This window comes from Pyrgilauda ruficollis, unplaced genomic scaffold (assembly GCF_017590135.1).
Source record: "Pyrgilauda ruficollis isolate IOZ18807 unplaced genomic scaffold, ASM1759013v1 scaffold63, whole genome shotgun sequence".
Lineage (NCBI taxonomy): Eukaryota > Metazoa > Chordata > Aves > Passeriformes > Passeridae > Pyrgilauda > Pyrgilauda ruficollis.
Genome location: NW_024528044.1, coordinates 1,014,571 through 1,158,749, shown reverse-complemented (window position 1 = coordinate 1,158,749; position 144,179 = coordinate 1,014,571).

Below are 144,179 nucleotides of genomic sequence, written 5' to 3'. Positions count from 1 at the left end.
CCACTTTTCTATTATTCAGGGGTTTTTTCCTCCCCATACACTTAATAGAAAAATTCTTACAGGAAAGAATAGTTATGTAAAAATGTTTGCTTTTGATTTAATTTCAAAATATAGAAATGATAATGATATGAAGGAACTATTTGATAATAGATGCAGTGAGAATGTTGTTACCCATAGGAAGGTCTGAAAATTAGTAAAGGAAGACACAGAAACCAGAAAATCCCTCTGAAAAAAAGAAAAATACTGGAAACCATTTATTTTACAATGCTAGCATATTTTTTTTTGTTGGAAAACTTCACAATTTTTATTTCAATGAATGCTTCTCGCCTCTCACATACATCTGAAACTGAAATCTTAAAGTCTATTGTTAGTGCATAGAATTTAGAAATCTCACAGTTATGGCTATTTGTTAGAAAGAGGGGTTCATGAGAACAGAAAACAAGAAATATTACTAAAAGTCACAGTGACTTTAAGAGTGTCTCAAAATTTTTGGTGATTGTAGGACAAGTTTGGTTGATAAAGAGAGAAAGTATGTATTTATTTGTATGTCTCTGTATGTACTGAGGAATAGGAGAAAGAAAGGGAAAGTTCATAAGGCAAGTGTCCATACCTTAGTTTAACAATTTGCATATAAATTATAATACCTGAAATATTTCAGTATCTCATAATAGAGCTTTGTAGGAAGCTTCATTTCAAACATCATATATATCAGTAATATAACAGTCACCTTTTGTTTTTTTCATCATAGTACCACAGAATCATTAAGGTTGGACTGGACCTCCAGAGGTCATCTTGCACAATCCCACTGCTCAAAACAAGATGATCTAGAGCAGATTGCTGAGTCATACACCAAGTTGGCTCTTTTCTTTCTCCAAAAATTGATTCTTTACAGCCTCTCCAGGCAACATGTTACAGTGTTCAATCACCTTACAGCCTTGAGCAATCTGGTCAAAAGAGTAACCTGAGTAAAAGATGTCCCAGCCCATGGCAGAGAGCTTGACTAGATGATCTTTAAGAGATCCCTTCCAACCCAAACGTTTTAGTGATTCTACAGGAATTATACCTTCCTTGTGTTTAACCGGAATTTCCTGTTTTTTAATTTGTGCATGCTACCACCTGCCTTTTTGTTAGGTATTACTGAGAAGAGTCTGGCTTCTACATCTTTACTTTATGCCATTAATTATTGATACACATATACAAGACCCTGCTGAACCCTTTCTTCTCCTAGCAAAAACTCTAAACTCAGTCTTTCCTGGTTTAACAGATACTGCAATCCTTGAATCACATTAGCAGTCTTTCACTGTGCTCTCTCCAATACATTCATGCCTCTTGTACTGTGGAGCCTAGCACAGAGAACAGCACTCCAGATATCTCACCAGTGCTGAGCAGAAGGGAAGGATCAACTACATAAATCTGCTTGCTGGTGGTGCTCTTCCTAATACAGTCCAGGATGCTGTTGACCTCCTTAGTTGTAAGGGTATCTTGCTAGTCCTTGTTGCAGATTGATTTGTGAGAATCAAAGGAGCAGAGTTAGTTTTTAGTCTGTAAAACAAGTCCTGTTCAAGTAGCCTGATCTCATTCTTAATTTTAAACTATGACATACTGATATTTCAAATGTATGCTTTATTTCTCATTCAAATGTCTAAATTCCACAACCAACCCTTGGACACTTTATTTTTCCACCTAACTGAGCCAAAATATTTTCATCCATCTGGAACCTTACTGAGTTCTATCAGCTGCGGGGCATTTGTTTGTTTGGTCGCTTTTTTCTTTCCAATTTATTGATGTATGAGTTGAATTGGGAAATGCAGAAGACACAATGGTCTAGTGTCATATTATATAACCTCCCTTGCCCCATGCCCTCTATGATTATTCATATTCCAATCATGCAAAGATTTAATAATAATTAATTTAGGTTTTTAAAAATGTTTCTATTGAATTTCCATCAGTATTTGTCCTTTTTAATCTGTAAAATGGTCAGACTGAAAAATATATATATTATTATATGTTATTTGGGCCATTTGTTTTACCTTATTAAACCAGACACACGGTGACAGTTTCTTACCAGTCTTTTGAGATCCTCAGTTATTGAAACAGATTATTAATGGTCCAGAGACCTCATTAGCTGAGTCTTTTCCAATTACTGTTTGCAAATTATCTATAACTTGTGATTTCAAAAGTGCAACTTTATTAGTTCAACTTCTGCCTAAAATCTTCTTGGATGAAAAATATTTTTTTTCCTTCAATCACCACTTATTTCCCAAACTTAAAATAGGTTTTACTTAAAAACTTTAGTTCTCTATGTTAGCAGCTTTATTATTTACATCTCAATCTCATGGGAATACCTAAGAAGGGACCAAAGATTTATTGAGCTCTGAATAGTTTATATGGACTTCAGGGAATTCAAAAAAGTTAACAAGGGAGGAAAAGCACTAGTCAGTGTCATGGTTTAAGCACAGGTGGCAAGTAAGCACTAAGCAACTGCTCTCTTATGTTAACTTATGAAGTTAAATCTACTTCATATAACAGAAAATTGAATTTTGAAAGAGGAAGTTATAGAAAAGAAAACCAGGAGAAGTGCACAGTTTAAATACAGTAGAACCATCTCAGGAAAGACCCAAGGAGGCTGTGACATTGCCAATATTCCCTGGGATTTGGGATGTCAGATATCAGCTGAGACTAATGGGTGATGTTTGGTGTTTTTAGAACTATAATTGTTTTACTAGAGGAGAAGAAGAAATCATTTGGCTGAGGAAATTGAAATTTTTGTTGAATTCATAGGTTATAACTGAAGTAGTCTTGGTATATTAAACATAGCTCTGCACTTTGTGTGGTTTGCTGTGCTCCCTGAGGATCATGTACTATTCTGAGAAGGACTATGTCAGCTACATTGTGGACCTCTTCCTGACTGCAAGGTGATGCAATCATAAATATATAAATATTCAACTGGATGTCTTAGAGAGTGTAATTGTGTGAGCTGAAGTTGTCTGCAAGAAGCTGCACTTGTTACTTTCCCTGGTGATTTGGTTTAGGGCTACTTTTATAAAGGCATCCAAGGAACAGTTCTAGGCCCACTCTGTAGTGAACAACTGTGCGATTTAAGCAAAGAGTAGGATGAGATTCTTTTCCAGATTTACAACAAGATTTAAAAGGATTTACTGAGTTGCAAGTTATATTACTGGAGCCCTGCAATAGCATGCTTGATCCATTAATAAAAGATAAGAAGATGCTAAACTAACATGGCAGTCTGTCAATTAAATGTATTTTTATTTCCTCAGGTTCTGGATTCTCCTTGCTGGTAAGAGAATATGAAATCCTGTTATCTGAAAAGGTAATCTTGGGACAATGTATTTCAAGTAGACCCAGAATCTACTTGATTCTAAAGTCTAAAGATTTGTCTTTAAAGTCTCTGGAAATAAGATAAATACAACAAACTTGCTTCTTTCATTGGCTTGCAGGACTGTCAAATCTACAAAATGGTAGATAAACAGAGTCATCATTATGAGCAACCCTAACTTGAAAAACGATCTATCCATCTGTGGAAATAGAGAATTTATTGAATTAGTGAGACATTTCTCTGTGGAAGAAATTTAACTGAACTTTCTCGATAAAACTGCTGAGATTTTGTTTCAATGAATGTTTTCCTAATACTTTATATGCAAAACTGCAGTAGAACATAATTCTAGTCCAAATTTATTTTTTCCAATCTGACAGCTGAAAAGTAAAGGTTGAAAATGTCTCATATGAAAAGTCTGATATGAGTACGTAGATTAAAGAGAGCCTCTCATTTATCCCAACAGGATGGCCTTAACCTTTTTATTCCAGACATTAACAATGGCAGAAAATGAAGTTATAAAAGACTGAATGTAAAAGAAAGACAATGAAATATTTAAAAAAGAACACCTACACTGGAGAATATTGTGAAAAGTTAATAATGTATTGTCAAATTCTTCTCTGAGCTAAAATGGAGTGCTTGTTGCACTACAAAGTTTCAAGTTTCAAGTGAACTAAATGGAGGAGTTTTAGGAATTAGGGATCTCATGAGAGGATAATATTCTTGCCAGTGCTTGACTGTATTTTTTTTTAATTTTAATGACTCTGCTATTAACTAGAGGCCCTTGAATGTAATTAATCACTTGGAAATGTGATAGAGATATATAAATAAGAAATTATTCCAGTATTTGCAACAATTGCATCTCAAATATAATCACAATATGTAAAATTGTTGGGAATAACAAATGTCTACAGCAAAATTCATCACAGGAGCATTTGATGGTCATCAGAATCAATGTAATTTCACTAACAATAATTCATATATTAGAATACAGAAGAAAAACATTTGCCATTTTCAGCAAGATTATATTGTGTGGATTTTTCTTTCATTCTTTCCCCTGCAACATTTATATCTGAGTGTTTCCAAGACCAGTGTCCTGCAACAGATGCTGCCAGCAATACTGAATACTTTCAATTAGTAGTTCTCTACTTCTCTGGTAGCTAAGCAACTGACCTGTGGTGAAGAATACATAATGATCTTGTGCATATCCACCTTAGAGTATCAGGGAAAGCTGGACTTCAAAACATGGATTTGTTCTCCCATATTGATGACTTTGGCTTAGCCTTCTGTGAATTATAAAGTGTGTTTACTCTGTGCTTAATGTAAATAGGTCCAAAACATAAATAAGAAGCTGTCTATGTATGTGGCTTTATCTTTCCCCATTCATTGAAATTACCATGCTGTTAGCAAGCAAACATACAGAACTCTATAAAATCAGGGTAAATAAGCATTTGATATCATCAATATACAATCATAATTAACTACATAACAATATTTTTGACTTTTTAATGATTGGGAGTAATATGGTCTTGTTAATAAGGCAGTGTTTACTGAATGGGAATTTGAGAAAAAAAAGCAGCTGGCACGGACTTAATCCACATAAAAGAGAGGCTCCTAGTTGTCAGGGGGATGGTAGCATGAAAAAAATAGCTGAGAAAAATAACCTTATCCTTTGTAAAGCCTTCCAGTACATTGAGTCTGCACCTCAAAGTTGGCCAGGACTTACTAGAATCCCAGATTCTAGAAAATGCCTGAGCAGTTTTCTCCCCTCAGCTTTGTTTGATCAGAGGACTTGCTTATTCTGGTCCAATGAAATTTTCACACTCCTAATACATTTGGGAGACTGAACAATGCAAGGAGGATTGGGGGGGGGGGGGGTCTTACATATAAAGAAAACAATAGAAATATTAAAAAAACCCTGGCCAAAAAAAACTTTAAAAAAATTCCAAAAGAAGCAGAATAAAAACATTATAGATTACTGGGAAAACATTTCAGTGGTCTGACTAGACCAGATAGAAAACATAAGAACACTTTGGCCAAAAGAGGTAATCCATATTTTGCAAAAAGAGGAAATTTAAAGGTGAAGCGAGTTGTCAAAAATCAGTCTGGCTCAGCAGTCAATTTTGCAGATCTTTAAAGAATGTTTGGGTCACAGTGTGGTTCAAAACTTTCTTCAAGATAAAGAACATGTTACACTAACTGAAATTATTTGGAAAGGTCTCTAAGATGTTTGTATCAGTCGTGAAAATTATTTACCTTTTATATAGTGCTTCAGCTCTCCTTTTTCAGTTAGCTCAAGTCCCCAGGGAGGTTTTAGGAGTTGTAATCTGCTGTAAAATTAATTTAAAGGGAAGAGAAAATGTGCGTTGTCAGAAAGACTGGAGAAACTAACATTTACTTATTTACTTAATGGAAGTCTGTGAGAATGTCTGTAACAGTTCATGCTTCAGATTAATTGTATTTATACTTCTTTTGGAATTATGGTTTTTTTGGGTGTTTTTTTGTTGTTGTTGTTTTTTTTTTATTTTATTTTATAATCATAATTGTCCTACCAGTCTTTAAAATACCTTAGTAATGACAGCTAAAATTTTGTAGTGAGTTGATCCTGGCTGGACACCTGCCACCCAACAAAGCTGCACTGTCACTCCACTCCTCATCTGTACAGGGTAGAGAATATAGAACCAAAGGCTTGCAGGTTGAGGTAAGAAATCACTTACACAATTATAGTTACAGGCAAAATAGACTGAACTTGAGGAAATTAGTTTCAATTACTGACAAATCAGAGTAGAACAACAAGAAATAAAATCAAATTTTAAAACGCCTTGCCCCCACCCTTCCCTTCTCTTCAGGCTCAACTTCACTCCCAATTTTCTCTACGTCCTGCCTGCCAGTGGCACAGCAAAGATGGGCAATGAGGAATGTTATCAGTTCAACAACACTTTCTCCATATGTCTCCTTCCTGCTCAGTGTAATGGTACTCAAGCTTCTCCTTTTCACACTTCTCCTTCTCCAGTGTGGGCTCCTCTCTCCATGGATCCTGCCAGGACCTTGCTTCCCACTGGGTCACAGACTCCCTCGGGCATGCACCTGACCTCCTCTGACATGGGATCCTCCTCACCTAAGCCATCACTGTAGCCATCCCTCCCAAAAAAAACCTAAACCAACCTTGCCACTCAAAGCCAATCTTAAACATTTATTTATTGAAACACACACTATCTGTAAAGCCTTCCAACTCTACATTGCAGAGAGTGTCAAAACTGATCTGTTTGCCTTTTCAAAGTGTATTTGTTCAGAGCTATCATGTAATTTACTAGCTTTAAATAAGTTTGTAAAAAAAATACAGCATGTGCTGAAATTAAAGAAAACCAAAACAATCAAACACGCAAAATAAAACTGTTTGTTAATGGTATTGTCTTTTTACAAAAAAAATATATTCAGCTCATTAGGTGAATCAAATATCCTCAGGAACTGTCAATGTCAAACTGTATATGTCAATAGCTTGGTAAGATTTTAAGGCCTCAACATAAACCAGAAAACATCAATATTTTCCATGGCTTGGCTCTGAGACAGCCTTCATGATAATTTTTGCATCACAATGTCTTTACAGATAGTTTACTGTATAATTGCTATAAAATATCTGTCATCATGTACTGTCTTTTAATATTTGTGGATATCAGAATCTACAAACCCACAACTCCCCCCCCCCAGTGTAACTAAGTTCTCAAATTCAATAATTTTAAAAAATAAAATAAATTCAGAAGTCAGAGAGTCTAAGATAGCTTTCTCCACACAGTTAAATAAAAATCTCAAGTTCCTCTCTGCAAAAGGAATCTGAAGTTATATGGGCTTTAAAAAAATATTGAAATATTGAAATATTAAAATAGATCATCTGAAAAATTATTTTCTAAAGCAAGTCATTTTCTTTATCTTAAAGCACAGTATTTAATTTGGGAACAATGATATAAAAACTTCTAAAAGATACGTATATCTGGATTCTATTCCAGTCTGGGACTGAGTCCCTCTGTGATGTGAGGAGAATAAATAAATCATGTGGTCTCCCTTAACAACTGTAGCTCACTGCATTTGTCTCATACTTTTCCAACAATGATGGGTATAGGATATGTTAAATAAAAAAAATTTAAAAAAAAGGGTTGGTAAGGGTACCTAGACTGCTCCTACTGCTCCTGCCTTATACAGAGAAGAATTTTTCCTTTCTGTGAAGGAAAGTGTTACCTTGTTGAAAGAACTTTGTCTGACTCCTGAAAGTTTTTGAAGTATTATGGTGGAAGAGGAGCAAAGTGGAACAAGTACTGTGATAGAGTGAAGGACTTTTTAATAAAAAGAAAAGAGGAGAGAGAAAAAATCAGCAGCTAGTCAGGGGAGGAAGAGTGGAGAAGAAAAGCTGATAGAAAAATAGTCTGTATATGTGTAATTGCAAGTAGAATGCAAAGGAAACCACTTCCTATATAAAATCTCACTTAAAATTATATAACACTTTAATAAATTTTATTTGGATTTTTGCTTTGAGTACTGCTAATTTTAAGGCTTATATTTTGGGATTTTATTAAGTGTGAAGGATGTAATTAATGCAATTCTGCCACATGTCACAGTCAATATGAACGTTATCAGCCTGTGCCACCAGAGTGGATGCTCAGCCATAAGGATGTGGCTGTCTGTCTTACAGTGTGCAGATCCCTTCCTTTCTCCACCTGCTCTGTCCATGACAGGTGTCATGGTGTCTCTCAGGGTTGCGCTGTTGAATAGTAAGCCATGGTAGTACTCTTTGATACATCATATCATACCACCCTACAAGAATGTTCTATTCAGTAGTCATTCAGTGGCTGGGAACAAGAACGTAAAACATAAAATGCCTTCCCAATTTGATACACATTTTCCTAAATTTAAACCAAGTCAAGGGTAAAGTTGTGTCTGATAGACATTTCTGACTCACGAGGATGTTGGAGTTGAACATGTCTATTGCATGCTCAGGATGACAATCTTTTCCAACAGACATACACCAGGAGCAGTCACAGATAAGCAGTGCTAGATGAGCTGCAGGAGGAAGTAGCAATCAGAGGAAAGGGATAATTTGGATTAGATTTGCATTAGCTATAAAAATAATATTCTTACATGTCTACATAATTTGAAATGCAGGAATGGGTTGAAATGAACCTACTCCATACATACATCTCTGTTCACACATACATCCAGATGTGATGACAACTTCCAGACAATAAGAAAAACTATCTGTAAAAGTGATTATTGTGAATTTCAAAGTGTTTTCTTAGAAAGTTATGATATTTGACAACTTAGACAGAATTTTAGAGTCTCCTGCTTGGTTACTGCAACAGCATCCTTCAAAGCCTTGAACTTCACTTCCCATTCATTACCACCTCAATGTGGTTTTGTTCTCGTGATGTCTGTTTAGAGTTAATGTCATGGTTTAAGCTCAAGCAGTAAGCAAGCCCCAAGCAGCTGCTCATTCACTACCCCACTAGCAAGACCAGGGAGGGAATTGGATGGATAAAAGCTGGAAAACTGAAAAAGCTGGGTTGAGGCAAAGACAATTTAATAGCAAAAGCAAAAGCTGCACACACCAACAAAGCAGAACAAGGAATTAATTGCCCAGCTCCCATGGGCAGGCAGGTGTTCAGCCATCTCTGGGATTGCAGGGCCCCATCACATGTAATGGTGCTTGGGAAGACAAACACTGTCACTCCAAATGTCCGCCCTTTCCTGCTTCTTCCCCTCACCTTATATACTGAGCATGATGTTACATGGTCTGGAATATCCCTGTGGTCAGCTGAGGCCACATGTCCTGGCTGTGATAGGCTGCTCCTCCAACCTCCCATGTACCTCCAGCTTCCCCGCCAGTGTGGACATACAAAAAGCAGAAAAGGGCTTGTCTCTGTGTAAAGCACACTCAGCAATAACAAAATCAATTTAATGTTCTGCACAAATCCAAAACACAGCCTCACACTAGCTACTGTGAAGAAAGCAAACTCCACCCCAGCCCAAATCAGCACACTGATTCATTATTTTTAATTGCTCCTGCAAGATTGTATTATTATTACATATGCTTATAAGAAACCTTGTTTTCAGAGTATGATGAAATAAAGAAAGGAAGTATGAACTATTTGTTTCCATGTAAGTGCTGAAGCAGTGGTTTAAATGTTCTGTATATGGACCTGACTCAAGGCAGGTCTGTAATATACAAACGATGGTAGTACTTTTAAAGTCTGGCATTCCACATTTCTGTAGAAGGAAGAAAATTAAAAGCATCCTCCTGAAGAAGGAGAGAATGAATTCTGAATATGGTCTCACAAATATTCTGTTTCCAAAAAGCTGCCAGAAAGGGTATTCTGTTCAGAGAGCAATCCTTTGAAAGAAGATTTTGATTCCAGAATCTTGTGTAGCATCCCAACTACTTTTGCTGCATGAACTGGTAGCAAAATCTCTTGAGTTCTATGGCAGACATAGACTGCCATATCTACATGGAATAGATATATTGCTACACATTATTTATTTTCTTGTATTAAACCTTTTTCTGGCTTTAAAAGAGTTTTCAAGGTATTTAATACATAAGATCTTAATTTCCCTTCACCTAAAGTAAGAGTACTAGCAGTGGAGTATCCAGCAGCCTGCATAAATCAGGCAGCTGCAGAAAGTTGCTGCGCTGCTTGTTACAATGAGACCTTGTCATCATTGTTAATGAGAACATTTCTAGACCAACAACTTGTTCTGTGTTGTGATGCTGTTATTTTGATTTTGGTGTGGGGAATTGTTTTGTAGATGTGAATGATGTGATTGAAGTTTGTGAAGATTGTGTGATGAATGTGGATTTCTATGATACATTTTAAATAGTGATTCACATTGGCAAGGTGGGGAATAGTGTTTGCACATCAAGGTGTTGGTAGCATGGAGCGAGAGGAGTGGCTTCTGTAAGAAACTGCCAGAAGGTTCCCTTACATTTGACAGAGCCAATGCCAGTGGTCTCCAAGGCAGACCCACTGCTGGCCAAGGCAGAGTACAATGGCATCTTTGGGTGTAACAGTCAAGAAGAGGGTGGGGATGGGTGGTAAACTGTGTATGGACAGCTTCAGCCAGCGAGATGAGTGAGATTATGTGAGACAAACAACTCTGCTGACACCAAGGTGAGTGTAGAAGGAGGAGGAGGAGGTGCTCCAGAGATTCCCCTGCAGCCCATGGTGCAGCCCATGGTGAGGCAGGCTGTGCCTCTGCACCCCATGGAAGCCCATGGGGAAGCAGAGATCCACCTGCAGCCTGCGGAGAACCCCGTGTCAGACTAGGTGGATCTGCCCAAAGGAAGCTGTAGCTGTGAGAAGCCCAAGCTGGATCAGATCCCTTGCAGGGCCTTGTGGCCCCATGGAGAGAGGAGCCCATGCTGGAACAGGTTGCTGGCAGGACTTGTGACCCTGTGAAGAATTGAAGCCTATGGGTAGGACTCCTCTTAGAGAAGTTTGTGAAGGAGTCCTTCTTCTGAGGAGAAAGGAGTGACAGAAACAATGTGTATTGAACTGACAACAACATTCCCCATCTGCCTGCACTGCTGTTGAGAAAGCGGTAGAGAATTCAGAAATTAAGTTGAGACTGGAAAGAAGGGAGGGGTGGGGAAGAGATGTTTTTTAAGACATGTTTTTAGTTCTCATTGGCTTTCTCTGATTTCATTTGCACTAAATCAAACTAATTTCCCCACATTGAAACAGTTTTACCTGTGACAATAATTTGTGAGTGATCCTTTCTGTTCTTATCTCATCCTGTGAACCTTTCCTAATATTTCCTCTCCCCCTGTCCAGCAGAGGAGGGGACTGAGAGAATGCCTTTTTGGGCACCTGCCATCCAGCCAGGGTCAACCCACCAGAACCCTGTTCCTTTGATTACAAAGATCCACATCTGATCAGGAAAGGGTATCTCAGTATCAATCAATCATTAGCAATCACCTCAACTGCAAATGTCTCCAGAGGATAGTAAGTGGCATTGACATATTTTATTTACATTTACACAATTATTAACTTATGTTTTATATTCAAAAATACAACTTTTGCTTTTCAGCAGATTTGGGAAATTTCCAAAAATATAATAATGACCAAATTATTTTAAAACTTAATACATTAGGTGACCATGCAGATATCTCGTTATCTAGAACAGCCAGATATTTCATTAAGTTTTATGTTTAATTTTAAGCTAATTTTATTTACTAATGCTAAAAGATGTAATTATCTTTGTGAGGTGAAACACAATGGACTAATTATTATTATTGTTATTATTGTTTTTTGTTATATTTTCATGCGTATCATGATAAAGTCAGTTATATATTACCTACTCTGAAAGCAAACTATTTTATATGCAGATTTAAGGTAATGGGCATTCAACTTTAAAAAAATGGTTCTGATACCCTGTAGCTTCTCAATAATAGTATGCTGTTGCATTACAACAGAAAAGGATGGATTATGGGTTTTTCAATTTGCATCAAGCATATTAATTGCAGAGTAGAATTTCCACATAAAATATCAATGTACTGGAACAAACTGTTAATGTACCAGAATATGAACACTTACATTCATTTCTTGAGATTTAAAAACAATCTTCTTTTTCATATATCTGAATAGTATTTTTTTAAAGTCTGCTAATGAGAACAATGTAACCAGTGTTTTCTGAAAACCTTAATTAGCTTAAGTGTTAATAGTGATTTCCTAGTCATTGTACTGGCAAACAGTACCAAAAGCTATTAAGAAAAGAAAATAATTTACAGGGTATGGAAAAACTTTAAAGCAGCTTTTAAGAAATATGTCACGGAAGATCAACTTTATGTTGTATTAGCAAGAAGAGAAACATTGAATTTAAGTTTTACTTGTTTGGGTTTTGGTTTTTTTTTGTTGCTCTGGATTTTTTTTGTTTTGGTTTGTTGTTTTTTTTTTTGCCCTTGAAGAAGATATTCCTAGACTAATAAAAATGTACTTGGGAGTGAAGTTCAGCTGGGAATTTGCAAAGTGTTTTTAATGATATAGAATAGCAAATTTATAGTTTATGTATTATCTAATTTGTTTGAACTGCACACAAAGAATCCAAGAAATTTGTTTTAATAGGTAATAATAATGCTAAAAATTTTGTTGTATAAAAGGAAAACAATTCTTTTAGAGCAGGTAAGTAAAGAGTCATGATTCTTTACAGTACAAAAGGGGTTGTTTACAACCATTATCTTGTTATTAATACACCTGGGCAAGTACATATCTTCTCATTCACTTTCAAATACTAAACTACAGCTGCTTAAAAAGATGCAAATTAATTCTGTCTTTGTTTATGCAGTTTTGTTTTACAACTGCTCTGTTTCACACTACTAATCTTTAATGGGCCTTCAATTTCTTTTTCCTTTTTTCTTTAAAACAGCAAATGAATGCAGGTCCTTCCTTTTAAATCCAGACAGAAAGAGAAAAAATATTTAAGTTTTCATGCCACAGCTGCAGGCTGTGAATTATCCCACTAGGGAAGAGTGGAAATGCCACCCACATAATCCAACAAGAGGCTTGATTCATTTTGTGTCTGAAGCAATCGTTGTGGTCTTACAAAACTGAAATGAGTTTCCTTTGCAATCTTCACAGGAGAAAAAAATGAAAATATCTTCCTTACAGACTCAAAGCAAGATCCCACTTTTTAATTTATTTTTACTCCTATTTCTCATTTTTATTTTTCTTCCTTAGTTTCTCACTGTTTTGCAACTGCCTTACTTTACATATAATGGAATTGAATATGAGACAGGATGTAAAGAAGAGCCAAGCAATCTCTTCCCAGGCCTATCAATCCCAGCTGAACTTGTGACAAGTGATTTGGTTAGTGTATGAGAACTAGACACAAGGAACTTTGCAGAGCTTGTTCTTAAGGCTCCTGTTTGTTCCAGGACAGTCAGAAAACGTTCCTGTCTCACAGACATGAGGAGTTAGTTGCCATCTGTTTAACATCCCAGTGGAAGCACCTGTCCAGGGTCCTCTAAATATGCAGGACTCCACTCAGTATGCACAGACACTGTGTAGCTTCCTACAGATCATCAATAGTGTTTAATGAATAGAGAGAGATTAAATTCTGCCTTTTAGGTTCTTTACTTAAGGCTGTGGGGAGGTTTTTTCCTCTTGAGATCCTAATGCTTGAATTTTAACTTGGAGAACTTTAAAGTGCTCAGGATATATGTGGATAGATAGATAGATAGATAGATAGATAGATAGATAGATAGATTAAAAAAAAAATGAGCAGGATAAATATTTTAAAAGTTCGGCTACTGACAGATGAAATGATGACTGCAGTAAAAGTCAGCTGGTTGCAGTACTGTCCAGAAACAGTCCTTTCTGTTGCCTCAGAATATTCATCCACTTGCTGTCCATTCCTTCACACAGTGATGTAGTCACAAAACTGTATTTATTAGGACAAGAGGACAGAAGAAGGACAGAAGGAAAAGGGGAGGGAGGAAGGGAAAAAGAAGGAAAGAAAGCTGGTTGGTTTGAATTCACTTGATGAAGGTGGAATGAAATAGATGTTTTTATCAGATGGACTCACTGATTTTTTTTAGCTGCCTTCCAACCTGGACTATTTTATTCCATATTTCCAGTAGATATCATGGACATGAGATTAATGCTTCTGATCTACATGAAGTAGAAATTGCTGCTGTATGTTTAAGGTGTGTGAGCAGGTTCACTTTGTAAACACTTTCCAGATCAAAACTCTCAGCTGAGTTGGATCCCTGTATGAATGATTTCAGGATGCTGACCAAGCTTTGGGCTGGGTGGTATAGTAATCTTCTCCATTCTCTCAAGAACTTGTTAAGGATGTGGAAAAGCTCATCTCTTAATCTGATTTCAGAAGCCTTCATCATAAAAAGCTTATACATTTCAGATGCAAGTAAAGATTTGAACTAAAGAATTTAATTTCATTGTAATTTCATTTTACTTTTAAATAGTAAAAAATATTTAATATTTCAATATTTTATTACTGTAAGTTTTCTCTACATTTAAACTGAGATTTAAATTCAAGTTATATTACATACAGTCCTGAATATTTCATCACATCTACATGTGCTTAACTTCATGTATGGCTTAGATCTAAAGCCTTGATCAATGCTTATTCTAGTGACAGCAGAAATATGACTCAGAATTCAGTGAACTCACACAAATTTTGCTGAGACCAGTGAAGTTCTAAAGAGATATGGGCAGTGTATTTAATAGCTTTAGACATATGTAATGAACTTGTTGTCACCATTGTTTTAAGTTTCTATTAAAAATATAAAACTGAAAAAAAAATACATGTCAGCTCACCCCTTTTTAGTTTACTCATAAATCATAGCCTTAGCTGTATTTTGTTATGTATATTTAGGAGCTGTAATCTCTGAAAAGCTTGCCAGGCCTTGCCTGTGAACTCACACTAATAGGCATCCTAAACAGAAAAGGAACCTGAATACAGGGGAAATAACTGTTCTGAGAGCTCTGGCATGGTCCTCGTTGCCAGGGAAACCTCTTCTTTGTCTCTACGTGTTCAGAATGGCTGCCTCATTAGACACTGAACCTGATCATCACACTGCATTACTAGGAGAAAAAAATAAGGAAGGGGAAACGCTGAGTTCCACAAATCTTTAAGAAAATGCCAAGAATAGGGGTAATCTTAAATAAATCTATGTGTAGCTTTTATCATAATTCTGTTCTGTAAGAGTGAATCTGTCCAGGCTGCTTCTTTCCACATTTATTTGCAGGTAGAAGTACAGCAATTCTGGATTGTCTTTTACTGAATTAAAAAAGAAAAAAAGAGAAAAAGAAAAAAGAAAAAAGAGAGTGTGAACACAAAACTGGTGAATTGCATATTTTACCTAAAAAAGTCTTACTTTTAAATATTCAAAAACACCTATTTAATAAGGTCATTCTGCTTATTTGACTGCCTGAGACATTATTTTAGCAGTTCTATAACAGATTTTATTCATGGAGTCAGAAGCATAAAATGTCAGGGAAAAGCTTGTATAGGTGCATTTATTACTCTGATCATAAAGAGGAGTGGTGAAAAAATAGTAAAACTTGAAAATATATAGTGACAGGAGAGTTACTTTATGTTTACTACTGAGTTTTAATCAAGATACTAAAAACAGAACCACATAAACTTCTGAAGTGCAGAACTGGATGCAGTTTCAAGGCATTACTCATTGGCAATAAAACTATGAACCCAAGGTCCCTCAGGAGCTCAGCTCCTGACCTTGGCTGATGAGAGAAGCCGTTGAAAACAGGGCCAGAGCTTAACCTCCACCCTCTGTGCTTTATAAATATCAACATAAGGAAGGGATTTTAAAGTCATCATCCCAACAAGTCTGTTCTCTGAAAAGAAAAATGAAATCTAAATCACAGGTGAAATAGTTAAGTAATGCCTGACTTTACTCTTATTTATGAAGAGGGAAAGCAACCCAGCTAGATCTTTTTTCCCTCATTTTTTCTCGACTGTACCAGATGCGAAACTAAGTAGTTAGGTGCAAAAACAAGAGAGAGCCTGACCAGGTGGTCTGAGATTAACTGGTAGCTTTCCAAGAGCATAAAGAAATGACATGAGCTAGATTTACATGTACCTGGAGCAATTTTCCTTCTTAGTAAGTGATAAGCTATGCTGAATCTCTGATGTTGCCTAAGTAACAGTATTCAAATGAATATATTTTCTTTTTTTAAAGAATGCTTTTTATCTAACAAACATTTCAGGGATTTTTCTTTCCCTCCTCTAGGATAATATTGCTGCGGGACTTGCAGACTGCAGCTAGAATAAAAGAGGAAAGAAACGGCTGAATGTAATCACCTGTCCACTACAGGGCAAGAACACAGGTCCTCTCCTTGTAAAGTAGTTCTTTTCAGTTATATGGTGAAATATTTTCAAAATTCAATAAGAGTTGAGTCATTAATGAAAAATAATTTCTCCAAATGGGGACATGAGGCAAAGGTATTCTGGAGGACTCCTGCAACCACCAGAGTTCTTTTCTTTCTTTATTTTAAATGGTTTCACATAGAGAGGAACTAGAAGAAGATATTTAAAAATAATATACAAAGCAAGAAGGGGTAGCAGGAATGGTACTAGAATATTATTTGAAGTGGGCCTGATTTGCAGAGAAAGTAAACGGTTCATCTTGGCTTCTCTTTTGAGCAAATACACACAAGGATACCAAGGTTTGAAAAATAATAAAAAACATGGCCCAGATCTTAATGCATAAATGTGTGAGCCTACATCTGTGAAAAAAAGCAATAAATGAAAAGATACAGTTATAACTAGGTAGTAATTATAATCACTCTATTTTATTATGATAGTCTAACCGAACCAGGCTGGAAATTCTAGGAGCTGTATTTTTAAGTCCCATGCATGTTATGAGCATCAGGTTTTTTTCTTGAACTAATTTCCATTGACATAATTTCTTTGCATTAACAGACCCAAAATGCAAAGTCTTGTGTCTCTTCATTTTTGAAGGGAAGTTTAGAAAAAATGCTGAAGAGCAACCTAAGGATCTCTCAATGCAGAAAGCAGAAAATATCTTTAAGAAAAAGATTTTATACTTTTCAGTCCCAAATACTTTACAGATATTTTTATATATATATTTATGTGTGTGTGTGTACTTTCATTCACAAAAACACAAAAAAAAAAAAAAAAAAAGGAAGGGAGATTCAAATGCAACTTTTGTAAAATATGTACTTATCAGTCTGTCAAAAATGTTTTTTCAATATACCAGACCATATAGGGTACCAAGTAGTTCCTAGTCCTTTATTTTACATAGAGCATTGTGAGACCTAATGAAACAGTATTTTCAAAGTTTAGTCCCTTTAAATATTACACACCCAGTATGCATGATGGTGATAGATGCACAGTCACCATCAGCATCAAAGCAGAAACTTCTGGAACTAAAAATGTAAGCAGTTCTAGTTGGATGTAGAAGACCATGAAGGAAAAAGGCTGCCTGTACAGACTGCAAAACCTCTAAGGAGTCTCTAGGCAATAGTCCTTAAGTCATCACTGAGTCCACAAACTGATGCTTGCATGTACAAGTCAGCCTTTCAATAAAAAACACAGAATAAGTAAGCAAAAGGGTTGCACCTTTTGCTTACTTATTAACTTATGTGATTTAAGTCACTCTTAACTCTCTTTATCCCATTATTTTTCACATTAAAATGTGCACCCCTAAATAAGCAACTAGCAACACTAAATGAGAGCACTGATGCAATTCCTAGGTCTTGCACAAGGCACATGCAGGAAAAGGAATGAGATTGTTTGTTTGAGGGATATAAGAAGTGACACAGAAGACAGAGGTCTCTTACCTTAGCTGGTGTAATAAGAACATGGTGAGTACCCATGTTTCTTCTTTGTGTTTCTTTTCTCTCTTGAAAACTCAACTTTAGAAGCTTGTGCACATCTTCTTGCTAAGGTACCTGCATTAACAGACACAGTGATGGGAATCTAAAAGTTTGTATTTTACTCCAGTGTGAAAATTGCAGTCTGTTATCTCTCTGCTCTATGTCTCTTTTTTGTGAGTATAAGCAACAAAATTATTTTCTTAAAGCTGGAAAGGTAAATGAGGTATATAAACTAGAAATTCACCTGCCAAATGCTTCTCACTCTACCAGAGCCCCAAATAACACCCTCCGGATACTTGGAATGCAATTTTACCTTTAAAAGGAAGTATTCTTATCAGTCAGTTGATATTTTTAAACACCATATTGTCACTGCAAAATGAAAATCACTGATGACTCTCACAAAAATTTGGTACTGGCAGAGCTACAAAAATAATCTTTCTAAGTGTTAAGCCTTGGGACATAGTGCTTATGCAGTCTAACAACAGCTCTTGTCTCAGCATAACATATATTAAAAATCTAGAACACACTTCAAGGATTATTTTTAGGTTTTTTTTTTAATTCACTCCATGATTTTGCCTTTGAAATTATCTCTGAAACAATAGTATTGAATGCATATTTGTGCCTGTTATCCCAGGTATACTCAAGAATATTTGAAAGGATTAAAAAAGACACTTGCCCTTCGGGGTTAAATGTTTTAGCTTTACTTGCATTGACATTGCAGGTGAAAGCCAAAAAATAAATAATAAAAAAAGACATTAACCTATTGGTAGCAACCTACCGTTTTCAGTCTTATTTCCAATCACAACAAGACAGAAAGTAGCCCTGACAATTCTGTGACTGCTCCAGCCCATTGTAAACAGGAGGTGGCAGTTCTAGTCTTTGATCCAATATGCTGCAGTGTTATAAAATGGCAGTAACTAGCTAGGGAAGACAGTTCCACAATATGCAAGCTAAATAGCTTTTCCAAGGCTAGCTGGAGCTGCTGCCCCTTTATTCCCTTTTTGTAGAAAGCTAAAATGTGTCACACAGAGAGAGAAAAAAAATAATAAAATAGAGCAGCCTTCTGACAGCTCGGAATTGATACTGTGATAGAGACTCTAGAGCGAACTACACTGCATCCAAGGCTTTTTATTTTTCTTTTCCTTTTTTTTTCTTTTTGTTTTGAGTGTGCAAACACATAAAAATTGTCTTTATAGGGCTTTTGTGGCAAAAAAAAATCCTCTCTATTTATCTTGTGCTCTGTCTCATGCAGTAGCTTCAAAATCATTTCTATCTCAGAAAATTCTTTTATTCTAAAATACTAAAATTCCACTTAAAACTAGATCAATAATACCCCTCCCCCAATACATGACAGGTGAAATCTAGCGGGAGTGGCTCTAAAATCCAGTGCAGCCCATTCAACAGGCCATTATTTTTTAAATTTCTGATGCCTTTCTGAAATACTGCTGAATTGCTGAGAAGACATGTCTTTATCATTAAAGCAACTTCAGGATGAAACCTCCTCTGTTGGCTCTAGTTATGGAAACGAGAGCTTTAACCTGCATGTTAAAAAGCCCTATAACAGTAAAGACCAAGAGCAAAGTAGAGTCATTGGAAAGTCTTTCACCATGGAAAGAAAACAGCAGAGCAAGGGAGATAAAAGGGTGTGAAGGATGCAGCCTGACATCTAAGAGAAACTATACGAGCAAGCATTGTACTTACTGCCTTTTAACCCAGCTCAGTGTCTGATCATGACAAATACCAGGAATCAGAGCAGAAATATATTACACAGCCATACTGAGAATTTTATAGAATGTCTGGAAGCTAGGTGGAAGCAAAAACTGCTGAAAGCACATGGCATTCAGAATCATGCAGAGTAGCACATATCTGCAAGGGGCAAGTTTTTGGGAAGTTGTTTAATCTAATTGCCAAACAACATGCTTTCTTAGGAAGAGTTGTGGGATGCTTCATTTTGATCAAATAATTTTTGCCTTTGTGCTATTCCACCTACATCATTTCTGTAAGTAACTTCTGTGAGTAGAACAACTGCTTTGTACTGTGGTGCATGAAACTAGGACATAATGTCATGGCCATAGATAACAAATATCCTACTGTTCCCATCATGTTGTCCAGTGGGAACTCCTGTAGTCAGAGATTCAGCAGTGTACATTAATCTTCACAGTGTTATACAAGACATCACAAACTCAATTCCCTTGCATCCTCACAATGGAGTATGTTCAATTGTAGAAAGATAAGACATGAGTCTGATGTTGTTAATCAGACAGACACATACTCTGACATGTTTCACAATAGGAAGAGAAAACAGATCATGACTTGTAGCTATGGAAAACAATAAGAATGTTAAGGGCACTACTGAACCAAAGAAGAAATCTGGTTATAATTGTAAAAGTGTTGTAAAAGAGGCAGGAAAGCAGTACAGTACTACATATCATTCTGCCAGCATCTTTCTGAGAGATTTAGGAAGCATTTAAGGGGGTTGCACACAGTGAAATTCACTTTAATTACTGTGTATCAGCTGAGCAATGGTAGCAGTCTCCAAGGCTGCCATATGGCCAAATTCAGGTCTGCAACACTGCTTACCCTTCCAACTTAGCTCTGTTAATGTCATCACATTTACTGAGCACTAGAGGAGCACAGTTGAAGAGGTCAGTTTTTCTTCTGATGTATAGTATCTTAGACTGCGTTGATCTATGTTTCATTGGAGTATTTCCTGAAAAAAGTATTAAGGCAGAGTAAAATCAGCACTGCATAACATAATTAGAAGGGACATCCATCAAACCAAACTTCTCACTTAGAAGATCTCATGGTAAGAACTACTAGGCTGTGCAAAGACTCACAGAGGTTCTGGTTATAAAACAGAAAAAAAATAGAATATGACTCAGGTTCTTAAATTTCTTTTCTAACCAGAGGTATGTGCCTTCCTGTCTGCTACAAAGATCCGTCTATTAGATGTTTTAATTTTATTACATTAGGACATTTTCATAGTCTCCTTTATCCATGAAAAATAAGATCAACCCCCAGCTGCACCACTCACAAGGAACAGTGTTATTTGTTCACATGAAAGAGATTTGGAGCCAGAACTTGAATTTAATTTCCCTGTGTATATTCAATACTCAGATATACTGGAGCAATATGAGACCTTTTTTCCAATGATTCTACTGAAAATTGTATCACTTTTGCATATTTATCTCAAATTTCCTGGGACTAGAATCCCCATGAATCTCTGTTGCATATCCCTGACAAATGCTTGAAGAGCAGCCTACAGAGTTAGTCTTTTTTTCCTCTCCTCTCTCCCACACCAATATTCTTGCATGCAATAAGCACATTCTCTCTGAGAATCCTTCATCTTAGATCAGTTAGCACAGGTCTAGTGGTAGTTATGACAGCTTTGTAGTCTTGTAGATGTCTCCTGAGAGAGGAAGATAAATGAAAGCATGGAAACTGAGGCAGAGAGAGAGAGCAATGTGGCAATTCGGAGACTGAAAAATAATGTGGTGTTGATACCTCTCTCAGAACTAAGATTTATAAGGCTCTTGTTGAAGCTCAGGTATGTAAACTGTCCTGATAGTTTCAATGAGACTGCTCATGAAGAAACTAAAGTGTATTGTTTGATACTTCTAATAAGAGACTACAACATATGTACTCTACTAGATTTTTAAAATATTTGAAAAAAGCTTAAAAAGAAATACAAAGACTTAGACACACAAACAAATTGCTAGCGCTAAAAAGCTCTGAGTCAGCTGAAACACTGTAACTGTTCATAAAAATTTTCTTTCATTGCAGAAGTGAATAAATCAAATTATTGCAATTTCGCAAGAGCAGAAGCCCACACATGAACAGAAGAGAAGACGGAAGGAGAGGAGCTGAAATAGAAGAGGAAGAGACATATGCAGAGGGAAGAGAAGAAAGAATCTACCTGCCATTGAGAACCAAATAATTGAGGAAAAATGTATAAAATCTTGGTTTCTGGAAGCAGAGAGACAGTACTTGTAGACATGTGAAAAATACTAATCTAAACAAAAAAAGTAAAAGTGGGACAGAGTTAAGGGCCTGAATTCTATACAAAAGGTTGGATAATCTTACAGTAAACAGACATTTTTTCTTTCTGACTTTTTACCAACTCAGATTTCTAAAATGATTTTGTAAGTATTTCTAATATTATTTTACCTGAGATTTTATTCCTCTCCAACTTAGATATGAAAATTTCTGTCTTAATTTACTCAGTAGGTTTCTACTAGGATTCTATACACAGTGAACAGATTTGTCTACTAAGTTACAAGAGACATTTTCTGCTGCAAAAACATTGAAATGTCTTTTTTCCTTTAATTTTCTCCTCTTTTTTTCCTCTAAACCACATAGAGTCATAGAATCATTGAGGTTGGAAATGACCACTTAAGTCATTGGGTCTAACTAACTTGAGACTGCCATGTTCACTCCTACCGTATCTGTATGCTTTTTCAATATTTTCAGGATGGTGATTACATCACTGCCCTAGGCAGGCTATTCCAATGCCTGAACAGCCTTTCACTGAAGATATTTTTCCTAAGATCCAGCCTAAACATCCTCTGGCTCAATGTGAAGGCATTTCTCCTTGTCCTGCCACCAGCTGCCTGGGAGAAGGGACCGACCCCCATTTCTCTACAGCCTTCTTTCAGGCAGGCGTAGAGAGCAATGAGGTCTCCCCTGAGCCTCCTTTTCTCCAGGCTGAACAACCTCAGCCTCCCGCAGCTGTTCTTCATGACTTGTGCTCCAGACCCTTCCCCAGCTCTGTTGCCCTGCTCTGGACACACTCCAGCCCCTCAGTGTCTTTCCTGCAGTGAGGGGCCGAGAACTGGACAGAAGATTTAAGGTGTGGCCTCACCAGTGCCCAGTGCAGGGTGAGAATCATTGCCCTGGTCCTGCTGGCTGCACTGTTGCTGATCCAGGCCAGGATGCCATTGGGCTAATGTGTGTGAGATGCATATCCTCCTTCACTGTCTCCTTGATCTTGCCTGTTGCATTCTTTTCACTTGTGTCAGCAGTTTGGCTTCATGAGCATGAGACTGCTTCATTAGTTATGACTCACCATAAAGGTATAATCATACCAATTCCTGCCCAATGTCATTTACTCTCACTCAAATATCAAGTTTGTGCCTGTTGCTGAGATATCAAATATGTTTTATTCTCTGGATATTATGGTAAAATATGAAACTGCCTTTTCTTAGTTCTGTCAAAAGGAAGGATCAAAGTTGTGGGCTTGTTTTGTTTTACCATTCAATTCTTCATGCAGTTTCTAACTATCCTAATTTGTTTATTTCCTGTTAAGGGCTTATTATGAATTATTTTGTTAAAGATATGAGATTGTTGTCTAATTTAAATTAACCTAAACAATTAACCAATGCAATTATAAAAATGCACATTTTAAGCACAAGTTATTATTCATATAAATAGTTAGGTTTTCTGTTTAAAAGAAGTTTGTAGATACCACATTTGTGACAAAAAAAGGAAAACTGATTCCTGCAAGTAACTGCAAGTATGCCAGCTTCCATTAGCATAGATGAAGCACTGATAGCAGTGACTTATTTCCCTTTTAAAATATAATAAGAAAAGAGAAAAAATCTTTTGTGGTATATCTTCATCCATTAATCTCTAGCACCAAAACCTCATAAACATGGTGACAGACACAGAGTAATTCTTATATTTCAAAAAAGGTCAATCAAAAAATAGATAAAGGTAAAAGTACAGTCAATAAATAATCTTATAAGACTAAACATTGCACTCATCCTTTTCAAGTCACTCATTAGTCATCTACAGTGCCCTCAGTGACATTTTTAATGCATTATTTCAAAGTTCTTTCTTTATTATTGAGAAGGGAACTTTTTTTAACTTATAAAGCTCCATCTATAGTCGAGGTCTGGTTCACCATAAATGAGCAATTTCCCAGTGGACAAGAAACTGCTCTGACAGGAACATTAATATTACCTTTCAACATCTACTGCCCCATTTCTTTTTTTTTTTTTTTTTTTTTTTTTTTTTTTTTTTTTTGAGGAGACTTACAGTTTTATGGGGAAGTGCTGAAGAAAAAAAAAAGAGAAGGAAAGAAGAGGCAGGAAGGGTTATTTTGTGGCTAAAGCTGGTTGAGTTACTGTTGTTTAACATTCCATCTTTTAAATTACTGCTTAAAACCACAATCCTACACCCATTGTTTCAGTTTTAGTAGAAGGAGCTGCGGCTTTGCATAACAGGCCATCTTTTAAGGGTAACATTTCTAAAGATGGTTAAAGGACTTAGGTAGCACTTTGAACCTGAAAGATACTAGATGCTTTTCAGGGATTGTCTAAAATCCCTGGAAATAACTTAGATAGCTAGGTAATTTTTTTGAGTTTCCTCTCTCTGCTCTTGACAACAAACATTAAGAAGTTCAATGTAAGCATTTAATTTTAAAGTTTTTCCCTTATGAATGTAGTGTTCAATGTATTCCTGTCCTGCATTGAAATCATTCACATTGAATTTATACAGCTATTGAATGAGAAAAGATGAGGATATGTATTCTACGTAAGCTAAGAATTTAAAAATCTTAATTTTGACAAACTTCTAAATTACTTAAATCATAGAGCCTTATTTTCAAAATGTCCCAATCTGTGAATAGTTTGTCCTAATTTAAGTTACCATTTGGCTGTAATATTATTCATACAATGTATTTGATCTATTCATATTTTATCTATTCACACAGGAGATCTGCTTTTCAGGTATTTGATGGCAGTTTTACAAGGACTCTAATGACAAATATCCAAATGTAAATGATTAATAAATCAGTTATGCAGTTTCAGAAAAATAATCTGCTCAGTGTACTTTAAAGAGTGAAGAAATTTAGAGCTGGGAATATAGAGGAGGCCAAATACTTGTAAATAATTTGTTAAATGCAAAGTTAGTTTTCTAACCACTGTAACAAACAAATAAAGGAAGAAATACAGGGAATTCATACAAAATAAGAATGTTCAAGGTCATTGAAGAAGAAATAGGAATGTGAAAGGACTGAAAATGTATATGAAATAATGAATGATCAAATTTCCTACCCTGGTTCTGTGATATAAGAGCAAAAATATAATTAAATTATAGAAGGCTTGAAGTAAATAAAAGAATATAGTTCCTTATGAAAATATTAAGTCACAAAGGCAAAGAAACTGAAAAGTGTAAAATGAAGACTGGGCATGCAATTCCTAATGTAGATCAGTGGGGCACCTTTTAATCCAAATGGTCTGGATGAAAGAGAGAGCCCAACCTATCCTGGACTAGAGCTAGAAACGTGAGAGAGAGTTCAGGCAACACAGCAGAGCAAGGCAGTACTTCTCGTTGGGTGAGCATTGAGTCGGATAACTCTGTAAAGGAAGGTTCTGTCTCACACAGTACTGATTTTGTCATCTGTTTGGTGGGAGGCTAATCAAACTCAGACCAAGACATTTATTGTGTTCTATTTCACTAATAAAGTGTATAAACTTTTGTTGTGCAATAACTTTTGAGACTGAGGCTAAGTGGAAGAAGCTATAAATATGGGAAGAGAAACATAGGTACACAAGATATTATGCTGCTGGCAGTATTTGGGAAATATTCTTATGACCTATATTTCTAACTACCAGCAGCTCAAAAAGTTTCGTTTCTTGCAGAATTATATGTGTGAGAAGGTAGTTTTGTATCTGTCAACCATTTCATGCTGATCTGAAAACTGATGTTTGCAGAGTAGTACTTATCATATTTAGACATTATTTTCTGCTATTACCCAGATTGTCTCACTACAAAAAAACTTTAAGAAATGAAACAAAAATAATTTTCAGAGTCTCCAACCATAACATGCATATATGCTTGCTTTGTAAAGATATTGAGAGCATCTGTACAAGATGACATTGTTTGAGAACTTCTTAAGAACTCCTGTTCTCTGAATCTTCATAAACTCAGTTCAGAGAGACAATAAAAGCATTGGATTTAGAGCAGTAGCAACTGGGCCTGACTGGGTTCATATGCAGCACTAAAAACTATTTACCTGTCAGCTCATCAATGTGCTTCTGCTGAGTCCATGCCAATTGTGAAGTACGTCTCTTTCTCTGAAATTTAGGGACACTACCACAGATAATTAATTCATTACTGTGAACTGACTTCACAACATTTTAATTAAGAATACAGATAAGCCTCAGGGCTGACTACTATTATGGCATAGATGATAATTTAGAAGTTGAATAGCACTGACATGGACATGCCAGATTAGACACTTGGAAACTGCGTCTTTATAATGGTATTTGAAAAACTCTGTCCTGACCTCTTGGCATCATGTATGCAGCAAAAACTTTCTGTATATATGTTATATATATATATATATATATATATACACATATATATATATGTTATATATATATATATATGTTATATATGTATGTTATATATATATATGTATATGTATATATATATATAGCAAAGAATAGTCATTGGAGAGAGGTTTTGAACAGCAGAGATCTTTAAACATACCTTTCAGTAACTATAGAGTGGACGAACAACTTAGGGAAACATAGAAGGTGCAGGATTATAAAAATTGTGATGGCTAGCCACCGTGCCCGACTAAGAGAACAGAATTTAATCTTTTTATTCTAAAGTTAAAACTGTCAATTTTTGAACCACATAAAAATATTTAAACACTTTCATATTAAAATCAGTTTGAAACATTCAAAAATGGAAAACGCTTGCACTCCAAATGAAAATGATAACTATTATTAATGAAGTTTTATAACAGAACAAAATCAGAGTATCAGTTCCCTGTGTATACCAGCTCCAGTCCCTGTGTATACCAGAAAGCCTGAACAGCAAGTGCCCTTTCTCCACCAGATGATTGAAAATAGCAGGTGATGAGACTCGGGTTTGCTGTGACAATAAAATATAAACTTATAGAAAAAGTGAGCTGTTCTGTTTCCACTTGTTCTGTTGTATTCATTTGTTTCTGAAGCTTGATTACTTGGGTACAGCAAAAAAACAATGCCCGTGAGCTATTTTCTCATTTTGAGAACAGAGACAAATAGTATCAGGTGCTGCAAGGAAGAAAGGGTGACTAAGGGTGGGCGTTGCGAGGGGTGAACATTTCTTGCAGCCCTCCAGGGTCAGTTCCCCTCTGAAGGTACTTACCCCTAAGCATTCAGAATCTGTTGCTTTTAGTAGATTTATTGGCTGTAAAGAAGACTATGGAAGAAAAAGATGTTTATTCTATTCTGTCTCCCATTTCATCAACCAAGTTAGAAGTCAAGTTTCAGTTACAGAAACGTTATTACTGGTGATACCTGATTAAAAAATCCAAGCCAAATAAAATCACACTGGACCAAACCAAACCTTGCCTTCTTCACTTGTAGGCCACAAGCTGGGGGGAGCAGACAGTTGGAATAAGCTGTCTTTCCACTTGTACAGAAAGCAGACATTACCTGCAAATCACTGAGATAATAAAAGCTGTACCCCCCAACACAATTTAGAATGTGGCACTCCAGAGAAGAGTAAAATTTTCAGGAAGACTTTTTTGTGTTCTGGGTGCAATTTTTTCTACAAACAAACCTTAACTTTTTCCTTCTGTATTTTTCCCACTGCTTTCATACAAGAAATGGTGAATCGGCGCATTTGTGCCATTCATTAAATATTAAAACCAATACAAACATTGCCTAATTTTCCAGAAAAGAAACCTTGCCTTATATAGTGCTGGGAAACTAGAAACTTTATATTACTTAATCACATGCTAGGGAATGTAAATGATGAAGGAATGACTATATGAAAGATTATACAACATTTAAAAATGCAGTTATTTAAGGAAAATAAGATTAGAAGTGTTTTGTTTATGCTATTGTCTACAAATTGCAAATTTGAGCATCCAAAAAATATTTAAGTAACTTGGAGTGTTTGGAGTTTTTACCTGTACATATTTGAGTTTTTACCAGTTTTGGTGGCTGTTTGAAAACCCGTATGCACATGAGACTGGTCATGTATCTGTGTACTTGTAACATAAAAATTACTTTGTAGACTATTAAGCATCTGCCCTTAATTTCATAGAGATCACACTCCAAGGACGTACAGAAATAATCTGTGTATAAAGCTTTGATCCTCTTCCTGATCAGGCTTGCTTTACTATTGATTCCTTATTATAATTTATTTAACATAAAAGCTGTTACATAAGGTGGTTAAAGTTGCTTAATGAGCTAACCGATTAGGGAGAAATGAATTTGAGAACACTTTGAACCCAAAGAACCAAAATTTATGAGGTTTGGGGTCCTGGAGGAAAAGAGTAGAGTACAGTTCTTTAATTAATAGGATATTTGGGTAGAAAAGATATTAAGTACTGAACAACTTTGATTTTTTTTCATGGAACTGGAACGTGAAATGAGCTCTTTCTCTGCCTTTACTTACGCCCTTGACACTGAACAGAATTTGCCCTGTGGCAGACTGAAAGCCCCTCATGCTAACACAGACTAAATTTCAATTGTTCGTTATTTTTAGTAAGATCAGAATAGAACTACTTAATCAAATAAAGTTATAGAGAAGGAGACAGAAGAGAAAAACTGTGGTTTAAAGTATAAAAGGAAAGTTTGCTTATGACAGTCATTTTCACATTCATTTCTGTATACCATTTTTAAAGCAATTGGACCTAATTAAATTTCACAATGTTTTTGCACCTGAACATATGAATGTATGTGATTTTTGACCTCTACAGCTAAAATCTTTGCAATGGAATGATAGGCAAAGTTAGTAGGGAAAAATGTTTAGAAATAAAATCTTCATAAAACACCTTGTAAATTTTTCAGTTATCTCTGTTTTAGTTCCCTAAACCTTGTTATTTCTTTTAACTACGGTATAATAAGGACTTCAGTAACAATCCTTGCACTGTTTTCCCCACTGCTGGGTTATAAACAGTCACTGTCTTACCATCTTGACTTGTACTGTGTGCAGTTGTATAACAGCTCAGCATTCAGCCAATAAAGACAAATTCATGAGGAAAAATAAATTACAAGGGAAGTATTCCTAATACTCAGTATGCTGATGTTTGTCAAAATTGTGGCAATCTTTTATGTACATATGCAAAACACCAAATTAATCAGAGGGGATATGCATGGTACACTGTTGTTGTGGCAGAAAACCTGTAGAAAATAGCTCTTGTTTAGCTTTAAGTGCCATTATCATAAATAGGACATGATGTAGAGAATTGAAGAAAAACAGAAATAAAAGTTAGCTTGAAAACTAACTAATGTTTTAATATTTTCTTCCCTCAGGAAGACTTTTCTTCACTGGTAATTTATGAGAAAAGTATAATTAGGTTAACTTCTTTATTTTTCATGACTCTTCTCACAAGAATATGGATGACCCACATTTGAAAAAAAAAATCTTTATTTCTGATGTTTGCTTTGAAATATTTTTTCAATCTTAAAAAAATAGTTTAGCTGATACAGAATATCTGTGGGAATTACAGTGGAATTATAATTCTCATTGTCTGGGACTTAAAAAAAATATCACTAAAGAGATGATGCAGACTATAACCCCTACATGTCTGTTAACAACTGAAAATTTAGCTGGAAAAAACCTTGGAATTTCCAGTGAGAAAATGTGTCTTTAAGACAGCATGCCTCAGTATGGTCAGTTGTTTGAACTCTGCACCTTGATGAAACATAATGCAATTCTCCAGTGACACATCACTAAACATAAATTCTTAATTATGTTCTATGACATCCAAATGATGGATTTTAATTCTGAATGATATCTTTTTTTTTTTTTTCCTCTCCAGAAAATAAAATAATTTCAGCTTTGATCCAGCCTCCTAAATTCATCATCCTAAGGTATCAATTCAAGCTACTAAACTGAAGTTCAGTTCACATTGCAGACAGTCTGTGGTTTTTTTTCTTTTTAAATTGCCTTCATCATTTCTGAACAGTTAGGAGGCTGCTGTATTTCTGATTCACTAGTGCTCAACTTTGACTTTTCTACTGTCATTCCATTTCAGCTATGACCATGACTAAAGTAATTTCCTTGTTTCTTTCTGAGATTATTCTATGTTGAAGGAGGCCTTCACTTCATAAATATCACAAAAAATTCAGTGTGTAATTGCCCTATAACAGAAGGGCACACCACACCTGTGCTGTCTCTGAATAGCCACTTAAGTAAGAGGCAATATACATGGAAACAATTTCCCAAAGGGTAAGAGCACTAATCAAAATCAAAAAGTACCTAATCTCCTAAAAACTGGTCCACATAAAATTATGGAAAATTTATGGAAAATTTCTAGCCCCAGTAGCCTTCAATGTGTCTGCTTGACATCTCTTGACATTTGTCTGCACGCAAAAGCAAAGCCCAGTGTTGACAGAACTTTTCTCAGGAATTTTAACACATTCTGGATTTATAGTGGGTTTTTGCAGGGCTATTGACAGAGACAAGAATGAGAGAAAATTTTTGGAGAGAGACAAGAAAATGTTAACGTAAGAGAAGATGTTGGGAGAGCATATAATGTTGACGAAGGTCTCTCTGTATTTTGTATGCCAATCAGGCACTCTCTCTGCTGTATAGAATCTGTTGATGTATTAGTTCTGTCAGACCTTTTGAACCTGCTAACACTACTCATGGGATTCATCATAGCCAAATATAGCCTTTTCTGTTAGAAGAATATTTCATTCAATCAAAAATTTTCTGATGGCACTCTTAAGGTTAATGGGAACTTCGAGTAAAGGCTGAAAAAGATAGCTAAAATAGGATTTTCCCTGTTAAATAGGATACTCAATTTTTGTTGAAGTTTTAGTGCTTCAGACAATAATACAAGTTATCCTGCAAATTGTCTTTAATCTTTCATGCACCCCATTAAAAAAAGCTAAAATTTAGCTTTTGGTATTAATAAAGGTTATGATAATCTTGCCAAAGATTTTGGAGAAGATGAAAGTAACATCTCTAGCACAATGACTTGTATCAGTGAATGTAATAGAATACTGGCAAACATTCAATTCTCAACTGCTTGAATTAGTTTTACTGAGAGGTACCTTTTGCCTAATGCCAACAAAAATAAGATAATAGGAATCACAGTGTTCAGAGGCTAAATCTCTACTCAGTCAGACTATATTCCCTAGTGTATTTCCAGAGTTGAGGGTGGTATTATGCTGTAATTTGATTAGCCAGCTAAAATGCTATAAAAATAACAACAATGAAAGAAAAATATTCAGTATTGCTCTTGGTACTGGGAAGAAAAAGCTTTAAGTAGCAGTTTGTTAAAGAATGAATTATAAATTCAGTGGCCTATATTTTAAATAAATCTGATAGTAATAGCTTCAGAAACATGAACCTTACTTCAGATGAAAATTGCTCAAAGTAGCTTTTTGGTTTGTTGCTAGTGACACCAATTGCCACAGAGACAGTTTTCCTAAAGATGAAATTTAACTTTGAACAACTGACCACTTAAAATCTGTATTTAATTTATTAATAACCATTGCACTTAAAAGCAAAATTCTAATTATGTATATATTAAGAAGGAACTTTCTAAGTGATCTTTACGTACAAAGAATTATTGTGCTATAAGACACAACTTGCATAAAAAATAGACAACTTGCACAGAGTTGAAACTCAAGTTACAATTTTAACAATGATGTATGGGCTAGATGATGGGTATCATCTTTAAAAGCATAATGTTGACATCAATAACAAATAAATTTAAAAAAAATGCTGCTTTATATTACATTGCATTTTATTGACTAGAACTATTTGAAGAGGAAATACACATCTAGCATGTGTTAGGAATCATTTGATATGGACACTGAGGGAAACTTGAAAATAATTTTAAATAATTTTCAAATCTGCTCATGATTATGAACAAACTTTGAGGAGAAGCACTAGTTAGCATAGCCATTGCTGCAATGTGAAATAGAGTAGTAAGTGGGCAAACAGTGGTATGAGAAAATGTACCAATTTCAAATATCAAGCTTACCACTGTAACAAATCTGAAGCATTTCTTTTCCTGCCTCTGCAGCTTGTGTGACTGTAGGAAATGCACCCATAGGAGAACAATCACTCAAAAAATTCGAACAAGCTGGGTGGACAACCAGCACAGCAACCCATTTCAGATTGCAAACAGTGTCTAAGCTACCCTGCTCTATGTCTCACAGCAGGAGAAATTTGGTTTTCCAGACTCCCAACTGGATGTATCAGCCCTCAGATAAATCTTTTATACATTATTTGTGCACATAATAATGAGTTATCCCCTGCAATGGAACACTGCTGTCTTGATGAACACACTTATAAATTTTATAGAAAATGTGTCTTGAAATATAAAGCTCATGTCAAGCTAATATTCAAATACTAAAGTTATTCACTTGTAAGTGTGTTCTGAAGAAAAGCATAACACAACAGGAGACAATAGCAATCAGAAGAAGCAGATACCGAAAAGAAAATTCAGGTATATCTGGCATTTTGTAAAAGTAAACAGATTCAAGATCTTTCTAATAGAGTTGAATTCCTGCTGTGTACATTCTGGCATTTTCAGGATCCCAAAAGCATGAGATACAGTTGAAATGTCTAAAGGCTTTCATAAATGCTTGATTTAATTCATAAGGTGGAATTTTGGCCTTGTGAAAGCTTGTGCAAAAGTTCCCTTTGGCTACAAAGGAACTGAGTTTCCAGTAACCAGGGTTGTTTCAACACCTGACAGGTCTGTATCAACAGTAAGGGACAGCAAGGTAGAGGGAATTTTTAGTATTGTTACCAAAAGCTTTTCCAGTGAAGAATTCATATCAATCCATTTTTTAAAACAGTAACTATTGTGGAAATCACAGGAAGGAGAAGAAAATTTTTTTTTTTACTTCTGATCTGTTTAAAGTAAGATAAAGGGATTAAGATCTGTGCTTGTATTCTGAAAATACTTCTTTTTACTAGCAGTGATGTAGCCAAAACAGACTGCAGGACTAGAATGACTGTGGAGAAATTATGAAATATTTTAATACCCTTTTTGCTGTGGTTTTGTGTTTATGAATTTTCCTGATTTTTTTTCTTTGTTTTCACGGTTCTGTACTTTCATTTTAACTTAATTTGTCAAAAATTATTTTAAAAATAGTTTAAAAATGCTAATTCATTAAAAAAAATTAAAAGGAAATCTTCTTTTCCCACCCAATGGAGGTCTTTCACCCAAACTCAGATGAAGAGCTCTGAATTTAGAAGTTTTGTATAAAAGGACTTCCTCCTATTTCTACTTCCTCTTTACTGCTGTAGCTTCTTCTGTTTAAGGTGCTGTATTTTTACTTAGGAAGAAGGTTTTGTTATAAAGCACAACCTTGTGAGGCAAGACTGGATAGAAAAAGAACTAGGAAATATTTAAAGGAAAATATTCAGCATGCAGTCATCTAACCACAAAAGATGATAGGATTTAGCACATTCTATTAACATCAACAGGCAGACTTAATCTAAGAGAAATAATATTAAATGGCTTGAAAATTAAAGCAGGAATTATAATTTGTTCCTCTCTATTACGAAACAAACAAAAGATGTTTAGATAACATTTTGAATAAATGTTTTAAAACTGTCTTATTCAATATACATTTTCATTTTCTTTAGCATAGGTATTTTTTATCTAGTTTGACACTGGCAGGGCAAAAGGAGTCATTAAAACATTCATCTCGAAAAAATGTCGTGGTTTCTTTCTGGAATATTGATTATGCTTTGCCCATCTTCTTTTGGCTTTCCTGACCTTTAGGTAAGGTCTTATTCACACTATAATGTCTAGTGATGAGTATCCCACACCACTGCATGATTTTCATATAAGGGTAAAGAAGTAAATTTTCACAAAAAGAGTGAAATAAATATTAAATGTATTTTAAGTAAGCCAATTTCAGTTAATTAATTATTTTAGTATAATTTCTGGAGCCAAGGCATGAGTCATTTTCTTCAGGCATTCAGAGGTTTAAATATGGGGAGAAGGTGGTATTTGGGGCAATGGACAGCAGTCAGTAATGAGGTATGAAGTGTTGAGTGGTTGAGGCTGTTCACTCTTTAAAAGGACGTTCAATTCACTCCTGCTGTGTGTTCTTCACCTATAGTGGCCTTAACCTTCTAGATTCATTAGAAACTTATCATTTAATATGTACTGGCACATTTTGGATATTCTGTTTTCCTATATCATTCAGTTTGTGTCACTTTGAAAGGCAGCTACATAAATATTCTTATTGTTAGACTTCAAATGAACAGAAACAATTAGTTTCCTATTTCTTTGAAAACTTTTATAATTATCCAAGATTTTTTTCTTCTGGTTATTTTTGCTGTACTTACACAGTAAAATAATTATTATTGTGAATTTTCTGTTTTAGGGTATTTTTGAAGCTGCAAGGTCACAGAAACTTTTGTAGTGGTATAGAAGTTGATATAAAATATGGATATGAAAATACAATTGTATTCCTGGTAGTACTTTCAGTCCTGATAATTTCCAGTTAGCTTATTTGCAGGGAAAAATGGATGGAAGTATTTTATTTTAATTGACATTGGAGGCCTATCACGTTTACCTTTATGCACAAGCTAAATATTAAAGTGGATTGAGAATTAGTGCTTAGCATCTTTTAAGAACTTAGTGGCTCATTAAGCAAACAGTTTAAACTGCTCTTCACTTTCTTATCATGCATCATATAACAAAAGCAAAAAATAGCCCATTTAGGAATACTAACCTATCCTGCCAGTAGTTATGAAGGAGCATTTGGGTTAAAGTTGATTAATGCTTGGAAATTCTCCTCTTGATAAAAGAAAGAAAGCAAATTATTCAACATCCTTGATCAGAGGTTCTTGCAAGTATTAGGCATTGTTTCAGGCATTGTTAAATAAACCAAATCTAATTGTTGCAAAAATCAAAGTAATAATCTATAAATATTTTCTGGCAAACCATTTTTACTTGAGCATAAAATATGCTATTGTCTTTTCCTCTCCTTGTCTAATTCTGTTATAGTTAGTTTAATTTATACAGAAATACTATAAAGCAGATTTCTGTAGCTATGCTAACAAAGATAAATGGAAGCAGGAACTTCAATAAAACTTTGCAAACAATTCCATTATGGCTTGTCAAATGCACAAAAAACCTCAGGTGTAAGTTGTTCATTTATATGTCAGTTTTGTTGACATCAGTGACTGAAATGGACCCTTACATTCAATCTCTGAACAAAAGAACAAAATGACAATTCAAGCATGAAGCTTCTTACTATGTTTTTAGCTCTGACATTTTTTACTACCATACAAGATTTTACTGCAAAAGTGAGAACTTCTCAAAAAGCCCAAAAGCAAACTTTCATGTTATTTGAATATTAACAACTTATTCTGACCAAATAGAAATCTTGCATAATTGAGTTTCTCCTTTTCACATGATCTTCATGCAAGTCACAACAGGCAAATAATTTAAAAATTATTTCATTTATATACAAAGTTTTATAGACTGTTTCCACTATATTAAAAATTTTGCTGTGTTTAAGAATTACGGCTGTTTAAAATCATGGCTTTTCTGTTTGTGGGAACTGAGTTCTTCATTTTTGTACCCTTTATGACCAGTGTGCTGAAGTTCATATATGCATAGGGCATCCTTATTTAAAAATCCACTAGTCTACACAGGAAGTGGAAGTGATACCATATGATGGGTAGAAAGAAACTTTCAGCCTTGAGTCAGAGATGGCCTGGAAAAACCTTTGCATTCTCTTCACCCCTGGGAAAGAAAGGGCACCTCTTTGCCTCTCGTCTTTCTGCTGGGAAATCTGTTTATCATTTTCAGAGACAGAATCAATTGATGAGGCAAAAGTATGTACTTCAGGAAGTTTTTAAGACTGTCAGTGCAAGTTACTAATTTCTCATTTATTCTGCTTTTATATACGCCTTTGTAGATTTTATAAAGAAGTATAAAACAAATAAACAAGCCAAAAATCAAAGCCATTGCCATAAATTCTAACCAGAGTCAATTATCAATGCAAAAATTTAGATATTGTAATTAGGAAATAAAGCTCCAATGTGGCAGTGAATTAAATATTAGGTGATCCAATTAATACATTTGGCAATCAAATCATTAAATTAAGACAGGATGCATTCAATTCTTACAAGTCTCGCTACAGGAACTGAATTTGTTCGTTCAGTTTTCTATCCCCAGTAGAAGTAATCTTTTACATTTGCCTTAATATAAAAATCCAAATTCATTAACGATCACTCCTCAGGTCATATGGAGGGTTTTTTTTCCTGAAATGCCACTGTATACAGGACACCCTTTCTCTCCCCCATTTCTTCTTATTCCTGTTCAGTCTTAATTCTGCAATTCTGCATCCATAAGAGGCAACTGGTCATGCATGTTTTTTTTACAGGGGTGAACCTGTTTGTCTGACAGGTCACACAAACATTAAAAGGGAAGGCATTGCTATGGTTTACCAGATGAAAATCCTTTAGATTCCCAGTGCCTGGAAATTATTCTCAGTTCCTTCCCAAGGGATGGAGATTATTTCTTATGGGAAGGTATATAAAACTATGAAAAAAACAAAAATAAGGACTAAAATCTTTATAATTTGTGGCATATTCTATTAGAATATGCTGTAGCTCAGGAACAAAGGTGACACAAAACTGACAAAACTTTTGCTTCCTCTGATGATAAAGGGGATGTGATATTTACCAAGAAACTCTGCTGTTCCTGCCTTAGACAGCAAGAGAAGATGGACCTGTGGTAAACTAAGCAATTAATTACTACACAGTAAGAAATTTGGTAATGACTCTTGTATGTCTAACTCCATTCAGGATGAGTATAGAAGAAATTTTGGAGATTTAAAATATTTCAGTGGAATACAATAAATCCAAAGGGCTTAGTCTAACAAGAATAAAATATGCTTCATTTGGTCTTTTTCATTTTAGTGTATTCATATTTTCCCTAAGTTAAGCCCTGTTGGTGTGATATAGACTGGAACCCAAGAGAACACCATTCAGGGAATGGGGATGCTGAATTAACTGCAGTGGAAACATTTTGCCCTTACAGCAACCAAATCTAAAACGGGTGTTTAACATGTATGGGAATTTTTTCTATTTTAATCTTTTAGTGATAATATTTTATTGCTTGTGGGTAACAGCCAATCCATGTCTTATGGTGCTTAGTTAATTATGTTAAGAAAAATTGACATAATTTTCTAGCTGTAATCGGTGTTTCTATTATTTTGTTTTTCTATTTCTTTTATAAACCATTTGCTGTATTAGCAGTACAATTTTCATTCCAATAAACATTAGAATATCTACATTTTTTTCTTGCAGTAGAATTCTCCTAAATTTAAGACATTGCTTAATCTAAACCACAATATCAGCTAATTAGAAACATTCCATGGCAGAATATGTTTATAATTGACTAAGAATCGTTGTTTCTTTTTAATTTTCTGCAGTTGTCATTATGATAGGGAAGTAGTACTCTTCTAATAAGACAGAATCCTTCCTACTGGGTTGCACTTCCTGTTTCCTGCATTTATGGAAGAAAACTATGAAAATTATGCTCCCATAGCTTGTTATTCAATCCACATAGTCTGTTTTATTAGCAACTGGGCTTCTAGAGAGTGTAAGCAGTGCTTTTTTTGCAGGTGTGCTACACTTCATGTTATGACCAGATGTAAACTCACCGAGTCTTACAAACCCAGCAGCAGGAGGCTGCACCACTGTGCTGCCCAGTCTGTTAGAAATCAAAGCTGAGGGAAGGGTTTTATGACATTAATATTCACAATGTGCTTACATGGTCACAGGGCTCCCAGTAGGGTCTGTGCATGGCCAGCAAATTTTCCTCTGTCTGCAAAGTACCCATATAGAGCAATGAGTTTGCAATTCTCTCCGTATGACCTCTCACAAAGGCAAGCCAGATGTAACATTTTAAATAGAATTAGATCACATGTTCATAGGATCATATGTTGTCAAAATAGGAAGGCTTAAAATACAGGCAGTTTGAAAAATCTCCTTTCTGAAAGCTCTTTAACGTATCAGACAGAGCAACTATTTGGAAGTGGTTCTGAAAATATTAAGAATATTAAGAATAAGACAAAGAGGTCCTACTTTCTCTTTAAAGAAAATACTAGGGAATTTTAGCTGTGAATATTTTTAACCCCATGATTTGAATTAGAAATACAAATAATAAATAAATCTGTATTTACTACCAGACACAACTATAAATAAATGTTGCCAAATACTCATGAATATTTGTGATTCTAAAACTACCAGATCAATTTCTTTTTTTTCCCAGAAAGCATGTCTAAAAAATAGAAATAAATTCAAAGAATGTGTGATCTGCTTGTGGATAAGCCTTGAACAGAAGGAGAGGTTAACATTTTTAGCTAAATTATGCATTGCAAATGGCTCACTCAGTATTTTATAATTTGCATATATGGCCCTGGTTCAAAATCTCACTGACTGATTGCAATGGAAACAATTTTACTGGCTTAATTTTTTTCTTTCTATTTTTTTTTTTTTAAATCGCTATAGGGCTCCAAACTATAAGATAGGGAGAAAAGCAGAACAACATCTCCATCTAAATAGTACTTTCTAATCTTAATTAACATGGCAACCAAAATGTTTTTGTAAATTAAGTTCTATAACTGACCATCTGGAATAAAGAAATTAGAATTTTACTAAAAACAGTTTCAAGTTTCAGACAGAAATCCTAGCTACTAAGACCAGTACTTCAACCTGTGAAGCTATTCTTTTTAAGGAGAAGAATTTCTCTGAGTGGCAGTCTTTGGATAACTTTTTATTTCAGGAATATTGAAGCAGAAAAACCATACTATTAGCTTAGTTACTTTGCTTCTGTTTTGGAACATAGTAATGAGTTGCCCAGAGGTTTGCAGCCGTGAGTTCTGAGATATGGAAGGAGGAAAGCAAGGACTACCAATCAATTTTTGTGAATTTTCTGGATTATTTATAAGACTTGCATCTTTCAGCAACATCACTTAATGTATGCTGTTTTGAAGCTATTTATAGTGTCCTTATTAGTCTGATGAAAAGCAACAACCATTGAATTGCAAAAAATCAACCTAAACAGTGCTAGGTAATGTAGGGTATTAAAAAAAAAAAAAAAAAAAAAAGTCACTCAACCACTCAGATTTGTATTATTTCTCTTTTAGTTGAAAAATTCATGAAATGTTATGGCTTGATCTAAGAAATAAATTAAAAGTTTCATCTTTATTTCATTAGCTGACTAAAACATGACTGAAAAAAATCAGATTCAGAGTTTCTATCTACATAAGAGTCATGAATGTGCTTTTGCTATTAATTATTATTTTAAACTGATATTTTCATAGGGCTGTTGTGAACTGCAGAGCTGTACAGTGCATATAGATAAGTCCTACAGATACTTGCTTTTATTTTTTACTTCTCTGCGTCATCCTTACACTGTTTTATACTCATCTTCTGGTCAGAATGGATCATTTTGTTGTCAGTACAATCACAGTTAATGAAGATATGAGAACATTTACAAGGCTCATCAAGATTTATGAACCAAACATTGCTTGAAATTTGGGATCTGCAACTTGCAAATTTTTACTTTATTTTAATTTTTACTTTATTTAACTAAATTCATTAGTTTTCCAGTTGTTATGTCTTACTGTGATTTAATTGGTAGACTCCTCATGGATGAATGCGGTTCATATATATTCAGAAAACAAAATCTCTTTAGTGTGGTTTTAAATTGCAAAAGATTTTCAGTTTTGGCTGAGAAATGTGAACTGCAAGTAACTTCACATTTGTGTATAAGAGCAAAGTTGAACCATTTGCATATGTCTTACTTCCCAGATTTGGCCCAATGTCAAGCAAAGCAACTGAAGTTTTGTGAGCAAAACTGAATCCTTGATGTAATTCTCCTACTAGAAAAATAGGTTAGATACCATACTAGAAAAATCATGGCCAGGTATCCCCAAGGAATTCTTGCAGTATAATTGTACCACCTTATTTTAACCTAAAGTGTCATCTCAAAAGAATTTAAAATGAACTGTAGGTCTGAGTCAGAATATCGACTACACTAGGAAAACATTTGTTGAACATAATATTGATTTTTTTTTTGGTCTCTTTTTATCCACATTTTTAAGTGAGCAAAAGGATATTTCTACAGGTTAGAAGAACAGTCAAGGTTTAAGTGCCTTGCACTGTGTTTTTGTCCAGAGGAATTTTAGGTAAACTTCAGCAAATACCTGACACCGCTTACCTATTTTTGATCTAAACTCATAAAAAACAGTGGGTTTCTTCATCTGAGAAGGATTTGGGGAAGATTATTAAAAACACTACTATAGTTAACATAAGAGGAATGGGTGTCTTAGAACTACTGGAGACAGGCATAATGAGAAAAACAAAAAGTGGTTAAACTTTAGCTAAATGCATTAAGAAGACATTATGATCACTCAATGTTACCATAACTTAGGTGTTAAGTCAATTGTATTGATTGCAGCTGTGACAGTGTAAGGATACAAATGAGGTAAAACTTGTAGGAAGATATAGTATATGTAGATCAATTGGCATAGTTTGAGAAAAGAGGGAAGCTTTTGGATCCATATGCTCTTCTGCCATGAGAAAAAGAAGAAAAAATCTTCAAAGCTACATACAAGTTTTAGAATAAGTGCTGTGGATGTTACAAGGTACACTAATCAGACTGTGAGAAAGAAAATGGTTGATAGCAAAATTCTGTTAAAAGAGATGAGATGAATCTCATGAGATTGAGATGAATTAAAGATGAGATTAATTACTATGATCCATTAAATTATTATCTCTAGAGTTTATGATTTTGAAATCTGATGATGTTGTTTTATTTTCCATCCCAATCTTTTAAACCCTGTTTTGATTTTTTTTTTAATTTACTTTTTTCTTGAGAACAAATACTGAGAAGTAAAGGTAACAGAGGATTTTTGTTTTGAGAAATTTAGGATAAAGCCTAATCACCACTAGGAGAACTTCAGCACATTTTTTACATGATCTTATTCTGGTGTGTGGTGATTTTTTAATTTGGTGCCAGTTTTATTTACATATTTATAAGTAATGACACATTTTCATGTGCTACTCAGTTACGGTCAGCTTTGATTTGGTGCCTAGTCTTGGAAATTTTTTTTCTGAGGACAAAGGTAGTTGTGAAGTCCAGAGGACAGTTGAAAACCAGTTTCTGGGAAGCTTTCTTCTCCAGGTAGGATCCTTGTTTTATACAACTCAATATATTGTATAAGTACTAGATGATTCTAGTATCCAAAACAAATAAATAACTTAGAAAAAGTGTAAGCAAGTTCAACATTTGTTTTCTCTGTATTCCTAAGTCACTCTCTACAAAGTATTTGGACTCTTCTCTATAAAAGTCTGCTTGCTGGGAAAAACCTCTCCTCTAGATTGTTGAGATGGAAATCAGAACTATGATCCCCACAGCATGCAGAGGTGCTGTCTGCAGGTTCTCTTAGTAATTTAATATATTAACAAGACAATTTCACGGAATTATTACATGTGCAATACACATCAATGACAGCATTTTCCAGTATATTGTGGGATAACTCTTCATAATAAAGTCAGAAAGAAAAAAACCCTGACAGTCAATTCAATGTTTCACTAAATTCGGTGGAAAGCTGCAGGCAGATTTATTCCAGTATTCCCTGACCTCTAGTTAATGCAAACTATATTCACTGCTACCAAGCAAAAGATAGAAGCATTTCAATCAGGTTTTCCCCTGAACTCCTAGCTCAATTTAACTTAGGCTTTCCACAGCTAGGGCAGTTTCACATTCTCTGAAATTATTGAAATCCAAAATGAATTTTATCTTATTGTACAAAAACATGAACAAACTCACACACTCTATACCACAGTTTATGTTACAAGTGAAAACAAAAGCTACAAAAGACATTTCAGGAAAACTTACCAGAATTATTGCACCCAGATGCCATTAATTTGAAATGAAGACAACATTATAACTTGAAGAAAAAGCTGTTGCAGGAAGATTTGGGGCTATGCTTCCTGATAAGAATCATGAAAAGCACTGTGAAAAGAATGACTACCTGAAGTCCATTTATTTTGTTTTGCCTCCCAGACTCACACCCCCCTCCAGTTTTGTATTCCTGTCTTTAAGTGCATTTATTTATGGAAAACCTGATTCCCTTCTATTCTCAGCATAATTGGACATATATGTAAGACATCTTAGAATTAAAGCTTACTACTGAAGTTCTACTCTTGCTAAACAATTAGAAGTACATATTTTAAAACAGGATATGTTTTTTTCTCAGCAGAGTAGCATTAAAGTGTGGTGCTTGTCAGGTGTGTACTTCATGCTATTCGATACTCAGTTTTAGAAGAAATTTTTTGACAAAATATTTTACACCGATTTTCAAGTCAGAACCGCTGAAAGCTCAGCAGTCATTGCCATGAGATGGCATTGAAAATATTAGATTTAATCAGTAAGTTAGATGAGATTAATTTACAGACTGAAATCACAGACTAAAATATACAGAAAATTTGCAATATATCACTGAATTTGTTGCTCTGTTCTGGGCAACATTAAGAGCACCTGGACAACCAAAGAGTATTTGGACCACTCAAAGATTTTTGCATAAAGGCATCTTTAGAAAAAGAAAAGGGAAAAAGTAGTCAGAAAAAAAAAGGAAAATCCAAAAACCAAACCAAAAAACAAACCTCTGTTAAATAGAATTCAGAAGTACTGAATCTAAGCTGTTTTCAAAGCTTTATCTTTCCTGTCTTTGTCATAAAAGTCCTCGTGGTTGCAAACTACTTCAAGTAGTTGCAAACTCTTCAACTTCCTGAAGGGTGGCTGTGGTGAGCTGGGGGTCGGTCTCTTTCTCCGGACAACAACAGACAGAACAAGAGGACACAGTCTCAAGCTGTGCCAAGGGAGACACAGGCTAGACTTCAGGAGGAAGTTTTTCACAGAAAGAGTGGTCAAATACTGGAATCATCTGCCCAGGGAAGTGGTGGAGTCACCATCCCTGGATGTGTTTAAAAAAAGACTGGATGTGGCACTTGGTGCCATGACCTAGTTGAGGTGCTAGAACATGGATTGGACTCGATGATCTTAAAGGTCCTTTCCAACCTAGAAAATCTGTGATTCTGTGATTCTGTGAAGATTTTGTATTCTTCATGTAACTTTTTGAACTGGAGAGACACTCAGGTATCCAATATATGAACAGCTGTGCCATTTCTGTATCATTTATGTGTCATTTTGGCTGATGTTTTACAATTGCTTGTTCTTGTCAGAGACTTTAACTTGCTGGATGTCTGCTGGAAACCCAACATAGTGGAGAGGAGGCAGTGTAGGAGGCTCCTGGAGGGTGTGGAAGGTAATTTCCTGACACAGTTGTCAAGTGAACCTACCAGGGGTGGGACCCCATTGGACCTGCTACTTATGAATTTGCAAGGGCTGGTGGAAGACGTGGTGGTGGGAGGCTGTCTTGGACATAGCAACCATGAAATGATAGCATTTTCAATTCTTGGTGAAGCAAGGAAGGGGTTAAACAAAACTTTTCTTCGAGAAACAACTTGAACATGACAGCTAGTGCTATGGTCTAGTTGACAGGTTGGTGCTCATTCAAAGGTTGGACTCTGTGACTTTGTAGGTTTTTTCTGATCTAAGTGATTCCATTACTCTATTCAGACCATGATCCATTCCATAAGAACACACTACTCTTACTAGCTGGGTATCATAAGTATGATTTATTATTTATCTTGTTCATTTCCTAGACTGTAAGACCCAAAACCCAGAGGCATTATAACTTTAACAAATATAACCCCATATTCCACAAATAGACCTCCTTTTAATATTCTCTTTTTTGTTCACCTAGGGACTCAGTCACACATGATTTTATCTTCACCATTTCTCATTATTTTGCGTATGAGAATGGTATACAACACTATACTAAAGACTTTTTGAAAAAAATATGTAATACACATACAATCTTCCTACAAGAGCAATAATCTCACCAGTAAAAGGAAATAAGGCTTGTTACAAATATCTTGATTGTACTAGTGCCAGGTTTTGTGTATGTTTCAACATCTCCTAGGCACTAGAAGCTGATTATTTAATCCTTTGTTTAAAGCACTTTTCTTCTCTCCTACTCTCCCTGGAATGGGTTGATTGGTAAATATTTCTGCATTCTCTCTTTTTCCACTGGCTTAAATTTTAAGACCACACTTACCTATGTGATCTGGATCACCTGAAACCAGAAAAAAATCTGCCTCTGTCAGAGCTCCGAGTACATCTTCCTCCTCTCCATGCTGCTAACCTGGCTGATGGGTGGAGGCAGCTCCTTGCTTTGCAGAGAGTCACCAGCAGTACTGTACAAGCATGTCCCTTTTCACTTAGGAGCTGCTGTAGTTTGGCACTGCTGCTTCTGGCAACAGGCAGCAAGCTTTCATGAGTTTGCAAGGCCTTTAGATTGAGATGTCATTTTTTTCTTAACATTTCTTCACCTGTAGCTTTGTTTTACTTATTTTATGACAGAAATTTCTGTAATCAGCCAAATGTGTTTGTCTAACTTGTCTACATATATGTGTGTGTGGCATATTTCCCATGCCCACTAACAAGATGCTGAGAGTTACACTCTTTTTGAGGTGAGTTCTTGCACTTGGGTCCCAACTAAAGTTATTCTGCATCAGCACTGTAGCTGTTAACAGTGTTGGTCAAGTATGCCCTTACTTTCCTTGTTGTTTTTTTGGACCTGATCCTTACTGGATGCATGAGAGGCATGTAATGACTGTAAGTTTGCCTGGTAAGCCTTGCTTCCTGGCTGCTCCAAAAGGTCTCTAGCCTGCCATGTGCCATGCTCAGGGTTGCTGGGCAATGCTCTGTAGACCCCATGACAGCCCCCACACTACAAGATGCAGTGCTTGATGAAAGCAAATAATTCATGAGGGCTTGGAGCAAAAGCTAGTGTCATAGCAATGACTTTGGTGGTTATTTACATACAGGTTTGTGTCCAAATAAATGAGAAAAGGTGATGTGAAAAGGGAATTATGGTGGTTTTATATTGATTAGGTTCTTTTTTGTTTTGTTTATTTTTAAATACAAGGTGTCTAAAGGTAGTACTGTGGGTGGGTTAAGGGAGATAATTGACTCAGTCAGGTAGACAAAGAAAAATCTGGATGAAAGCTTTGTCTTTCTATTTACTCAATTAAAATTGAGTGACCTCACCAAAATTTGTGTTGTATGATACTCCTTTTTCTGTTTGGAGCACTTTATGCAAATTAGTATTTGCAATACTCTATTAGAAAAAGTGCTACTTAGTTATGGGCTATTTATATTTTGCAATTCTTCTTTCTTTGTTTAAATTTAGGAAACTAGGCCAGAAATTAGGCTGGTAATGAAAGTTGATTAAAATGGTGGATTTGTCCTATAAAACACAGATTTTAATATTTTCCTCCTTTATAAATCTGTACTAGAGTGTTGGGGAGAATAGTCTTGATTGGCCTTAATACATGTGGATTTAGCAGACAGAGTCAGAGAACACATTCTAATAAATACGACTTTTAGAAGAGTTATTATTGTCTATAAACAGAGAAAGGAAAAATTCCAAGGGTGGGAGGGGAAATGTTGCTGAATCCTGAATAGTCTTATTTTCTGTATGCTTGGGTTAGGCCTAAAGCAACAGATACTAGAAAAAAAAAATGGCTGGCTTTGCATCACTTTTCTTCTGTGAGTCTAATCAGTACCATGATTGCAATCTTAATGGGATTTTGGCATTTAACAGTTTTCTTTAGAATGTGTGCCTTGTGTTTTATTAGTATCACATTTCTTATATTCATAATTTAATTATCCATTATTTATAACTCTCTTGAATCCATTATTCATTGAATGCAAAATGTTAAAATAATGGAAATCTCTTTCAAGAAGAGAAAAGAAGCTAACCCCTATAAAAAAGTGACTTCTCTACAGTCCTTAAATTATGCTCAAGAATAATGTTTTATGAATATTACTTGTTAGATGGGTTGATAATTCAAGTTATTTTGTTCTCAAAACTTTGAATTTAATTGTACTGTTATTACTATATATCATCTTTTGGAAGGCACAATTTGCACATGCCTACCATCCAAAAAAAACAATATGCTGCAGTCTGAGTCATAAAACTTTTGTTCAGATACCAGTTTCATCTACGATAGTTGTTAAAAATATATGCTTATTTAGTTTACCCCTCCCCTGGACATTCATCTTTTTTGTTACAATTTTAAAGAACTTGTAAAGCTGACAAAATAATTATTTGAAAATCTTTTTGGATCTTGTTAAAGATTCCATTACTTTGACAGATCTTGCCTTTATTTAATACACATTTGCTAAAAAAAAAAAAAATCTGTATTTTATTAATTTAAACTTCAGCTCTAGAAACCAATGCCAGGGGACAAAAATGATATAGTCTTTCTAAAATCCCTACTATACGTGGCAATGTAAAATTAAAAAGACAATTCTAGGAACTTCTTTTCTATTTTTATGTGCTAAAGGGATGACATGCATAAGGATGTTCTCCACACATTGAATGTGAGACCAGGCTGAGTCTTCTGAGTTTCTAAGCAATCAAAGAGCTAAGTCCTTGAAGACATCTGAGAGAATTTTCCATTTAAATTGTTTGCTTCTGTAAGTTCTCTATATATTTTGTGGAAAAACCTAAAAACCTTTCTCCTTTAGGGCTGCAGACACTATTAAGTGTTAAGACATCCAAAACAGACTGCAATGCCTGAGTCACTTGTTACATTTAGTAGCTACACTCAGTCTTATGAGTCACAACTGACTAATTATAACCCATGAATTTGAAGTATAGTTTGTCATTACTACAGTTCATCATGTCTAATTGTTGTGGTAAAGACTTCAAACTTGGTTCTTCCCAGGAGAATTCTGTAGCCAGAAATACTGGAAGGCCCTTTTAAAGACACCTATGATGGTATATTTCTGCTTATGATTTCTTTGTGCTGTCCCTAAACAACATAAAAGAATCTCTGCCTCTTTTAAGCAACACCATGCTACTCACTATAATGTTTGTAAACCATTTTTGGTAAATCTACATTAAATTTGAAGGACCTACTAAAATAAGTGTTGCTGTCTTTTGTGCATTGGTGAAAAGGTTTTTTTTTATTCGACTACTCCTTGAAAAGTGAGATACAGAGTAGCTGCAAAAATGCCCATTGATTCCTTGCTTATTTGCTTCTTGTTTTATTAAATACAGCATGTTTAGGGAGATTTCCAAAGAGGACATTTGTAACTAAAACAGCCATAAGCTATAAACTAAGGAATAACAACAAAATTGATAACGATGAATACGCCAATTTGTTCCTTGGGAAGCAAGAATATGAATTTTCCTTCCAGGTATATAGAGCAATTCTCAGTCCAAAACTAGTCCAAGTCCTTAAGTTAAAACAGATAAAATGGAAAACTGTTGAATATTTACCTATAGATAATAGCAGTCTCTGTTCACATCTGTAAAAGGGAAAGTTGAATTAATACTGTAAATTGTTACCTATGTAACTACTGGTTAGAGACTTGGTATTATTCAGTGACCTGAAAAGGACAATGGGTATGACATCTACTTCATAGCCTAACACCATGAATCTTGGAAAAAAAATATGAGTCTATCACAATTTCAGAATTTTATATAATTAGGGTTCAGCATCCTCTGAGGATTGAGAGACTTCTATGAATTTACTTCTACGAATAAATTCTGATGAATTTATTCATCAGAGTTCCTTCTGAACTTTTCCCTTCAAATAACTGGCAGTAACTTGAAATTTTTTTCCTTTGCTTTCTTGTATGTAAATCCAGAATGTCTGTTACACTTCAACACCGCTCTTTGCACTCTTTCCATACACTTGCCACTGAGCAGCTATGCTATAAAAACCTGCAAAGGGTAATGACTCACCTCTTTCAAATTTCAGGCACATAGTAAAATCTTCACCTTCTGCACCATGAGGGTGGTTATACTCACTGCAGGCAAAACTACTTAAAAGAAACTCGCAGAGGAAAAAGCAGCCCCGACAGAAGCATATGCTGCAAAGACAGCTTAGCTTACATACAAGATGCCTCACACATTTTTCCCAGCTGCAGTAGCATTTTTATCAGTGGTTACAGAGAAAGATAGGTCTCCTACAAAGATCCAAATTTTTGTTTATTTTATTTTTTTCCTGATTTCAGGGAAAAAAAAATCCCAAATAAAACAGCAGCAAAGCAACATAAATAACCACTCTGGATATTTATCTGAATTTGTGTGATTAGTTTAGGACCCCTTTTTCCATCACTTTGATATTCCCTAGTACACACTGTAATGGAGAACTTTGAAAATTATTTTTTCTAAGACAAGTTTTTAGAGAGTAAAAATATACATCTCACCCCTCAGAAGTTCAGTTATGGAACCCTGCCAAAGGACTGATACCAGAGACATATATTTGTAGGTTTTGGTATCTTTCCAAAGTAGATAAAGAACTTAATTCAGATTTTTCTTTTGAATTTACCTGTAGGTTAAATTACATTTTTCATTTGATTGGATCATGACTTATTGAAGATTCAATTTAATTGAAAATTAAAAAAAAAAATTTAATGTGAATTTCAAAAAGTTTAAAAGTTTCTCAAGAATATTAACTTCCCAGAATGCTTTGAATGTTTACTGATGTTGATAGATTTTTTTTTGTTTAAACCTAATATGTGTCAATATATCTCGTGCCTGTGATAATCCTTTGTTTCTACATAAGAAGTAATTTCAAGTAAAAAAGTGTAGATACAAAGAACTTAAATCTGTCAGGATGGATGACATTTCAGACCAGGACATAATATATTGTTTCCCAATAAAATATATTAAAAAGTACTGTCTTGATCATTTCAGAGGTAGAGTACAAAAATGCAACCAAAGTATATCAGACAAAAATAATTAAATTTTATTATATTCCAATCAAACTTCAAATTCAATTTTTTTAAAAAAATAATTAAGGTTAAAAGCAATCTAAAAGAAAGGTTATGGGTATCATGTGCTTGAGCTTTAAAATATATCAATAGTAAGCACTAATTTTTTTTTTTTTTTAATGGCTAATGTGAATATCATAAAATCATTCAATTTCATGATTTACAAATAACTAAACCATGAAAATTAACAACTGGTGCCTGATTTACAACAAAGACACTAATAAAAAGTCTTCTGCCCCCTTATTCTTAATACACTTTTTTTGAATTTTTTGCATAGCAGCTACATTTTCAGTAGAACTCAGTACTTGTCATTCCACTGCATAGTGAGCACTTGAAAATCTGGCCTCTTCACGTAGCTCCTAAGTGAAAACTGCATTCTTGTGAAACTCTGGCCCTTATGGGCCAAATTCTTGAAGTCCTAGTCTGGTAATTACTCAAGAAAAAGCCCCAGTCATGCTGTGACTTGAATTTTAAGTTTACTATGGAAGAATCAGAATTAGGAATCACTAAGATAAATGTTTTTATTTAATTATTTTCATATAGTGGAATATATGTGAATTCTCTCAGGGTTACAGTAAGCTCACAATTCATGTATTTGGTATTTTAAAAACACATTTAGTCTGCCTTTCTTTAATTAATGGAATTATACAGTAAAAACCATTTCTGATTTAAAAACCAACCAGTATTAAATGGGAGCAGAGGGTATCAACATGCCTAGTGCTTGCATCAAAGCAGTTTGTACATGACTTTCATTATCTTATTTAAAAGTAACACCACAGAGGATGCAGAACTTCATTCAGTCTCAGTCCTCTGAGTCTCTGCTTGCCCCATTTGGTTCACCCGCAGCTAGCACATATTCCACTTAGTACTTTTTTTAACACATCATCTGCCAAGGAAAGAAAGGGAGGGCAGGAATATCTTAGCAAGCAGCTGCTGGCAGAGAACGAAAGGTTTCAAGCAGCGTGAATCAAAGATTATAGTATGAGGTTGGCAGCTGATACAAAGTTTGGAAGCAATAATCTGTTGTTTTAAATCACGAATTCCGAGAGTTGTTTGCATAACTTAGGTAGTGAATCCTAGTCACTTATAGTTAGGTCAGATATTACACTGACTTGCATGGAAAGGAAATGCAGGGGATTTAAGTGCCAAGCAAAAGGAGGATCACTTTTGTTAACATAATTCAATTTAAAAAAAGATTGCAGAGGTGAATGAAATCAGCAAGGACAAAATTAGTCATATGTGAGAAAATGTGTTGTATTTTACTTAAATTCTGTGGCTATTAAACCATTATGGACTGAACTCAGACCCTCAAGCTTGTTTCAGTTTACGAGCTTCATACCATTAGATGCCCCAGAGGAAACGACAGTGCCTTGAGCTACTCTGACTGTTTATCTGTTCAATTTATTTGTATTGATCTGTATAATTTGTCTGTATTTTTTTAATAATGCATTATCTCTCAGCTGAAATTCAGAACATTGTTGAATAAATGAATTCAGATTAAAGTAAACCAAAGTCTTAAGTAATAGAACAGGCCATTTGTATCGTCTCTCAAACAACAAATCCTTTTAAGATCCCCAAAGCAAAATTAGTGCCATAGAGTATGCACAGGGGGCAGACTGGGGGTAGAGACTAATTCAGAGTGAATTAATCTGCAGTTCATTAGCAAACACTAATGTTGCTTTTGGGAATGAGGAAATTAGCAGGATTATAATTATAAGCAACAAGTGTTTTCATAAACATATAATTGCTTGTCAACGGTGTACAATATATCAGTAAGGCCATTAGGTAGAACTGATGCATGCCACAAATCAAATTTTCAGTTATGCAACAGATTGTGTTTATAAAATAACACCATTTCTGAAGAGCCATTATAGTGACCAAAGCAGTTTTATAGGTGTCAACAGGCCTGGTGAATTGCAATAAGAAATTAATTAAAGTAAATTTTCTTTCTTTATTTTTGTAGATTAGGCACCCTACTTACAGCTGTCAGCTGAACCCCCTAGTAATGACAGTAAAGCAACATTAGGCGCTGAAGGAAGAGGTTCAAAGAGCAGACCAGGGTGTCTGGTCCCTGTCAGGCTTTGCGTGTGTGTACACAAATGCCAGCAGTGGTGTGAAGAAAGAGAGGCAGCCAGTTGCCAGTAAGTCTCTGTCTGCACTGGTAGCAGAGTGATTGGCTGCCAGGGGAATCAGCTAAGATATTGTCTCCTATGGGGGCTTGTTAGGTTATACAGCAGACATCCTGCAAAAACATTGAATAACAAAGAAGCCTGGCAGGCAGAAACGATTGTGCTGCCTGTGGCTGCTCTAACCAGTCTCTTCTAGCAGGGTCACTGGATGGGATACTATAAAGAGCATGAAAAGGATTTAGAAGAGCTACGTTGCCTAGAAACTGACTGAGCCTCTTTACAGGGGAGAAATTTCTACACTCAAAACTCTTTGAAGGCTTCTCTGCTTTTAGTGTCTTACAGAATGTATTTTGGATGCTAATTCCAAAGAGTTTTTGTGAATGCTACAGGAGATCAGTTGTTTGTAAAACTTGCTTGATACAAATTTCATGAATGTAAACTCCTTTGATAGTAGTAAGGCTTCAAAGAGAAACATTTCTACATGTATTTTATGCCTGTTCTAAATTTGATTTGCACTTTCTGCCTCATTTTTATCATTTGTCAGTTTAGAGGCCTGCTTCAATGATTCAGACATTTGCAAGGTGATAGCAGTGGCATGCAAATACACGAATAAATTAATTTCTGCAGTTACATAGATCTAGATTAATGACTGCTGTGTTTCTTATAAATGTGCTCTTGACAAAATTCTCAGGCAACAGCAAATATGAAATATCCTGCTTTTAAAAACCATAGAAACATACAGAACACATTGAAACTGCTTCTAAAATTTTAATATTTACATATTCCTTACTGCTTTTCTTTAAAGCAGTAGGATAGGGACACAAAATAGAAAGGGTGAACTATCTTCTCATGTTTTAGCTTTCAGTTATTGAGCCAGTTCCTGATATATTCTCAGGCAAAATTCTTGTTGTTTTACCTGACTAACTGATAAGTAGGGAGAGATCAGAGAAATTTATGTTTCAGTGAGCTGTAGTGGGATGAAAAGACCACTAAGAAATGATGAATTCTTTCTAAATGTACATCGCATAAATAGATAACAATAAAGAGACATTAAGCCAGTCCCCATGAAAGAGAATTGTTTTGTCCAATATCCTCTGAAATCATGCACCTAAACCTATATATTTTAAGTTGAGTAAAGGGAAATTGTAATACGGCAACAGGAAAATTCTCACATATCTCACCCAAAACATGCAGACTTCTTATACAGTAAAATTCTTTCTGATTTCTTGTTCTTCCAAAGAAAAGAATTTGCAAGGTCTGATAAGACATTTAGACCATGAAGGTAAGTTACATAGACAACAGAGACTTGTGTATTACAATATATAGATACAGTAATATCTACCAAGATTCTTTGTTAAATAACAGCAATTCATAAACCTCCACTAATGATATATATCATTGTGATAATGTTCAAAATTCTCTGGATTCATTAATGATAAGAAGACCTTGAAGCAGATCTTCTTTGAAAGGCATTTAATTTTATTTTTTTGGCATTTGATACTGAATCACCTTAAGCTTATTTGGAGATCTTGTTGTAAAGAAAGTTCTTTGTTTAGAGCTTTAATATACTTTATGTATCATCACTATTTTCCTCTGGATTAATCTTGTTTGAACCAGATACTATGACTTTTGTAAGGGCATTGAAGTTCTTACAGACACTTTCACCAGTATGTGCATCTTGAGGTTGATTCCAGAAGTACTTCTAAACAATCAAAGTTTGTTTCCTTCAGCAAAAAAAAAATCCTGTGATAGCTTTCTATATTTAGATTTTAAGCACTAGGATTTCTCTTTTAAGCTCAACAAAATAGATTACTTTGCTGGCACGTCTGGCTTATGTATGGGTGAAAGAAAAATACTTCTGATGCTTTGTAAATAAAATAACAGAAATTAAGTTTGTTTATAAGATTGAGAGACCTTCCAAGTTCCAGCTTGACACTTGGTTTTGCCTGACAGATTCCTCTTGTGGTGCCTGGAATATTGGTTTGATGAAACAAAACACTTCACAACTTCAGAATCTAATTTTGTTTTTTGTTTGAGAAAGGAGAAATAATTATTTCTAATAATTCACTTCAAAAATTAAATGACAGAGAAGATATTTAAGTATTATTTGATTAAGTACATGCAGAATTTTTCTCTGTTTGCCTGAAAATGAAGACGACAACTAATTTGTAGTCATAGTTTGATGCTAATAGTATAGGTCATTGTGAATACTGTAGTAAAATGAAATTACTTAAAACTTCAGCCCCTCTTCATGGTCTATTAGTGTAGCTTAAAGTACATGTATTTATTTTAAAAAACGGTATAGAGAAAACATATTCCACAGGACAGTATGTTAAAAAGATAAAATAAATTATTTTACTAACAAGCTTTTAATATACAAATGTGAATATGAGAAAATATGCCTGTTTTATTCTTGCATGAACTGCGATTGTGCATGAAATATGGGTAGCTGTACATAAAAATGATAAGAAGGAAAGCTGGTGTATACACACAATATGTCAACAGGAATGAAGTTAGGCAAAATTTTCATTAAATACTGAACAATACTCAAGTTCAAAAAATGGAAGGTTTTTCTTGATTTGGATGATATACGTAATTTTGATTTCTCGTGAGAAAAAAATATCACTATGACTTGCTTAATTTGTATTACAATGCTAGATAGTTATAAAAAAGAAATATTAAACACCTGTTTATGTTTTGCTTGAAGAACCTAAAGTATGTTAGGTGTTGGTTAATCACTTCGCAATAAAATGAAATTGCAATTTTCTGTTCTTATTTAGAACACTCAATAATGGACAAAATCAACAGAAATTTCCCCAACTGCAAGTTTAGGAACTTCAGGAAAACCTTGTGTAAGACCTTTCAATCTGTTCAGAAGAGCAGATGATAACACTTACTGGCAGAAGAAGAGGTTTAGGTATCTTGCATTGCTTATCAAATTATGATAATATGGTAGTAAACTGTGTGATGAGCTGAAAGTGGCCCATTTTCTATGCCTAGGTTCCCTAAAAACAATGGACAGCTATCATTTAAACCTGTGTAAATGCGTCAAGTTACAGAAAGGGAAATATCACTCCAGAACAAAGGACATTTAAAAATCACCAATGGTGAAATGTTGGGAGCCATTGATTTCAAAATGGCATTCATTTTAAAACATCTACAGTGCTTTATTCTCAAATACTGGATTGTAGGTATATTTCAGCTGCCCACATTCACCTATTGCCTTGGAGTTTTATAACCTGAGATATTTTGGCATGCTCTTCAAGTAGTATAAACTGTTTTCATTCCAGGATATTTTTTGCTCTATGACAGACTGAAAGATGCTCAGCTTCCCAGCCAAGCATGTGAAAAAAGTCACTAAATATCATGGTACTCTAGGTTTGTTCTGCTTGACAAAGGGAGTACTGCAGAGGAGAAAAATTGCAAAGATTTAAGCTAGAAATGTAGAACACCTAGCACTCTACATCAAGTAGGCTCTTTTCCTAATAACATTGCTATTAGACACAGGTCACTTGCTCAGAGGGAATAAGGAATGTGTTCATTCCGGCAGTCAGCTGAATCAGGCTGCAACTTCAGGGGAAATAGTACTGAAATCTTGGCATTAAATCAGGTTCCTTTTCCATTAGATTTTGAAATACCTCCTGCTAGAAATAGTTTTAATGAACAACATGTGGATATGAAAGTTAACTATACAAGTTTATAATGTCAAGTGATGGTTCATCTTTCTTTTTGCTGTGTTCTTATTTCACACAATCACAGAATCAACTAGGTTGGAAAGGGCCTTGGGGACCATCAAGTCCAACCTATGACCTACCACCACCTTATCAAGTAAACCATGGCACTGAGTGCTTTTTTTTAAACCTCTCCAGGGATAGTGATTCCACCACTTCCCTGGGCAGTCCATTCCAATGCCTAACAACTCTTTCTGTAAAGAATTTTTTCTAAGGGCTAACCACTGGCACAGCTCAACAGAAGGATTTTTGTTTGTTCTGATGCCCAACATGATAAAAATATTTGGCTAACTAAACAACATTCAAGATACTGTGAGTCTGTGTGTGAGAACCTAAGTTCATGAACACTATCATTCTTTTATTCTTTAGAAACCACATGCATCTTTATTCAGGTTAAGACTCTAGGACTTCTAAATAATTGCAACTGAAATTTCTATATTCAAACAGTATCCAGATACAGGTTTCTCAAAATTTTCAGCTCATGCCCAAGCTCTAGAAATATTGATTTTTAGCTCTGTTTTCACTGACCTATGTTTTATAAACAATAAAAAATAATTGTTCCATATTGTGTGTCAAAGCTTGAATAGCTATGAACCTTAGGAGTCCTACACAGTCCTTCACTTTGATCACACCATACTTGTTTTGAGTGTTAACCTGATCAGGCCTCTCATAAACATTAAATAATTTGGATTCAATGACCTACCTTTGACTTGTCTGTCATGAGTATGGAAGACAATACACATTCGAATTTTTGATATGGATGCAGTTTTTAAGGGGAATGTTATCTTGTGTAAAAGGTACATTTACCAACTTGCATTGATTGCCTGGCTTCATCTCAGGGAAACATGAAAACACGTCAGTAGTGACTTGCTACATTCCTGCACCACAATATATCACCAAAATTAAATTTCTCATAATGAAAGTATGAGTAAAAGGATATTTTAATGTGCCAATGTATAATAAATTATTTAAATTGTAATTAATTTTATATTTTCAAAAAAAAAAACAAACAAAAAAACCCCCAAAAAAACCAAACTGGCTTTTTCCCACATTCATAATTTCTTAACAACATTTACTTTGAGTTTACATAAGGTTACTTTTCCTCATCTTTATCCTTTAAAACAAAAAATCTAAATGCAGTAGATTGAGAATTATGGCTTATATTGGAAAAATTATTTGCAGTTTGTAGACAATTATATCCACCATATTAGAATAGCCCTTCTTCAAGCACAGGTATTCCCACTGTACAACAAAGATTTGCAGTGTGTTTTGGAGAAATAGGTACTTTATTTCTAGATGACTGATAATTGATATTTCACCCAGGAGCTGTCTGCAACATTCACCATGGAACAATAGACAAATTTTTTTTTTTCATTTGGTTGTTTCTTTGTTGTTCTGGAGTCCATCCCTGCCATCTTCCATCTGTTTTCCTACAGGTTACTTATGAATACAAATTTTGAAAATAACATGTGGAAGTTCTTCTGGAACACACACATTCCCTTTACTAACAAGCCTTTGTTTTCCTGTTAAAGAAATGTTTGCAATGGCCTCCCAGAGTGAATTGACCTAGATAGGTCAGTACTTTTACTCGTCAGTGTAAGACTGTAGCATCATGAATCTTTAATTCTATAACTATCTCACAAATTGTTTTTCAGCAGTTTGAATATGAAAAATAATACAGGGAAGTTTCTAACAATAACAGTCTCCATTTGTTATTTCTTTGTTGATTTTGTGGTTGTTATTCACTGTGTATTTTACAGTAACTTTCATTTGGTACTCTGTGAAACACATTTGAACCAAACTGCAGTAAGCATCAAGTACAACGATTATTAAATATAGTTGTACTGAATTTTTCACAGAATGGCTGAAAATTGAGTGTGTATAATGCAGGCTTTGATTAGACACAGTATATTTTATTCTGGCTGTATGAGTGAACTCACATCTACTGTGGATGGTTCAGTGTTTGTAATTAAGTATAACAGCATCCCACCTGGCGTGTCTCTACTGCAGCATTGTTCTTGAGAGAACATTAAACTGTTTTGACAGTTGCTGTTGTTTTTCATGTTGATAGTTAGAATGCAAGGGAAATAGTAAGGTGGACCATTCTTGGAAGATATTAGGGCATGCAATAATTCAAGTATTAGAGAGTTAATGCAATAATTAATTCTGCTCTAATCTGGTTTTCTGTGGCCTCACTTCAAGTCCTGCATGCAGTTTTGGGCTCAACAATATAAGGGTATAAAGCTCTTAGAGATTGTCCAAGGAGGGGATATAAAGATGGTGAAGGGCCTGGAGGTGAAGCCGTATGAGGAACAGCTGAGGTCACTTGGTCTGTTCAGCCTGAAGGAGACTGAGAGGAGACCTCATTGCAGTTACAGCTTCCTCATGAGGGGAAGAGGAGGGGCAGGCACTGATCTCTTCTCTGTGGTGACCAGAGACAGGACCTAAAAGAATGTCAGGAAACTGTGCCAGGGGAGGCCTAGGTTGGATATTAGAAAAAAGTTCTTACTCCAGAGGGTGGCTGGGTGCTGGAACAGGTGCCTCAGGGAAGGGGTCACAGCACCAGCCTGCCAGAAGGTGTGATTCTTGGCTTTGGCTTGCAAGGCCAAAAAGCTGGGCTTCAAAGATCCTTGTGTGACCCTTCTAACTGAGGATACTCTATGATTTTATGAATTGCAATGTATATTCTTCCAAGGCTGTAAACTGCTGGGTTCCCAGACCATTATCGACTCTCAATGTCTATCATCAGAATACATTTTAGAATACTTAACTGACAAACTGACAGCATGAAGATGATAAGACCAGAATTACAGGGTGTGTTCATAGCAGTGATAGAATTGTTCTTTCAGAAATTTATCCAGTCACTTCCTAAAATCACAGAGCTATTACTACAACAAATTGCAGTAAGGTATTCTACAGCTTCTTTTTTCCTATACAATGGCTGATTGTTTTGGAAATGCCCTTTCAACTTTGATGTAATTCATTTCCCCATGTCCTCCTACTGCGAGGACATAACAATCAGTAAACTCACATTTGGTGTCTCTATGCCACTTATAAGTCTATAAAACAACACCATATTCTTTTTTATATATAAAAAAAATTGTTGTCAATATTCTTTCAATGAAAATTTTGATTTTCCTTATATGTCTTCTCTCTCTCTATTTTTTTATTTATTCTGTCATTTCCTTTGAGACAAAGAGGTCTGACCTGTGCACCGAATTCCAGAAGCGGCTGTGAAGGGTGTACATTGTGGCATAATTTTTCTTTCTTTCTTTCTTAGGAAATATGAGGTATTGAGAAGCAAAGATTCTTCTCAGTTGCATCTTAAATTTCCAAGTCATGCTTGCTGTTAACACAACTGATGCCAAATACATTAATTTCACTACCACAGTGAAACCAAATTTAGTTTTGTATTTAAAAAAATAAAAGTTAGGAAAGATGAATGTTGAAAGGAAGCAAACTGTCAGAAGCAGTTTATTAATAAGTTTAGCATTCATATTTGACTAATCTCTACAATTTTATTTTTTCAGTAACACAGAAAAGTTACTAGTGGGAAAACACATTATGTAGAGTAAAAATCATCATTAAAGGTAATCAAACTCATGATGCTCAAAAGTGGAGGTCAGTAGTTATTTATGATGCTTATCCTTTTTTTTATTATTAATTAATATTTAACAGGGTTTTTTTAAACTTCTTTTACGTGTTTGTCTGTTTCTGACCTGTATGAGAAATTTTAAGCCACTTATGTCTAGTACTGTAAAATTTGTGTCTGTCATGACTGAGGAACAGAGTTGTATTCAGGTGGAAAATATTTTAATTTTAAATAATATTTGAATAGTTCAAAAATATACTACCACTAAAAAGAGACATGTATATATACGCATTTAGGTCTCTAAACAGATATTTAAAAAGTCCATAAAATCTATTCACATAGATAAGTCCATAAAATGTATTTTTCCTTTCAAATTTCCAAACATTGTTATGCCTGTTGTGCAGTTAAGGAGTTAAAGCCTAGGAGTTGAATTTTCAGGCACCTGTGCAAGCTCCTTAGCCATAAGGCTTATTCACTTGTCAACCTTCTATAGATCATTTCACTGGATATGGACATATACTAAAACAAAGATAGGCAGATATATGTGGCTATGTATTTATAGGTATATAAATGAATAACTGGTTTTTTTTCTAATATGAAGTACAGGTAAAAGAGCTTCTGTCTGTGTTGTATGATTTACAGGTTATTGTGAATCCATGAACTCAAAAACCTTTAGGTAATAACATTTTCTGATAGCTAATGTCCTTGTGGCTTCAAAATTTGATATTTTTTCAAGTGGAAATGTTGTTCTCTGTGATGATTCTTTCTGTGTGTGTATGGGCTGTGGATAAATACTAGCAAACACAAGAGAAGGGTAATAGAATGGTCAGTCACCAGCTCCTGTGCAAGTTCTTGTCCTGTCAGTTGATGTCAGTCACCATTTAAATCAATTACATTTAATGACCTTTAATTTGAATAGGAAAAAGTTGATATTTTATTTAAATGGAAAACCAATGAGATGATTGTCACAACACTGACGGATAGTAAGACAGCAGAGCAAAATAGATTATCAGCATATCAAAAGGGAAAATCACTGTCTCAATTAAAAGATTCTTTTGAATTTTCTGCTTTTGGGGTTCCTTTTTAATGGAGATTGCTCTTTTTTATCAACCAGTAAGGAGATAATGAAGTTAAATAGTCTGTTCATATTTTCTGCTTACATACTCAATGAATAGAACCTGCTATGTTTTGCTCGAACTGTACAGTAGAATGATGTTTTGTTTTCAGTATGAAAACAAAAATTCCTTTGTAACAGAAATGGTCAGTATGATTGCTGAAGATGAAATTTTGTGTAAAAAAAAAAAAAAGCATCTTTGTTGGTTTGATATGGATTCTCCCATCTTTTACTGAACTCTGAGGTCCTGAATATCCTAAGCAAATTCAGGAGTCATCTTAACTTGTCCTTCATGCTCTTTCCCTTTTCCTGGCAGAAACTATACACATTGCATTTTTTTTTTAAATACACAGAAAATGCATATTTTATATTAAAAAATATATCAAACTGATGATTTCTACGAGAGATATATCTCCTTCCTCTCCATCTGAAAACCTTCTTTTGTTTGGTGGCAAATAGCATCTTTTTTTTTGTCTACTTCAAAGCCAAATTATTCCCCTTTCTAGTCTCTAAGATTTGAACTATGTACTTATAAAAATCTGGAGGCAAAGAGCATTTTGATGGTTTCAAACAATAGTTTGGCTTCTTATGTTTTGCCACCTTGGTTTTGTTTTCTTACATCTGAATATACCAGTTTTCAAATACAAGGGCATGTCTTATATTTCTTATCCCTACCCATGGGATCAAAGGAAGGATGAGCTGAAAGTCACCAAAATATAAGGAATGTTCCAACAGCCCTGCAGTGCTACATTTGAGAGAGATTAGGATGCTCCCCATATCAGTGAATAACAAATAAATACACTCATCTCATTGAAGTCACTTTAAAATTATGTTTAAACAAAGGAAACTCATTGTCAAGAATGAGCCATTTTTATTCTCAGTATGATCTTTGATTTCAAAAGCAATGTTTTGCTGCGCGGATGGACAGCTTACATTATGGCTGTTTCCCTCTCTCATGAAGTACCTCTCCCTCCTTTCTTTACAATTCCCAAATATTTACAGGAATATTATTGCAAAAGAATTCCATACAGGAAGATTTTCTGACCTTTCTGTTTCCTGCCTATCTAAATGCACTATTCAGCTGTTCATAAACAATCTCTAAATGACACCAGCATAGTATTTTTTGCTTCTCCCATCAGATGTCACTATTGGATGTCCTACTTCTTTGATGCCAAAGGGCTGTTTTTGAATTTTATATTTTTCTGGCTACCAAAATTAGTTATATTTATTGTTCACTATTTAAACACTTTAAGGAAACTGGTAATGGAAGAGGTGCTCTGATCTACAAATGTGTTTAGAAGGGATGTGGCATCTGTAAAGTCAGGCTGAATTTTTAGTAAACCAGGTGATATAGTTAGAAAAATAAGTCCGACTTTTGGTTAAATTGCTTTTTTCTAAGTCTGACAATGTTAACAGATAATTTCAAGAATATCAGAATATGATAATTTCTCTTAGCGTAAAAGTAGATTAATTTGTATATTCCTAACAGTGGTTTTCCAAATCTGTTTGTCTCTGTCTTACATATGCTTTTTATTTGTTTTGCTCCCTGATTTCTGAAATATCCATAGTAGTGTTAGGAGCTTTATCAATCTGTTTTTGAAGGATAATTAATGTTCAAACGACCATGGATAATTTTATATTTCTCTCATATGAACTATAAAATTTGCCCTTATGTCAAGTGACTTTCACAAATTTCAAGATCCTTTGTGGGATTAAAAAGGTTGTACTTTACTGATTTCCTCCCTGGCATACTTTACATAAGAACTATTTAATCTGGTCAAAATCTGCCTGAGAATTAGGCCTGAAGTCCTATTTTTAATGACATAAATTAAAATGCACAGACATTGTTACATTTTACTATCAAAACATTTCCTCTCCTTATCCACTAGAATGAATTTAATTTACAATTGAGCTAGAACTTGATACATATACCTTCAGTACTTGCATACATTACCTTTCTCATATCATAAAACTGCATTGCAGCATTTCAGGAAATGCTGCCCCAGAGGGTGATAATATAGTGAGTGCTTCTTTGTATCAGCTATTCATTTTCTCACTGATTTAGAATGCAACATTTTGAGCATCTTTTTCAGGATGACATAACTGTAGGAGTCTAATAAATGTAGACATACTCAAAAAGAGTATTTTTTTTTACTGTAGTTTAGTGTACTGAAGAGACAGCTAACCTGAACCATTGTAATTCATTTCAGAAAAGAATGCAGCAAGCACTCTCTCATCAGATTATGTATAGTGGAATTACATAGTTACAACTTCATTCCCCGAATACCAACATAAAGACATAGCACAGTGCAATATATAGAAGAGTTTGAAAGAACATCCCAAGGAGTTTACAATCTGCATCAGGTCATTAAGACTGAGAGAGCAAATCAGTTCACAAGAATGTAAATATTTTGTCAGATAAAATTTTGAAAAAATTTGTAATACATATATATATATATATATATATGTATAGACTAGAGGCACTTCACTCTCTTCCCAACCAAATGACCTACCACTAAAACACACCAAATGACAGATAGTGCATTTACAGTGAGCTGCATGTATCTGATGCACCTACCAGAGAGACATGCAAGTCAGAAAAAAAGAGAAACACTCTTGAGATATATCCTGTTTTACTCTTGCCAGTGCATTTCTAGATCATCATCAAAAAGTGGCAAGCACAAAGATTGATAATGATATATTCATTCTTCTGTACTCAGAAGAGAGCTGGAAAAATATCTGCATTGTCATAAAAATAAATTCTAGAACCTTTCTTTTTGTTTCATAATTTTTGTTTACTCCATTCTAATTTTGCTTTAATTTTATTCCTAGTTCTCTTGTCCTGTTTTACTTAGCAAATAAAATAAAGAAATGAAGACGGAAGGAAGGAAGGAAGGAAGGAAGGAAGGAAGGAAGGAAGGAAGGAAGGAAGGAAGGAAGGAAGGAAGGAAGGAGAAGGATGTGGGAAAATATTATACATAGAAAAATTAAATTTTATATGTAAAATTGGGGGGGAAAATAAAACATGTAACACTTGTGTTGGTAGAAAAGTGGTAAAAAATTGCTAAAGTACTTTGCTTCTTTTTACAATTTTCCCTCTAGAGTGCCTAATATTTTTTTTACTCACTTGAATGATCTCTTTGAAAGCTGTATTTATGCTTAGTGATCAATTCCACTACCTCTTTTTCTATAGATGACAAGAAGAATTAGAAAAGCTAAAGTCTGCCTACTTTTTTCAAATTTATTCGTGTCCTCATTTTGCTTTTTACTTTCTTTTCTCTTCAATAACAGACAGAGTCAATAATTTCTTATTTGCAAGCTTTCTTACCAAGCTTGCAAGTGTAATTTCATTTACACTTGAAAGCTTGGTTCAGTTTCTGTTTCCCCAGACAGCTATACCCAATGTATATTACTAATTTACATCCCTTCTTAAATATTCTTTATTTTCACTTAATATTCCTTCCCTCATAGCTTAATTTGCAATACCTTCTTGACCATGAACCTGCATGTCAAGTATTACACTATAATGCAGAGATATAGTATCATTGTGGGCAGATTCATTTAAGCAGCCAAGATATCATTTAATAAAGTTAGTTCAGTGAAACTACAGACTCATAAGCTTCAGGAGAAAGCTCACAAGCATGCCTGAGATCCTAACTACTGCTGACTGGCTGCAGAAATGGTTTTTTAAAAAATATCAGACTTTTTTAATTCTCAGTGTATAAGGCCTGTCTATATTTACAGCTGTGGAAACTGAGTTTAATTTAGTGCAAAACATGCAGAGATTTCAGTTGCACTTCTTTTTGCACCACTGACATATCCAAACTGCAATTTTGGCAGGCTAAGCCTGAGACCATTTACTTGAAGGAAGTCATAGGAGGAATAAAACCTTCTAAGACAGTACATTTTGGATTAATCCAAGATTGACCTGTTTGAGTATTTTCTTTGCAGAAGGCAAAATGTACATTTTTATTCCACAGACTTTTCTTCACTGTATCCCATTTTACTGTGGAGAATGGGACAAGAAAACTATAAAAAAGGGATGACAAAGAAATCGAGACAATTTCTCTTTTCTTTCAGTTTGGTTAAGATTGGTGTAAATTATTTTCTCCAACTTCTCATGGAAGTTGGCTCTGAGTATTTGTGATTATATTCTCACTGTGAAAGTATGTGTGGTTTTGATACCAAAAAGAGAGATTCTAGGACATATTAATGTCCTCTAGATCCAGGTATCTTTTGCATTGCTCTGTGTGTTAAACTGCTCCATGGTCACACACAAAACTGTGAGGAATAACACAGTTATTCTTTTTTCCCCCCCACACTTTTCTTCAAAGTGTTCACCATTATTATTTACATAGTAAGATTTGTGAGTAGAATATGAACTCCTTCATCCAAACTAATAGAGCAGAAAAAGTGCTGGAGTAAGTGTTCGTATTTAGTTTTCTCTATTATGAGTTTTAGGAAAATGTGTTCTCTGCATTTTTAATCTAGTCTAATGAGATTTACAGCTGTTAAAATTTGTAACAGTGACACAATGTCAACTGTGCAAGAGTTAGACTGATAAAATTGTGAAATGACAAAATGATACCAACAATCTCCAAATGAAGTTGAATTCACCTCAAGTTAAGAAGGTAAATCCTCACTTCTAAGCCTTCATTAGAATTTCTTGTTTCTTTTCAAAGCCACTGGTGAGGTAGGGATCAAACTCTCCTCCAAAGCAGCAAGAATAGGAATAGAGGAAATGGCCTCAAGATGTGACAGGGGCAGCTTAGATTAGATATTAGAAAAAAATCTTCATCAAAAGAACTGCCAAGCATTGGAACAGACTGCCCAGAGAAGAGGTTGAATCACTATCCCTGGAGGTGTTAGAAGAACCTGTAGACAGAGCAATTAGGAAATTTGTTTAGTGGAGGATATGGCAGACCTGGGTTAACAGTTGGACTAGGGGATCTGAGAAGTCTTTTCAAAATTAAATTATTCTATGATTCTATGAATAACTGCCTAAATTTAATACATATATATTACATCTAACACAGAATTCTAAGAATCTTTGGAAGTCTATCTGACTATTTAATTGATTTTCATTTTTTAGTAGCTAGACCAAGCCTTTAGTCCAGCAAATCTAAATTGCTATTGCTTAGCCTCACAGATTTGTATGCCAAGTTGTGTGATTCATATCAAGCAATTAAGTGATGTAATGTTAATTTATATACTGACGCTGAGGTCAGATTTCTGATTTGATACCACCAGGCTGAGTTACTGTGATAGTTGAAGTTTAATATTGGGAAGTTTTTTACTTGTTATTAAAAACTTTGAAATGACACAGTATTTTATAGTAAAATGTATTTTCTATTTCTTATACTTGTAGTATTCATGAATTTACAGTGCATAGCTATGATTTTTCCAGAAAGGTCTCAAGATGACATAACTATGCTTCTAATGAAAAATGGCTCTAACAATGAGAAATTTATGGTAAAACAAGACTGATATAGAAATGGTATTTTTTCCCAATACTTTTTGTGTCTATCATGTGCCCAGTGTTGCAGAAAATGTCTGTAACACAGAACTCTGCAAGACATCAGAGGCAGAGACCTGTGGCAAGAATTCTTTGCGGTCAGACCTGAGAGGGCAGACATCGTGTCATTCCTGATCCTTCTTTAGTCCTTAGGAGTCCTATCATCTTATTCTTCTCAGTGTCACAAATGTTATAGTTTGCCCTGTGTGCACAGAACTACAACAGTTCCATAGCCATTAAACTCGCAAGACTTTTATTTCTAGAGCTACTTGTTACTACTCTCTGTTATGAAACTGTGGTTGTACCGTGGCAAGTTAAGGAAAAGAAGAACAGAATAAAAATGCTTGTTACAGATAAAGCAGACCCATTGAAAGCACATTGAAAGCAACAGGCAGGTAAACACGAGCTCAGAAATAATACGCCTCAGATGTGAGGCCTTGCAAACTCAACGCAAATCTTGCCGGCTGCTCTCAGCAATGGCAGTACTGTGGTGTGGGGCTACAGGCTGCATTAATGAACACGTTGCACTCACTCTCCAACCATCATCACCACTGCAAACAAATCCACATGGGATCATTTATTTATTTATTCATCTTAGCAACAGGAGACAGGTCTTCATTATTACTAGTGATTCTTGTAGAGCATGATGGGTTTTTTATAACTGAAAAAGAACTTATCATACATTAGAACTGCAAGCAAGTAGAGTGGCTATTTTCACATGACTTAGCCTCCTGACTTCTCAGATTTCTGTCTTTGCAGTTGTTTTTTATTGAATTAAATGAGGCTCATACTAAGCCTTAGGACAGGGTATCAGTGAGGTCCATGCTTGATGTAGCTCTGCTCAACATTAATTATGTAAGATTTCCCATTTGAGAATATCACCAAAAAATATCTGTATACACAAGCAAAAAGATTATTTTAAATGAAAGCTTATTAGATGATATAAGCTAGGAACACTCCAGAATGGATCCATAACTTGTAATACAGTTTCATTAATGACTTTATTTTGGTTTCTTCCTACGTTTGAGAACAAATTCTCAACTGTTTTTAACAGTCTAACAAAAGAGATGCAATGGAACTTGATTTCACAGAAGTGGTTTTTTTCCTTGGAGAAACAGCGTGGAATACTGGTGGGTAATCTGATATGCAGTCCATGCTACATGGTAATCAGAGAGCTAGAACCATCTCATTCTGAGGCATCTATCTCACAAGAGAAGGAAGTTATTACAAAAACGTACAAAGTATTTTTTCAAAATTTATGTACTGATTGTTTTTCTTGCCAAAAATATTGGCAGGAAACAGTTCTTGGAAAAGACATTAAAGGAAAGGAATTTTATCTTCCTCAAATTTTTTGTAAGAGTTTTTTGATATTTTCCACCCAAAAAACAATTAAAAATCCATAGGTGGATGAAGTATTAATGTTCTTTGACCCCAGTTATACCTAACAAGGTTAAGTCCTTTGTGAATTTGTTTCCAGTGTTCTCTCAGTTAATTTGGCTTGTAGATCCTTTGCCATATTTCTGAATCTGAGAGTTTGGCAGTGCCTCCCTCAAACTGTAAATACTCTGACTGTTCTAAAATGTTTCACTAAACTCAGATAGGTAGGAGTTGGTACTGGAGAGTGTAGAAAAGCATTCTATAATGAAAACAAAGGTATCCAAATAAAGGAAATCTCCAAATAAGCTATCAGAGCAGGATTTTTTTGCCTCCGTATTAAAATTTCCTTTCATGTGGTTAGTTTGCATTAAGTGGCTACCTAGGGATATTCTTTACAATTAGTTGACATATTGTTTGGGTTCTTGTTGATACCCTATATGTATAACGATCTGAATTCAGATGAAAGAAGTTTTATCCCCCAATACCTGAGAGACTGCAACCCCCCTCCAAGTTTGCCATTTAAATCCCAACTCTGTTGTTGCCTTTAACTGTGTAAGACAGCAAGACAGCACATTTTGTAGATTAAACCAATAAACTAGCAAACATAAAAGAAACAAATCTCATAATTGTGGATTTCAATTAAAGAAAGTAAGATCAAAGCAAACATTCTGCTTGAAATTGCACAGCTGCTATCTACACAAAATGAGAAAAAAATCCTTCTCCAGCTAGCCATAATTTTTGGGGTGGGGGAAGGAGGAGGGAGAGCTCAAACCCTGCAGTAGAACAGATTGCTTATGCTTCTCACGTCCCAATCAGTAATACAGAAATATTGAGTAATAAATTCCCTGCCTCTCCTGATCTGAGAAGCTCCCACCATCTGTGAAAGCCAATTTGTAACAGCTTTAGTATAAAGATTCAGTAAACAGACAATCACAAGCATTGTGCCAAACTGTACCAACATTTGAAGAAAAAACATAAAGCCAAAGCATGAGTAACACCACGACCTTTGTATTGCAAAATTATCCAGAAACCAAAACACTTTTGACTGCAGAGATTTTTTTCCTTCTTTTCCCTGTCAGCAAGGCGTGCTGAAGCCTGCACACAGGTCTGCTACATCTGTGGGCTGTGTACACAGGTCTTGTCCTAATGCGCTGAATTATTATTGATGGCTGGGGCAGTTCTGCTCTGCTGGTGAACCAATAATGTCAAGGCAGTACCTGCAAGATTAATTATAGGAGAGAATGGGCTCTGCTTTCCAGGGACTGAGACTTTAATAGAGACTGAGCATTAGTTTCAGGGGATTCAACAGACAGCTGAACAAATGCCTCAGACGATGTTATACATGCTAAATCCTGGCGCTTACCTCTTAGCAGTACTGAAAGAAAAGTTTCAATGATTGTGCTTAAACTGCGAAAAACAGAGGGCTCTATAAACCAAATGCAAATGAAACAAACACATTCCAAGATTACTGAAACAGGTTAGGCTCTATAAACCCACGTGAGCATATTGCCCTCTGCAATTACCAAAGAGAAAAGAGACTAGCAAATTTCTCTAGCATTAGCAGAAAAGGAAATGGCTTTTTGGTGACTGACAGTGCTCAGTTTTTCAAAATAAATATGACATTCTACACATGGAAATATAAGTTGGATCAAAGAGCAGAATATTTTATGCTGTTTCTTTTGCACCACTGCAGTGGAAATTTGTACTCCACAGGGCATTTTAGCTGTAGAGAGCTCAGAATATGCAGTGGATGAAGCTGCAGCCATAGCAACAGCTACATAAATTTTCAGGCAATGGCAGGCACACAGTACACAATTTAAGCAGTATAACTCCTACACTGGCCTCAAAAAAAAAAAAAAAGGAAAAAGTGGAGAAGAGGATGTCAAATATGGCTTATTACCAAGTAATCATACCTTTCACTTTATCAAGAGCTGGGCTTCTTGCATCTTGCTTGTGTGATCAGAGTGGCAGCTGAAAGCTTAACTGTATCTCTCTTCTATTTAACCCCTCACAGATATTATTCCTCTTTATTGTTTTCATTATCTCCTTGGCCTAATAGTTTTGGAAAACTCCTGGGAGTTCTGAGGCCAAATTTTCAATGTATTGTCCAGCTGCCCACATCTTGTGTCTCTTTGTAGTTGTGCAATGCTTTTGACAAAATAATCCCGAAATTAATGAGAGCCACAGGCTGATGTGGCTCAGCACAGCAAAAGATAGGCTTATGAAATTAATCTCAAAAGGGAATGAAGTAAGTTCAGACTTCACTGATTCTTCAGTTTCACAATTGGTAAGCGCTTTACTGCCTTTCTTCAAACTTGAAACGCCAGCAGAACTATTAAGCAAATGCGCTTGAGGCTGAAAGACCTACAGTAAAATGATATATTCAAACTTTCATCTTCATTTTGTGTGCTTAGCTTCTGGGTGATTTCTTTCACAATGTCCTGTGAAACTCCACTGTCAAAATTTCATTGGCCACAGGTACATGGTGGGAGACCCTGAAGAATTTCGCACGTCTCAGACTATCCAGTAGTTTTGCAAGCCTAAACAGCAGATTAGAGGTTGACCAAAGGGACTAAAATCATGCTCCAAAATGAAACAGCGAGCTTCCTAAAAGTTTTTTCTCCATGCTGGAAAGAATGACAATTTTTAAAATAATGCTTTCAGAATCAAAAGATGTAATTTAAGCTGGAACACACCAGTGTTTTTTTTCTTAGTGTTTTTTTTTAGATTTGTGTTTTAGTGACTGAGTCTATGACAAAGCTTAGAGATGTTGTTCTAAAACAGACGTCACTCCACAAACCTTGCTGTTCTGACAAAGGGGAGAATGCCAGCAAAATTGTTTTGAAAATAATACAATCCATTTAAATAGTAAATCCATTTTCTTCCTCCTAAGTCCAATTAATTTTTCACCAAGAAGAGCAGTTTAGTTCATATTAAATAAATAAAATTACTAAATCTAAACCTAGCACCTGAGTGTAGGAAAGCATCTCATGCTACAGTGTTCTCAGGTGGGGCTTGTGAAGGAGTGAAGCTAACACAGCTTGTAGCAAAGTACCTGTGCTAAGAAAAAGAGCTGGTGTTTGGTTTGTCCCTGTATCTTTTCATGCTAACATTAACTTAAGCTGCTCAGCAGTCACACAAATGGCGCTCAGTTTCCTGTCATATGCCATAAAGATGCAAAAGATATTAGAAGCCTGACTGACAGTAGAGTACATTGCTATGTTTGTTACCTCCTGAAGACAAGACTGGTTAGCTAAAATGTCGTATTATTCCCAACCATATTTGAATAAAGTACAATGTTATGGCTTTACTCTGTCTTTATCCCACAGCGATTTGTGGACACATGAAAAAACTTGACAAAACTCTGTTACATAAGAGCATCATTCTCTTTGATGTTCTGTTTTATCTTGTAGTCAAAGGTTCTGGTGTTTCTCCCTAAACATCAGCTGGTATTTTTCTTGCTGATGGTCTGAGTTTTGGTATAAAAGACATGCTGAACTCAAAAGCCCAGACCTGGATTTTTTTTTTCTCCCAAACGCTGAAAAGTTTTAAAATCAGAAGTAAAAAGTCTTGAACATTATAAAAACATGTTTAAAATTTTGTGTAAATACTTCAGAGATATTTAAATTGAAATCAATTTATAGTCATTATAAAATGAAAGCTCCCAGAAAGAGTGAAAATTTGCCTGAAAGAACGTGGCTCAAACAGAAGATGAATAGGCCAAATCCATTCAGTCCAGAGTAAATCATAGGTAGGATAGGTTATTTTAAAACAAATAGGTATTTTAACAAACAGATCTATAATTTTCCCCAAATGGCAGAGTATATCGCTAAATGCCGTTGGCATGAAAATCACCTGAACTCAATGAGAAACAGATTTATGTCAAAACTTCAGAGCAAAGCCTCTAAACATTTGTAATATGACTTTAGAAGTCACAGATTTCTTATAACTTACTCTGGTGCAACTCTCTTTGGTCCAACAAATAGGATTGCTTTTGTCACTCACACTTGAAGACAAGTGGTACAAACATATCAGACACATCTTTGGTCAGGTGATAGGCATTTGGAAACAGTAGGATAAAGACAAAATCTAGATACTTTCTCCTGTGTTCTGGAATGTATTATGCAGGTGTTATGACCTGACCAACTTCAGTTGGTACTGCAGTACAATGTATCATGCTAAAAATCATGCCCTGTCTGAGTTTTCAATTATCCAAATGTTTCTGAATCCCAAAACTGAGTTTAAAGGGTAAGCAACCTTTGGACAACGTTAGCAGAAGTGGCTTATCAAGAGAAGCAGTAAAATAAGGGGCAATGGATTACAAAACAGAATTGTCATTTCTAAATGAGATAATTCATCAAATTTATTTAGTGCAGTGGACACCATCACTCCTCAGAAAAAGTAATATTCCACACTAGGCTTGAAGTATCTTTTAAGTGTTTAGCAATAGTAGCTGTACCACTTTTACCTCATATGAATGTGGTTGCTGTGCTAGAGCACTGATACTGACACCTATGTTTTTTTTCTTGAGCTGCATGGAAAAGCTAATGAAGTATTTTTAAAAGTGATTCCTACTTTTTCTGAACACCAACTTAGTGAAGTACATCAGGTTATTTGAATCAATGATCAAAAGAGGCATATTTTCCCATGACAAAGTCAGTTTCTGGCAAAAGACGCAATAGAAATTGATAGCAGAAAAAAACACTAAGCACAGAATAAAATAGCTTTTAATCTCCACTGATTTTCCTTCCCTCAGAGGATAATCAAGAGTCTCAACATCACTGCTGTCACATCAACTATGGTGATGTGTCCTGGCTTTTCAGGGAATATTCATTATTTTAAAATTAATTTTAAGAACAAAATGTTTATATGGTGTTTGTGAACTTCTAGAAAAAACCCCCAAACTCTGCATTTCTGTGTATTTTTCTTACAGAAATATTTTTTTTGTGGCTGAGTGGTTTCACAGCTTTGTAACTGTATTCATAAGTTTACCTCATGAGAAATGAAGGGAATTCAAAATTTTTTGTATTTATACTTGCTGCAGTCAAGTGCCATAACTCAGGGAAAGTTATTCTAGATGGGGAGCTATTAATCAAATAAAAGTGAAATACCTACTTTCAGTAATGTGTGGCTAGTGCTCCAAAGCCTCTGTTTGTGGCTCCATCATGGAGCTCAAAGCCAGCACTTTAGCCCAGATGGCTGTAAGGGATGGAGAGTGACTGCGGTCCTCCCTAAAAAGATGGTGGTAACACTGTATGACTGTGTGTGGGAAAGGAAGAGACAAGGATTGTTTTTCCTCATCATACTTTTTTTTCCCAAGAATTCTGGAGTTCTTTTCTGATAGTCACATGCACAACATTGATGGGAGTCAGAGAGAGGCACCTAGTAAGGGTGCTCAGGAAACCAGGCTGTAACTATCCATTATCGGAATCAGGAATGTGTTCACTTTCAGTGTTTTGATCCAGGAAGGGAAATGGTACCTGAAGGAATACTTCTGGCTCTTTTACAAGACTGAATTAATTTTGTCATTATCCTTGGGGTGATAAAATTCAATTTCACTTACTGTACTTAGAAGCTTTGAGCTATTTGTGCTACCACCTCACCAGAAAGGAAGGATAATTATTTTTGTAGAAATGCCCTCCTGTGACAAAGGCATCCTAGATTCTTCCCCTATCTCTAGCTTCTCATGAAGTCATAAACAATTCAGCGTGTTTACAGGTTTAGAAATGACCTGTGTTTTGATCGGGATATGTCAAAATTCAGGAAATAAGAAGCATAACATAGAACAATAAGAGTAGGGCAAGAAAATAAGTATTTGGTACCATTTGCAGGGAAATCTATTTGGGATAAACAATCAAAAATTATATTTTATTTTCTTTTGAAATGGAAACCCAATTGTGTAAATATGAGAACTTCCACTTAATTTTCTGATTTAAAATACGATACTTTTTACTGCAGTTTGAGTTAGTCTCATAGTAGTACAGTTGAATCTGAAACTGCCTACTCAAGGATTTCTTTTCTTTGCAGCATCCTATTTCCAGGTCAAATGAGATAGAATTTTATGATTATATGAAAGGTACTGTCTTCTAACTAGATTTTATTCAGAAATTCATTGTCTGATTTATCTGTGTTCTTCTTTCAGCAATTCACAAGCTCTTCTCATTGCAGGACAGACTGTGAGAGTTCCTTCTCAGAAATTCTCTTTTCCTACATTTCCTTATTTCTGGACCAAATTAAATTAAAAACTTAATTGCTTTTTATTTTCTTGTCCAAGGTAATCAAAATTTTTCTAGTTAGTATGTCACTGATCACACCAGCTTATCTCCTAACTAAGATTAGTGTGTTTGTTTCATTAATTTCCCTCTTTAGAACACAGGGAATCAGTAAACACAGGGAATCTGAGATTTTTAAGTAGCAAAGGGATTCAGTGCATGGTAAAATAGACAATACACTAAATTCAAATACCTAAATTAAAGAAATCGTTCATAATGCTTCTTTAAAAAAATATGGATCAAATTATTTTCAGTTAAAATGACAAAGCTGATAACATCACTCCCATATACAAGTAATGAAGTATGACTACTTTCAGTAGCAGAGTAGGTGAATACATTCTTTTGGTCTTAATACGATATTATGTGCCTTGGTGTAATCATTAGGGAAGAGATTCTTATCTAGCATGAGCTGCCATAACTACGCTAGGAAGTTGCGACATGTTACACCATCTGAGCGTCTGCTTTGACTATCATACTCATTTGCACCTAATTTCAGCTACTCGGGGTTATTTTTTTAGTGAGGAGTTTTAGATAACTACTGAATACAAGAAATTTCTTTTGGAGCTTTGCAAAGACAACCTTTGAAACCTACTATGATGTACAGAGTATAATATACAAATCATGTCAACAGAGTTTATTTCCTTTGATTTCACACTCCAGCTCTAGGCATCTGCCATAGCAGATAGAAGCAGCTTTTGATAGCTCACTAAAGCTATCATATACCAGCAAATGACTTGAAAAAGGGGCTAACAGATTTTGTAAAAACAAAAATTGGGGAGGAAAGTAATAGTAAAAGAGAAACACAAAGCTGGCTTGTGCCAAAACAAAACATGTAGCTAGACTTGCCAGACTGTCTTCAGTAGTGAGGAGATCATGAATGCATGTTGCTCTGTACTCTTAATCTTGTCATGTGAAGTAGTGCATAGTGGCAGAGAATGCCAGAGCTGATTGTTAACTGGAATGATAAGACTGGTTTATCATTATCTTACTGTATTTCCAGGACATAAATTTTGTTCTGACTACATATAAGCTAGGTGTTTTCAAAAACCTGTGCATTCTGCTGGTATCATTGGACATTATTTTGATTCACCTAAGGAAATGGGATTGTGTTTGATATCTTTTGTTAGATATCTGAATTTGATATACAGTCCATAGTGCCAAGCTCTGAATTTTCTCAATATTTAAAGAATCTAGTTCCACGACCCTTCTGATCTAAAGAGAGAATCATCTGAATGGCACTCCTGCATCATATTTATAGTGCAACTCTTTCTGATCTACTGAAAAGTTAACCACAAAACCTGTGTGTTTTTAGAGTAATGTTGCACTATTTGCTTCAGACTATAAAGCATGGTAAGTACAAAAGGGAAAGTCAAACCCCAATACATTGAAATATTATTGTGAATAAATGGATTAGACCTGGAATTTTCACCCTGACTAGAAAGAGGGAAGGTGGGAGTGGTAGGATATTTCCTTTCACTGACTCATACCCACATATCTAGTAAAGGCTGAGCTGAACTGACACCGTCTGTCAGTGAGTTTGTTTACACTCTAGTTTTAGTTGTGCATTCCACCAAGCAGCAGAGAAACAGTTTGTTCAGTGTGCTTTGAAGTTAATGATGAGAACTATGTTATGTTTAAGAAACCTTCTCTCCAAATAAGTGTTTACATGAAGAAGAGTCACGATTTAGCGAGTCAGGAGAATTCCAATTGCCAAGGGACTTGAAGACTGTCTTAATGTATCCTGAGCACTAAACTAAAAGCCACTGCTTTGCAACTGGCACTGACAGATGTGAGGGGACACAGGGTGGTCTGTTTCAGAAGCTCTGCAAACTGCAGTTAAAAAGCAAGCAATTGTAAGTAGCTTGGCTCGAGCATCCTGACATGATTTTTTGTGGAGGGTGGGGATGGAGTTATTCTGAAGAGCTTCTCAGTACAGCTGTCACTCCTGTTCAGTATTACATGAGCCACCACTGTGATAACTTGAGCTCCTACCACCACTGCATCATTCACTATGCTGTTTGATCCTAGGAAACCCTGTTGCTGTACTGTGACTTCAAAGCTGCTGCCATAGCTGCATGTGTGGAAAGTTATCATCTACTGTAACTAACAAAAAGGTACTGAAAATTATTAACCTTTCTGTAACAGACCAAGTTTCTATTTCTTAGAAATACATCCTGCATCAATGTGCTTTTAAGTTCCTAAATCAGTATACACTTTGGTCCTGGTTTCCATCTCTGGGACTGGATTTTCATTTTGGTGTTCATTATTGAAGGTTTCATTTTTGGCATAATACTGGTCTATTTCTGGAGCCTTCAGGCTAGTACTCCCTGTCCATAAATCAACTACAAGATCCAAGACTAATGTCACCACTACCCAAACTCTAGTTATCTCTCTGAAACACCTTCTCATTAAGACTTGAAAAGTAAAAAAAAATATTTATTGAAATGGACTCTTTAAAAAAAACCAACAAACCCAAACCACAAACATACACGCACACCTGCCTAAAACCACAAAATAACAAATGAATAAAAAACTCTGTACACACGAAGTATGTACTTAAACATATGTGACCTCTTTTATATATATATATAAATATATATTTATATATATATAAACATATATTACCCTTCCTCATGTAACAGAGACTTTGGGTTGAGGTCAATGACATGATTTCTCTTAGAGGCACTGGAAAATTGCAGTCCTGATTATTGCTCTGTAATAAGATAGGCAAATATGACAAAATACTGAAATACCTCATCACATACTAGACATGCTCTTGTATGTTGGATATGAAATAATGATATGACTCATACACAGAAATTGGATTATACTCTAGAGAGAGAAGCTGATCTCTTCTCTGTGGTGACCAGTGACAGGACCCAAGGGAATGGCCTGAAGCTGTTTCAGGGGAGGCTTAGGTGAAATATTACAAAAAAGTTCTTCACTGGAGCAGGAGCCCCAGGGAAGTGGTCACATCACCAGCTTGACAGAGTTCAAGAAAAAACTCTTGGGCATATGGTGTGACTCTTGGGGTGTCCTGTGCAGAGCCAGGACTTGGACTTGATGGTTCTTGCCAGTCCTATCCAACTCAGCATATTCAGTGATTCTGTGATTCAACTATATATACTAGGACAGACGTATTTAATTACTGATTCTTGATGGATTATTACTCTTAAATCAATTATATCTATGATTTAGTGTTAGGGCTTTAATAAATAATGCACATATAATACCTAAGATTTTTTTTTCCTTAATTTTGGAAGGCAAGTTACTTTTAAAAAAAGAAAAAAAGTGCAGCCCAAGTAATTAAAATTTATTTGATCTCAGATTTTAATGTTTTTCCAAGGCAAAATTTAAGAACCTTGTTAAGTTAAAATGTCAGAATATTTTAAAACAAACTGTGAGGTATAAACACTTTAGAAGTCCCTAGAAATGGTCAAACTAACAGCCAAGGAGGAAGCTTGATTTGATGATTCCTGGACCTGAGTCTGTATTTCTATATAACTTCAAAGTGTTCTTCTGCAGTTCAAAATAAAAACAACCCATGATACTTTGGGATTTAGTACTAACACTAAATCAGGGAAACATTCCAATATTATTTAGTGAAGAGGAGGTGTCAATTCTAACATTCTTATGGATTTAGCAGTCTCTAATGTATTTCAAGGAAAGAAAGTCCTGTCAATAAACCTTAGCTGTTTCCCTTATCCAAAGACCACTGAACTCAAAAAGGATTTTAAGAGGAGCCAAAAAGATTTAAAAGTTTCCATTTCCCTTGACTTTCATCTAGAAAGGGTGTGAAAACAATCCTGTTCTCCTTCAGACTGGTTGGATAATCAGTTGCTATTTCGGCCTTAAGATGTGCACAGATGACAGTTCAAGGCTTTGATGAGCCATGGAGATCAGTTAGGGAAGTCACACATGAGGAGTCACAGTGTCAGTGTGGCAATGTCAGTGTGGCACGCAAGTGTCAGTGAGGGACAGGTACTTTAGTCTTCCTTCTTATTAATCTGTGCTACCATTCCAGACCAAAAATAAATGAAAAATAATGATTTTCTGAGGCTTCTAGTTTAATCAGTGCTTTCCAAAATCCCTTAGTCTAAAACTTCCAGAGCCTGTTATCTGTTATTAGGGACCACTCTAACACTGATGAGCTCTTCTCTTCTTTCCTCGGTTGAATCTTGACTTTTCTCATAAGACAGCAAGACTACACTGAAACACCATGTAGCTGCTTAAGAAGATGAAGTTGTTATGGCAAGGTGCTTTCAGATCAAATTGTTGAAGTTCTCCATTAAAAATTAATTAAAGAATGAGCCTGGAATACCATTTATGCTGGAATGCACTTTCATCAATTCAGTTTTCACGTGTGCAGTTGGAAAATTAAAAAAGTTATCATATGAAGTTTCTTGAGAGCTGTAAATTGCTTTCATGTTCAACTAAGGAGAAAGCAATCTGATGAATCTATTATATTTCAAAATATACACCAAAAAAAAATGAGACCAAAAACTAATTAAACAGAACAATAATCCTGAAAGGTAAGCTTGAGACAGGTACTTTTATTTCCCCATGCAAAAGATGCCCACCAGTGTCTTTCATCTGACTCTTTTGAGGTCTGTTCTGTTACATTTAAGCCCTTTTTTTACTTTAAAACTTTACTTTTTTTTTTTTACTTTTAAAACTTTAGTTTTATCAGTTTAAGTTCCCTTTTAGAACAGAGTTGCATACTTCAGGAGAAGGAAACATAGAAAAAATAAGTTCATCTTTTTCTTAGGAGAGTAGCTCAGCAGCTTAATGTTAAGCACCAGGAAACCATTCCCATCTAGCTAGGGAAATCAGATAAGAGGTCTTTTCTGGAAGACTCTAAAGAGCAGCATTATCATCTTGCTGAGTTTTGATTTATTGGAAAAAGTATATCTACTGCCTTAGGGTGAGGGTCAAGTGGACAAACACAGGTCAGAAAGCAGGCAGTGTTTTGACCTGCCTTAGAAACAACTACCTACCCAGCAGCATAGATGCAAAAAATTAATCAGAATGCATACAGAAAGCTGAGCCTTCTAAAACTGTTACTACTATTTTTCCTATGGCATTTACATGCAGTAAAAAACAAAAGTGATCGAATAATACTCTACATTTTTAATGTCTTAAATGTCTTAAAATGACTCCATAGTTAAATAACTGTGAATAAACTTCCACAGCAGCTACTCTGAATGATTATGGAGTATGATGATCCTTAAATAAAATAAGACTCCAGCCTTTGCTTTCCTTATACTTAAATCTCTTAATCTTTAATATAAATATAATCTCCACTAAAAACACAGGAGCACTGCATCAGCAGTTGTCAGGGGAAATTGTAGTACCCAGAAAGCCAAACAAGTAATTCACTGGAGGGCAAGCCAATGTACTGGGCTGTGAGACTTTAACAGTGTTGAAATTAGCAGAGCATAGCCAGAAGTGTGTCTGTATATTTTTGTGGGATGATACTACAAGCTGCAGTGTGTAAAAAGCTGACAAAGGGAGAAAAGATGAAAGCAAAAAGCTAGGATATAACTAGTGATAATAAAACTCTTGGCAAGTCAAATTACTGAGAGTCTCATATCAAAAGCAATGTTGACAATAATGGGATTCCAGAGTCTATAAAATTAGTCATGATTCAAAGATAAAAACATCAACAATTTGCATAAAAGCTTTCCTTTAAAGATTTAGCACTGTGTACCAAATGAAGAAAAAAAGCACTACCATAACAGCAACACTTTAATATAGGTATCCATTATCTAATGCTTATATAATGGAAGCCAAATTGAGCTCATTATTATCAGTGTTATTATGCTGAATACTAAATTAACTCATCATAGAAACACACTTGCTTAAAAAACTATTACCACAACATCAGTGACAAGGAAAAAAATTGCATGCAAACTTCCTGAGATGACTAATTTGATTTCAGTGTTAACTTCTGATGCATTATTAATCAATAGTTCATTATACTATAGGATAGCATTTAGTTTATTTGTGGTTTATTTGTATACATTTCATTTCTGTAATGTTTTACTGTATTGCACTTTATTCCTATGTAAACAATGCTGGTTATTCTGATATTGATTTACAGTAAATGCAAGCATGATATGTTTCTGTGTAATTCAAATTTGTTCTGTTTTCCAAAAGCAGGAGAGGTGCAAAAAGGGAAATAAAATTCAGTGTAAACATTAAGCTAAAGCTATGAGAAAAGACTGAAAATTTTACATTTTAAATGGCTTGCATAAGTTTATTGTTAAGAGATGTATAAATATGGTAGAATAGTAGATGTTTTAATGTAATAGAATCATGTATATGAAACTCCAAGGTTACTTGAAGTCTGCAAGTCTTGTGAATTTTTTTTTTCGGTATCAAAAAAAAATCCAATATTTGCATGATGGAACATTAATACTCCTTCTTTCAGGACTGAATAAACCATGACTTCTATTAAGAGTGGTGTTTCAGAGTAATTTCAGAACTCAAATATTATTTTCTGGTAATAGAGTTTATGAGCAACAGGATAAAGGAAGTTATGATTCCAGGAGGCAGAAGCCCTCTTATCTTTATGACCATTTTAGCTTATTAAAGAGCTCCTTTTATCCAGTGTTTCACAAAAAAGAAAAAAAAAAGGCTATGATTTTTATTTAATTTTCTTTCATATTTTCATTTATATTCACATTACAAATTCCATTAAATTTGTCTAAAAAAATCACATTGTGTAAAATTAAATTGAATTGAAAATCAAAAGTGAATTGAAAAATATTTTCAAAGATAATTTCAAAATATTGAAGTAATTCTTCTGAGTTTTGTAACAAATATTTTGAAAACAAAATTGAAAACTAGTTCTCCTCCCATGAAAATATTTAGTATGATACAATCTTTCTTTGATGCCATCCTATTTACAGAGGAAGCACACTAATCATTTTGCTTCCTAGTAATACTGAGAGAGTATAGGAAAGCTCTAAAAAGGCTGAAAATGGCTGCAAATGAAAGCAAAGAGATAATTCTGAGGAAATTTTATTTCCCTGTTATTAAATGGTATAGTGTCACACAACGGTAATTCATTTCATCCTTGTGTTGAAGGCTTGAGATATTCTCAAAAATAAATGAGCTAAATAAAGAACTACTATGTGTAGTAGTATTATGTGTACAGATTTTGAAGAATTTTCTTCATAAGTTTTTCAAATTTCAGTGTCATCTTTCTTTTGTGCAGTGGTCCTTTGTTGTGAGAGGACTCCTCAAATCGTAGAGTCTGTTTCCATGGGATAATTAAAAAATATATATACAAATCCTCTTATATAATGTAATTCTTTACAGTGCCACAGGCATAGTTTTCGTATGCTATGCACATGGACAGAAATCCCAAAACCTTAAACCAAAGAGCTTTTGGTTTAATGGAAAACTTGGAAAAAGATCTTCTCAGGTAAACTTAAAAATAATTTCAAATATTCAAATATTTATTTTAGTGATACAAGCAAAAAATTCAGAAGCATTCTAAGCAGGCTGAGATGAAATATTTTATTTCATTTTCTGTTTACTTTTTCTTCTTGCTTAACTTTTTTTGAGAGGAAATATTTAACAAAAAGGATTTCTGAAAGAAAAAAACCTATTAAGGAAATCTTTTGAAAGTTGTGAAATGTGAACAGCTTCAAAATATGATGAATTAAAATTCATTAAAAAATAAGACTGCCAATGTGTAAAGATTGAATTCACTAAAGTAGTGATTGTCTTATTTACACAGTTCTAATAAGCAAAATAGCTATATATTTATTTTTCTGAAGAGACTTGGATTCTTTTTTTTCTCTTCCCACTTGTTGGGGCAACATTGGAGGGATTACCAAAAGAGGTAATATGTAATATTTTGTGAGTTTTGGTTTCTTATCTTTTAACCAAAAAATTGTCTTTTAAAACCAAAGCATAAAGTCATAGTTACAGCACAGTAGTCTTCACTGTTAAACCTTTCCTTGATTTTCTGCACTAGAACAAGAAAGACCTGGCACAACTCTCAGCATTTTCATGGTACCTTTGAAGGTCCTATTCCAGTAGTTAGCCGATATGTCAAGTACAAATTACAACAATATTTTAAATGGAAGATGCTATTTCTATATGGTTACTAATGGCTGGAATAACTGAGACATTACTGAAGCAAATTTTTGAAGCATTGTTTTGCCAGTCAAAAAGATCCTCTAACAACATATATATATATATGTATATGTATATGTATATGTATATGTATATGTATGGGTAGGGAAGAGTTAGTTTAAAACAGGTTGAAAGACTGGTGTCATGTATCCAGATAATTTGTTACATGATCTCTGTTTTGCAGCCAAGATACACAATTAAAAGCATAAAACATTGTTGGATTTGACATATGGATCCAGCCTTTCCAGGTCCCTCTGCAGAGCTCTCCTAAGTGACAGGGAATTTCCAGTACTTGATCTTAAACTGGATTCCACTTTTCTCAACTTGTCCAAAGGGTACAGTCACAAAGCTAGTTAATGAGAGACAGAGATAAACCCTTCCAGAGAGTGTTTCATCAATATAAACAAGCTGTTAAGCTTTTAGATAGTGTCCAAAGGAGGGCAGTGAAGATGGTGAAGAGCCTTGAGGGGAAGCTGTAAGTGAAGCAGCTGAGGTCACTTGGTCTGCTCAGCCTGGAGGAGACTGAGGAACACCTCAGTCCCTTGTGAGGGGAAGATGAGGGGCTGGCTCTGATCTCTTTTCTGGCGTCACAGGGACAGAACCTGAGGGAATGGCCTGAAGCTGTGCTAAAAGAGGCTTAGGTTGCATATGAGAAAAAGGTTCTTCACCCAGAGGGTATTTGGGCACTGGAACAGGCTCCCCAGGGAAGGGATCAGCACCAGCCTGATAGAGCTCAAGAAGCATTTGGCTAATGCTTTGCAGGTACATCCTGTGGCTCCTGGGGATGTTGCTGTGCAAAGCCAGGAGATGGACACGATGATCCTTGTGGGTACCTTCCAATTCAGCATATTCTGTGATTCTGTGATCATGTTTATCTTTCATGCTTTTAATAGGTGAAGATAAATTGCTATTTAAAGGGATTTCTATTCCACCAGACAACTAGCTGACTTAATTTCTAAGTTCTGATCAGATGGACCCCATCTCTAATTTTGGAATCTTAGATGTATTATTTTCAAGTATTTCAACTGATTAAATTAATTTTCCTGAATATGAGCTTTTATATATGCACCCAAACCTATGACCACTACAATCCATAACATGTCCTGGCTAAAGTCATTATAGTAACCTCCATTCCCTATGTTTAGTTAGGATGGTCATTGCTCACAAGTTGATCTTTTTTGTCCTCCCATGTTCTGTATAACAACAACTGCTGAGAAACAGCCTCACATTTTTTTTAATGATAAAGCAACCACCAGATGGCGACCTTACAATTGCATAAATAAAAGACAAACAAAATTAAATGTGGATTGATTTGGTTTAGCTTCTATTTAATGGGTATTATTTTATTTTTTTTAATAAGACAAAAAAAACAGGGCCTAAACTGTGCATAAACTATCTCCAGGTATTTTAATTGGCTGCAGGTTTTATTAGAGTCTATTCTTCATAGTGAATTCTTAGAGAATTTTGTTAGAATGAATTCCTTAAATTTTTCACTTTTCATTTCTTCATGGAAATACATTTTAGTTCTCTACTTATTATTAAATCTCTAATTACTGAAACACAAAGCACTACATGGGGACTTCCACAGAGTATGCAGTGCTGCATTTTCCAATGAAATTATGGTCAGCATGTCATTGCTTCCCATTTTGTATAGCAGCAAAGCCTTTTTAAAGACTTTTCAGTTTGCATAGCCAGGCTCACAAATTGATCTGTCTGTCAAACTGATGCAGGTGCCAGACTGATGCAAGTGCCAGACACATACTAAGAGCCTTTTCCAAAGTCTGAAGCCTCAGCTGGTAGGCTTTCTACTGCTTAGACTAAGCTTTGGGCCAATCCCATTTTTTTTCTCCTTCAGCCTCTGTCTGATATATATCTGGGATAGATCTGATACAGAAAGCAATTTCCTGTTAAAACTATGTCCGCAGAATACACTATTCTCCATCAATTTAAAATGGCAAAGGCTGGTATTTAAAAATAATTTTTGGCAATATATACTTTCGCCCTGACGTGCAGTGTTGGATTGCTCAATATTTGATCACGTTAATTTAAAAGAATAAAATGAGTAAGCATTTGCAGACCAGACAGACCAACTATGATACTCAAGGAGATAGTAGAACAAATTGGTAAACAATCAATTTTTGAAAACCTAGAGGAAAACATGTGGTGAGAAATAGCCAACATGGATTTGTCAAAAAGAAATCAGATCAAACCAGCCAAATTTCCTTTCCTGAAAGGATAACCTCTCTAAATGAGGCAGAAGACAATAAATGTGGCAAATTTTGATGTTGGAATGAAAAGTTCCACATAGCATTTATGCAAACAAAAGTTGGGATGAAATTGCCATATAGTTACAAAACCTGTTTAAAATCATACTCAGAGATTAATTAGAATGAGTTCATGGTCTGACTAGACAGTCTGTGTTGACGTGTGTCAGCACTTTCATCACTAGCTTGTATGATGAAAAAACATAATTACCTCAGTTGGTTAGGGCATGATGATACTAACTCCAAGATTGTGGATTCAGTGTGGGCCACTCATTTAAGAGCTATACTTGATGATCCTCGTGGGTCCCCTCCCACTCAGACTTTTTTGTGGTTCATGGTGATTCTGTGAAAAGTTAACAGGGACTACTGACTCTCAGGTTGGGAGAGCTGACACACTACTAAGAAGAGGACTAGAATTCAGAGTAATCTTGGTAGACCGCAGAAATCATATAAAATCAAGGAAATGGAGTTCAGTCAGAGGATAACAAAGTATTGCTCTTAGAAAAAGGAAAGCAGATGCATTTAAGTTGCATAAAAGATGGGAAATAACTCACTGGAAATTATTTATTTTATATTGATAAGTTTTCACAGAGAGTGTCAACCAGTTTTGACAATAATACTTTTGGTTACAGAGTAACGGGTCAGTCCTGAGGAAAATAATTGCGAGGACAAGTTATTTATAAAATATGACTAACAGAAACATTGAAAGAACTGATTTTTTTGGGTTGCAGAAGACTTCAGAGACATAAAAGTTCTTCAGTATCAAATAAAAAGTTTCTGTAAAGACAGAAGTATTTTCTATTCCACTAGATAGGGCAAGAAAAAATGATCTTAGTTTACAGAAAGGCTTTCTCACTATAAGGATAGTTAAATGTACCAACCAGTTAATGAGCAGGCTTGTAAAGTCTTTTCTTGGAAGTATATAAAACCAAATTCAATAAACCTATCAGGGAGAGGTTATTCAAAGAAGCCTTAGGAGAAAAAATAATGGGTTTATTCAAACTTTTGAAAAAGTTAAATAGCTATTTCTACCGCTATGTTCATCAGTGGTAAAATCCTTAAAGAAGGTCATCCATCGCTCCCTTTCAAACGGTTCCATTCCCTATTATTCTTAATGAAATTCAATTAAGGTGCAGTGCTCTCTTTTAAAATTCTGATTGTTTCCAGAGAGAAAAGGCAGTGGACATCTTTCTTAAGAACAAATTGAAAACAATGGGGGGCAGATAACCATTTCGGCATAATCACCTAGAAGTTGGCAAGCTGTGGAAGAGGACAGTACTGTGTGGAATATTTTGCCGCATTCATCAGTCCTGTGAAAGAACCAACTTCAGGAATGAGACTATGAGAGGAAAATTCTTTTATCCTATGTGGCATGAAGACAGGTTGTACCAAAGAAACCTGCAAAAGAGTTTCAACCAAGGGACATGGAAATTTTTACCCTTCTTTCACTCTAAGGATAATTGAAGATAAAGGAGTATGTTAAACCCAAGTAATTTGCATTAAATTTTTAAAACTCATCCATGAAAGCTTATTTTCCAATTTTCACAAAAAAATGAAGACTATAGCTCTGTTACAAAAGAAGATCCTTAAATGTTTGCTTTGCTTTAAAAGGTCTTTAGTGTGGAATGACAAACAGCACTGCCACAAGTGTTAACATAGTAGTATCTGTAACAGAAGAAATAATATGTGTTAATATAGTAGTATTTGTAACAGAAGAGATAATATTTTTTGATTGCACCTTCCAGTGAAGTCAAGGTGGAAAAAAAGAACCCTGAATAATGAAAAAATATCAAGAATATGTAAAAATAGAAATGGTATAGATAACAATTTTATATTTTCATAGTAGGCCACAATATGGGAGATACGCTTGCCCAGTCTTGGCATTTTTATATCATAGCACTTTCTTCAAGTTCATTTTGTGATGACAAAGAGTGAAAACAATATAATGCTGCATAGGTCTTAAGTGAAGAATTTACTTCATTATGAGCAATATTGTATCAACCTGGCAAACCTGATATAGAATGAAGATTATTGAGTAAGCAATGCAGTGGAATATCTTTCCCATACCCTTACTGTCCTTCAACAGTATGTACACGTCTTGGTCATGCCCAAGGGAAGGCACTAAGAAGCATGCAGGGCTTTATTTCATCTTAAAAAAAAAATTACACTGCCTATTTTTGCTATAATTTTAATACATTTATTATTAAAGAAAAAAAAATCTTAAATTTTATAATCCCATAAAATTGTTCAGCATTAAAATTACAAATGTAACTTTGATTTTTTTTCACTTATTACATTCTTAAGAAGGGGAACACAGAGAAGTGTCATGAAGTCCCAGACAGCCACTAGCTCACACCCCCACCAACAAGACTGGGGAGAGAACTGGAAGGTTGAGATACAGACAGTTTAATAGGGAAAGTAAAAGAATGCACACAAGCAAAGCAAAACGAAGAATTCATTCACTACTTCCCACAGGCAGGCAGTTGTTCAGTCATGTCCAATATAACAGGGCTCCATCAGGAATAATGGTTACACAGGAAGACAAATTCCATCATTCCAAACATCCCTCCACTTCTTCCTCCTTTTCCCCACTTTATGCACTGAGCATAATGTCATATAATCTGGAATATCCCTTTGATCGTTTGAGGTTACCTGTCCTCAAATGCTCCTCCCAACCTCCCATGCAAGCCCAGCTTCCTCACCAGTCTGGCAGTACGAATAACAAAAAGGGCCTTGGATCTGTATAAACCCTGATCAGCAATAACAAACACATCTTTATTATCACTGTGTCCAATGCAAATCCAAACCCAGCCCCATGCTAGTCACTGTGAAGAAAATTACCTCTATCCCAGCCAAAACTAGTACAGGTGGGTATCAATGGAAGAATTCAAAAGCTATGGGCTGAAATCTTCATATTAATTTGAAAAAATATTTGCACTATGCAAATCTCCTGTTGCATATGCTCTGGTTTTGAAACATTAGCTACTTATTAATTTTATATAATTTACATTAGACTCATATAGCTGGTAATTTTCAGTTATGACTAATAAGTACAAGATTCAAAAAATTCTCTGCAATTTTGTAAGGAGACCTTTTTTCCCAATCATTTTACCCTCTGCAGCAGTTTTCTGGAAAGAGACTGAGGCTACCAGCCCTTCCCAAACCAATGATCCCAGCATCTCTGGAGGAATTTGTGAATTTGAAGGTAAATTTTCTGTTTGTTAGAGAAGAATATCGAATCTTTAAACAGTTGAATAGATTTCCCTCCATGCATTGAGTAACACTAAATCTTTTTAGATGTATTTCAGCTTCACTGTTCCCCTGCCATTTGAATTACTGGCCCGGAAACATATAATTCAAACAGAATTCAACTGAGAAGTGCACTATAAATAATAGTATCACCATACAGAAAAGTGAGTATTATATAGGTAATATTTTAACCAAACTAGAAGAGCTCTGACTGTGCACTAACTCCTATTTTGTGCTGCAGTATTAACACTGGGAATGATAGTTAGGATGCAGCTGGAAGGAATGGAATCTGGAACTTCAAGAAAAAGTTTGCTCTCTAGTTTGACCATTGCTACCACATATATTTGAAGAAAATTAGTAGCAAAAAATACAAACTTGGTAATATGAAGACTGGTTTAAACCTTCTTACTATTTTTCTTTCCTTCAACTACAAAATATTTTTTTTCAATTCCAGTGGATTTGTCAGTTGCCCAATTAAGGACATTTTGTGAGAAAACAGAAGCATTTCATGTACTATATCATAAAAAGGAAAGAGGATTAAGTGATTTTCTTTGATAAACTCCTAGGCCAAACTATACTTCTAATCTGGTCACCTAGAGGCATTTCAGAGCTGTGTGAAGCACTTCTCATTCTGAAAGTAGATGATTTTTCTGACAGGCACATAATGCAAAATTGGACTATGTCATAAGAGAAGGAAAGCTTGAATTGACTTGCTCAGCACATATGTATTATACAGTATAGTCAGAATATAGTTATAAAAACATGGTAAGATTTATCACATTGAAAATTCAAAGAAACAAGCACATATTTTAAAAAGTCTAGAGCTTCTCATCAGTAGTTGCTCTAATCTTACTTTGGTTAATTTCAGTTTTTCAAATTATGATTACTACCTTTAAATTTTTCTAATGTATTTTGAATACTGATAATTTTAATTTGAGACATTTGGACAGCTTGAGAATCCTCTGATGAAAGAAACTGAGACATAACTCTCACCGAATTGCATTGCCCCCCTCCCCAAAACCTCTCTCTCCTCACCCAAATTTGTTTTGGTTTGGTTTTGCTTTGTATTGGGTGCAGAAAACAATGAGAAATTGATTGTTATAGTACCGGTGATGCAGGTGTGAAAATAGTCTCAATTTACTGTTCACATAGACTCATCTACAATCTTATTCGCACATAATGGAAATGAACTGAAATTTTATTAGTGTGAGCATGAGAGGACATTTCTGTACCAGTTAAGTTGTTGGTTCATTTCCCATAATTAAGTTGTTGGTTTGTTTCCCATAGTTAAGTTGTTTGTTCAGATTTTGTGCCGCCTTCTATGCCATGTTTTTTTCCTTTTCTACCTGTTGAAAACAAACTATCTTTGAAGGAAACAGATTTTTCAAGCCTACAGGGGTAGCACCTCTTCTACGATAAATCAAGTTTTTCCACAAAGAGCTAACTCCTGAAAAATATGCAAATTGCTATTCCCCTCAAAAAAAAAAAAAAAAAAAAAAAAAAAAAAAAAAAAAAAAAAAAAAAAACATTTTTAAAAATCAACTTTTTTTTTAAGAAAAAAAAAAAAAAAAAAAAAAAAAAAGCACTTAAAGCACTTATAATATGCAGCATTCTGTATAGGAAATGTCATTAAATACAATATTAAACCAAATTAGTCTGATAGCTCCCCACTTAATCAGTTACTCATGAAATTAGAATTCTTAGCAGAAGCCTTACCCATGAAATACGGAGGTTCTGGAATTGTATACAAATTGAGAAATCTCCAGAGTTTTTGATACTCATTCAACACCAATTCATATGAAACTGAAAGGTCATAAGCTCCCAGCTTCTCATGAGCACAGTGAAGTACACAAGATGCGCTCATTTTCATCAAGCACAGAAGTGAGTTTACTTCCAAAATATTTTACATTTACTAATTCCACGTGGTTTTGTTCCAAGTTTGGGTATTATATACCTGCCATTTTGGAGTAAATTCCTTACAATTTAAGTCAACTTTATTTTTATTTCTTATACTTAACTTTATATTACATTTATGCAGACTCAAAAAGCTAGCTATTTCAATGAATAAAATCATAATCAAGACATTCTGTTTTGAATTTAACAGTAGTTAGGGCTCTTTATTTGCAGTTTCCACTATAACTAACCTTTGTTGTCAGTAATAAGGTTACCTGTATAAAGAGCAATATTGTATCATTTCATACAAATAATCATGAAATAATTATAACCATAATAACTCATGAAAATTAGTTATTTTCTGTCTAAAGGTAAGTGAAAGCTCTATAATTTCAGCTGAACTCCTTAACTAATAAATGAAGTATGAAGGAGCTGTCTTTCAAAAATATATGAAAAGACAAAAAGATAGAATAGTACATAAATCATATGTTTCTGATTAAATAATTGAAAATGACTGAGAGGTGCTTGAAAGCCATAAAATAAGAAGGTAAAAAATTCAAGGTGTCCATGACAGTGGTAAATCTAACAAATGAGATATAAGAATTTAGCAGAAAGATCCACAGAATTTATTGAGTAACTCTGTTTAATTTTATCCTCAGTAGTTTCCTCTCTGATAGCTTTTTATACAGTTCTTTGTAACGTAATGACTGCTGTTGATAAAGTAACCAACTTGCATAATTAAAGAAGTATACAAAGCATGAAATTTTTAATACATTCTGTAAACAAACATATCCTGTGACAGTGACAAGTAGTCATTGACTTATGCAGATTTGAATCATTCTCTGCTGAGAAGGAAGTTGTTCCAAGGATCCCGAGAGAAAGAAGTTGTACCAAAGAAGACATCAGAAATAATTATTTTTATTTAAATTCCTAGAATTTTCAAGGTATAGCTTAGAAAGTTTTCTTGAACTGAAGCAATCAAATTAATCTGTGCTTTAGAAGTATTAAACCTTCAATAAAATACAGAAATCTTTGCAAGCATAACAGACTGGGAACCTGAAAGTCCTAAATTTGTTACTCTTCTATTTTTACTGTTACTTTAGCATTATGAAGATAGCTAATACAATGAGTGTAAGATTAGATGTTTTGCTGTTTTGCCTGTCTATGTGAGGATTTAGTAAATCCTTGATTCCACATTTTTTTGTTGGTATTCAGTCATAATATTAGTTTAATGGTTGGACTCAATGATCTTAGAAGATTTTTGACAAAAAATACTGAGACAATTATTTCTGTTAAACTTGTTTTATTTTTCACTAATTTGTAAGATTAAGATCTCTAAAGAATAGAAGTGAATGTTCTTGGTCTACATGCCCATTTTTGCTGCCTAAATTTTTGGGAAATATTTGCAAAAAAAAAAAAATACTCAAATTCTCTCTGTGCAAATGTATTAAGGGTTCCCATAACCCGTTCTCTGAGAAGTCACAAATATTTCACTCTGTCATCATCCAATCAATGCTTATTCCTTTCAATTTACATACTATAACATTGCAACTACAGTTTCCTATCACAGAAATAAAATGTGTTTCAGTGTGCAAATAATGGCCTCCCTTGGTTGCCTGGTTTAAAGAAACAATTTAATTTTTAAAAATTCATTAAAATGCTGTACAAAAGCATCCAACTCATGTGTGCTCAGTTATCCCCTTGAGGATATCCACTGAGTATAGAACAAGTTTAAAAAAAATAAATACAAAATTATGTAATTTTAAGAATATCCATCTTCTTCTGAAGCTGAAGGAGTTCTTCAGATTAAATGTATTTGTATATTCTTACTCTTTATTTTTTTTCTTTTTATACACCTACAAATCATTGATGCATAAGCATCTGAGAGACCAGTCACTCTTACTTTCAGGTTTATGTTGAACAAATGTCAGTGGGTGACAACCTAAGTTTTCCTGGTGCCATAATCTAATTGAGCAGTACTGTAAATTGCTGAAATTCCAATAGCCTTTGTGGTGAGCACTTTATCATTCTGACACTGTTTTCCTGCAACACATGGGGACCAGTAGTGGTATGTCTAAACCTATTTTTCACTGTAAGCCACTAAAATACTGACCAGTAAAAACCTGACCCAAACATTTAATATCCAATAAGAATTAATGAACCAGGTGAGTCATACATTTACTACATTGCTTGTTGGGACAGCCATTTTAGCAGCTGCAGAGTCCACATAAAATCATCCAAACAGCAATGTTTTCCCAATGAAAATATTTAGTTGAGACTTTTCCACAGGGAAAGCTGTAGTGTATATCTGCATGTTAATATATCTACATATAGGTATATATTCTGCTCAAAAAGGGCATCTACTGAAACTCTTGAATTAGTATGGCTCTGAATATATCTTCTTGATGAAATCATAAGATATGTTAAGAGAAATTAAATAATCAATGTTTAATATAAGAATGCCTGTGTAATTGTCAGGGTCATGGCTATAGGCCAGATAAACTGGGGTGGGGGGGGAAAGAAACACAAAACAAAGAAATTTCAGCCTGGCTGTAGGTATTTAATATTGTCTAACGCAATTCAGTAGGGTCATTGTCTTATTTAAAATAACAAGAGACCAGTTTAGCAGGCTATATTGGCATGGTGCATGGAATCTTTCTCTAAAAGTCTAAGTGATTGGGAAAACATAGCTATTATAATATTGTAGAAATAATCAGTCAGTTAAATTGAACTTCAGCATGTGAAATGTATACATCACGTAATCATTGGATACATAAACTTGCAAATGAGCAAGTGCAAACAAAGCAGTTGAAACACCAACAAAAAACACTCATGTAAAGACTAGTGATTAAAACTCCACCTATCTGCAGCCTAGAACTTTATTAGTTAATGATTACCCACTTCCACTCTACCTATGCACCTACCTACGTACCCTATAAAAGAGTATTAAAGTGTCTCTATATTGTGCATTTAAAATACTTAAAATAAACTAGAAATCATGTAATAATTAAAAATTAGCTAAGCTTTAAGAATTCAATGAATTGAAATTTCAATTTTTCCCTTTTCTCAGTACTCAGAAGTGTTGCATAATTAGTTCTCCAAATTTTTAAAACTGGATATACATTAACAAGCAGTATGATGCAACAACTTCTTTTAGTCTCAGGTGAGAAGGGTACTTTGGTGCATGGACTGTAGAATGGTTGAGCAGAAGCAAGATAACTGACAATCAAACTGTCATGACCACAGCTTGTCACTGTGATTGCTCTAAGCTGCTTCAGAGACAGAATGTTACATTGTCATAAGACTTCCACTTGACCAGATTTTTGTGTCTACATCAAAATGAAGCTGTGAAAGCACCAGAGAAAACATCACTTTTGTAGGGAATCATCTCAATAGTTCATGATAAATTATTTGTTTAACGTTTTCTATGAAACTGCTTTAATACCCTCAAAATTTTTTTGCACAAAGAAGACACCATCAGCATACATGAGCTTACAGAATGGAAAGTTTCTACATTCAACACAATAAACTACAACAACAAAAAGGGATAGATATATTAGTGGGTTGGAATCTCTCAAACTTACAGGACAATGTACACTGTGATTTAAACCTTAATTAATGAGCTCATTAAGAAGCATAATAAACAAACTAGGCAAACAAGGGCTCAATCCCCTTTTCTCCCAGGCCAGCATATCACATTAATTCACTTATTATCCATTTGCGTAATAAGATTTCGTTATTTATAACCTGAAATTTAATATCATGCACCTATGAACAAAAGAAGAGGGGTTTTTTTGTTGGCTGATGTTAAGGGTGCTCCTTCTTCTTCTTCCATCTCATTGTGGGTGTCCCCTGTATCTCATTTGGATGCAGACAAACAGAAAATCAAAGCTGCTTTGTAGAAAAAGATCTAAATTTACTGTTTGTTTACTGTTTGACTCTGTCTTTCATCTAGATGATTTCACTAATCTAATTTGTAACATGTCATCTCAAACACCTGTATCAACACAACTGACAGAATAGTCAATTGCTTTGGGAGCAGCAAGGGAAGCAGATAGGAAACAGAGAGACTGGAAGACTCTTAAACTAGTTTGCAATATAGAATTTTACCTATGGTGTAAATCAATCAAATTTATCTCATGAATCCCAGAATCACAGAATTGCTAGGGATGGAAGGGTCCTCTGGAGACGATGTAGTCCAACCCTGCTACAAAGGCAGGTTCATGCATAGCCAGGTTACACAGGAGCTTGTCCAGGTGAGTTTGAACATCTGGCATACACTTTGGTAAAAAATAATTGTGAAGGTCCCAGTTAAGTGATTCTAAAACAGTCTACTACCAAGGCTCCACATAGCTCTGAAGCAGAATGTGAAAGATAAGCTTTTTGAGAACACTTATCTGCAAATGAGTGGATCATAGCTGAGTTCTGGTGTAAGAGAACTGATGTTGCAGTAGGAGACAGCACATAGTTGAAGCCTTAGAGACAATGCTGTAGCTTGAGGAGAGAAGCGAATGCACAGAGGTGGGAAAAAGACATGGTGTGTTGTCAGTGTGGGACCTGGTCACAGACCCTTAGCTCAGATGATAAAAGTACTCTGCCAGAAGATGTGGAGGAGTTTCAGTGGAGAGCAATTTTCAGTAGCGCTGTGTCTAAGCTAGGGTCATGGGTTTGATGTCATAGTAGATGGGAAAATGACAGAGAGTGTAAAAGAAGAGAGCCATCAAGATGTTTATGCCTATCATTATAGGTGGAGGAAACATTTCTGCCTCTATTTTTGCTAGTGTCATCAGTGGGGCTTAAATGAATTCAACTGATGCTCACTCACATGGTGTTCCTAGAGAGGAAGCCTACATTAAGGGGGATAAAATTGCTCCAAATACCTGTCTTTTTTATACAACAGACATGCTTCTTAGAAATTTAGTACCTTTCTATATATATTTTATGAAAACCTTAAAAAGTTTTATAGTTTAGAAACTAACTCTCAAAATGCATAATTCAATTCTCTGTTATGAATTGAGGCCGTTCTTTACTTTAACTTTATGATTACTGCTTTACATTTTCTCTTCCCTTTCTGCAACACATATCTTTATTTTCAGTGCTTTAGCGGTGAAAATGAAACTTCCAAAAGAAAGTTATATTTTCCCTATTCTAAGGCCTGTTTTCAAAGGATGTTAAGAATGTTGTTCTCATGGGAAAATACACTTTTATCATTATGTAAGTGATGCCTTTGAAAATCCAGAGATTATTCTACAAGTTTTAACATATGCAGAAGTTACAGATCATACTGCTTCAGACAGAAAAAAAAAAATGTTGATGGTAGATTTTTTTTAACTCTCAGTTCCCAAGAGGCTTTTTAAAATGTATCTCCCACATCTTAAAAGATTTTGCTTTAGGAAATTAGAACAACCCTGCATTTGATTTTAAATACCATTATTTCAAATAAGTCCCAAGAAAGGTAGGGCTGCAAAGAATGAATAGAGTAAAACCTTTTCCTTTTTCTTAGGAAAATATTTCATTTGCAGTAAAATAATAAAAGCTAAAAAGAAATGCAAACCATATGAAATCCATTTTATATTGTGCCTCTGGGCTGTCACTCTCTTCCAAATTGCAGAGGACCAGACCAACAGAAAATCAAGGTTGCTGAGCTAGAATATATATTCTGCCAAACATCTTTAGTAGAATTTGTGAAAGAGAATTTTGTCATAAGGAAAATAAAGTTACACTTGTGTCACTTACAATTATTTGCTTCTTTTTACAAGAATATAATTTTTAAATATATTTCAAACAAAAAATAGAAATTGAGAATGAAATTAATAGCAAATTTGTGACTGTTTCCTACTTTTTCCTAATGCAAACATTGTGCTAATCCAAAGGCTATACAATGTAATTGTTGCAACTCATGAAAAAGAAATTTCTAATATCTTTCATTAAGGATTATTTCCAAATAACTGTCAGAAAAGTTCTTTTCTGCCCATATGCATTCACTTCCACAGTCACATATCATGGTGTCTTTTGTCTGTTTCCAGTGGATGAAAAATTAAATAACTGTTTAATGGCATAAGTTACATATAATTAAAAGAAATAATTTTTAAATTTTAATTTTAATGTTGTAGTTTGGTGACTTCTGCTCACTGTGCAGAGAGTTTTGCTAAGGTTATTCCAGAAGATGGGAAATATCAGGTTCTTCGTGTGATGTTACATGTTGGGGTATTCAGAGGCTTTTTTTTTTTTCTGCAGGTTTGTTTCTCCAAACTACAAAACAACATTTATTTTCACTTTTCATACATGCCTTTTTAAATGTGCACTCTGTAGTAATCTTAACTGTGCATACAAACCTAGTTATTTTAAGTCAGGCAGCATTATGCTCCATTCTATCTGATATAACAAAACTGGGAACACCAAAATGTTCTTTAACACTAGAGCATGCTCAGTAGAGATGATGTCTTAAATGAATTTACCTGCTACAACCTACTAGGTTTCTATCAGGCACATGTAAATGGGGGAATCGTTAAGGATTTCCATCTTAGTGTTGTATCTCCAGTTGTTACTAAAAGTATAGGTTACAACCCTAACACTAAGGGTATGTGTTTTGATAAATTTCAAATTCCAATTTTAATTATGGGGCTGCTATATTGACTTGTTCAAACATTTTTAGTAATCACTTTTGAGATTGAAAAGGAAGAAAGATTTTCATTAATTTATTTTCAGAAATGGTTGGAGTAGTCCTTTATGAAACAAACAAACAAAAAAAAAACAAAACCAAAAAAACCAAAAAAAAACCAACAAAACAAAACAAAACAAAACAAAAAAAAACAACAATGTTCAAACAGCTATATGAGAAAAAGCCTTGTAATGGAAATTGTGAGATGGCCGAACTCTTATTACCTAGCTCTGGTACTGATGTCAGGTTAAATCTAATTTCTTATATTTACATGAAGAAAAATATTAATCTCACAGGGATTTATAGAAAACTATTCCATCAGTGTGAGAAAGTGACAGGGCTGCAGGTTTGACAGAAGTAGAATTGCATGCACAACAGAAGAGGTTCAAAAGGCCTTGAATACTGGCTGTAAAAAGAACCACTAAACATTAAAAATCAGCTTTCTAAGACAAATACTGTTCTATGTTGTTATTTCACATAATTTTCTAGATTAAAACCTTCATACATTTTCAAGGAGAATTTTTACTAATGATTGTTCTAATCCAGTCCCAGTGCATTTACAGAGTGGGAACAAAAAGTTAGAAAGCTATCCTCTATCCCTTGTGTATCAATGACTTCAGAAGTCGGAATCTGCCAGATAGGCACTTAACCGATTACTAGAAAGCCACGTTTACCTAATTCTTTTTATAAGCTAAGATAGTTTAACTAGGCAATAATCCAACTTTCATGGTAGCATGAGATGAATCAAAGAACACAATGTCATTATATCAGTTATGGACATGTGATACTGCCCTTCTGAGAGTGAAATGTGCAGAGCCATTGGGTGCTAGCAGTAACCCTGCACCTCAGAGCAATTGGTCCTTATGAATATGGATGACAGTTGTCAGAGAAAAAGAATCTATGTATGGCTCTAGTCAAGGCTGGATTTTTGTAAAGACACTATGGTTGAATGAGCAGGAACATCAAAAGATTAAGAGGATGCAGTTTGTCACCTGCTGCAGTTCCTCATCCCCAGAATATTTTATTTATGTTTGCAAAGCTGCTACATATGCATCTTTAGGAGTATTTTTAATTATTCAGGACCTAAACTTTCTTCAAACCAATCTTCTTAAGATCCTAGATCATGACACCTGCAAATGTCAGAATTTTACAAAGAATAGCTAGGTTTACTAAATGATTTTAACTGAAGATCAAAACTGATTGAAAATAACTTAATTATGAAAGTGCTAGACATCGCAGTTTGTACAAGGATTTTTTTATATCCCTATTCCTTTTTATCCCATCTATATTGCCCTGCTGTTGTAACTTATGTAAGACAAATCAGGTTCACACTGTGTTTATATAGTACGATTTAAAATAAGTACTAAATTTGTTGCATGAATTTTTAACTGTACTCCAATCTAATTATAATTATTTGTGTTTAGTGAACACTCTAAGGACCAAGATCTCTTTCCTACCTTCAAGAATCTCAAGTTTCTAATTATCCGTATTTCATAATTCTCCAGCTGATTGCCTGAATTGACACCTGTTTCTCCTGAAAAAGGATTACTTCAAAAAGCAGTGGTCAGCTAGGAGAAATGGGGTGAATCTTGAAGTTTCTGGACTAACTCACAAACCTCTACATAAAATTTGTCATAAATACAGCCAAATGGTTTATTATTGCTAAAAGGGAGAAAAGAAAGATTGGTATATTTATTTATAAGAATCATTAAAGGCAAATCCTCCAAAATCAAGAACCTCTGCCAGATTCTATTCCAGGAAAGACCTTTTGAGAAAGGGGACAAAAATGTTAATTTAAGCAACTGACATTCACTGCACGACTTTTCCCTCAAGTTTGTGCTTAGAGTTAAGGGAGATATCATGAAGGAAATTCTGTCCAAAACTTCTTACATAGGAAAAACATGGCAGCTGGTTCAAAATTATTTTACTATCCCACATAAGCCAAGAAGATCATTTCTTCAGAATACCCAACAACAGAATACCCCAATATCATAATCAGCTCTTATGGTTTGATGTAGACGACACTGTGCTGCTTTCAAAAAACCTAATTTTTTATTTAGTTTCAGGGGAAGGCAGGAAGAGGTTATCTTCTGTGTTTTGTGAATGTAGAAAATAAACCCAAACTAAACAAAAAACCAAAAACCACCAACTAACAAAAACAAACAAACAAACCCTAAATAAAACAACAAAACCCCCCCAAAAAAACCCCAAAAAATAACAAAAAAAGCCAAAACAAAAAATCAAAACAAAACCAAAATAAAACAACAACAAAACACCAAAAAAAACAAGCACCAAAAAAAAAAAAAAAACCCACAAAAGAAAAGTTTAGATATTTACATTGAATATCCATGATCAAGGTAAACTCTTTGGATAGGCATCTTCTCTGACTAACTGCATCTGACCAGGGCTTGTGACCATAGACCTATTGTGAAGGGATGGGGTGGGAATTCAATTTTAGTTGTTCTGACTAATGAAAACCTACTTCTTTTGAACTTGTTGGAAACACATATTTATCCAAGAGGTTAAGTCTTTTTTGTGCCACTTTGCATTCATTTGAACTTATAATTTAAACACTGAAATCATATCCTGATTGTGTTTAAACTGTCATGCTAGGCATGGCAGCTAGCATCCAGTATTCAAATAATCTGTGAATTTTCAGTGAGAAAAGCTCATGCTCAGACACTTTGTGGTTTATGTCATGTTTTGTGGTGTTGCTTGACACTGAAGTTCTGTATATTGTCTGCCTACTAGGTTCTTTTTATTTAAAAAAAAAAAAAAAAAGAAAACAGAAAAAAAAAAATAGGAGAAAATCTTTATAATAAGAGAGGGGAGAGTTAAGTCTTTCATTTTCACTGAAGACAAAACTGAAGTTGATAATCACTGGTAACAATCCAGTCTGTTTTCTGACCCAGTGCAGAGAAAGGACATCAGGGTGCATCTGGATAGGATCTGCTTCACACGCTGTGTCTCTTCTCTTTATTGCCAGTTGTTCAGGCATGAAGAAAAAACACTTCCAAAGAGCACATTCACACATTGATGGAACATAAACTTTATCATGCTGTTTAGCAGTATGAACATTCAGAATGCAAGTCAACCTTAGGGCACCTAGTCTTTAATGCTTCTTTTTTTACTTTTTGCAAGAACATGTCCTGATGCTGAACTTCACACAATATTAAAGGACAAGCCAGCAGCTATGCCTGATATATTTTTTCATTCACATAAAATGAAAGTTAGGCACGGTCCATTTTGTTTTACACATGATCAGAAAATACAGTTTAGAATTTAAAGAAATGAATTAACAATTTGTTTCCTGTTGGTTAAGTAGGTTTGCCTTCTAGGAATCAAAAGCTCAAGTTCATTTTTCATCCTATTCACCAAAAAGATTTAAATGACCAAACAAAATGCAGTCAGTGGGAATTTAGGTTTGTCCTAAGTATCTCCATTCTATTAATGTGCAAGGTGGTTGACACCAGGATTAAGTCACTTTTTACACAGCTGTTTCTGAATTTTTTCTTTCAGTCTGGAAAAAAAAAAAGACAAGGCCAATACACCACTCATGCCTCACTTAACTCAAGAGCCTTAACTCAAAAGCCAAGGGTGCTTTGTAGTATTGGAACTGCATGAACATTCAAGCGTCTTTGAAGAAAGGGTCCCAAGTCCTTGTTGTAAAATATATTCTATTATTGATCCTAGAGAATATGAAATGTTTGACAAAGAGATTAAACTAGTTTTATGAGCAGGGCAGCAGTCCATGAGATGCCAAAATTATTTTTAAAATAAATTTATTAAGAACTTAACTAGGTACTGTTTCATTTAGCTTGGCATTATAATTTAAAGTGAATGCATAAGTGACTTCACATAGGCTGCTGCCAGCTGAACAAGTAGTAAAATATATGTGTTCCTCACACTTTTGGGACATGCTCCAAGCCTCATCACTGCTTCCCTTGGAGCTAAATTCTAGCACACAAAATATCTGATGAGAGATGTCACTCTAATAAAGATACATTAGTTATAATGCAGATTACATCCAACAGAGAGAATTGCAAGTGGTATCTCACTGTCATTTTTCAGAGGAAAGCTGGAACAGATATGGGCAATATTTGAAAAACAGAGCTCTTTAGAAACCCACTGGTAACATCAAAACATTAGAACAAATATAATCCTATAACCTTTTGAGCAGCAGCCAGAGGTTAGATGACTGGAAACTATCCAGCAATTACTGTGTATTTTAAGAACTACCAGTAGATCTGGTCAAAATTTGGTGTAAAAGGTGAAGAAAGAATGAGAGGTGAAGAAATAGTAGTAAAAACATATTTCTGGCTAAACTAGAAGAGGATATAAGGAACTCACATCTCTGTGACAGAGACCAGTTTTTGTAAAAGATTTATTTGATTGTTATCATAGAGATTTTTATAGGCACTTAAATGTCATTTGCATGTGTGTAACATCTTTTCACATTAAGTACTGAGAAGGAAACAGGAACAAAAATAAGTCAGATCTGTGAGTTATAAATTGGAAACATGATGGTAGGAAAGCTAATAGAAATCTAAGCAATTTAAAAGAGTGCAAGCAGAATAAAGCACTTATCTCAAGGGAAACGCTCATGATCACAGCATAAAAACCAAGAAAAACATACATAGGGTTGTTCTCAAAGACAGTGCTGGTAAAAATTATAAATTAATTGCAGGAGAAGAATTTAATCCCTTCCAGTACTTTGGTCATAGAATATCAAAGGTCACTGACAGAAAAAGCAGTACCATACAGCTAATAACTGCCTAAGTAGAGAAAAATAGCATAAGAACTTTGATTTCCATTTTTCTTTTACCCTATTCACTGGAATATTACACTGTATTATTTGTTCCTTCAAGAGCCTGACTTGTCTTCTCAGAAATTAAAATCTCAGGCTGAAGCAGAATTAGTATTTTGTTGACTAATTAATTAAAGTGAAGATGAACTTCAGGAATCTACTCTTCTTGATTAAGGAAGTTCCTCAATTTCCTTACTTTTTTTGGAAACTGTTTATATTGGGATTATGCTATAAGGTTTTGATAGTGGAGAGGGCTGCAGCAGTGATCTCTGTGAGAAGACAGCCTGAGAAAGGGTAAAAACCACACTGAAGTACCTGCAAACGAGACAAATGAGAAAAAAATGAAAAAACCCCATGGACACCAAGGTCAGGGAGACAGGAGGAAAGGACATGCTTCAAGCACTGGAGCAGAGATTCCTCTGTAGACATTAACATTCTGCAAATCAAGTCCATTTTTCTTTTGACTGTAACTGGAGAATGACCTCCCCATCTTTAGCTCGATGGATGAGCCTGTCTGTTTTATTTTCTCTCTAAGAGGGACAGAGAGCTGCTGGGTGATGATCTAACATGCAGCCTCGATTAAGTCACCAGACTGGCTGTTTTCATTATTTTAGGGGATAAAATATCAAAAGTTGAAGACTTGCTCAACTGGCATAAAATGAACATGAGAACAAATCATAGTGTACAGTGTTAATAAATGGATTAACAAATGGATTCAATGTCATCATACTGTATATTTATTTTACATATTTGATGTATTTTTTATTTATATATGTATCTATTCTCCTTTGTGATGATATGTTAGATGCTCATAATACATGAGCTAAAAATTAAAGAAGGAAGTAGAAGCACAGAACATTTTAGGTTGGAAAAGACCTTAAAGGTCACCAAGTCCAACCATAAACATAACACTGCCAAGCCCCATATAACTATGTCCCTGATTGCCACACCCACATATCTTTTAAGCACCTCCAGGGATTGTAACTCCACCACCTCCCTGGGAAGTCTGTCCCTGTGTTTGAAAACCTTCTCAGTGAAGAAGATTCCTAAGATTCAATCTACACTGCCCTGGTACAACTTGAGGGTGCTTCCTCTTATCCTATCCCTCGTTACATGGGAGAAGAGGCCCCACTTAGCTACAATCTCTTTTCAGGCGATTGTAAAGACCCATGAAGTCTCCTCTGAGCCTCCTTTTCTCCAGGCTAAACACCCCCAGCTCCCTCAGCTGCTCCTTATATAACCTCCAGACACTTCCCCAGTTCTGTGCCCTTCTCTGGACATTCTCCAGCCCCTCAGCGACTTTCTTGTATTGAGTGGCCCAGAACTGGACAGGATTTGAGGTGTAACATCACCAGTGGGGAGTACAGGGGACAGTCACTGCCCTGGTCATGCTGGCCACACGATTGCTGATACAGGTCAGGATGCCAATGTCTTTCTTTGCCACCTGGAAGGACTCCTAGGTTTTGTTCAGCTGTTGTAGACCAGCACCCCCAGGTCCTTTTTCCACTGGCCATCTTTCCAGCCACTCTGTCCCACTTGTGGAGCTCCCTGGGGTTGTTGTGACAGAGGGGCAGGACCAAGCAATGGACTTTGCTGAACCTCACACAGCTGGCCCTGGCCAATTAATCCAGCCTGTCCAGATCCCTCTGCAGAACCTTCTTACCTTCCAACAGATCAACACTCCCAATCTGGTGTCATCTGCAAAATAAGTGGGTTCACTGGATCCCCTCATCCAGATCATTGGTAAAAATATTACCAGATCATTGATAAGAATATTAAACAGGTCTGGCCCCAATAGTGAGCCCTGGGGAACTGCACTTGTGAATGATGGACGGATGCAACTCCATCAATACTCTCTGCGCCTTGCCATCCAGACAGTTTTTTAGCCTGCTAAGTGTACACCCACTCACACTATGAGAAAACAGTTTCTCCAGGAGCTGGTAGCCTGATATTCTGTAATGATGACATGATAGGCCATGTTCTAAAATTATATTCAGTTTTCTACTGTATAGCATGAATTTTACTCAAGCTAGCTCAAAAAGGGTTGCAACACAAACTTGTTTTTAATGTAAGGATCTGCTCAGTCTGACAAAAGACTGAACAAAGACAACTTGACACAAGAAAACAACCAGATTCTGCAGTTAATCTCAAGTAAAAGAGACATACTAAGTGATATTAGAGGTATATAGGTATTTCTAGATCTTAAGGGATGATTTATAGACCAGATTTCAGTGACAAGACAACAAGCTGGTTTAGCTAAATAAAATACCTTTCATACTAAAAGATGGAACCGTGCAAGGAATGCACTAAAAGAAAAAGTTTTTGTCAATGCCCAGTAAAAAATCTTCATGGCAGAATATAAGCCAAGAATATGTAAATGCACAATTATCAACCATGAGGGATTTTATGGACACAAGGAATCTCAACCAGAAAAAAAATGTTGCAAACAAAATTCCCCTTTTTAATGATTTTTTGGAGTTCAAATTTCAAGAGGACATGCAGGCAAGAATTTTATAGGGTAAAGCAATCTTAAAATGTTGCCATAGAAAATGAACATTTTTTCAACTTTATTCTGCATACTGTTGAGCAATTCAAGAAGTCAAAGACATGACTGAAATCTGAATCTGAGTATTAGAACTTGCCCTGCCTACTCAGAGAGACATAGAAATAGTATTTGATTGCATTAAGTGCTGAAGCAGTGATAACAATGGCAACAATAGACAAGAGACCATTTCTCTGTCAATGTTTCACCATAACTAATGGGATGAAATAGAAGCAGGTGAAACACTGATGACAGCACAAGCAGAGAGAGGGAAGCCTGTCCTCATAATACCCTGCTATGTGGTGGGAAGAGGGCTGACAGTGTGGAAACTCACCTACCTGCATTTCAGGAGTGCGGATAATGGCAACCAAACACACCTTGATGTCCCCGTACTTGACATCTAAACATTCTGCTGTTAATATGCAAGTTGAATTTAAATTCTTAAGAAGTTACAGTTAAGTGCAAATGAAGCTTTCTTATCCTGCTCAGTAAATCTGTATCTACTGACACACAAGTTCCACATGAGATATTACCTTCTGCTGCCTGGAAAAAGAGAAAGTGTATGGAAATGCTTGGACAGGAGACTGGAACAAAAGAGAGAGTGCAGCTCACTAGGAATAGGTGAGCCGGCCTAAGTTCAATGCCAAATTGGCACAAAAAGCAATGAAAAAAGGTGACCAACAAAGGTGTGTTGAAACACAAATCAAATGAGAACAGACACACAGGTGAAACTAAAACCAGCCATCAAATAGTAACTTTACCTTGGCACACTAAAACATACTGAGCATGGACCAGAATAAGCATGCCATTAAACCCTTAATTATTATTGATTTTCTAGAAGAAAGATCCAAAGAAACAATGAGGATAAATTAAAAGTGAGACCAAAGTTATAATATTAGAATACTTGAAAAGACTTGTGACTCACTAAGACACATTCATTTGTTAAATAGCTGCAGCAGGAGCCAAAGATAACCTTTGTCTGTAGCAACTCAGAAATGTTGCACAGAAGGTACAGCCCTAGTTATTGTTGTAGTACATTTAGCAAGCACACAACCTGAAAAAGAAGGAATCCCTCAGAAAAGAAGAATTTACATAAGTTTCCAGGAAATTAATCTCTTCACTTTTCTGGAAGATTAAGTTTAGTTTTAGAAGTTTGTGTTTGTCTTGCATTGGTTTTCCTCACACAGTACACAAAACACTCTAGGAGGTAAAATATTGAACGTACTGTTCAAAAGAGATGATGAAAAAATAAGGATTAATGGAAAATGGGATTATTTCATCTGAACTGTAAGAAGCACTGCTGTGTACTTCTGAAGTGTCTTAGTTATTTAGTATTTAATTAGTTGTCATATTGTAGGATTTCTGATGGCATAAGAACTTTGATAATAATTTTTTTTATTAATTCTGTCAGTCTTTTTTTTGGTGGTAAAAGAATATTTAAACACAGTTTAGAGACAATTATTAAGATAGCTATAATTTAGACTTTGTTATTGATTGTATCTGTGGATATTTAGGCAGATTTAATGTATTTATTATTTGTTTATCTTCCTAGCATATATTAAAAAAGGGATCTGCATTATTTAGCTCATGTCAGGAAGGTAACTGATCCACATAGAGCAAAAGGGAGGTTAAATAAAGGAGTGGAAGAAAGGAGGGCCATGGCTATTGCAGAAAGAACACAGGAAGGTAATGTATGTTCATATAGGTTGTTATTTTGCTTAAATATTAGGCTACCCTGTAACTGTTTACAAACAGCTACAGAAGAAACTTAGATTATACGGCTATCCTCATTTCACAGGCTGAGAAAAGGAAGGTGATGCTAACATGATAATTTCAAATTTTCCCTTATTGAAGAATTGTGATTTGATCTAACTGTCCTGTCTCTTCATTGTACATGAGATAACATAGAGTCAAAATCACAAGGTTTTAGAATGGTCAGTTTCCCCAGTACAGAACAGAAATTCTTTGCTTCTATTTTGCACAAACCTTACTTTTTCTCCTTAATCAGAGGATATACAAACCACTGTGAATATGATTACGTATGAATGACTGATACATATGAATGACTGATTACATTATATCAGTATCAGACATTAATACTGCATACATGAACATTCAATTTGGATGATGGAGGCTGTAACAGACATACGCTTAGATAGATAATAATGCTTCCTGAAATGCTTATTGTTGTCTTCCAAGGCATGTCTGGCAGTCTTTGATCAGCTCTATAAGAAATACATTGGCCTAGAAAGTACACAACCATAGAGCATGCAGCAATCTTTCTAGTAAAGCAAAGACATGCTGTGATCTCATAAAAACATGCCAGAACCATTTAATTCATGTGACAATTCCAACTACTTATTTATGGCAGATGTGCCAGTGCCTGATATACAGCAAGAATTCATGTGAGTTCACAATTAAGAAACATTTTGTTATATTTTTCTTTTCTTTTTTTTTAATATGAGAAAATAATACAACACACTGTACTAGGGCTATTTTGATTCACAGATCTCTTACTGGTAAGGTTTTATCCAATTTATTATGTAGTCAACCTGTTAATTAATGCTGATATTGTCATTTGATCTGTTCCATTCAATACCAAATACTTGGGTATTTGTTCCATCTTATTCAAAGATCCTTGTTTCTATCAGCTTTTATATATATGTACATGTGTGTGCGTGCGTATGTATATATTTGTTTTATTAAAAAGGTATCAAATTAAAAATAAAGCTTGTTTAACATATCTGAGATATGGAGCTATTTCAGAGATGGAACGCAATTGCAGAGTAAGACCAAATGGTAATTGCATTACAGGTAATTGGGAATTGGGAGTGTACTTTACCTGAAAATATTAATACCCAATTATTTATATGCAGCCTAACATAAAGAACTAGGAATTTATTTGTTCAGTCTCATTATAGCATATTTTTATTGCGTATGTGATGGAAAATTTAGCAATTTTTCATGAGTTCATAAGGATGACCACAATTTCTCATTAAATGAGATTGAATTGCAGCTGCAATCTGCAGACATTGCTTGAATATGGTGACAATATATGAGCCCAGGATACTAGAAAAGACAATTGCTCTCCATGTAAGTTGCCACCTACCCTTTATGTTTTTTCAGCTACATTACTCACAACAACATTTTTTCCCTTTAAAATTTCCTTTTAAAAATTATTTACTGTGCTCTACAGAAATACTGCTGTGCCTTTCTATTGCAAGTCCTTGGACAAAGAACACATACTCTCTGTTATAAACATTTTATATACTGTGGTAATTTTTAGCAATGGAAGCAAACAGGTCTTCAGGTTTCAATTTTTACCACTATGTGACTCAAAAAATAATAATAAAAAAGCAGCCTCTTATCTGAAGTATACTGACATTCTCTTTATAATATTTGAGATAATGACAAAAATGTATAAGTATTACCTTTCGTAGTCTAGCTGATCCTTGGAAATTTCCTCCATTACTACTATCCAGGCTTAACCTTGATTAGTTTGTCAGGTCTAATAGAATCCTAGCACAAATGGCTGTTACTGCCTTTCAAGGCACTCTGCACCACATTTCTGTATTACTTAACCAGTTTGGTTTTGAACTACTGACAGATTAGACACTGTTAAAATGAGATAAATGGTCAGAGATCAAGGGTAGATAAACTTCAATACAGACTAGATTTGATGCTTAAAATCAACACAGTGAAATACAGCTGTGAGGAAAAGGAAAATGAAGCATTAAACTGCAACATGAGAACAAATGCAATCCATATATTGTTAATACTTGCATAGAATACCTGCTACCAAAAAAAAAAATAAAAAGGATTTGTATTATTTTCTGAGCCAGAAAAAATGAATAATGTAGTTATTGTTGCAGTTGTCTGGCAATAACAAAAAAATTAGTAATAAGTCATTTAGTAAATTAGTAATAAGTCAAAGGTGACACATGATGTCTTTTCAATAGTCACACACAACATGAGGAAAGAGAATGCAGTAGAAGAAATACTTCTAAAATTTTGGAAGAACTTTCTTATTGAAATTGCAACAATTCTATATGATTTTTTCTCCTATCAAGCAAGCATAAAACCACATTAATGAAAGCAGGGCATTAATTATACAATTTCTATCATTACGACTTGATTAGCTTTAGTATCTCCTGTGTATTTAAATGCATAGTTCAGAGGCAGTATTGCTGTACCTAAATTGATTTCCCTCAGAGTAGTACATGATGTGGTATTTGATGCCCTTCAAAGGACACTATTAGCCAAGCTATAAAGTGTCTGATTTTATTAGCTTTGCTGGATTTTATCAGTTTGTAAATGTGTTATTTTCTCCATTTATTGTGCCTATGGGATCTAGAGATAGAGTGAGCTTCAGCTTAATATGTTGTTGGAAGGTAGCAGTGGTCTTACTTTAGCACTCTGCACTGTGATGCAATGACATTGAAGGCAGAGTCATGAAAACACTAATGTCAGGGCCATTTATCAAGGCAATTCCTCACTGCTATAAAACTCTGCCGTGACATTGAATTCAACAGTAGGTTTTTGTCTTAAATAGAGTGTTCCTGTGCTGTATAACTACCAAACCTCAATAACAGAATAAGATGTAGTTAATAATAAGAAAGTAAGTTACAGATGTTTGTCAAATGAGGGAAGGTAAGTTGTTAGCATGGAATTCTAGGATGCAGGAGCTTCAGGAAACGTTTAGTTATCATCACCTTTATTTAAGATTTGGAGGGGTAATATACAGCAGCAGAATCTAGTTTTCCTTATAACCCTTACAAATAGCACAAGTATTTGCTGAGGTGACCAGCAGAAATCATCTGTTTTGCAATATGCTGGTGTGAAGGGCCCACCTAGTGTAATTTAAAGTCATGCCTAGTGTTTTTCAAAGCCCTCTTAAAGTAGTTGCCAAATGAAAATATAACTATGTACCACATCTTTCGTGCAATCCTATTCTCACATCAGTCAGTCTTCACACTTTCTTCTGATTGCTAGATAAATCATATTTACAACAATATATATTTTGGAAGACTTTCTTACCTGTCCAAGATTTTATCTGAAAACCCAGGCAGATACCACTTGAACAACATCTCCACAAAAATGGAAAGCCTAGAACTCTGAACTATATCTTAAGTTTTGATTGGAAATTTTCTTCATAACAATAAAAAAAGAAATACAAAGGAAATTAGAATAAATATATGAGGAAGAAGATGCCTATAAGTTATTACATGAAGTATATCCTCTAGACTTTTAGAGGGTCTTTTAATGTACTTGCATATATATAAAACATTATATATTTTAATACTTTGTTGAGCTCAGTAATTGTAGCTCTTAATTACAGTAATTTGTTCATTTAAATAAATATTTCCTGTCGTTTTAGATACTTGCATTTACTCCTGCATTTAACTGCAGAAATTACATTCAGAAATAGGAGTGTTGATGCAATAGTAAGACATATTCAAAAGATGAATTATGAGAGTGAATAATTTAATTTTGAAGACAAAAGCCTTAGAATGGACATTTTAAACAGTGATATCTCCATGAAAAAAGGTCACATAACAAATGAATGGATTTAAAAAAATTGCTAGAACAAGACAGAAACCATTAATACAAAAATTATTTAAGGTCATGAAGATGGTTCAATATACAGAGCTTTTATTACATTCATTAGTGTACAATGCGAAACATGTAAATTCACGGTTACAGATAGGAATTATTAATGCTGCTGGTTTCTCATCCTAAAAACAGCGGTTTTTTAAAGTAATATCAAGTTTGTAGAAACAAGAGAATATCTATTTACTACCCCTAAAGAAAGAGTTATTCAAGCTTGTTAATATACTAGCATAATCTTAGCATTCGTAAGGCTCTTTCACCAACACAAAGGAGATGGATAGTATTAAGTGGCAAAACCACTCACTGTCAGAAATAAAGGGATGAGGTATACTCTTAGATTCTCTAGTCATTCTCAGGTCTTTATGTTCAGGGGTAAATACACTTAGGACCTCTCTCAGTCTTCACTGGATCATTTTTCAAATGACAGACATAACTGGGAGGCATTCTCTGTTTTACCTGTTTTTACACCAAAAAAAAAATAAGGTTTGATGTACTCTTCCAAATTTGGCATCTGCTCTGAAATCTGTTTTGGATCTATGACCCAGTCAAAAAACAGAAAAGGGCAAAGAGTATTCTTGAAAACACTTTTTCATTTAAATAGCTATAGCATTACTATAAACTGACTCTATTAGGTTAAAGAGGATAAGGATGTGTCTAATACCGTCTTGTGCAGGCAGCCCTGAACTACAAGGGGCCAAACAATACAGGCTACATCTTGTATGTGTAATATTCACATATTCAACTTTTCCAGTGAGGCTGCTCAGCTTTGGTCACAAGAAGACTTATTACTAAATTCCTTTGCTTAAAAGATTCAGCTTGGTCATTTGCACTCTGTTGTTTGTATAGCTTGCAATGGAGTAGCATGTATAGTGTATGAGAAAATGAGGTTAAATTTTAATTGCTTTTTAATTTTCTAATGGAATATAATAGGAACTTAGCAAGAAGGGATAAAGATACAGTAGGGGAAAAAGTCTCAGAGACCACTGAACTACTAGAAATGCTGAAAAACAGAGTTTGTGGTAGAATTCTGGAAAGACAGACTGATTGCTGAATGGAAGAGGATCTTTTTCTGAGACAGCCTTTTTCAGCAGCAGCACTTATAATTCCCAGGACTTCCCTTGTTTCTCTCTGTTCTTCCACCCCGTGGAAATAGGACTGGTGCTCCAGATGAAGCCTCACCAATGCAGGAGGGGCTCAATCATCTCTGACCTGCTGTGAGCACAGGTAAACACATACATGCTTTATTTATGTATGGCACTGAAAGATGAAAAAAGAGATTGCAGTGCAGCCCTTTGTTCCACACACAGAAGCTTGTAACAATGTCTCTGTTCTAGATCTCATTCCACTGTAAGAAAGGAGAATTTCATTGGTTGTACAGCTTCTCTACAATTGAACTCCATAGGAGAAAATTAGAATTCTGAATGAACTGGTATTACTCTCAGGAAAAATATCATATTTCAAATCTGATTTGTTTTGTTTGGTTGATTTTTTCCCCCTCCCAAATAAGAATGATTGACTAGAATTTTTTTTTCATAAACAGATGTTTTAGATGTTTGGGGAAAACAATGATCAGCCAACCAAGGCAGTCAGCAGAATGTATTCTGGAATTATAAAATAATAATGAAATTTAGAGTTCATAACTGAACATGATAGTATGTTACACAAGAACCTTAATTTGTAGATATATAATGAAAATAACTTTTAGCTAGATATATCAGAAATCAGCTATGTTACATATGTGTAGAATTAATATTTTCTTGGTAGTTGAAGAAGGTTGCTTTTCTTGCAGCATTTTTTAAAGCAGATTACCACAGTTGCTTCAGAGTAGCCTAGGATTTACAACCCCTAGCAGAATACAAAAAAAAAAAAATTATCTATGAGCAGTTCCTCTGAAGAAATTACTGTAATTAGAAAATCCTAAAAATTTCTAAATGCCAATACATGTTATAGAAGTTTTTTATATAATTTATGAGTTCAAAATGTTTTAAAGGAGCTTTTTTTTTTCGTAATTCATTTGTATGCAGTTTTTTCTCATATAAATGTATGCTAATTTAAATAAGTTTACAAAACAGAATGCTTTATTTTGTTTTAATAAAATGACATCTTTTTCCACCCACAAATGCTGTTTCATTTGAGATGTAAAACAATGTCATTTTGATAGAAAATCCAGTAAGCATCTAATGTAGTCAAAAAACCTAAAGATAATATTTTATATTTTTCATTAATTGTTTGTGTCTTAAATCTAGCTCCCACCTCTATTTTCACATTATTAAATATCACAAGAATCAATGTAACCAATTACTTGAAATACCTTGTTAAAGAGGCGATATAAAGTAATAGCAGAATGTATTAAGAAAATTATAAAATTTCAGGGAGAATTGAAGTGTCCACAAGAATTCCTTTGTAGAAACCTGCTGCCTATTAACTCTGTTTTTCTAAGGAGGTCTATCTTGGATTTGAATGAAGAGAAGAGAAGAGAAGAGAAGAGAAGAGAAGAGAAGAGAAGAGAAGAGAAGAGGAGAAGAGACCTCAGTGCAGCCTTCCAGTACATAAAGGGGCATAAATGAAGGCAGGAGAGGGACTATTCTGCAAGAATAAACAATGATAGGAAAAGGCAAAATGACTTTACGCTGAAGGAGGGTAAATTCACATTAGATATTAGGAGGTAAAAATTCTTTACAGTGACACTGGGGAGATACTGGAACAGGTTTCCCAGAGAAGTGGATGCCCTTTCTAACAACTTTGTGATTGTAAGACTGTTACAAATAAAATAAGCAGCTTCTTAGTAAAGAAGTAAACAATATATTTTTTCATCTCGGGACCTAAAACTTAAGATATACTGACAGCGTTCTACTTTGAGGATAGTAGGAAACAAACTTTATTGGTATCTTATGCATGAGATGATTGTGAAATCTTCTATCAATGCATTAAATGGAATTAATAGTGTGGAATATCAGGAGCTTTGGTCATGTGTCTGTATAGCACTGGTCATCCACACTGTAAAGATTACTGTTTCCACACCACTCCAACCAAGCAAGGTGCTTTTACAGAATCTTCAAGTTACCAAGTGTTGACATTAGATGTTAATGTTTGCTGATAATTAGTTTTTGTCTCAGTCAGTAAATCATGAAGCTGCATTGCCAAGGGTCAGTCTTTACCGTGCAACAGGATCCCTAAACAACCCAAGGAATATGGCACTCCCGGGTAAATATTTATCTGTGGTAATTTGCAATTGTAATTTGGACCTGTACTTGGTTAATATATGATTGTAGATTTGTATACCTGATTGTGGGCAAAAAAATTGAAAAATAGTTAGGAAATTTAATTTCATTTCACCTGTGTCTGGGTTTTTTTGGTTTTGGATGTCACACTGTGGTTGTGTTTTATATGCTGTTTTGCTCCTTGTTGCTTATAACAATAAAAAGAAAATTGAAACAATGATTTGTTGATATTTCTCTTACCATAGTCTGTGCTGTTCTAGTCTTCAGCATGTAAATGTGAACGTTTGAAGAGCTTAGAAATACAAGCTACCATACTCGTATTGAGTAAAATGTAATTTGTGTAAAAATAAAAATTTGTGGGGACAAAATTGTGGCTTAATTGTGACAATAGTATTTGTTTACCAAGCTATTAATTTTGAATTGCTCTTCTATTATTTGTGATTCTGAGAATAAAAGTTGGTAGATGTGATAAACCTACAGCAGAAGCATAATGTAATTTAATTAATTTTTATTAAGAAAAGAAAAAGTTTTCTTATTAAGTTTTAATACTTTTCCTTTTGTTATATCTGTAGTTCAATCCTTTTGCTTGAGGTTATATTAGAAAGGATAATCCAGCAGACACACTACCAATGTACATTATTAAAGTTCCATGAAACTGAAATTGCCTAACAATGTCCTTGACCAAAGAAAAAGATAGGAAAGTTACTTATTTTTATTACTATATACTTTATACAGCCATATTTGTATTTTCTCAAGATCTGTCTGCCTTTATGTGCTTCTATCAAACATGGTTCTTCTGCATTACTTTTTAAAATGAATGTAAGAAAATCCATTTTAGAAGAGGAATAATGGTTCAAGCTGTCAAATTTCAAAATAAATTTTGTTGGTGGTTCTCAGAAACTGTTTGGAAGTTAATCATAAAAGCGGTCAGCTTGAGGTAGTTATTGCTTGAGATAAATAATACTTGGCAGGTTTATTTTAGTTTTCTGCCTCCAGGCCTACCATTCTGCCACTGGCCGTTTGCCTTGATGTCTGTCATCTGGTTTTGATCTCTTCCCCATTAGTGTACAAAGTAGATCAAAACTAGGCAATAAGCCATTTGGACTCTGTAAGGTCAAACGTTTTCACTGCAAAGGATATGAAGGCAACTGCTTGCCAATAATTTTAACAAAATGTGAGAGATTTCAGAGCAAGTACATCTTCAACTGGATTTTAGCCATGAAAGCACATAATCTCCACTATAGTGTTGTAAAATTTGGAAACAGATACCTAACAGAAGGCTATCTTGAGATTATGAAGAGACAACTGTTTGGCTCATTATAAAGTCAGATGTATTCTATGGCATTTGAGTGGACAGCAGAGACCCTGACATTATGCATGGTCCATTAGAAGTGAATTTGAGTTTGGCGATTACAGTTGCATAAACAAGACAGTTAATATATACTCAAATCATCCTGAAAACACCATGCCACATCTTTAATACATAAAGTCTTAATTTAAAATTAAAGTGCTATCCATTTCACTTTGCAATAAAAAAAATGATACTAGCTAAAAAAAGCAGGAATAGGAATGGTGTGACATGAGGGAAAATCAGATACCTGCATTGTTTATTCCTTTCCCTATCTTGCCATAGTTACAATGAGAAACTGATAGCGCAGCGGAGTGCTGTCATTATAGTAATCACATTTAATGCATCATAGATAGTTACAGGTGCTGCATCTTTTACAAAGTCTGGTATTATATTTTTCCTGTTCTAGTTTGCATTTTTCTGCAGGCTGCCATCCTGGACTGTGGTGAAATATTAGCTACACTGGGATCAGTGGCAAAAGTCTCACTGATATAAGTATGGCCAAAGTTTCAATCAGGATCTTTGCAATAATGTAAGTCTCTTTTAGCTAGTCAAATATTTCTGTCTTATGCTTGATGGAAGAACAATGTAAAAGGTTTATGTGATGCTTTAATTGATTTGACTGATGGAGTGTTTGTTTTTAATAAGGAAGAGAAATTCAGCCACTGGACCTTATATACAGGCATAGATTTATTTTGGTAGCAATTACCTGTTGCCTATCAGATCATGTCACACATGATCCAAAGTGAATGACTTATTTTTGCTTGTTGGTTGGACACATGGATAACTGAATCTCTAAAGTACTAATATATTCAGATTAACTGTCAGCCATAATTTTTCTAGCAACATGATATAATGTTTCTTCTTGTAGATTTGCACGGTGGCATTGCCAAGGAGAAAATACTGTTGACTACCAAAAATATTCCAGTGCATCCATGTCAATGATTCATTCAAGAGAATTTCTCATATATCTATGCTAAGAATGCTAAGGGATTTATATCCATAGTGAAGTATTATCAGCACTTTCATTCTCTTTTGTTTGCTAGTCTTGCTCACCTTGGCATTCAGTAGCTGTGGAACACTATGTCATTTTAGACTAGGGATTTTCTTAGATGGTAAAGCTTTATCTGTTTTACTGAGCAATTCATGATAAATAGTACTGGCAACTGGTAATGTATATAAAGGAAAAAAAATTGCAAGTACTACAGATCAAATTAGAAATTAGCTCTGCTACTAAACATAGCAATGATTTATTCTGGCCTCATCATGATATGAGGCAGGGGATGTATTGCAGAGTTTATTTATTCATTAATTGATACAAAGTCATTCGTTGACCAAACTGGAGACATTCCTGAAACATATCAACAAGAAAGGATATAATATTTAACAAAAAGAAAAGGCTAGCAAAGGAAACCTTGAAAGCAGCTGAGTAGCTCATGCTAGACCTTTTTATTAATAGCCAGAAAATAACTTAATAGTTGTAAAGTTTTACTGAGCTGTTGCCTTAAAATTATATGAAATCACCTCTGTTTAGAAAGACTGAAGGTCATTCACAATTTTTGACCTGCCTCAGGAAGGTAAAAGTTTAATCCAAATTGAATGAAAAAACCCTACAATTTAAAATTTAGGATGGTCATTCAGAAATATTGTACATCTTTCAATGCTGTGTAGGACAAATCAGTGTGTTGAATTAATTAATCTGTTTTCTATGAAGGGATGGAATCCATATAGATCAAGTGACTATGATTCTTACTAAGAATCAAATTTATTAAGGAGCAGTTAAGGGTTTTAGTGGATAGTGAATGAAAAATTTCTTAACAAATAAGCATGAAATTTATCAAAAAAATATTGTGTTTTCCTTCTTTGAAATTAAGTCTTGCTTGCTCTGAAAATAAATAAATAAAAAAATTAATTTTATTGTTTCTCTCTAAATCTCTATCTATGAAGTTAAGTATTTTATCCCAGAAATCCTTAAAGTATTCTTGTCCACACAGTCTTTCAGTACAGTGATTTTTCTTTTAATGGTAACACTGAAATACTTTTTAATGGTGTTGAAAAATATTATTGTTTTTCTCAGCATTTTCAATATGGAAACCAATGTTATTACATATTCCTTAAATATCACTCCTGTGTCTTTTATATCATTAGTCATATTTTAAGTAAGTGAATTTGATTGTCTTCTAATTATGAAAGAGCAAAAATGATTAGAAATACAATGTTTTCCTTAGTCTAATGTGGGAAATACAAAATGTCTGTTGCAAATGTTAAAATCCCTTTTTTCTCTATTGCCTGTATTCAGTAAAATTTTGTAAGTAAAATCATTTAAAAGTAAGTTTAGAACCTTTTTTTTTTTAAGTGGATGAAGTTTAGAAATGATTACACAGCTCCTAGATAATTAATTTGCCAACTAATTTGTCTTTAATCAACATTTTGAAACATTCATTTTTAATAGTGTCCTGCAGTTTTCCAATTTATTTCATTTTAATTTTATTTTCAAGACACAAACCTGAAGCAGATACTTCCATGGCTGAGAAAAATTATGCAATAATTAAGCGTACCTAAGAAGGACCCAAACAAAATCTGAAATTATGCTATGTTATGTAATGTAGATTTATGACATTACTATACTTTGACATGAAGTTGTTATAGTCCTGTGAGCGCTACTGTGCAGGCATTTACATGCACAACACATTTTATGGAAACCTGAAAATAAATCTTTTTCAGCAACTTAAATACAGTTTACATAGAAGACATAATGACTGGACAGAAATAAGTAAGCAATGATATTTATTAAAAACACAGAAAGTGTGGTGAACTTGGCTGTCAAAAGAGGTGCCCAACATAGGGAGCAGCATTTTTCACTGGAATGATTTCTTTCTCTATTTTCTATTCTCTCTCTTAAAAATAAAAACAGGTAAGAGTGATGACAACTTTGAAATGTATGTTTCCATTAGGCTTAAAAATTCCCCAGTAACCTGTAGATTTTAGTCACCTCAGAATTTATGCTTGTATGTTATTAAATTTTAGAACATATTTAATAATGCAAAAATGCTAATATGCATGGTTAAAGTGTTACTAAGCTTATACAGCCTATTATTTAGCTGGCAATGAGACATGACATGGAAGTAGTGGTGTTATTGCCATCAGCAAAATTTGGGCATAAAGTCAGACATCCAGCAAAGTGCCTCAAGCATTTAAAAAGAGTGTACTTTTTAGTGATAATAAGGGCCAATCTTGAATTAACATGCACTGTTGGAGCTTAAGAGAAATCTCTAGAACTACAGCACTTCAGTGCTGTCCAGAGGCTGACCCACAGCACACAATATGAAGCTCTACTAACACAAATCAGTCAGTGGGTATTGGTTGGGCTGATGGTGGGTAGCATGTACGGAATAACAGCTGAGGAGTTTTGGGCTTTTTTCCTTTCTCAGAGGTTCTGTTTATTCTCCCTTGCAACATCCTATTAGCTATTTTTATTAAATGGGATTAAACCTATGTGTCTCACTCAGGGGTAGAGAAAAAATACTTGAATCTGACCAAATTGATGTAGCTTTTTTTTTATATAATATATTTTGGGGACATGTCTAGCACAAAAACATGAAGGATGAGATCCGTATGCTCTCCAACTCTAACTACAAATGCAAAAAGGAAAGATATTAGTCAATCTCTAAAATTCATTGGATGGAGATATCTCAGAAAAATGAAGCAATATTTTAAAGAAGATCATTTCAAAAATGTGCCAAGAACAAGGAAGTTTATGTATTCTGTTGTCACTTTTATTTTAATGTATCAATCTACTCTGATAATGGAAACATAATAAGGTAGAGGTCATCAGGAAATACATACTGCTGTTTGGCTAGGAAGACAGCTGCTCTAGTTTTCAGCCTGAGGACATTGTTTATCTTAGCAGCCATTTCATTACAGCTCATAAACAGATCACATCAAAACTAGTCGTAAGAAATCCCTGCATTTCTATGTCAGCCTAGTTGAGACCGACAGTGCATCCCCCGATTTGAAAATGAGCTGTTCCAAAATGCTTTACGGATCAGAATTGAATTTAAGCCATCTATAAGGTCAATTACGCAGTCCTGGGGGGAGTAATGTTCTTTATGAAGTGGGGAAATACGTAGGAAAAGGCAGTTGTAGCAAATGCATGGGGAAAGCATCTATTTAATATTCGTGGGTTTTATAGAAAAGTATTCACTGTTGTATTTTGCATGTAGCTTGATTCAGAGAACAGTTACAGCACTAAAATCCTTAATGTATTCAAAACCACCTACTTTATAGATCCCTGTTAGCTTTTATCAGAGTATTGTGATTTTTTTTCTTAGCTCTTCTAGCTACACATATAGCCAGAATTCAAGGTACCCAAGAATTTCAGGGTGAAAAAGTGTTGCTTATTAATACAGGAGTTTGCAGAAGAGTTATAAGGGTCAGGATTTTCTTCTTAGTTACCTTTGCAGGAGGAAAGAATCTTTTTCGGTTAGTCTGTAAATAAATAGAATTGCAACATATGTCCAAAATTACAAAAAACCCTAGTTTGTGATCTGAAAGAGGCTGCTTTCTGCCCTTAAAGCAGCACTAAATGAGCAATTAGTTACTCAGAAATCTGAAGATAATACTAACTTTACAAGATTTGGTGAAAGAATTATACTACCATTTAAATGAGGAAAAGGAGATGGGGCTGCAGGCAGTGTGATTGCCTTGGAATGCTTCAGGCAGAGCTTTGGGATGTACATGAGAGAGAATCTTACAGGAAGAATTGCAGGATATGGAACACTTCTGTAACATTTTCAGAAACACAGTTTTATAACTCAGACTATCTTTGTGTCCAGTGGAGGATTTTGGAGAAGGTGAACAGATCTGTTGTTCTGATAAAGAGCAAAATGTAACATTTGTATTAATATCTGTAAATGAAGTTTGCATTGACATCTGATAATGAAGTAACATTACAACCCTTTAATTAAAACTAAAACCACAAATTATTGTCTAGGTCAGCAAATTGCCATTAAAACTATACCATTTGCAGCCACAAGATATCAAAGTCCGGCCATAAATCGGGTGAGATTGATATCCAGTCAGTATTAATGTACTGGGATGCTGGGAAGCTGGGTGCACTACACAGATGGCAAAGAGTTAAAATCACTGGACTAAGTAGAGCAAGTGTTATCTGCCAAACTGATAAGGTTAATTTATGGCTCCTGGGTGAGAAGCAGATGTCTGCTAATCTTAACCTTAAAAGAAATCCAGGGACTGCAGTGCACTCGATCTGAGCAGCACTTACAGTCCCTAAATAAAGAATTGCTGGTGTATCACAGTGCTGAATTTTTGCTGCAGCAGAAAATGGATTTTCTGAAGTCACAGATGATTTGGCTCCACTAACAGCTGCAGCACCCAACATCGAAAACCTAACAGCCACAATACAAGCACCGGAGTACTTGGGCAGTGTCAGGGTGGTTTTGCACACCCTTTCTAATTCTCTTATCTGGCCAGTTTATTGCAGGCAATTGAATGATAATGTTGCAGCTTTAACCACTGCTGTGCTAAATTTTGTGGAACTGGTAACTCAAAGTCAGATAGCAGCGACCCTAGATGTAAAAGACATATCTTTTATGATTCCAAGCCATAGACATGACGAGGCTCAATTGGTGCTTATCTGGAAGGGAGAACAATACTTAATAGACCCACAGAGATACAAGCATTCACCCCTCCATGGCACAAGCTGTGCTTGTCGAACTTCTACAAGGATTCTCACTCCTGAGTGTCATTAAATTAGCCAGAGATACCCTGAAAAGGTAGGGGAAGTAACAACAGCAGTGTGGCAAACATTTAATAAAATAGAATTTCAGAGTCTATCTGAGAAATATGAAGTCCAAGCAGTTAAACAATTTGAGCCACTAAGGGTTAACCTGTCCAGGGATCAGTGCCTTTGAGACTTGTATTGTCATCTTTTTCCAGAAGTAATTCCAGCACAGCCTTACTGAAGGAACCAGTTCAGAGTGGGGCAACTGCCAGTGGACTTACATGAAAAAGGAAACAGATAGGTAGATGTGATGAAGACTCTCCCCAGAGGCCCTTTTAACTTTTTGGTTACTTTAGTAGTAGACAGGGAACTGAATCAACACTTAATGGATTGTTCCTTCTTTTTTAATAATCGGCGTGTAGTAGGCACAATTTTCACTTTTCTTTTTGTACAGAAATCTGCCAACAGATGAGATCAAGTTGCATGGAAACCTAAAGTCGGGGGCAAATAACTTATTAAGTACCTCAGCCTTCTTCATGTCTGTTGTTAGTTCTCCCTTCTCATTTATCAGTGACCTTTCTTATTCTTGACCTTTCTTTTTTGACCTATATACTTACAGAATCCCTCCTTATTATTCTTCATGTCCTTTGCCAAGATCCATTCCTTCTGTGCCTTGTCTTTCCTTATCCCATCATCACACATCCAGACTGCCTTCCTGTATTCTCTCCCTGCTTCCATTGACAGTATTTCTTTCTTACTGTTCAGTTGGAGGAGCAGATCCTTGCACAATCGTGCAGGTTTCCAGCCTGCACTGCTTGATTTCCTACTCATCAGGACAGAGAGCTCTTACTCTAAGAAAAGTGGCCTTAAAGAGCTGCCAACTCTGGTCAGCTCTTCTGTCTCTAAGTACAGTTTCACAGGAGATTTCATTCACTATCTCCTTCAACAGCTAGGATTTGCTCTTTGGAATTTCAGGGTCCTGACTTTGTTCCTTGTCTGGCCAAGGTTCTTCCAGATCAGAGACTCAAGGATGATGTGGTTGATACAGCCAAGGCTGTCTCTGATTTTTCTAATGAGCTCATTCACACTGATAAGCAGCAACACCAGTAACTCTTCTCCTCTAGGATAGTTTCTGCAATACCTGGAGCAGGAGTTCAGATGCACTCCAGGACTCTCCTGAATTGCCTACAGCCTGCTGTATTGCTTGCCCAGCAGGTATTCAGGTGTTTGCAATCCCCCACTGGGATGAAAGCCTGTGAACACCATGATTCCTGTAGTTGAATAAAGAGGCCTTTGCAACACTCTGCCCCTGATCAGGCAGGCTGTGACTGATACCAAACACGAGATGTCCCTTGTTGCTCCTGTCCTTGATTTTTACCCACAGGCTCTCAGCCTGTTCATGGCTCTTCTTCAGAGTCAGTTCTTTCTGATTTAACCATTCCTGAAGAGAGAGCAACATGCCCCTGCCCCTTCTTAGAATCCTAGAATCTGTTCAGTTGGAAGGGACCCAAGAGGATCACCTGGTCCAGCTCTTGGCCCTGTGTGGGACACCCAAGGACACTTGGACAAAAGGACTCAACTCCAGCCCCTGAATAGGGCATTTCTTCACAGACTCTCTTCTCCTAAAGACTCTCTTCTACTTTCTCCATGTTATGTTCTGGCTGTGAAGAAGCATTATTTTCAAGGTTATCTTCAAAGAACGCAATAGAATTTAACCGAAGATCTTGCAATCAAATTAACAAAAAACTGTGTATCTAAAATATCTAGATTGCTTAAAATCATCTCACTGAGAAAGATTTATTTGAGGTAATGTAAATAGCTGTCATATAATTTTAGCATTCAATTCTTTAATATTTCTGGCATCTGCTCCAATTTACATGTGCTTGGTTCTATATAAATGGACATATAGTGGTATATGGAAGTTAATGTACTTTATGGGTGCATTGCCCTATAGATCATATAAATTATTTATATAACAGTAATAGTGAGTGAGTACATGCACGCTTTATTATGGCTGCAGGAAATTTTTTCCTTAAATGAGAGCATTTCAGCATTTCCACCGTACGAAGCAAATCAAGTACAGATTCTGTAAACCTTTCAACACTACCTTCTCTAAGTTTACTGCTCACCAGAGAAGAGTAAAGTGTCACAGTCATGACTGGATAAACTCTTGGGTGAAGTATAAAAGGCCTGGCAGGTTCAGAGAATTCACAGTGCATACTGCTTGTAGCACCAATATAGTAATTGTAGGTGGTAGTAAGGGAAGTTTTGATTGTACTGGTGCCTCTAACATCAGTTCTTTATGCATATATCTGGTGAGTCACTCTGGAAAGGAACAAAAACTTGAGATCAATAAAGCTTCCACGTGAATGGTCTGTATTTGCGTCCAACAAACAGGAAAATGCTATATTAAAAAAAAAAATTGCTTATTCTTAATGCAGCGTCACTAGTTTTAGCCAGCTGAATAACAGCATTTTTAGATATAGATTTTTAAAGTGTCATAGAAGAATTCAAGTCTAAATCCAGGTATTAAATTTAAGACTTCTCATTTATATCCTGGCTGCTTAGGAGATCGGAAGACACATGCAGTTTTTAATTTCTGACTCTTTTAGCAGTTAAAGCTTCTGGACAGAACTCATAACTGATGGTCTGACAGACAGGATGGACTGATTAAGAATTTTGCAGCATTAAATTCCAAGTGTCTCCATGCAGATTCTTCTTGACAAACAATTTTGAAATTATATTCAGCTTCATTATTTACCACACACATTTCCTTCTGCTACTGATGAGTGTTTCCACAAGCCATCTCACTGTATTAGCAGGGAACACTCACCTCAAAGGTGACCTAACTGGCCCAGGATAGTCATCTTGCTCGTCACAGTGTCAGAAAGTGGATGAAATCTATTCCTATAATGAGTGCACCAGGGATGGTACTTCACAATAAATGGATACAGCTCTGAAATGGTGTCCAGGCTATAGCCAGAAGGGAGGGCTTCTATTAAAATTAATGGCTTGCTTGCTCTGTTTTTATCAATGTATTACTGAAATGGTGTTCTTTCAAGGTTGCACAGCTGGTTTAATGCTGATTATGTTTTAAGCCAGAGTGGATAATTAAAAAGGATAGAAATGAGTGTAGGGTTATTCGTAACAGAAAAGATGCCAAGAACTATACAACCAAGGCATTTACTGATAATACAAAAAAAACCCCCAAAGATAAATTTACTGCAAAACCATTTGTTTCTGCTCTAGTAAAACACTTTCAACACATTAAAACAAGTCTCCAATTGTTACTTCTGTTGCAGAAAGACTTACATGAAGACAGGAAAGCAAAATACCATGAGTTCCCTAAATTTTATGGATTTAAAGCTAGTACTAATTCAAGAGAATATATCTTCTCATACAATTGAGGTCATGCAATTGATCATACAATTAATAAACACATGAACTCTGAAATTTTGCTATTACAAAATCTATATAATAGCCTATGAAGTTCCATGTTATAAAGTTTCATTTCATTACTTGGTTAATTTCAGGGAACAGGGATTTACTGCATGTACTGAATGCTAAGTCTCATTGACACATCTGCAGTAATATTTGACCGCACTAGTCCTATGAGTTTGGTCAGGAATGCTTATTCCTTTGGTTTCTTTAACAACGTTTTAGAAGTAGTAAGAAATTAATTTTATGATTTCACTGGAATACTGCCCAGAGAGATCAAGAGGTGTTACCATCATATTTTTCAATGAAATCTGCTTTGGTTCCTCTGTTTTCATATTAAAGAAAAATTGCCTTATTCCCAATGTTTTAGTCCTTTTTTTATCTAAAAATGAGACAAGCTCTTTAGACAGTCTGATACTATTTCAGAAGGGTTTATGAGAGACCACTATACATACACAAAATAATGTGATGGCATGTGAATCTCTAAAACAACCTGAGAAAAACTCTTCCAGAATTAATGGTGTTAATAAATGGTCTGATACATAACGTATTTCTGTAAATCAGTGGCTGCACATAGAAATTCATACCAGCATTGTATAAGTATCAACAGCCACTATATTTTGTGGAAATAAATATGTAGTCAGTGGTGCCCTTCAGTGAGCATCTTATGTTGTCTCATTTTATCATATGAGGCGTGAGCAATGTAGAATCAATGTATAGAAAATATTGTTTCACAGCAGAGAACAGACATAGATAGAATTATGCCTTTTTAAAAAGTGATTTTATAGCTTATGTAATCGTCTAAAAGCAAAATTAGTTCCACAATGTTTTGCTGACCAGACTACTGGTTATTCACACTGTCATGATATATAAAATGTCGTTACTGTTATACCACTGCATCAGCTTTTCTAAGGTACTGCATAGCAGACACAATTAAGAACTAACTAATGTCCTCAGATTCTACTTCTCCCATCTCAGTGAACTCTTTTGAGCAAAAGAGATTTTTTCCTCTAAGCCAGGATTTTATATGTGTTTTTAAGCACATTTTCTAAATCCTCCTCATTTAAGATTTCACATTCATTACCAACTTTCAAGTAGATGAAAACTATTTTGCCTGAATTTCATCCATTTAATATCTGTAGTTATTTGCCTCAGGCCTTGTCTCTGGAGAAGGAATATAACCCAAACAGAAAAAAAATTATCAAGAAACATTTTTAGAATAACAACAGGATATAATAAAATAGTATGTAGTAAAATTGAGATTTCTTAGGTCTAGAACTAAGGCAAAGCTGACTTTCAGTCTTCTTCCTGGAATTTACCATTCCTGGGAATTGCTCAAAGCTGCATTCAGAGGAGGTTCAGATGACATTAGGAAAAATAACTCTAAGAGGGTGGTCAAGCAGGCTTCCTGGAGAGGTGGTTGAAGCCTCAAGCCAGTCAGTTTTTAAGAGGCATTTTGACAATCTCTTAAAAATACATTTGGACTTTTTGTCAGCCCTGAATTGGTAAGGTAGTTGGACTACACGATCATTGTAGGTCCCTTCTAACTGGAAATATTCTATTCTGTTTCACGTGTAGAAGTATTTATATATACCATGTATACTTTAACAATATGATATGTGGAGCACTTCTCAGATTAACTGTTCCAGTGCAAAAAAAGCCTAATGCTTTTAGTCTTCAGGCAAACAAATTAGGTCTTACAACAAAAAAGGTAAATAACAACTATGCTTTTTCACATTTCTCAGCATGTGAATATAGCCTTTGGGGATCTCATTTATTACCTTCTATTTATATAGTGATTCTTATAAGAATTTTAAGTGGAAGTAGCTCTAAAGCCTTACATTATTGAAGATGTACGACACTTATGACTTCTCTTTACCCTGAAACCCTATTGCCCTATTAGATAAAGAAAAAAAAAAAAGATTGCCTAATTTGCCCCACTTTATTTCATATTTAAAACTTATTAAAAATCTTTTAGTGGTTAGTTTTGGACTTCATTTGTACCATATCTTTTATTTGAACCAATTTTTTCACATGAAAGATGTGGAGCTGCTAGAATGGGTCAAAAGGAGGGTCATGAAGATAATGAGAGCATCCCTCCTACAAAGACAGGCTGAGAGAGTCAGGGTTGTCCAGCCTGCAAAAGATAAGGATTTGGGGAGGACTTACAGAACCTTACAGTGCCTAAAGGGAATTTAAAAAAAAAGGGAGGTGAGCTTTCTACAAGGGCAGACAGTGATAGGATAAGGGGGAGTGGTTTCAAACTTTGAGAGGAGAGATTTAGGTTAAATGTTAGGAAGGAATTCTTTACTGTGAGGCTGATGAGATTCCAGAACATGTTGTCAGTCCTTGAGTGGCCTATCCTTGGCAGTGTTCAAGGCCAGGTTGGATGGAGCCCTGGCCAATATCCCTGCCTATGGTGGTTGAGGTTGGAATGAGGTGGTCTTTAAGGTCCCTCCCAATGCAAGTTATTCTGTGATTCTATGTAAAGTGAAAAAAGAGATGAAAAACACAGATGAAAGAAAGATCTGGGATGATAAAAACATTGTCAAACTGAAAAACAATACAATCACAATAGTCAAAATGCATTGGAAGACATATTAAGAGGATTATGATAGGTAAGGCATGGGATACAGTTTTAGCTGGGGCCTGTTGGTTAAATTATATAATTACAAGCACTAACAGTGACAATAAGATAATAGAACATGACCAATGAATAAAAATTCAAGGAACTAAAATAATTTCCTTTTGGGGGAAGAAAAAAACCCAACCAAAAAACAAAGTTCCAAATGGAAAGGTCTACAGGGGACTTACTATGAATTTTCAATTGGTTTATTGACCTCCTTCTGATTTTGCCTTTTTCTGTTGTTCTTCTTCTCTTTCAATTAACACTTTACGAAACTGTACAGCATATGACAAAACACAAGTCAATATTTACTGATTCCAAATAGTTCGATTTTTCATATGACAAAATTAAAAACAGGAGTTTTTTCATTATATCAATTAAGACAAACTTAATCAGCTTAATTTCAAGATTAAAAGATTCAGTTTAGGCATTAACAAAAACATACTTTCTTACTATAAAATAAGTACTGCCAGTAGAATTAAAAAAAATATAAAATCTCCATTTGCTTAGAAAGACTTCATAAAACTTTCACAAATCAGAACATTTATTTTTCAAGTAAATATTTGAGTCATGTCATGTGTCAGTTTGATACCTGAACTATGACTTCTACCTATATCTTGAGTTCTTATTCTACTGGAGTCAGCCAGCTATATAATATACAAACAAACATTTGCTTCTGGGCTCTGCAGTAGATTTTCTCTGAATTACTCTGAGGTTACAAGAGGAAGAGAAACTACCTTTACCTTGTTGGCAGATCCTGTCCATCCCTTACTCCCAAGAGGGGAATTAAGAGCTTTGGGCAGGGGACAGAGCATCAGGAGGATGGCTGGAGTTCAGCACTAGCTGGTGTCATAAAAAGATGTAGAACTAGGGCACAGTGGCTGAACTGGCTTGGGGTGAAAGTGGGGCAACCTTTCATGAAATTACTGAGATACTTTCAGCAGAAAGCATCTTGTATTCTTTTGTTTTTCTCCCGTATGAAATGAGAAAAATATTGGGAAATATATCAAGTGTCAGTTCTGCAGTGCAAAAAAAATAGCATGCATGATAATCATTTTACTTTGTGATGCTATTTTAGAAATATTCAAATAATATTAATCATTAGTGAATTGATTTGCAACGAAGACAGTCAAATAATTTATTGTAGCTTTGCAAATAAACAACGACAATCTTTGCTATATAAATCACGTTCAGTAGTACTCTGCCTAATACTATGTTGTTCCTAATTCTCTCCCTGCTCCTGAGATGACCCTTGCCACAGAAATGTGAAGAATGTTGTGAAGTTTGCCTTCAGTGCACACACATTCATGGAAAAGAAACAAGGACAAGAAAGCTGGAACAGTGTTTCAGGAATCAGCAAAGTCTGGAAGAATAGGGAAGCTGACACACAGTAACCATAACTTGAGTTCTATCTGTGAATGGATGTGGTACCAAGCTCCTACGGCAGTACTCCTTTGGATTTGGGTGCAGTGTCCTGTATTACTGCAGTGCTTCTCTAGCAGCTAACGTTTATAGTTTCTCAGCATGTTTAATTAGCTGAGGTATGATCCCACAAGTTTATAGTTTCCAGTTGCAGAAACATTCACCTGGAAATAGCTTGGGTACCTCTGAATAGTATGACACTCTAGCACAAAGCTACATCTCAAGAGCTTTACCACTGTCAGACTTACTTGGACATATATGAACTATGGCTACCATCAAAATCAAATCCAGATTTTTTCAGTCATGTAATTTAATGATTATACTGCAGTGAATAAAGACATACAAAATTAGATTTCAATTACAGCTCCTGACATTTTCTGCACAAAGCCTATACATTTATTTCCCTCAATCCAGACTGTAAAATAACATAATTCATCAAATAAGCATGGTTTCATCATTACTTATCAATTTGGTTTTAATATTCCAGCAGATTAATAAAATGTTCTTTTATATCTTACAGTATGTAAAGGTCAATTAGTGTATGTTTCTGGTACTCTGAAATTATGAAGAGACATATTAAAACCTCCTGCACTCAAGAAAGAATCAGATCAACATCATTGGTATTCAGGTTATTGTCTGATAACTTGCCAAGTGTTTTAGCAATAGATTGCACAAATACTTTGAAGTGCTGGAAATCTACAGTAGTATATACACATGTGCAATACAGAATTCAAAATAACTGATTGGGTACCTCCTTAGATTAGATTTAAGGGTCTCTCCACTGATGCAGAAAGAAGGCATAGCAGGTGTAGTATAACAACATTAAGGAGCAGTCTTATTGTTATGAGAAACGTGAAGTTTCTGAATTCTTCATTATATTGCAGGGAGATGAGTTTTATCCTAAGAGGGTTGGCAACTGCAGAAAAGAATCTACGTGTGCAGCATTTCAAGTCTACATGAGAGTAAATTTCAGTGTCTGCTTTGTTTAGCTGCAGCTTGCAGTGTAAGGCTTGGTTTCCAAAAACAATTCTGCACACACCTAACACAGCTGTGGATGCACAAGTGAAATGCAGTCACCTCTGTCCGTGAGGTTCCTTTCTGTTGCATATGTACTGCAAGATACAGGGGGGAAGAGCACATGTCACATCACTAGAATGGGATTGCCTGTGCTTATAACAGTTATTTCCACCTCGTGGGCTTATGAGGTGCTCCTTTAGTTCATATATTAAATTCTGTCACTGAGGGAAGCAAGCATAAATTCTTTTACATTCAGTAAGAATTTAATACATTTAACCGGAGAATATGTAATAATACTTCATGCTGTGTATAAAAAAGCCCTTTCAGTGACTGTGGAAATGCAGCCACCTCTAGGATTCAGTATAAAAACTGTCCAACAAGTTTGCATTGTATTTCTCTTGTATTACAAGAGAAATTGAAGAGATTGTTACAATTTGCTAGAAACCTCAGAATAAACCTCTAGGTTTACAAATTATAATAATTATGCTTTTTTGCCTAAATTTCAGTTTATAGAATATATGGAATATCCACTGACTACTGATTTTCCAAAAGCACCTGGATCATTGCATTTTAAGTTTTCCTCAAAGAAAAAAAAGGGTCTTAAACATTATAAAATGCGTTATGCATTTTATTGTATGAATTGTAGAATTGTATGTATTGTAGAATGAATTGTGATTTAGGTAATATTCAAACATTAAAAAATATATCATTCTTTAAAGTTGCTTTAATACATACAATATGTTCTTCTGAATACAATAATATATTTTTTCTGAAATTAGAAAAGTAAGGCTTGTTAAACCATGATGTGGCAAAATTGTTCCAAAATCTTCTATTGCAAATACTACCAAAGGAAAGATAGCATACTTTTTTGTTCAGCAGACCTTACTTTCCCTGGATTCAAAATGTTATCTCCTTTCTCAATAACATCTATTTTTGTTACCTCACTTCTAAGTTGCAAATGGAAATAAAAAAAAAAAAAAAGGGAAAGAAATTAGATTCAGGTGTGAATACTATCAGTGCAATCCTTAATGAAGCCTTAACAGCAGCACCTAAAATTATTTCTGCTAAAATTTTTCAGTATAGATAGTTTCTTTTGCACATACACAGAGAGAGAACTTGTTACTCATATGAAAAGAAATGTGCTAAAGATTTGCTTTTAAACGCTAAGATGAATGAGTTCAGAAATTCCCTCAAAACAAACCTCTTTTTTCATTCCTGGGATGTAAGTGCAAGTTCAATTTTTACAACATAGGAATTTGTTTTGAAAACCCTGAGACATTGGCCACGAAATCTCACAATAGTATTTTCATATGGCTATTATTCAGAAGAACCTCTAGAAGGTTGTGACTAATGGTTTCTACTGCATCTTGAGAAAGAGGCAGCTAATTTGCAAAGCATGTCTGGTACAGAATCAACCACAGTGTCCACTTAGGGCACGTGAAACCTCTTAATGCATTATGACTTTGGGAAAAGACAACAGAAAACTGAAGAAAAGCACTCCAGCCACAGTATATTACAAGGGCTACATTAAACATTTGTGCTTTATGTGTGTGCTTCTATTACAAAAGCTGGACTCCAGTGCATTCATTTTTACGAAAATCTTACACTGAAAGGTGGTAGCAGAGTTTCCTAACCAAATGTTGTGCTGGCAACTAAAATGGCTGAAGGATGGGTCCATGCTGCAGAACAAAGTTTCTCTAGAGTGGGAAGCAGCTAATGATTAATTTTCTGATGAGCTTGTGAGTTGCTCCTCTGGTATTCATTTCTGTAGGATTTATTAACTGTTTTGGAAAACCCAGACTGAAGGTCTTTTCTTACTTCTTTCCAATCCACAAGCCAAACTCAAAAGAACGCAAAGTTTGATATTCATTAGTAAATTGTGGTTTGACTAAAGAAGTTACAAAGGCCATAGAGGTTTAAATCTCTTGCTTTGTGAGTTTAACTGAGTCATGCACCAAAATTGTGGTTTTTATTTGACACTTTTGGAATGATGAATGACTCACATTGATATTAAACTCATTAAGTATGTCTTTTGGGAGAAAAACAACTACAAAACAGGTTTCATTTTAATTTCCCCATTATTCTAGGTGCTTATTAAAATAGAATATAATCTGAGTCTCTAAGAAAATGGTAATAAAATGTCCTAATTGAAAGCTGTATTCCTTATCTTTAATAAACAATATTTCTCTGCTAGTAGACAAGACTATTTACCTATAATGTAGGAAAAGGTTACTTATATTTCTTCTGTTTCTATATTTTTGACACCAGTGTGTATTTTTTCATTGTTTGGACTATTTACTTTGCACTTCTCTGAAACAAACTCCTTTGTCATTTACTGAGCCCTTTTCCCTGTAGTCTGGAGTTCTCTTCCTTTTTAATTAGATTGACCTTTTGGTTCACTTGGTTGCCCTCAAAATGACTGAGAATGACTACTCTTTTGGAAGACAAGTTGAAATCAGCACAGAGAGACTGAAAACAGTCATGCGAAATAAAAATATTTTATGCAGCAGTCCAGCTCTATAACTGCATAATCGTTATGTTCATAGCCTCTAACACAAAGAAATACTGGCCTCTGCAAATTTTGTGACATTTTAATGATGACAGGTTCTTTCTCATCTCCTTGAATGAATGCTTTTATACTGCACTGTGTGACTAATATTTTCAGAGTATATTTTTACTGTCCTATAATGATTTGCCTTTTTACCCTTCCAAGCTACAAAGGGTGAACTTTAATTACAAATTATAAGTTCATTTGCTACTGTTTATTGCATAAAGTATATTTATCCTCTTTCTGCCATGATCACAGAAAGAAATTACTGTTTAAATTACGTTTTCTAGGTTAAATCTGAAATAAATGGACTTTTTTTTTTATTCTGGGTGGTTAGACATCATTCAAGTAGGGTGATTAGACACATTTGAGTAGTTTAGAAAGAAATAAAAAGAGATACCTTTACATGCTTATATAATTGCCCTAAAAGTTTAATAGGTGAAGCACAAACGCTTTTTCATTTTTCACTAGGAAGACGATAATCAGGCAAATTCACATTTTCATTTACAGCAGTTACAGCAATGTCCCTGAAGCTAGGGATTGAAAAACATCTTCTTTCATGGTCTTTTGTGTGGTGAGAAGGAATTTACATCTCATCTCTCTACTCAGTTGAAGGTTCTCTAATTTATAAATTAATATTGGGTCAGGAAAGGTTCATTCCCAGTCAGGAAAGGCTGCACAGAGTTCCCAATAATAATTGAAAAGCATTTGAAAAATTAAGTATGAGATACTCAACCAATATTAACTTAATATAAAAGGGCTTTAGACTTTCTGAAAAAATCTGTGAGAAAAACCTGTCTTTTTGGTACTTCTGCACTGAACAAGAAACATTTCTCTTTCTGCATCTGAGTTGCATTTTCTTATTTTCAAGGGCTTGGTTGGTTTTCCAGACAAGTGACTAGAGTGGCTGATCTACCTAATCAGTGAATACTGTCACAGCATGGTCCACTGTGTTACAGCCTGTGTCTCTCCTGCCTGTATATGAGCTTCAAACCAGGCCAGCTCTGTGCCTTGGAACAAGGTGTCCAGCTACTATTGCTGAAATGCCACGAGCAGTTGCTGGAGGTTCCACTTTTTCCTCTTGGTGCTGACCTTTAGAACCAGTAGTTCAGTGAGAAACATTGCTATTTTTGGAATAGTAGTATCACCATCTGTACTTCTTGTTGCTTTGTTTCTGCTTCTGTAAAGCAACACCTTGCTCTTATATTCATTGACCAGCCTCTACCCAATGGAAATTTCTTGGATCCACTTAGTAGCACTTCAGTTAATATCCCACTCCTATTATAACCTTTCAGAATGTCTACTTCATCCATTTTAAAGGATGATAAGCTCTGTTATTTTCAGGATTACACCAAGATATTTTGGTTCTTGTATATAATAATCTAGAAGTACTACCATCAAGCATGATCTTTTTTGTCTTATGAGGAAGCAGAAACATTTCTCCTAATTTTTTCCCTTCTTTTTGCTCTAATCCTGAATATTTTTCTGTGTAAAACAAGGTCACAAAATCTTAGCTATTTGATACAAAGAATTTGTCATAAAATACATTTTTACATCTCTTTGAGCAGACAATTCATGTGCTGTTACAGTTGGGTTTTTATCCCAGTTGTTTCTGACCAGTAACTCAGCTTCAGCTGAAGAAACAACTGTGCTATCATTAGGGCATTTTTTAAAGCAGTGTAGGATTTATACTTCCACCATGGTTTTTATGGAATTGCATGTAATGAGGAGTTTGTTGTTGAAGAATTTTTAGAGTGCATGTTCTTTTTGTTAGTCTAGTGAAATTCAGATTGTTGTGGGAAATGTTAATCTAAATATTTTTGTAAATGAATACAGTGAATTTTATTCTTTTCAGAGGAAAAAAAAAGCCCTTCATCTTCTCAATGATTGGATAGGTGTAGCTTAAATAGACAAAAGCGAGTTGTAAGCAGATCATGTTGTCCTACACTTTCAGGGATGGCAAGTCAAAAAAAAAAAAAAACAACCAATATTAATATCTCTTCACACAAATTGTGTTCTGAAGAGGTTTTGTGTCATTTCAAAGAATAAATAAAGATTTTCTGTTCTAAAGTGCCACAAAGTTTAAGGAAGATAATCTATTCAATCTTAAGGCACTAATTAAGTAAAATATTAATAAAACTTTTCACATAACTGAAAGTAATCACTGCTTCACTCCTCAAGGAACCATACAAATTGTTAATTATCAGCCAAGTTTAATATTTACTCAATAGCTCTGAGACTTTTCATAGCAAAATAAAATTACATTTTCATCTATAATTTGTGCCATAACAATTTTTAAGTAAAACAACTCTATTTTTGAACGCTGTTATAAACTAAGAAGATTGTCTTATGTGTTGAAATTATTTTCTATGTGTGTATTTTCATGTTACATGAGGAACTGGACCTACTTTTCTAATAATTCCTGAAATCCATACTAAGACATACCTTAAACTCATTAAGAAAAATCTTACTTCGTCAACCTCCACAGAGTGCAGGTTAAACCACAAGGTGCAACGCAGCAGAATTCAAATGTAAGGTATGGCTTCTCATGAATTTAAAACTTATTACTTCTATTACCTGTAGAACTGACTGTTTTCTGCTTCCCCTATACAGTGACTTAGTTGAAAATAAATGTTTCTCAATGTACATTTTGAAATTTCCTTAGTAATTTCCTTAGTAATTTGAAGAAGGAATTCTTAGTACACAACTGAATTCTTTTAAAGCCTTTCAGCATATTGTAATATGTTTATGTATTTTATATTGGTTAATCCTGATAGATACAGAAAAATGTGAATTTATTTGACAGAACTTTATCTAAAGTTATGACTTCACAATTTCCCAACACTTTGCTTAAAAATGTGATAAGTTATTTATGTTTTGATAGATGCACATATAAATACTACAACCCCACTCCTGTGTGACTGAGTAAGTCCCTAGTGGCAGAATGAGACTCACTGAATAAACTTCTTTAATGGAGGAAATCTCAGATGAGATGGACAAGTATCACTGTGAAACTCAGGGAAGAATGCAGGATGTCTGATCACAGAGGTTGCAAAAAAAAAAAAAAACAAAGGCTTTATTTCCCCACAAAGGAGACTGGAACATGGCCTTAATTTCAACATCTATCAACAGGTGAGCAGATAATGTGGTGGTATAAGTGTTTCTCTCTGAGTTCATTAAAATAGTGTGAAGACACCAATGGGCTTGAGCTGGCTTCCACCCACATATGCCTTCCCAGCCAGTGAGGGGACAGTCCAAGTTTATACCAACATTGCCAGCCATTACGAAATCAATCTTTTACATAAGTGTACATGCTCAACATCATGTCTGAGTACTTTTAGTTCTCATACACCCAAAATCTTACCTTTATAAGTGGGGATTTCTTGGCAGCAACAGAGGATTTGCAGGAGGGAATTCCAACTGGACTTATTGAGACCACTGTTTGACCTTTAGTTTAGTTAATTCCCTTATATATTGTTTTGTAGTTTTCTAGGATTTTTTTCCACTGAAAAGTTTCAATTTTTTTCAAACATAAATATACTAGTTACAAAATTTGCCACATATATATAAAGGTATATAAAGATAGATGACTAAAAGCAGAAGACGACATTTAGGATAAGTTTAAACACAATGCTGTTAAGCGTGCACCAATACAATACTTTACAATCACAACTGAATTATTTAATAATAATATTAGAATGAGCATGACTCCTAATCCTAAAAGTAATAAAGAAAGATGGACGATTCAGTGGCATGGATGTTTTCAGAAGAGCCTTATTGTTACTATCTTCAGGAGTTAGTGTGCATGGAGTTCTTTGTTGTTTGTCACCTTAAATATAGAGGTATTGTGCTCATCTTCATGATTAGCATACAGCTGGTATTCTGGAAGCTTCTGAAATTCCAGAGCACTTGTAAAAACACATTTCCATTCAATAAAGATGGAAATGTCATTGGCAAAGAGAAATAATCTTTAGCTTAATTTTTTAAAATCTCTTTAATTCTGGAAATTTCTATATTTAAAAAATACCTGGTATTGAATATTGACAGAATTATGGTATATAAATACATTGCAAGATGAGCAAGAAGTGCTTAATCTATTGGATCTTGTGCAGCATTTACCAGTACACTCACTGTAATTCTACAATCTCATCATCTTCCAGGATACAGAAATGCAATGAAATCATTGGGGTTTTGGGTTTAGTTTCAAATTTTCCTTCATTCCATTGCAATGGCATTTAAAAATATACTGTATGGAAAACATAATGGGGTTTCTCAGAAATGTTATTTCCTTGGGCATCAAATGGATAATGAAAGGTTTGGTGATCTGGCTGTTCATATGAATGATCACACACACACTATAATTGTATTCTTTCATCCCAGAGATAAAAATTTTGCATTCTGGCATAATGAAGAATATTATGACCTATATCATTAAAGTACCAAAAAGAATTCAGGGAATTCCCATTGTTGGTATGTCCAGCCATCTTTGGGAATGATTCATAGCAAACTTATATTTTGTGAAATTTGTCTTTCATCAGTCTCACTAAAATCAAGGTGTCCCACAGGTTTATGAAACTGAACTGGATATACTCAAAATATAAAATGCAAAGCTATGACAAAAACATGTTTCTACATATTATCAATCCAAGACAGCATGAAACAATAATCATGGCGTTCTGAAAATATTAATAATGAAGGAAATTTACCTCTTAAGCTCCTTTTGTTGTAAATGAATACAGAATAAATGAATACAGAATGAAAGATTTCCCGGACCATATTTTTTTTCCTTTGTGAAGGGATAGAAGAGAAAGTGCTTGGTTTGTGCAACTCTATCAAAGAATCTCTTTTAGTACTGTCTTTATAGTTGGTTAAGCAAATACTAATAGAATTCAAGACAATGATGAAATTTAAGTACCTTAAAATTTAATTCTGGATTTTTGATTTTTTTAAAACAAATGCTTTTTAGAATGCATTTTTTAAAAAAAACAATACTGACTGAATTTTTTTAAAAAAACAATACTGACTGAATTTGGAAAATAAATTGTCATTGGTGTAACTATATCCATTCATTGCTACTAATGGGTTGGCTTTTTACTAATGTTTTAGGGTATTAAGAATAACATACCGCTACATCATTTTGTTACAGAGATGTAGAAAAGCTCAATTTACAATTATGCCCAGGTAGAATTACTCTCAAAATGGGGGTATAGCAGGGAGGGATCCAAGAAACTGTTGTAGTGACTTTATCAGGGCTTTCTAAAAGGGTTATGCACAGAAAAAGGACAGTGAGTTGTAGAATTAATATCTAAATAGGTATTATTTTTAAGTGTTTTATACAGGCAATCTGTACAAATTTTAGGAGAATAAAAAATGGGGCTTGTAATTTTATAGTGCAATCACCTTCCAGGTTATCACTTGAGTATAAACTTGACATGTTCTTATTACAGCTAAAACAAAGTTTAACAGGAAATGCATAGATTTGTTAATATATCTGTGGAAAACATCCTAGTTTTTGTTATCCTGTTCACAGTTTTGCAAGACTGATGCCATATTGTGGGGGAAACTAACTGGAAAAACATATTTTCATTTATAATACCTTCACAGGTCACACTTTAGTGAGATTTTAGCAAGATCTTGTTACAATACTTTGCTTCTTTAATATTAGACAATAGAACAGAAATTCATTTAGGAGCAAATCTATTTTTTGAAGTCTTACTCAATTAAGTCTCTTTGCTATCACTCTTTGAAATGTTATACTCAAATTTTCCGATATGTTCCTGCTTCATCAAAACAGTGATGCAGAAAAAAGGGTTGGGTCATAAAAAGAGCTAAGGCAATGCCTCCACTGAAGTATCAACCCCACTATGACTGAAGCCTCAGCGCCAGCATTTCATTCAGCATTTGGCACTCAACTAAACCCAAAGGTAATCCTCAAAAGATAGGAAAAAGGAGCAATTTATGCACTGAAGCACTGAATTATCTCCTTTGATTTGATAGCTCTTTCAGTAGACTGTATGGAGAGCTGACATAACTTTTCTTCTCATGTTTTGTCTGGAATTATGTGGGGAATCATATGAAGCATTAACAATGGCAGTAGTGGAGGGGAATGGTCTAGTGCAGTTCTGCTCTGCCCAGTCATAGGACTTGTGTCTGACTGGGTTGTTCTGACTACAAGGGGTAACAGCTCAGTTCAGGGACCAATCTTTGTTTTTGTAAGTGGGGAAATGTCCATAGCAATTCAGCTTACCGATCAAGAAATTTAAATTATTCTCTGCATCAGGAAATTAAATATTTTCTTGCATTTGTTATCTTCTTGAAAAAAAAATATTTGTAGAGATGTTTTGATATTTCATTGGAAGTATACAGCTTTACAGAGCATGCTTACAAAACTCACAGGAACACAAACTGTGCAGATGAAACTCTGATGAAGTGCTATTGAATTTCATTGATTTATCATGCAAAGGCCAGGAGTATATGATGGGAGAAACTGTAGGCTTTAATAAGCTTCCTGGAAGCTTGATAAGGATATGTTCAAAAAGGAGACAGAATACTATTTAGATAAGGCTATATTCTATGAGACTAGAATGTGATTATTTGTCTGATATTCAGAGGCATTATAAAATTATGCAGAACTGGCAGCCAGGATGACCCGATTAAGTAAAAATGGGAGCTTTAGTAAGGCAATCTTTCTGTCTACAGATTTTTATTTTCAATTTCAATTTAAATTCAGTGCATAAGAAAGAAGCAATACAAAATGCAGACAAAAATTTTCACTTCAGATTTCAGCCTATTCTGCTACAGGAAAAGAAAATTGGAAAAGGACAGAACTAAATAAACAGTGCCCTCAAGACCAGCAAAAATTATTAATAATGATATAAAGAATATTCCCCATGTATTTGATCCATTTCATGCCAGTTATTTATCAGTATTGAATTCAGTTTCAGATACGCAAGATTCTGTGACCAAATTTCTCAGTGATTCATAATAAAGTAAGAAAAACTGCTCTCGGGGAACCCTTAAGGGGTTCATGCTTTACAAAGTTACCTTAGTTATATAATATGCATGGCTTTTTGTGTGTTTGATGTTGCTCTGAACACTGAGCATGGGATGAAATGGGAATGCAGGTCTTGGCACAGTATTTTGTAAGCGGAGGATTTGAAGTAAATGCCTCTGTGTAGTTGTGTATCACACTTCACAGAAAGGCAACAGCTGCACTGCATCATCACTGCAGTTCCAGATGTTCAGCAATGACAGAGTTTTCTTTTTTCATTACATATCAATGATGTAATGCTTCATAATACGTCTTACAGACAGGAAAAGAGAACACATTAATTTGATGAATGTTTCAGATAGATAACAGCTGCATGTTTTGAAAGGTCATCCTCAGATATCATTCAGATCCCAGAAAAGAAAAGAAAACAAATCTTTCTCTCTCATTTACGCTATTTTAAACCAAATAATCTTTCCTAAATCATGACTTAATTTTTTAAGTCTGTCTTCATCAGGAAAGATTTTGAAGCTACAAATGACAAATAACAGATAACTCCATAGCAGTAAATGTTAAAAGACAATAGGTATGACTTTGACTGAGTTGTGTCAGAAATATGTGAACAACTAATGTCTTTATCCTAGGGTGACTGTCTTGTAAAGAATAACATAAAACTAAGATCTTCATTTCAATCTTTTAGCACTGTTTACACTGAGCTAAAAGTAGCTCAGTAACTGACAGACCCTGTTTTATTTGTAAGAAGTCATAATTTGCATCATCATGTAAGGCATCATTTAGTCTTCCCTGCAGAAATAAAAGTAACATTTTTATATTAAAAATAAAAATATGCTCATTAATCTTTGGCTCAAATTCCTCAGAATTCCTTAAGGAACCCTTCTTTGCATTTCAGTAGCAAATCTTTCAAACATACGTCTGCTCAAAATGTAAAGTAACATGATAATTTTTCAACATAAACCTGACATTTATGGAGTTGCTAAAAGAACACCAACACGCAAATTTATAATAATAGCTGTTATTTTATCCTTAGGTAGTCTAATTATTCAGGCACCTATCTTGTATGCAGGAGTCACCATGAAACACCTCTGTTTTTAGGAGGAAGCAGTAGTACTAGTGTCAGTCATGGAAAAGGATGCAAAGGATGCTTAGGCAGGGTTTGTATACATATATTTTTAATAATAGATAGATTGAATAATGTAGATTTTAAAAATTATTTTGGTGCATGTAATTTCTTCTTCAGGTGTGAAACAGAGCTTGCTAACATTGGATTTAGAATAGAACAATAGATCTGAGTATTACCCAGTTATGACCATCATTTAAGCTGCTGTGGTACTTGGGGAACACAGGGGAGATAATGTCACTATCCATGACACAAAAGAGAGACAAATGTCACATTTGGGACACTGAGAAATGAGGTAGGAGGAAATGAATATCTAATGAAGTCACTACTTTTCTGAGATAATAATTTCCATAGCCATTTCTGCTACAAATTTTATCTTTCGGGCGCACCACTGTGAAATATCCCTTAGGCTGAGGACTGAAGTCAGAGGTGGAAAGATTCCACCAAGATATACTCTATTGGTAAGCAGATGTTCCTGTTTTATATTGATCAAATGTGGTCATTATAGGAGATATCAATTGTGCCAGTTAGAAATAAAGGTATACCAAATGAAGTCTAAATTAAATTGTGACTGTTAAATGAAAAAATTGAAGAATTGAGACAATTAATTTTGTTCTAAGCTCACCCTGAAGTGATTCACTTATTCAAAATGTGCTTCATTTTCTCAGGAGAATAAAACATTAGTAGGAAAATAAAATAACCTAGTAATAATAATAAAAAAAACCAACCAAACAAACAAACCAACAATAATAGCAACACCAACAAAAAACTAAAACCTGAAAAACAAACCCCCCAAGCCAGTTACAAGAAAAATAGAGAAATAAACTGTTGCAGATGTTACTTAGTAACCATTACTGCTACAAACAAAATAGAAGAGTAGAAGATGAATCTGAGACAACTGGAAGTACGCTATTAAAAATATATTTTGTCTTGTACTTGAATAGTTCTCAGGACATGCAGCAAAGACAGGATCATATTATAATATATTGTGCTTCTGTTTCTACTATTATTGCATTTTCTCAGTTGGAGAAATCTTCGCTATCTTGCTAAAAGCTCAACAAAATATTTAAGACTGTTCCTAACTTTAAGTATAGTAGGAGCTCAATCAAAGCATAATCCTTGAAGTATCTTACTGAATCTAGACATAAAAACTTGCTCCAGACAATAGTAAATGCAGTGGTAAAATTTTAAAAATATTTTTATAGGGCTTGGGCTGAAATAAAAAGGCTTTGGCCTTGCTTAAAAAGATATCCTACTGAGGATACTTTTTCATATGACTATTTATCTACATTTTGGCTTTCATGTTTGCTTTCATTAAAAAAGTAGGTCTTTCATTTAAAGTAAAAAAGTGAAATTTATGCTATTCAAAACAAAATCCAATGTGAATATGAACAGTGACATCACAGCTATAAAAAAGCTTTATACAATATTAATCAGATACATATGTGTGTGTGTGTGCAATTCCATCAGACAGCATATAAAAAGCCAGATTATGTAACTAGACAACCCAAAAACTTTTTTTAAAAAAAAAAATTGTTCATAAAAAAGCATCAGGAGAAATATTAACATTAATTTCAAGATGTGTTTTATAATGTAGCTGAGTGTGAAGACACTGTGGGTTTTTTGTAACTGCAAATTAATGAATTGCTGGAAGCATAATTATTTCTCAATACAAAAGTACATAGTCCTTTTTGTTGACCTAAATGAAACATGCAGAAACTCCAACTAATTTGTCATGAAAAAAATTCATATTTCCTTTTCTATGTGTTGCAGTACAGTTATCAAACTGAGATGTCCACCATGAATTTGACAAATTCTTCTCCAAAATTATTATAATAAATATATCATAAATTAATCTTTTTATGCTTGAATTTGAGTTTAAAATATTAATAAATAAAATCCTGTCATGAATCAAAAAATTCTCTTTATATTTAACACAGTCAGATAATATCATATTTAAATTATGTAACAAAAAAAACCTATTGGAAGAATCCTGTACGATGTATGGATATTACTGTTAACTAGATTTATACTTTTATTTATGCCATCTCAATGCCCTAAATATGAAACAGAGACATTATTACACCAGTGTTTCAGTGTTGCCCTCAACAAAGTATAATTTCCCTGACAAGTTTACCTTAATAAGACCATGCTTGCAATCAAGGGCACAATGTAATGCCATAATAACATCAAGATGCAATCTGTGATACAGTTTCAAAAAATGTCTTCTGGATGATTTTGGTGTTTTGGACTGCTTATCAGTAAGTACAGCAATTCTTGTTAGAAGACATCAAGTCAGAAAATGAGCATATATTTGGGTCGTAGGGTTTATGTTTAGGAACCAACTTCAACTGGCCTTTGCAAGTCATCGCTCATCATTTTATGTTGCCAGTAATTTCAGCTGCTTACATGTAACTTTCAAGACAGTGGTATATAGAAATGGTCTGTGAAGTTGGTCACGAGCAAATGTAGAAATTTGAAGCATTTCACTATTTATGAACAGATATTGAGCAAGAGTAACTTGGCTTGGGTTTTTTTTTGGAAATCATACGTGCATCTTGGTGCACAGATGTCTTTCAAAAACTATTTTAATATGTAAATCCAATAATCTTTAAGATGTTCAAGCACGTCACAACCACTTATGGGCTCCATAAAGAGTCTGAATTTATCTACAATAGAATATTCCCAAATAATTTTTGAAAATGAGATTTGAGTTTCTGTCTTTTTCCTGAAACACTGTCAAAAATGATGCCTCTTCACATATTAACAGCTGAGAGTTCTAATGAAAAGCAAGTTCATATATGAAACAATAGAAAACATTGTTAATAGCTTGCTGGTGAGTTTGTCTAGAAAGAATTAAAATTGTATTTGACTCACTGAAATACTGACATTCTAATACTTATTGTACTTAATGTAAATGCTACCACTCCTTTTAACTGATTATTTAGGATTCACACAAAATATGTATATTTCTAATCTCATCCTGTAGATAAAACTTACTGAAAAAGCCCACAATTAGCCAACCAGCTGAACAACCAAAAAAGATAATAATTGAAAAGTTTTCAAATTATTTTGAAAGACCATTCTATATGCCATTTCTATATACCACTGTCTTGAAAGTTACTTAAGCAGCTGAAATATAATTCCTTTACTGATATGACCCATAATAATTCCTTTCATAACACTTTAAAAAGGAAGGGAGATATAAAGAAAATGCTATTCCATGTATAAAATCTCAGAATCACGGAATCAATGGGCTTTGAAACGGTCTCTAAGATCAAGTCCAATACTTAAGCTAACACTTCCAAGTCCACCAGTAAGCTATGTTCCTAAATGCCACATTCATATATTTTTTGACTGCTTCCAGGAATGCTGATTCCACTACTCCCTTGGTCAGCCTGTTCCAGTGCTTGATAATTCTTGTAGTGAAGGCATTTTTTCCTAACTTTCAAGATACACATCTCTTGGAACAAGTTGAAGCTGTTATCTTTTTCCTGTCACCAGTAGAATGGGAGAAGTTACTGACTTCTATCTTCTACAACCACTTCCAGCTACTTGTAGAGACCAATAAGGCTTTCTCTGAGCCTCTTTTTCTCCAGGCTAATCATCTCCAGCTCCCTCAGCTGCTCCTCATAAGACTTGTGCTCCAGACCCTTCCCCAGCTCTGCTGCCCTTCTCTGGATGGACGTGCTCCAGCACTGCAATGACTTTTTTTGCAGCAAGGAGCCCAGAACTGAACAGGATTTGAGGTGTGGTCTCACCAGTGCTCAGCACAGGGGACAATCACTGCCCTGGTACTGCTGGCCACATGATTGCTGATACAGGCCAGGATGCCAGTGGCATTCTTCGCCACCTGGGCACACACTGGCTTGTGTTTAGCCACACGTCAAACAACACCCCCAGGTCCTTTTGCACTGGCCATCTTTCCAGCCACTCTGTCCAGTTGGTGGAGCTGCCTGAGGTTGGTGTGGCCCAGGGGTAGGACCCAGCACTGGGCCTTATTGAACCTCACACCATTGGCCTCAGCCCATGATCCAGCCTGTCCAGATCCCTCTGTAGAGCCTTCTTACCTCCCAACAGATCAACACTCCCACCCAACCTGGTGTCATCTGCAAACTGACTGAGCATGCACTGAGTACCCTCATCCAGATCACTGATAAAAATGTACAAGTCTGGCCGCAGTACTGAGCCCTGGGGAACTGCATTTGTGACCAATTTCCTGCTGGATATTCACCAAAACTCTCTGGGCCTGGCCATTCAGTTTTTATGAAGCAAATACTGGACTAACTCAAGCCATGACCAGCCAGTTTCTCCAGCAGAAACATAATTTGTTTTGTAATAATGTAGGACACCATGAGGATATTATTTATTTAATTGTTATTATTTATTTATTAGGACATTTTTTATAATACATTATTGCCTGATTTAGTTTTTTTAAACTACATTCTGAAAAGTTTTTGATGAAAAGATATTGATGACTTCTTCCTAATGACATGTTATGGCACTTACACTATTTTAATGCTACTTGACTTTTCTGCAGCATTTGATAATGGGAACTGTAGGATGTATTTTTGAGACCTACAATAGCTCTGGTTTTTTTGACTTTTTCACTTTCTGTCACCCTCCACTTATTTCTGTCACCCTACTTATTTGAGTTTGACAATATGGTCTTTCATGTCTCCCATTTTGAAACAATTTAACTGAAATTCTGTACTTGGATTAAGGTTTCTTATAAAATACTGCACTCAATTTTGTCGCTTTTTCATTCTTATCAGCATATATGCACAGTAAAAATTGGTTATTGTGAAGTTCATTCAACTGACTTTTAACCCTCTAAACAAGGTTCAGAAACATTCAGGAAAAAAGAATATCATCAAATTAAGACTAGAAAAATTATGCAGTCTATAAAATCATGAAGATGACATATTTGGTTCTGTTTTACTCAATAAAATGAAACTGAAATGCAATAAGTGATGATATATGTAAAGGGTGAAATTTGCCCACGTGCAACAGCCCCTTTTGTCCTATTGTCACAGTGAGTTGGTCCTATGCATTAAAGTAAATTTTGTCACATAAGGGAAACTCAGATGTTCAGCAAGAGAACATGGAATAATGAATAGCATTTATTCCCCACCTTACAAGATAAGCTAATATGGTGCAATATATGCCTGCTTCTCTTCCAAATATTAAAAATTTATTTCAGCCTATTGAGAACAAGATTTTCATCTGTGTATGTGTTTCTATAAATTTGGGGTAATTGACAAAAGTTGATTTGTAAAGAGGCTCTAACAATGGCAATAATTTGAATGACAGATGAGACAGAAATAAGAGAAGCTGATGGGACTTGAGGATTGAATACTGAGATAGGTTATGTATTGACATCTAGGAAGCGTTGATATTTAAAAGAAGGGTATTGTTTTGCTTTTCACAAGCAAAAACTGAAAAAAACATAACCTGAGAAGTCAGCTGTTCACAAGGAGCAAAAAAACCTATTGATAACCAAATTTCCCCTGACAATCCTTTCCTTTTTTTTTTTTTTTTTTTTTTTTTTTTTTTTTTTTTTTTTTTTTTTAATTTGGAGTGTATCTTAAACTCTTCAGAAGACACTGGATTAGAAACCAGCTTACATCAAGTTTGTTTATGTTTACTGAAAGCCAGGATGGTGTAGCTTTTCCAGACCACCCACAGAGGAAATAAAAAGTTTTCTTGGCTAGAGACAAGCTGATGCTTGTCTAGATGTTCTAATGTAATAGGTGAGAGATATTTTAGTCAAATTTCTCTTTTATGGTTCTTGTGGGTTAACTCTGGTAGGCAGCTAAGTCACACACAGCTGCTCACTCTCTCTTCCCTACAAGAGATGGGAAAGTAAATCAAAAGTGTGAAAAATTTCATGGGTTGAAATCTAGACAGTTTAATAGGGAAAGCAAAAGCTGCACATGCAGGCAAAGCAAAAAGTGGAATCAATTCAGTACTTCCCATTAGTAGGCAGATGTTTAGTCCCTTTCCTGGAGAGCAGGGCTTTGTCATGATTAGCAGATCTTGGAAGACAAACACCATAAATCCAAACATCCCCACATCCTCCCTCTTTGGCCGATTTTTATTGCTGAGCAGAAGGTACTGTGACATGGGATATCCCTTTTTTTAGTTAGGGTCAATGTGTTCCCTTCCAATTTCTTGTGTACTTCCAGACATTTAGCTGGTAGAGCAACATAAGAGGCAGAAAAGGCCTTGAAACTGTGTAAATGCTGGTGAGCAAACTCCAAAATATAGCACTAAATACCTTGTCTTTCTTATGAGATGGCTATGGCAATAAAGACATTGAACTCTTTTGATGATATTACAATCCTAAATTGACAAAGCTTGGCAGAAGACAATGTATGGGAGTGAGTGGAACACAGAAACCTCTTACTTATAAGACAGAGCATTCTTGTGAATATTGGATAGAACAGACAGAAAACAGCCTGACTGTTTCTAAAGCCTTTAAAAATTACTTCAGCTTAGTGTATTTTGTTTAGAGCTTTGTTTATGCAATGGAGATATGCCAACATAATGTGGCCTTTAGATGTTTATAATATTTAAAAGATTATCTCAGCCAAAACCAGCACACTTCTCTTACAGAATATATATCTTACAGTGCAGTGAATAAAATTATATACTTATGATAGCACAGCTGTACATGGGGGCAATATGCCTTGCAGTTACTCATTGAGTCTCATTTGTTATGCATTGGTAATAATGCCAGTCTCATTCCTGCAATATTAATGGAAAGAACATGCTGGCATTTTAAATAGAGCCTCTGATTTGTGGCATTATTCAGCTGAATAACTATTTAAAGCTTGCACACAGAAATATTTGCTGTATAGCACAATTACTGAAGTGCATTATCAGCATGAGAACATTATAAGATCTGTCGATTCTGAACTTTAAAGACAGGAAATGTAAAATTCCTCTTGAAGTGAAAATGTTACCAGGCAATGTGCAATGACAACAACGGTGACACATAGATAACTGCACCAAAGAAATTTAAAGGTTTTTAAAAAAATTATTAGTAGTTTTTGCTGTAAAGTATACCTTGAAACTGTTGAAAATACTCTTTAGCAAAAGGAGGCAATTCTAGAAAGTATTTCACAAGTTGATGGTAAGAAACATGCTGCAAATTTGCATGAGCCATGAAAAATTCCTGACTTAAACGTGGAG